Source organism: Aptenodytes patagonicus, chromosome 23 (genome assembly GCF_965638725.1).
Source record: "Aptenodytes patagonicus chromosome 23, bAptPat1.pri.cur, whole genome shotgun sequence".
Classification (NCBI taxonomy): domain Eukaryota; kingdom Metazoa; phylum Chordata; class Aves; order Sphenisciformes; family Spheniscidae; genus Aptenodytes; species Aptenodytes patagonicus.
In genome coordinates this window covers 242820-375678 of record NC_134971.1, presented here as the reverse complement: position 1 = coordinate 375678, position 132859 = coordinate 242820, and the positions used below count along the sequence as shown (strand labels likewise).

Below are 132859 nucleotides of genomic sequence, written 5' to 3'. Positions count from 1 at the left end.
GTGTTAGATTTTACAGGCAGGTAGATTTAACTAAAAACGCCGCATGGGAGAAATCGCCCGTGCTATTACTCTACGGGAGTACAAATCACAAGAGGCTCTTGCGCCTTACTAGAGACACAAGCGTGTTACAATCGATGTGGACAACCTCAGCACTTGCAAGAGGATTACCAAGACTGTCTAAGGCAGCTATACGCCCCCCTCTCTCTGAAAGGCATTTCGCCACCTCGGGGCTTGTGAAAAGCGCACGCTTCATGCATGTGGTTTGCCTTGGTGTGGATGCCTTTTGTTTGTAGTTCCAGGTGTTCGTAGGCTTCCGTTCACCGCTAGAATATAACCAAGCAGCGGAGGCTAGGTATCGCCCGCGGGAATCCCATCGTTGCAGGACGGGTTTAAGCTTCGTATCGGCTGCTGCGGCATTCCCACGGCAGGAGAGTGGAGGTGTGAGTACGTGCGTCTCGTTGGCAGGCGTTCCACGAGGAGTACTCCAGGCTCTACCTGCTCGCCAAAGAGACCCCGACCCCTCAGAACGATGCCCGGTTGCAGCACGTGCTCGTTTACTTCCTGCAAAACAATGCTCCCCAGCAGGTGGTGGAACGGACCCTTCTTGAGCAGTTTGCGGACAAAAACCTCAGCTACGACGAAAGGTTTGTGCCGTGGATTCCGAGATGAGGCTTTTCTCATCTGGAAGCAGCCGGGGCCGTTGTTCTGATTTTCTCCATCTCTGCTTACACGGAGCAGGTCAATTAGCATTATGAAGGTAGCACGAGCAAAGCTGAGAGAAATCGGTCCTGACGATGTCGATATGGAGGAGTACAAGGTAAGGGACCAGAGGGCCGCCTTTGATCCTTCGCGCTGTCACAACTGGTGCTGTCCAAAGCAGCACGTGGGAAGCGGGGAGCGCAGCGCCAGCCAATGCAGCAGTCGCTGGCGCGCCTGTCGGCAACTTCCTTGCTGTCTGAAGCGCGTGTCTGTGGAAGGATGCAGAAAGGGAGAAGGAATACACTGGAAATCTCCTGAGCTTTGAGGAATGTCCGTGCAGTTGACTAAATTGATGTATGTGTCGCTTATGAGAGATGTTTAAACCCTTCGAAGGGTAAAATCTGATACGCTTTTGAGTTGCGAAGGAATGTCAAACGCGCGTGTGCTTGTTACGGGTGAAGCTGACGCTCAGCTTTCTTGCTGCTCCTCAACAGAGATGGCACGAAGACTACAGCCTTTTTCGCAAGGTGTCAGTTTACCTGCTGACAGGGTTGGAGCTCTACCAGAATAGAAAGTAAGTTGCTTTTAATTATGTGTTTGGATGAGATAAGCTATAGCCTAGAAATAGAGGCCGCTGTGACAGAACTCCTCCTTTCTGACCCGCGATGGCCAGTTTGAGCTCAGTCTTGTGTTTGAGGCCAATGGGCTTTCTTTTTGACTTGCTGATCACCCTTTCTCGAATCCACAGCCAACCTCGGTTAACAGTTTAAACATTATGATGAGGTACTAGCTAGTTTCTTAGAGCTTCCCCTAATTTTTCCCTCTCTGAAGCAGAGCTTGGTATTTTCATTTCCGGAGATGGGTTTGCAGGAGTGATTGCCATCACTTACTTCCCCCCCCCCCCGGCTTTGGACTCCTGTATTAAAATTAAACTGTCTTGAATTGGACGTTCTACGTTGCGCAAACACAGGCTTTGGAGTTCTCTAGACTCTCAAGAATTTGAAAAGGGCCTTTTTTTCTCCCTACTGTTTCAGAACCTGTATTTTACATAAATAGTGCAGTATGGAGAAGGACAGTGCCATTTTGTGAAAGGTTTGTAGTTTGAAAAGTATTTTTCCAATGCGGAAAATAAACTGGCTTTCAGAAATTATTCATGGATGGAAACAGAATTGAATTCTGAGGCGGTTACCAGCGATGAACTGCCAAATTCAGGTGGGCAAATTGACGAGAGGCTGGGCGAGAGCGCGTTAGAGCTTCCCTGAAGCGACCTACTCTCTGTCAGCTGTTCTCTTTTCTCACCAGGGGTTTATAAGCTAGAAATATGTAAAGGAACTGAAAACGTGACCACCTGCACGTCTTTGAGCACTCTCCCAAAGTGCAAAGTTCCTGGAGCAATATGGAAAAAGGTCTTCACGCTCAGGCTAAGTTGTACACCAACTTGGCTTTCAGGGGCTCTTCCTAAGGTGCTCGTTTGGCACACTGGGCAAAAAGGAACGTTAATTGCTTGACACAGGGCGTCTGTTCGTTTTTGGCAAGGAAATAGAGTTTCTCCTGTCGGGCCTGATCCTAGTGACCATTCGGGCCGAATGGAGAGTATTTCCCGAGCTGCCACGGCTGACTGCGCTGCAGCTGTGACCCTGGCAGAGCCTGTGGGCTGGAGAGCTGACACTCTTCTCCTAGGTTCCAGGAGTCGCTCACCTACCTGGTCTACGCCTACCAAAGCAACACCAAGCTGCTGGTGAAAGGAACCAACAGAGGAGTGAACGAGTCGCTGATTGCCTTGTACAGAAGGAAGTGTCTCCTGGTTTGTATCGAGGAGCTCTACGCTTGTTCTTAGAGAGGAGGGGAGGGAGCAGCCTGGGTGACGTCGGCTCCTGTGGCGCGGTTCACTTACCGGCTGCTCGGCGTGCATTGCCCAGGGAATCGGACCGTACCACGTCCCCTGTCAGGAGCAGGCTCAGTTAACGTGCTGCATTTTCAGGGATGGTTCGGATGCTGCTGAACGTGCTCTTGGGTTTTAACTCGGTGCTCGCGTTGTTAACTCAGTGGTTGCATCGTTTTCTGTCCATTCGCTTCCTCCCCCCCCAGTATTTATTTCTAATATTAATGGCTTTCTCTCTCTGAGTGCAAGATGATGTCCTTTTCCACCGGGGCGAAAAACCAGCATAAAAATGACGTTTTGTTTTTAGTTCACGGTCCATGGTTGCCAAGCCCGGTGTAACTCTCTCTCTTGTGCCTATTACCGTGGCTTCTGCCCCTTACTGAGTACCAGCAAAGTAAGTAGTATAGAAATCTAGGAAATAATAATTCAATGAAAGAATGTGCCATACGGCTCTCGGGGAATCTGGGTAAAGGTGAATCTGGATCTCGGCATCTTAAAACCAGAATTGTAAACAAGCTATCTGTACTCTGTACGTATATATAGTAAGTGACACCTATGTATATGAATATGTATATATTTATCAGTTTGTTTCCTGTGGTGCAATTCCTGTGATTAAAGGTGGCTATTCCACCAGAACCTGGCGCCTGGTTCTGTTAGTCGCTGCGTGGCCATCGGTGAAGGGGCCCGAGCTGCGTGCCTTTCCCAACAGCATGCTGGTTACCTGAGGTCCATGCTTGCTTTTTGAAAGTCTCTCCCCTGATTCTCCCTCCTCCCCTAGAAGCTGAACGAGGTGGCAGCATCTCTGTTCGTAAGCTGTGAAGAAGCTCGTGTGGCAGAGGGCATTACCATCCTGAACGAGCTGATCATCCCCTGCATGCACCTCATGAACAACTTTGAGATCTCCAAAGAGGACCTGGATGCCATCGAGGTCATGAGAAACCGCTGGTGCTCCTACCTGGGACGAGAAGACATGGACGGTAGGGAACGGCTGCCGGCCTGCCCTTTGTCATGCTGTTTGTGGGCAGGGCAGTGTCTAGATCCGAACTAGAAAGGAATTACAGGACCGTTTAAAACACTTCCTGAGATCCCTGGCGTTTGCACTGTAGCACGTCGGGGTGCTTCCGACTCTGAGAGGAGGAATGTGTTTGAATCGTCCGTTGAATTATGCCGTAGAGGAATTTAATCTTCTTTTGCATTAAAGCTGCAGAAGAAGGATTCCTCTTCCCTGAAATGCGAAAAGCCAATTTCAAAAGAAGGGCTTAGCATTACCTTAGAAGGGTTTTGGGTTTGGTTTGTCTTTCTGAACGGAGGGTTCCCCATAGATGGCAGGTGAACGCTGGCAGGCTGAGTTGCAGAGGTGTGCTCCTCTTCGGGAGGGAGGAACAGGTTTTACCTGTGGCCAGAAACACGGCCAGCGTTACAGGAGACTGGATGCGGGAGCAGATTCGGAGGATCTTTGCATTTTGAAGAGAGGTTTGTCATTTTATGGCTGAATTTCGGTTCTGGATAGCTGTTCTTGTTCTGTATTTCCTTCTGCAGTCTGGAGTCGGGCTCCCACGACTCCTCTCAGGTTGTTTTTGGTACGAGAAATGGGTTTCGACCCCCTTGATCTGTGTCTGAAGGTTTGGGGAGTCATTACAGGGGTTTTGTCATTAGCAGGGGGTAAACTTGCCCCGGGAGAATAAGGCAAAACCACAGAGGTTTATTCTCAAAGCGCTGTTGTAAAGAACAAAAGTTGGATAAATGTATGCTAGTAGGCAAGTTTCCCATTCTTGGCCTTGCCGCAACGGCGTTTACCCACGGGGAAGATTTTAAAGAAACAGAAGGAGGCTGCTTGCACCTCCCGGGTCATGTGAGCTAGCTCGAGCGTCACCCCCTTCTGCCTGCGTTCCTTCATCCGAAGTGCCTGTCCTTTAACGCGCGGTCCGGTGGCACCGGTGTGGCCTGCTCCTGGGGGACAGTCCTTTACCAGGACCGGACGATGCCTGCTCAGTACGGGCTGACCTGCCGAGGTCTGAGACGTTACGGGCTGTAAAGCGCGCTCCGTTTCCTTCAAATGCCAAGTCAGTATTTGAGCGTCTCCTTGAAACACGTAGTTACTTCTGACTCGCCAGCCGGTACAGCGCCTTTGCTGGGAAAACGCGATACCCTGGTGGGACGTGGCACTGTCCCCAGGGCAGCCAGGTGGCAGTGGAGCCTTCCCTCTTTACGAGCCCTGGGTAGGTGGGCAGGACTTGAGGACTGAGTGAGACCCAGGCCGGCAGCTGGTGCGACGCCTCCTCTGCCTCGGCAGACGCTGCTCATCCCTGCCTGGGGGAGATGGGCAGTTTTCAGCGCTGGGAGACGGTTCTCTGAAAGGCGTCGTAGCTTTTTAGCTCGCGGCCCTGGAGCCCTCTGCCATCTGGTCTTTTACTGTTGCGGTGCCACTGACTGTTTCATCCTCTCCCCCTTGACAGCGAAACTGCAGATGAAGCTGGGCGAGTTACTCCCCCGGCTCCTCGACTGCTCCACCGAGGTCATTGTTCTGAAAGAGCCCCCGAAGATCCGGCCCAACTCCCCCTACGACCTCTGCAGCCGGTTTGCAGCCGTGATGGAGTCCATTCACGGGGCCTCGACCGTGACTGTGAAATAGACCACGGACTCCCCGCCGTGGCGTGGTACACACACCGCAGGCCGCCTGCCTGCCCGGGGTCCTCCCGTCGGGCAGCGTTTGAAAGGGAGAGGGAAGAGAAAGGGGCGATTCGGCTTCAGAGCTGTGTTCTTTGTAAATACGAACGAATAAAAAGCAGTATTGCACTTTTGAGATAAAACGTTGAGCGGTAACGCGAAGGACCTGAACCACTGTGCTAGCGTGAGGCGCTGGGTCCCTGGCAGCACCGTCCCCTGCCGTGGGGTCCCCGGGCCATCTCAGGAGGTTCTTCTGTTCTGGCAGCTCTCTAGACGCGGGTCCCTGGGCCTGTGACGGCAGCAGAGCAAGAGACCGGCTCCTCTGGTGAGCCGGGCTGCGAGCTGTCGTTGATCTGTCAGACGCATTTACCTCTACCCGAATGATCAGAGATTATACATTCAGATCTTGCCAAGCGCCTGCTAGCAGGAGTCCGAGTTGTGTGATCGGGAGGCGGAGGGGAACGGTGGCTCACGCTCTCTACCGTGGGGGCAGTCACGCGTGCAGCTGCATATCTTGGTCGAGTCAAGCGGGCGTTTGCCTTTTGTATTTTAAAAGACAATATGCAGGAGTCTTCCTCTGAGGAAGGCACGAGCAATTAGTGGCAGCGACAGGAGACGGGACGGGGCTGTAAAGATTGTCTCCCGCACAATCGTGCTACAGCGATAGCTTACCGGTTGTTGAGGGAGATCACGCCGCCCCAAAGGATATTCCCCTCTCGGATCGGAAGGCAAACTTCCTTCTCGCCTCTGGTGGATTTTTCAGTGCCGGATTAGTGTTGATGACAACTGCGAGGGCTAGAATCAGCTCCTTTTTTGTTGGTGGTGGGGTTTGGGTTTTTTTTTTTCCAGTTGACTTTCTGTAAAAAATGTGCCCCGTTTGCATTTCCTTTTGGGGGCAGCCTGTACTTGGCGTTTGAGCGGCGGCGGCGGCAGTTGTTTTAAACCAAATGTTCTGAGTGGAGGGGGGGAATCCTGTTTGTTAGGACTATGCAGGTTTTTCTAGAAGTGCAATAAAAGCCTTTGTTCTATGTTAGAATGAAAAAGCTCCCTCCGTGTTTTTATTTCGCTCCGGTGCTATGCCTTAAGATTCCTCCTGGCTTCAAGACGAAGAAAGGGAAGGAGAAAAAAAAAACCACCAACCTTGGCAAAGTAACGCAGAAACTTCTGCAGCTTGATGAAGCTCCCAGGTAGGCAGGACGGGGCGCGGGCTCGCGAGCTCATCTTGGGTCTCCTGCGAAGACAGCGGGGCGCTTGGGAGCTGCTGGGACAGGAATTTCGTACGCTTTAGCAGCAAAACGGGTGAGTCTGGTGACTCGGAGCGTAGCTAGGCTTGGAGCAGGCGTGCAGAGAAGCGTGTTGGGGAGAGGCTGGGAAGGCAGGTCCTGAGGAAACGTCTGTGGTCGTTATCGATGCTGGGAGGTTTCTTTCGAGTGTTGTTCTTCGGAGCGGAGAATCTGTTCTGGAGCCCTTTCCCGTTGCAAGCCGCGCTGCGTTAACCCGTGGGGTTTCGGAAGAGGGAGTCTGCCGTTCCCAAGCAAGCAGCAGCAGAGAAGCATTCGCATTAAACTAGTAAAGAGGAAGGAAAACCGCGCTCTTCCTGTAGCCAAAAGCTCTGTTTTCTTTATTAACTGGGGAATTGAAACGTTTCATTACGTACCGAGCCGCTAACGCGAGCCTATGTTATAATGGCACCCTTCTACCTGCTGCTGCTGGCATCGCTCTGACAAAATACAGGTTTCTTGTCAGCAGCGTAGGAAGAGGGGAGAGACACACGCACGGGTGAGGTTTTTTTTCCCAACAAATTAGACAGATGTTTCTAGGACTCGTTCCTAGTGCAAAATTTGTTGTAATTAGCAGAGCGGAAATTGTCAGCACGGTCCCACCGTCCCGTCGGTGCGCGTTTCCCCGTTATGTAGGAATAAACAGCTCCCGTGGGAGAATCTTGCATTCTCCCAGTTGTTTGCGATAAAGTGGAAGCGCCGTTATCTGCAGAGACCCAAGCTGCCTGTGTCCAAACAGTGAGCCGTGCCTCTTCCAGGTAACGGGATGCTGCGGAGCCGGGGCTGCTGCTTTCTCGGCGTTTTTCCCCGCTGTCGTGACGGAGAGCGGAAGGAGATGAGGCCTCCAACTTACTCTTCGGGGTGCTTTGACTGCAATGAGTGAACAGGTTGAACTTTTGAACAGAGACCCCGGGGCCGTGACACCCCATGCTCGGTCACTGCGCTCACTCCTCCCAGCCGGCAGACGGCTCGGAATCTCTAGACAGCTTTTGCAATGCTCTTGCGTCATTCCGACTTGCAGGCGAGGAGGACGTGGTTTGGGGAGAGAATCCTGAATTAGGAGAATCGGGTTATTCCTGCCGTTGCGAGATAGTAGCTCTGCCCCGTTCTTTCTGTCGCTGCCAGCAAGTGAAATATCCAGCCGATGTCCAAAGCCTGCTTTAAAAAAAAAAAAAAAAAAAGCAAAGACTTCTCACGAGTGCAGGCCGATACCTGGAACGTCGTGATAGTTGGATCGGGCTGGAAGGGAGGAGTGTCCCGAAGCTGGAAACCTTTGCTGGGTGTCTTGTCCTCCCGTTTCCCGAGGGCGTGGGTGACAGGGTGCAGCCAAAACACTCTCTCTCTTTGCTTTCTGGGTTGGTCAGACCTCTCCAGGGCAGCTAACAGCGGGTGCAGGTCTTTGGAAAGCACGCTCGCTCGCCAGCCAAGAATGCCGCCCTCCTGTTTTGCCTCCCTTGATCTTCATTAGGAAGGACTGAGCACCGGCCTCTCCCCTCTTAACTCTCCGCAGGACCGGCCGTGCCCCAAGCCCAGGCAGCGTGAGAAACGCCTGGGGATAATCTCTTGTCTCTCTCCCCCTGCCCACTGGCTCCTTTCTCTCCTCTTCAGCTGAGCAAAGGGCAGGTTTCAAAAGGGGACTTTGGGAGGAAAGCGGCCTTTGCTTCCCCCAGGAATGCCGGTGTTGGCTGGGGGCTTCCTTGAGTTCGGTCACGCGCCGGCGGCTCTTAGCCTGCAGGGATTAAACCAGCGGTGAACTCGGTTTTTAACCAGTGCTGTAGCAGCGGCCTGGCTTCTGTCGGGACTCCGGGTGTTAATCCAGCCTGATGTTCCGTGCTGCTGGTCGCGCAGAGGCGTGCGAGCAGGCTTTATTTTTTCACAGCTGAATCGGGAAAATGTGGAAGAAACGGTTAAGGACACCCGCAAAACACCGCTCTTGCCTCTTGTGCACAGGTGAACGATACAGTTGAGGAACTTTCCACACGAAGGTCTGTGGCACGCTTACGGCTTCATCATCTTAGCCATGAGAAGATGAGGCTACTGCAGGGGATGCGGCCGCTGGCATCCTGCCTCTGCAGCAGGAGCGGTCTTCGGCACCGCCTCGTCTCTCGTTTTCCCTCTCCCCCTTGTTTGCCACCTTGCTCTCTCTTCCCCCCCCCCCCCCCAATCTTTTCCGGACAGACCAAAGCATCGTTGGAGCAGCAGCGCTGCCCCTTGCAGCTCCCACCCTTCATCCCCACTTGTGCCACGCCTCGTGCAAGATGCAGCTGCATGTTCAGAGCACAGAAACACGCTGCCGACGACCGTGGTGATTTATTGCGAATACATCAGAGTGATACGGACATGCAAGGAATGAGCCGCTACGCTGGGGCGTAGCTCTTAACCACGACAGACTTGGCTACGGGGGATTCGCAGGGGATGCCAGCGCAGCGTCGTCAATAAGCGGCCCTACCACAAATGTCACCAGGAGTACAGAGTACTGCCCACTGCTCTGCCTCGCTGCCTTCCCACGCTCGCTCGGCGAGTGCTGCGGGGAAAGCTGTTGCTCCTTAAAAAAGAAAAAGTGAAGCAGAGACACAGAGGAAGGAAAAAAATCTGCAGGGCTGCCGTAGGAAGTGGCAAATCATCCTGTAAAACATGCAGGAGCCGTCCCGGCAATGGGAAGAGCCAGAAGGTGCACAGGGCACGGCGCCCCGAGTCCCTAGATGACCAGGTCTGCATTTTTGGGGTGCGGGTGGTGGCCCCCGGCCGGACCCTGCGCGGCAGGGGGCTGGCAGCAGGTGGGGGCTGGTGGCGTTGCTGTCCTCGTGGAGCGGGCGCTGCAGGCGAGGAGCAGCCCACCGGCGGCAAGGAAGGCTCCAGCAAACCACCCCAGGAAGGTGGCCTCCCCAAATTCCCACCGGGGGACGATGTCGGGGATGGTGTCGTCCCAGAAGTCGAGGACGGTGTTGTAGGCGACCCAGGAGACCGGCGCCAGGGTGGCCATCCCCGCCGTGCCGAACACCGCTCCCCCGGCGAGCAGGAGCCGTCGCTTTAGCCCGGGTTTGTCCTCGCAGGCTCTCCAGCCCTCCAGGCCCGGGGCGGCGAGAAGACACCCCAGCAGCCCCAGCCCGTTGGAGAGGCACATCAGGAGGCGGGAGAAACGCAGCTCGGGGGGCAGCGCCAGGAAGGAGCCGTGGGCTCGGCACTCGACCGCCCCCTCCTCCCGGGCGATGCAGACCTGCCAGAGCCCCATGGTCCAGACCTCCAGCTCGTTCAGGTCCAGGTTGAGGCTCTTCCAGAGCGGCACGAAGGTGGTGACGCAGGAGGAGACCCACCCGAGGAGGGCCAGCAGCATCCCCCCCGCCTGCGCCCTCGCCCGCCAGCTCCCGGCCATGCTAACGCCGCCCCGCTAACCTGTGCGCCGGGCCGAGATAAGCCGCCCTGAGCGGCGGCCGCGGGCATTAACACTTGTGGAGCAGCGTCCGCCCCGCCGCCGGCCGCGTCTGGCGCCGGGGGGAGCGAATTCAAGCCTGTTCCTCCAACGCCGGGGTGTGGCCACGGTCATTTTCCAGCCGTTGTTGGTTTTTCCACGCTAAAAGGAAAGCGCGCCCGGCTCGGCAGGAAAAGCCGGGTGCATCCCCCCCCCCAGCCGTGCCTCCTGCCAGGGTCCCGCCGCTGCCTCGCCGTGCGCGGGAGGGTTAAGCCAAAGCATGCAAATCCTCCGAGCCTCGGCCACCCCGAAGCGAGAGCCTTGGCAGGGAAAGCGCCTCGGAGCAGCGCCAGCTCCAGCTGTGGTGGGACAGGGAGGGGACCCCGAGCCGGGCACGGGCAGCAGAGAGCCAGCGTCGGGTTCTTCTCAGGAGGGTTTGAGGCATCGACCCTCGTTCGGTCATTAAATGAATACGTAAGGAGCTGTTGAGGACGGGGACGTTGGAGGCAGGGTGTGCCTTTGCCTGCTGCTCACAGGTAGGCACCGATCACCCCGTCCTGCACCCAGCGCCTCACCAGGGGATGCGGTTCTTGGTGCTTGACGTGAGCAAACTCTTGCCTGGGAGAAGACACCCTGATGCAAAAAAAAAAAAAAAAGGTGGGGGAAAAAAAAAAAAAGGATGGTGGGCCTCACCATCAGGAAAATCCTAACTTTGTGCTGGGGCTCGGCTCCCATCCGTCCCCGCACACGTCCCCTCCGCGGGGTCCAGCTTGCAGATTCATCTTCCCTGGGAGATTAGCGACTAATCTCTCCTTCATCTGCCGTTCTTTCTTATCAACGGGGGTATCGGGGGCCAGGCTGGTAAATTACTGAGTCCTCCTGGTGCCAGGGGTCTGGCCACGGTGAGCGTCGGAGGGGACCTTCGCAGGGGGCTCCCGGAAGGAGGAGGCGAGGGAGCACAAACTGGGCAGGAGAGGGACGATGTTTTCCAGCCCTTACTGATGGTCCCGTCCCCAAGAGCGGACGGGGAGCATCATCCCGAGGCCAAGAGCAGGGAAATCCATTGGGAATCCTCTCCTGCTCCTTCCCCCAGGGCATCAGGGCACCGGCTCCTTCCGATTAAATCGTCTTGAGGTAATTGTGCTTGTCATTGAGACAGAATGTCACCCATTAATCTACCACTGGAGCAGGATTGGCGGCCGCCGCCGAGCTCCCCATCCTTCCCTCCCACTGGCTGCGGCAGCACAGCCCAGCGGAGGATTCCCATCCGCAACCATCGGGAAGATGCCCAGCAGCAGTCGGGGTGGAGCGGGAGCCGCGAGCCGAGGACAACGTCTGCCAGCCTGGCACCCCCTCCACCTGGACGTGAGGTGGGTACTCCCCTCGCCCGGGGGTCTGCATGGGGCCTGGAGGTCGGTCCGGAGGCTGATATCCTCCATTGCTGCGCCAAGGACCGCTGGTCCTGCTGCTTTGCGGCGGCAGGGGATGCTCGGAGGAGGCAGAGTGCCCACGCTCCCCATCTCCATCCCCATCCCCGTGGGTTGCTGCTCTCCAGATTGCATTTCCAGGAACGTGACCTCCCACTGCATCTCCCCGTGGGGACCCAGGTGGAGCCAAGCCTGTCCCAAGGAGCCCAGCTATGGGGTATGTGTCTCCGGTGCGGGCTGTCCTTCCTCCCGCATCCAGGGGCCACCCGTTCCTGCTCAGAGCTCGTTAGGGAGCTGGCAAATATGACCATGTCCTGGGATGGGCGTGGAGCACAGCTGTGGGTGATCATCCAGAGCTTGCCCACTGCCAGGGCTGCTCCCCACTGGAGGTGGCCACCTCATTCCCCGGCCTCTGCAATGCAATTATGGCCCCTAATGGGCTTAGCCATCTGGTGCCACCCCGTAGCTGCCCCAGCACAGCTCCGCAGCTGGCACATGCGCTGCCGGGCGAGGGCAGCCCCGCTGGACCCCGACCTGTGGGGTTGTGGACAGAGGTGGGAGCCCTGCGCCGCCCTCCACATCCAAAATAACCCCCCCGCTTTGTGTCCCCCGCGGCGGGACCCTGCACCCCACCTGGGGCTGAGCCCCCGCCCCGGCACTGCCATGGTGCTCCCCTGCGCCCACAACAGCGGCAGCCGGCTGGTGCGTGAGGAGCCACACGGCCGCAGCAACTCCATCCCCCCGGCGCAGACCCCCACCGCCAAGCACGTGCTGGCTTACCTGCCCCAGCCACCCACCGACACCAGCCAGTACGGCACCTTCCCCCAGAAGGTATGGCTCGCACCGAGGCTCTCGGGCATCCTTCGGACGGGATGCCACCAGGCAGTCGTGGTTGTTGGAGGCGATTTCTCACCGACAGGCTCCTTTCCATCCTGCAGCCCGAACTCCCGGCCGCCCCCAGGGCTCTGGCAGAGGACGGCCGGCAGCAAGCCAGTGCTGTTGCTGCCAAGCAAAGCACCCTGGTGCCAAACTACCCATCCCCACCCCGCCGCGGCAGCATCGTCCCCAGCAAGCCGTCCCCACCACCGAGCTGCGGCAGCATGGCTGCCCAGCACCATCCTGGCAATCCATCCCGGTGCCTGCCAGCCGCCCGCTGGTACCCGCTGCACTCGCTGAGCCTGCCCAACATCCCCGTCTCAGCAGGTGGCAAGACCCCCGCCCCGGAGGGGCTGCAGGGCCGGTGCCGCAAGCTGCTGGAGGAGGATGGCCCCGTGGTCCAGGCCAGCAAGCGGCAGTGCTACGTGACGAAGGTGGGCAAGTGCCAGGTGAACCTGGGCAACATCCAGGAGAAGAAGGGGTTCCTCTCAGACATCTTCACCACCATCGTGGACCTCAAGTACCGCTGGTTCATCTTCACGATGTGCTGCATCGTCACCTGGGTGGTCTTCGGCACCGTCTACTTCTTCAACACCTGGGCGGGGTGTGACATCAGGCACCGGGGCGATCCCGAGTGGCGGGCGTGCATCAAGAACGTGGACAGCTTTGTCTCCGCCTTGCTTTTCTCGGTGGAAAGCCAGCAGACCATCGGCTACGGCTCCCAGATGGTGATGGCCAACTGCACCGAGGGCATCATCCTGCTGATGGCACGGTCCATCGTCGGCTCCATGATCGACGCCCTGATGGTGGGCTGCATGTTCATCAAGATCTCCCGGCCCAAGAAGTGTGCCCAGACCCTCATCTTCAGCAAGAACTGTGTCATCTCCCGCCGGGATGAAAAGCTCTGCCTGATGTTTCGCATGGGGGACCTGCAGGACAGCCACATGGTGGATGCCAAGATCCGGGCCAAGCTGATCAAGTCCCGGCAGACGGCCAAGGGGGAGTTCATCCCCCTGGAGCAGTCGGAGCTGAACCTGGGCTACGACACGGGGAAGGACCGCCTGTTCCTGGTGGAGCCCCAGATCATCTGCCACATCATCAACCACTGCAGCCCCTTCTGGGACATGTCGGCCGACTTGCTGCGCTGGGAGCAGTTCAAAATCATCATCATCCTCGAGGGCATCGTGGAAGCCACAGGCGACTGGTCCACGGGGGTCGGGGTGGGGACGGGCAGCTCCCTTGAGGTCCCGGCGATGCCGGGCAAACCTGGGCTCGGGGCTGGCATCCTGGCAAGAGGTGCCCAGGGCCGAAACCGGCTCCTCCCCGACAATGGGTGACCCAGGGCTGGAAGCCCCTCGTTAGGCAGTGGGGGGTTCCCTGCGGCACCCTGGCGCTCTGCCCACCGGCAGCAGCGGTGGCGGCTCAGCAGTTGTCTCCCCGCAGGAATGACGTGCCAAGCCCACACCTCGTACGCTGCAGACGAGACCCTCTGGGGGTACCGCTTCGAGCCCTGCATGTCGCTGGAGAAAGGCGCCTTCCGGGTGGACTACAGCCGCTTCGAGATGACCTTCGAGGTGCAGACCCTGGCGGCCAGCACCAAAGAGCTGCATGAGCTGAAGCACTCCATGTTCAGCCTCTACCGGGACCACCTCCTGCAGCCCTGCGCCCTGCCAGGGCCCGGCAAGGATGCTCTCACCGGGCTGAGCGTCCCCGGCAGCGTGGCCCAGGGCAGCCAGGACGAGCCACCAGAGCCAGGAGCTGCCGCCTGAGCCGCGGGACGAGATGCCCAGCCGTGCCCCCTGCGCACGGTGGTGCCCGGCGGAGGGTCCCATGCCGACAGTGCCATAGCCCACCCTCCTTCCGTGGGGCTGAGCCCTCCTGCCCTCACCCCCAGCCACGTGGCGTCACTTTTGCAAAGCTGTTCTTTCATAACAAGTGAACGCAAGATCCAAACAACGGGTGATTAAAGTCTCTTAATTTAAAAAAAAAAAACCACAAACCCACGCAAATAAATCAGCAGCGTTTGTTTCGTTTGTACCACGCTTGACAGGGGCCGCTCGGTCCCCAGCGCGGGGGGGCCGGCTGCCCGGGGGGAGCCAGGAGCCCGGGCCGGCGAGGAAGCGCTCCTGCACCCCGCTCCTTCCTTCTCCCCCCCCAAAAACAGCAGATCGCCCCCAGCGCAGCCCCGTCCCGGCGCGGCCGCTCCCGCGGCCGGGGGAGGCGCCGGCGAGCGGGGGCTTTTATAGCGGCTCGGCCCGCCCCGCCCAGCCCCATTGGCTCGGCCGCCGCTGACCCCGCCCCGCCCCGCCCCGCTGACTGACAGCTGCCAGCCGCCGAGGAAGGTTGGGCTCCCCGCGCTGCCGTAGCGCCCCGCGGCACGCCGGGAGTTGTAGTCCGGGGAGGGGGCGGCCTCCCCGGGACACCCCCCCACCCCCCGTACCCCGCCGGGGCCGAGGCCCGGCCCGGGGCGGGCGGCGCCGGGACCCCAGAGACCCGCCGGGCCCGCAGCGTCTGACGGGCTGTGACCCCACCCATGGCTCCAGGCCCCTCCACGCTGTCACAAACGTTGCCCCACACGCCGCCCCGCGCCCCCGTAAAATGCCCCACGGCCCCACGTTTTGCCCTGGGACACACACCACACACCCCCCCCCAGCCCCACACGTTGCCCCAGGACACTCCCCCCCCCCCCCAAATCACAAAAATTCGCACCGGGCCGGTGCCACCCCGGGGCAAGAGGCTGGGACGCGGTCTGATATAATTAAATCAATAGAATTGCATTAATACAATTACATTAATAGCATTAGGCGGGTCAGTCTCCATTCCTGCGGGGGGGGGTGCCCCAGCCGCATGGGGGGCACCCGAATGTAGCCTTACCCGGGGGCGGGGGGGGGTCTCCCACCCCTCAGCCCCCCCCACCCAGGCACAGCACGGCATAACTAATGGCTCCCACCCACGCCACTGATTACTAACGCCAGGCAAACCCCGCAGGGCAGCCACCGTCCCGGCTGCTGCTCCGCCGTCCCAGGGTGGTGGTGCGGGGGGGTCTCACTGGAGCGAGGAGGGGCTCAGCGAGGGGTCGGGGGGGGTGGTGGTGGTCTGCTGGTGGTCCCCAGGTGTCCAGGGGCACCCTCGCCCTGCCATGGCCAGCTCGTTCCTCCACGAACCACAGCCCCGAGCGCCCCGGGCCCCGGGCTGGCCTTCGGCGTATTTCACTTCAGCACAAAATATACCGGAGTCTGCAGCGATGCGCCACATCGCAGTGCGTAACGTCACCTTTTTTTAGATACATAGAGAGATATAGCTATATATTAAAAAGTTTGTGTGTATTGGGTCTGGCTGGGATGGCGTCCCCCTTCCCTGCAGCGCGCGTGCACACCCCCCGGCAGTGCTGCGCTTTGTGTCCGTCGCCTGAGGGGAAGGCGAGGATAAAACCCTTCTGGCTCCCTTCGCTTCCGCAGGCGGCCCTCGCTCTTTCTTCATTAAACTGCCCCCAGCTCGACCCACGGGATCGTGACTCTCTTACATATATCTGCGTGCGTGTGTGTCCACACACACATATATATAAAAAGCAAAGTTGTTACACTTTCATACCATGAAGAGGAATAGAATAGACGCGAAATTTCAGTTGGCAGAGCCCGCCAAGGCTCCTCTCCCCCACCCGCCGGACCACCCCAGGGCTGACCTGAGGCTAAAGCGCGGCGTTGAGGCCGGTGTCCAAATGCCGCTCGGCCACTGCCCGGCCGCGGGGCATCGCCCGCCTCCCCGGGGGGCCTCTGCCAGGGCTTGCCCAACCCCATTCCAGCACCGCCGCGTCCTTCTTGAATGGTGGGGCCAGCTCTGCGCGCGGGACTCAAGGCGAGGCCATGCCAATGCTAATTACAGCGGTATAATCATCTTTTTTTGGGGGGGGGGGTCATGTTGTGTTTGATGCACCTCAGGATGCGGCTTGCCCTCTTGGCTGGCTCCTATCGAGCCTGCTGTGTCGTGTCTCCCCCCACCCCAGCACCCCCAGACCCCTCTTGGCAGGGCTCTCCAACCACCCCTCTCCCCGTCGGTGCCTGCTGCTACTCCATCCCCGGGGCAGAACTGCTCTCGTTAACCGTCACGCTGCTGACGATCGCCCCACACTCCAACCCGTCCAGGTCCCTCTGCGAGGCCGAGTGTCACCAGCCCCTCCCGCTTTGGTACCCTCGGCACGCCGGCCAACGCAGCCGCCAGCTCCCGCGGCCGGATCGGGGACGAACACCCCGGTACCCTCGGCACGTCGGCCAACGCAGCCGCCGGCTCCCGCGGCCGGATCGGGGACGAACACCCCGGTACCCTCGGCACGCCGGCCAACGCAGCCGCCAGCTCCCGCGGCCGGATCGGGGACGAACACCCCGGTACCCTCGGCACGTCGGCCAACGCAGCCGCCGACTCCCGCGGCCAGATCGGGGACGAACACCCCGGTACCCTCGGCACGCCGACCAATGCAGCCGCCGGCTCCCGCGGCCGGATCGGGGATGAACACCCCGGTACCCTCGGCACGCCGACCAACGCAGCCGCCGGCTCCCGCGGCCGGATCGGGGATGAACACCCCGGGCAGCGCTGGGGACCGAGCGCTCCCGGCCTGCAGCCGCCGGCCGGTGGGCCTCACCACCACCACCACCCCCCCCCCCCCCCCCCCCATCTTGCCCCAGCGCGCCCCCCCAAAAAAAAATAAAATTAGTGGTGTTTTAGTATCTTTATGCAACTGCAAAGAGGTGTTTACATATGCAAATGCGCCACGTATAAATTTGCATATTGCTTATCTACTTTGCATAACAATGGGGGAGTTTTGCGTATTAATTGCGCAATTTGCATGTCGTTGCTGTGCCGGTGCCGGCGGCCGTGCGGATAACAAACGCCAACTCGGTGATGACGCAAAGGTTTGCGTTTCACAGCGCGCAAGCACGCTCAGTCACGCGCCCAGCCGCCCAGGGCTCTGCCGCCCGCGTCCGTGTCGCGCCCGTGTCGTGTCCCTGTCGTGTCCGTGTCGTGCCCGTGTCGTGCCCGTGTCGTGTCCCTGTCGTGTCCGTGTCGTGCCCGTGTCGTGCCCGTGTCGTGTCCCTGTCGTGTCCGTGTCGTGCCCGTGTCGTGCCCGTGTCGTGCCCGTCCCCGCCCCCGGGTTGGGGCACTCGCTCCTCCGCGCCGCCAGGGGCCGCTGCCGCCCGCCCCCCCCGCTCCCCGCCCCAGCCCGCGCCGTTCTTGAAAAGCGCCCGCCTCCCCGCCGCCCGCCTTCCGGCGCACAGGCGTGACGCCTATCGTGACGCGACCACGGTGACGCGCAGCGCTGTCCGGCGGCGGAGGTGAGCGCGCCGGGCCCGGTAAGCGCCGGGGGGGGGGGCGGCCCTCGGCACCGTCCGGCGCCCTCACACCGAGCGGGCCGGGCCCGCCGCGCCCGGGGGAGCGGGTCGGGGCCCGGGCAGCGCCGCGGGGCGGCTCCGGGCCCTGACGGCGGCTCCCCCCGCAGCCCTGCCCCGGCCCCCGCCCCCCCGCATGGCGCGGCCCTGAGGGGAGATGACCGACCAGGAGAACAACAACAGCATCTCCAGCAACCCCTTCGCCGCCCTCTTCGGCTCCGTCGCCGACGCCAAGCACTTCGCCGCCGTCCAGAAGCAGCAGCAGCTGCGGCAGCTGACAGGTGGGGGGGGGGGGTGCGCGGGCGCCGGCCCCTCCGGCGGAGGCGAGGCTTCCCCCGCCGGGGCGCTGAGGAGCTCTGTTTTGCAGGCGATGAGACTTCGGTCAGCCAGGATGACTCCGACAACAGCGTCTCCGAGAGCCTGGACGACTGCGACTACTCGGTGGCCGAGATCAGCCGCTCCTTCCGCTCGCAGCGGGAGCTGTGCGAGCAGCTCAACATCAACCACATGATCCAGAGGATCTTCCTCATCACCCTCGACAACAGTGAGCGCCAGGAGCCCTCCCGCCCGTGCCGGGGGGTGGCTGGGGGAGGACGTCACGGGCTGGGGAAGCTCCGTTGCGCCGGGCGGAGCTCACCGGGTCGGTCCAAAATTGAAGGGGAGAGCTGGGAGAGGGAGCGCGCTGGGGCAGGGCCCTGCCCGCAGGTTTCACTGCCTTGCCGGCACGTTCTCCGCCAGTTTGGATGAATCGGGTTGGTCTGTGCTGTTCTCAGGCGACCCCAGCATGAAGAGCGGGAACGGGATCCCAGCACGCTGCGTCTACCTGGAAGAAATGGCCGCGGACCTGGACGACCAGGACTGGCTGGACATGGACAACGTCGAGCAGGTAGGGCCGCCGGCCTCGGGCGTTCTGCTTGCTTTGGCAACAGGGATTGAATTTACTTCCTCGCAACCTACACGCGATGCATCCTGAACGCAGCCTGTTTGCTAAAGCCTAGCGCGGAGCTGCCGGTTGCGGCTTTGCCGGAAACGGCCACGGGGGTTTTGGGGTACGAGGCTGAGAAAGATTTAGGTTTTGCTGCTTCTGTTCCCTCCTCCTTCTGGAGGCTGCAGCGGTTTGCTGCCGTGCAGATCGGCTGGGGATGGGGAGGGGAACAAACGCGGCCCAGGCAGGGCGTGAGGGGAGGCTTGCGTGCGGTTGTGGGAGGCGAATGCTGCTGGCAGCGGGGCCGTGTGCTGCCTCTTACGCCGCCGAACAACACTTGGTGATCAGCGTTCGTGCGCACACTCAGCTTTGTTTGCAGACATGTTAGTCGTTCCTGGCGGGTTTTTCAGTGAAAATAACTTCTGTTGGGGCTGCTGTTGCTCTTAAAAGGGGCTGGAGAATGTGCTTAGCCAAGGGGCAAGCCCCAGGGGTCTTGGTCTAGTGCTCTGTTACTTAACGAGGGACAGGGAGAGCTCTTCCAAGCAGAAATCGTTTAGCCTGTGGTGACACGGGGCTTCTTTTTTGGAGGGATGGTCTCTCTGCCGGGGCCATTTCGCTTTCCGTCTGTCTTTGCTGGTGCCTAGGCCCTGTTTACCCGCTTGCTGCTACCGGAGCCTGGAAACCACCTGATTCACATGACCTCTGCCAGCACGCAGAACCTCTCCGCTGACCGGGACGCGGGGGAGAGACAGATTCTGCGCTACCTCTACGCCTGTTTCCAGAGGGCAAGAGAAGAGGTGGGCAAGGGCTTCTGAGGAAGAAGGTGGCTTTGTCACCTTTTTTCTGGTCCGAGGTGACAGAGCGGAGGTTTTAACGGCCGGGAGCGGATGCCAGGACCCCAGCTCTGTCTCATTCTCCTTGCGCAGATAACCAAGGTCCCGGAGAACCTGCTGCCCTTCGCCGTGCGCTGCCGGAACCTGACTGTGTCAAACACTCGCACTGTACTCCTCACCCCGGAGATTTACGTCAACCAGAACGTGTATGAGCAGCTGGTGGACCTGATGCTGGAGGCGCTGAGAGGGGCGCGTAAGTCCGGCCGGGTTGCGGCGCTAGCTTAGCGCTGCGAGGCTGCCCTTCACGTTAAAGCTTGCGGGAAGAGCGTCGTGGACTCGGGTGAAGCTGTGGCTCCCCTCCTTGCTAAAAGGGAGGGCTGCGTTTAGGTCGCGGCATTTAAGCATGCGCTGAGGTTCGGCCGCTTGGAGTATCGTGGTAACAGCCGCGCTTCCCCCGCTAGACTTTGAAGACACGACTGAGTTTCTCGAGGAGGTCATAGAAGCCTTAACGGTGGATGAGGAGGTGCGGACCTTCGGGGAGGTCATGGTTCCCGTGTTTGATATCCTGCTGGGCAGAATCAAGGACCTGGACCTCTGCCAGATCCTGCTGTACACGTACCTCGATGTGCTCCTCTACTTCACAAAGCAGAAGGACGTAGCAAAGGTGGGTGCCTTGGCCTGACCGAGAGCTCCTCGCAGGTTCTGCTCGCAGGAGGGGCACGTTCATAGGACCTAATCCGTCGAGGTCAAACCAACAGTACAGTGTAACAACAGCCTGCGTGTGCACTCTTACCCCTCTCCTCCTTTCTGATAGCCTGCCCCAAACCCATCAGTTTGTGGGGTTTTTTACTGGGACTTTATGTGACCGTCGGCACGTCCTGCTGTGTTTCCTAGGTTTTTGCAGGCTATATCCAGCCCAAGGATCCCAGCAACGGACAGATGTACCAGAAGACTTTGCTAGGCACCATTTTAAACATCTCCTGCTTGTTGAAGACCCCCGGCGTAGTGGAGAACCACAGCTATTTTCTGAACCCATCCCGATCCAGCCCGCAAGAGATCAAAGTGCAGGAATCCAACATCCATCAGGTGGGCTGAAGCGTGACGGTACTGCTTCCCCGTGTGTTTTAGTGGCCTCTTGTTGCTGAGGGTTAAAGACCTGATGTCAGGGCTTTAGTTCCACCGCTAGCCCTTTAATCGTCTGGCTTGCGACTGAGCAAGTCCCAAAACTGCCTTGGATCCCCAGCTGTAACGTGCGAACGGTTTTGCCCGCTTCCTCTGGTTGTTGTAACCCAAGTCTTCGTGTCGAGCAAGTCGTGTTTTATCAAAGTAATTGTCTGACCTCTGGGAAAAGGGTAGGGTGGTACTCGTGGAACAGATACCAGCACTGTAACTTGAGGTGCTACGTGAAGGTAATCCACCTTAGGTGCCGTGCTCACTGGGAAATAGCTTTCAGTACCCGTCCTGTAATTAAAATGCTAATTGACCCCCTAACAGAGGAAGTGACAGGCAAGGTTCTCTCTCGTTATGAAAGTAAATAGCTTCCTCAGAGGAACAGTGCTGGGAACGTTTCGGTAGGTAAGGAGCAAAGCATCGGAAGGCAGGAGATAAATACAGGAGTACACTCGGGGGCAGAAGTGGTCACAGAGAGGGGCTTTCCCAGTCATGCGTTCTTTCAGGGTCGTTGCTGCCAAAAAACGCGTAAAGAACTTCGGTTTTGCTCCCCGCGGAAACACCTTGCTCTCAACTATGCTTTTGAGGATGTCCCTAATTGGGGGACAATTGTCTTTGCTGCCGGCCTCAGGATTTGACCCGCTCGTAACGTGTGTGTCTGACGGGTGATTAATAGAGGTGTCCTGGCTGTGATTTACTTTGAAAGCCCTGCCCTTGAAGAGCAGGATGCGGTCTGGAGCCGGGAGAGCTCTAAGAGCATTAATGATGGGAGAGGCCAAAAAGCGATCCCGCCAATGGCTCCTTCAACCGCGTTCTGTTCCCCGTAACAGTTTACGGCCCAGTTCCACGAGAAGATCCACCAGGTGCTGAAGAACCTGTTGCAGTTGTCTCCAGAGACGAAGCACAGGATTCTCTCCTGGCTGGGAAACTGCCTCCACGCGAACGCGGGCCGCACCAAAATTTGGGCTAACCAGATGCCGGAGATCTTCTTCCAGATGTATGCCTCAGATGCCTTCTTCCTCAACCTGGGAGCTGCCCTCCTGAAGCTGTGCCAGCCCTTCTGCAAACCCAAATCTCCGAGGCTGCTAACCTTCAACCCTACTTACTGTGCCCTGAAGGAGTTGAACGAAGAGGAGAGGAGGAGTAAGAATGTACATATGAAAGGTATGCCCAAACCTCGGGGGAGCAGGGGAACGAGAAAGGGGATCTCCTCAGGTCCTTACCTCTCCCGGTAGTGCCCTCTCAATGCGTGCCAGTAAAGGGAGAGTTGAATGAGTTGAGAGGAGCAAGGGAAGAGCTGAATACAAATAAAACGCTGCCTAGCATCACCAGCAGGTCTTTTCCAACCTCAATGATTCTATGATTCAGTGGGGGCCCTCTTGAGCCCTCTCCTCACCGACGCTGTTGGGTAGGACTCGATGCGGAGATGCTTTTCATTCCAGGTTTGGAAAAAGAAACGTGCTTGATACCTGCTCTGAGCGAGCAAGAGCCGGAGTTTGCGAACAGCTACAATCTGGTGACGGAAAACCTGGTCCTCACCCAGTACACCCTTCACTTGGGATTTCACAGGTAACCGCTCTGTCGCTGCGCCAGTCTGTCCTTAAGGCCTTCGCCCCTCTGACGGTGGTCAGCGCGCTACTGAAGCACCCAGAGCTTGAGAGAGGATTTTTAAATCATATCCAATACTCGTAAGCAACGTGAATGCTCAAGCCGTAGGTACCAGCAAGCTCCCGGTGCTGTTCTGCACCCGTGTAGGGCCACGTAAATTTTGAGTAAACACTCAGAATACAGAGAGTGTGCCAGTTGCGCTGCCGAGTACCTTTCACGGTGCGTTTTGGCTGACGTTGGAGCCGCAGGCTGACTGACTTTGGAAAGAAACTTTGTCCGTTGGTGCTCACAGTCAACGCTAACAGTCTTACGGGCTCCACGTTATTTATAGAAATGTAAAGGCCAAGTGCTGGGTGTCCTGGGTCGTGTGGTTCGCCCCCTTCTCAGGGAAACGAGCTGCTGGCATCTTGCTTCTCTACTAGAAAGCATCTCAGCGGCAGAGCCACCTGCCTGCTGCGAGCTCTCCGAACTGCCCCCCTAAACGGATTTAACGCGAAGCAGAAATGCAAGGTAGCTGTCCCGTTTCCAGGAAGGGATTTTCTGGACACCAGAACACACTATTTTTCTCGGCTTCTCTCTGCAAGTCGTTGCCTGGATACTGTGAGGTCACCGCTGATCCAAGCACTGTCCCCTTCTGGTTTATTCTCTAAATATAGAAATAGACGAAAAAGTTACGCAAGTGGCTTGTTGCTGGGAAACTGAAAGTGTCACCTCGCAGGTGTCTCTCGGGCTTGCCGGATTCCTGACCTTGGTAACCTAAGGGGGGTCGCAGCTGCGCCGGCTCGTTGTCCACGCCTCCGCAGAGGGCTTCGCAGCGGTCGTCAGTTTACCAGGCCGCTCTGCAGGCCGCTGCGGTTCCTCGGTAAGGTCCGGTATCCTCCCAAGCCCTGGCTTGCGTTTCTCCAAAGGCTTCCCATCGCTGGCCCCCCCAGAGAGGTTACCCACAGGAAATGGTTTAAGCAGGACAAAAGCATGCGCTAGCTTACGTACTGTTTAGGCACTCGGTGCTGAACCTACATACGTCTCATCTCTTCTCCTTGCCGTGTTTTCCGGGTAGGTTGCACGACCAGATGGTAAAGATAAACCAAAGCCTTCACCGCCTGCAAGTAGCGTGGCGAGAAGCTCAGCAGAGCTCCAGCCCTGCTGCCGACAGCCTCAGGGAGCAGTTCGAGCGCCTGATGACCATCTATCTCTCCACCAAGACGGCGATGACGGAGCCACAGATGCTGCAGAACTGCCTGAATCTGCAGGTGTCCATGGCGGTCCTGCTGGTGCAGCTGGCCATGGGAAACCACGGGACGGAGCCGCTAGAGCTGACCTTCCCGCTGCCAGAGGTGGAAAACAGCACGTTGGCCTATGTGCCAGGTGAAGCCGCTTGTCCTGCCGGCGGCCTGTCCGTGTGCCTACCGCAATTAACCGTCCAAGTCTAGAGCTGTTCATGTAACACCACGTTTAGAGTAGCTGCACGTACGCGCCCTGATTCCTTAAGATGTTCATAGCACCTGGGTTCCCTCTTCACTGAGGTGCTTAAAGGACATTCTGCCTTTGAAAAGAAGGGTTCCAGAGCATGTAAGGAAGCGTAGGGGGGGCCAGCCGCAACTTCAGAAACGTCAGCAGTCAGGTCAGAAGCTCCAAAGAAAGCTGGGACCTCCAAGTTCACCTTACAATCCTGGCACCTTCTAGCTGAGCACTGGGAGAGCTGTCCAAGGAAGCACTTGTCTGTCCAGGGCAGGGCACAGTGCTACAACTGATGGCACCTTTCTTTGCGTAGGATATTCCCTCTGAAGAGGATCTCTTGAAGATTTGGGGCTCTTTGAGGGGGCATACTTGGGGTATTGATGCTGCTGACCTTTTAAAGATCCCACTCGCGGCCAAGTTGCAAAGTTGTGCCAAATAACCTATTGATTTACTATTCTCCCTATGCGCAAAATCCTCCTCGTGGTTTCTGTCGTCTAGAGATTCCCTTCCCTCGAGCTGTTCTGTGTAACGGTGCGTACGATCAGCAGATGGCTGCTGGGTTTCACCCTGTAAGTGACCTGACTTCTGAGAGAGGTGAAGCGAATCCTGTGTGTTGCAAATTTCATCAGGCCGGGCATCCTCCACGACCGCGGTGTTCTGATACAGCTAGTTAGCTCCCGAAACTTCAGTCAGAATCGGGGCGATGAGGGGAGAGCGCGTGGGAGGCTAGAAAAGGGCACAATGAGCTGCCCGAGGAGAAACTCATTGTGCAATCTCTGTTCGCAGAATTCTTTGCCGATAATTTGGGCGATTTCTTCATTTTCCTGCGGCGTTTCGCTGACGACATCTTGGAGACTTCTGCCGATTCTCTGGAGCACATCCTTCACTTTGTCACTGTTTTCATGGGTGATGTGGAGAGGTACGTACAGCCCCGGGTGTGAGCCCTGGGTGCTTATCTGCAGAGCACCCGGAGGGGAACGAGCAAGTGGAAATTGTCAGAGGTGCTTTGAGGTTTGGTTTAGACGTCCGTGAGTGGGTTGATCTCATCGGAGAAGCTAAATTCTGCCCGCGGGAGGCACAGTGAAGGAGGCCCTGCCTGAAGGAGGCGGGCTTCACGCGAGGTGCAAATGGGATTCGGTGTGTAAATACTTGTTTGGTCACATTACGCAGGAGCCTCGTCAGCTAGAGCCATTTTGGTACTTGTTAAAGGAAGCTATCGGGATTGATCTGTTTGGACTATCTCTGTGAAGTCTACTATGGTAACTGAGCACTAAACAAAACTGAGGAGTATTATTGGTCTTCCTGATAAGACATCGCCGCACGCGCTACACTTCTGCTGTTTGTTTGTTGATACCTGCGCGTGTAAATACAGCGAACGGAGGGCAGCGGCGGGAGCAGATGCAGATTTCGCTTGGCAGGCAGCTCTCGCTGTTCCCGCTGTCCCTGGGCTGGCCCCGGGAGATGGAGGCTGTAGTTCTTCCTGGCAGTACCCTACGGCGTGACTTTAGGCGGGTGGTTTGGCTTCTGCCCCACACGTGCAGCAGAGGAGAGTTACACCCTCACCTCAGCGATCTGCCGTGTACTGGGCAGCAGGCTGAGCAGGCAAAGCGCTTTGGACTTGCGGAATAAATAGGAGGCAAGTCACTGGGCAGTAAGGAAACAGCCAGGACAAGTCAGGTTTGCTCGGGAGCTACAGCTGACAAGCAGGCACGGGCTGCGAGCCGTGTGCGCTGCTGGGGAGGGAAGCAGCAGCTTTGCTGTTCCCACACCCTCTCGCCTCTCTGCCTGGGATTTAACTGCAGGTATCAAGCGCGTGCCTTCGCCCCGTGGCTCCGGTGTTGAGAGGGAGCCGCTGGACGCCAGCGTTAGTTTTACAGATGGTCTGCAACAACGGGGCACTCCTGGACGGACGGACACAGCTCCTGGAGTGTTTCCTGAACGGCTCGGTCCCCACACCCTGACCCTCATGCCATCCTGGATTTGCTTTGTTGTTTTCTCTTGCAGGATGAAAAATCCTCATCTGCGAGCCAAGCTGGCAGAAGTGTTGGAAGCTGTGATGCCTCACTTAGATCAGGCCCAGAACCCGCTCGTCTCGAGCGTGTTTCATCGCAAGCGAGTGTTCTGCTCTTACCAAAATGCTGCCCATCTTGCCGAGGCGCTTATCAAAGTCTTTGTGGATATCGAATTTACCGGTAAGCACGACAGGGGAAGAGTTGTCTTCCTTCTGTAACATCTGCAGGGGGAATGTCTCCAGGGTTGGAAGTACGTCAGTGAAAACAAATGAATCTATTTGCGCTTTGTTGAGCTGCTCGGCTGCGTTAGGCAGGCGGCATTCCCAGCAAAGCGTCGGTCTTTCCAAACTTCTGGCTTGCGCAAAACTGCATATCCAGAAAGGATAACCTCCGGAGCTCAAGCTTTTCGGCTCGGCAATGCTTATAGCCGGTCCTCACCCGTCCTCTTCTAATGTGGAACCGGTTGTACTGCTCTGAAATCGGTGACAGATTTCACTGACCTGTACAGGAGCGGGGTTTTTATTTCAAACAAACGGTGAAGAGGCATTAGCAGCCCCGGCCTGTGCCCACTGCCCACTTGCAATGCCCTTACTTTTGCTCGTGTCTAGGTGACCCGCACCAGTTCGAACAGAAGTTTAACTACCGCCGTCCCATGTATCCCATCCTGAGGTACATGTGGGGCACAGACTCGTACCGGCAGAGCATAAAGGTGAGGCAAGAGGCGCATGTATAAGCGTGTGTGTGCAGCTCGGTACGGAGCGCGCCGACCTGTGTCCTGCCGTTGGGACCGTGCCACAGCGTTCACCGTTCTTTCGTTCCTTGCAGGCTCTGGCTGATTACGCCTCAGAGAACCTGGAGGCAATGAACCCCCCTCTCTTCTTGCGCTTCCTTAATTTGCTCATGAACGATGCCATTTTCCTGTTGGATGAAGCCATACAGGTAGGGCTGAGCACGCGTGCCGTCGGCATCACGTAAGCAATGGTTCTCACTTCCCCTGAAGATGGCCGGGTGCAATGCTGACCTTCTATCCCTCGAACGGCATCAGCTTGCTCTGGTCCCGCCTGATGAATCTGTGCAGTAGACACTTGCAGGAAACGATTCCAGGCTGGTGTGGCCAATGCCCTGGGAGAAGGGGCGAAGGCAGAAGGGCGGCGGTGGGCTCTGGGGCGCTGCATGCGGGGCACTCTCCTCCCTCCCTTCAGTCTCGGGAGGCAGGCCACAACAAAGAGGAGCAAAAGGGCTTTTTTTCAGATCCAGCATGAAGTGTGCTGGGGGAGTTGCGAGGAAATCTGCCTGTTGCTAATCGCAGCCAGGCTTTAAACAACTTCTGTGGTTTTTGATTATCAAATGCCCTTGGCCTTTCCGCCGGTGCTTTATCCTAACAAAGGCCTTCTGTCTCCAGGCAGTTCTCCTTGGGGTTTACAAGGCGAGTGCCGGGTGAACTCATGTGCCTGGTGTGTGGTGACTGTCTCCCTGCACCTTTCGGAGCTGCCTCTTGCTGCTAGAAAGGGCTCTTTTGGGGAGCTTTTATCTGCCATAGAGCTGATTGTCGGGAGGCCGGCAGATAAGATGGGTGATGTGGATATTTCCCATCTGGTTGTGAACATTTATGGATTTCCTACGGTTTGCCGTCCAAACAAATGTTCCATGTTTTGTGAAACGTGTGTGTGGTTGGGAGAGGCCTTTCCAAGCACCCTGTCGTACCTCTCGCGTCCCAACTTGGCCTCTGTCAGCCCGGAGCAGTGCAGAACAGGTCTGGCTTAGTCGTCATTGCCCGTTTACCTGCCTGTTCTCCCATACGCTTCCCTGCTGTGTCTTTGCAGTACCTCAGTAAGATTAAAGTTCAGCAGATCGAGAAGGACCGTGGCGAATGGGACAGCCTGTCCCAGGAGGCTCGCCGCGAGAAGGAGTCGAGCCTGCAGATGTTTGGTCAGCTGGCGCGCTTCCACAACATCATGTCCAACGAAACCATTGGCACTCTGGCCTTCCTGACCTCAGGTAGGGAGAGCAACCCCCCCTCCTGCCTGCCGGGACCTGGAGAGGGGCCCTGCCTGGGAGCGGGCTGGTGGGAGCTTGGTTTCAGGGTGGTCGGAGCAGGACGGGACTGCTGTGAAGCTCAGGGAACTGTTGGTTTCTGTTCCAGAAATTAAGTCCCTGTTCGTGCATCCTTTCCTTGCTGAGCGCATCATCTCCATGCTCAACTACTTTCTGCAACACCTGGTTGGGCCTAAAATGGGAGCTTTGAAAGTCAAGGATTTCAGCGAGTTTGACTTCAAGCCGCAGCAGCTCGTGTCTGACATCTGTACCATCTACCTAAACCTTGGGTAGGTGACAAGGGAGAGCTGGCGTGAGGGGTGGCAGGAGCCATCCTGGAGCCATCCCGGGGATGTCCTGGCTAGCAGAGCCCCGTGGGCCCGCTGCGTCGCAGGGCGGGAGCGTCCCTTTTGGGAACGGCACTAACAGAATTGCTCTGCGTGCTTACCACGGGCCTTAACGGGCCTTTCAGAAGTGCGCTGTGCTCTTCTAATTTAAATTGCCCGGGGAAGTCAGCTGCAACCCAGCTAGCAGGGATGGAAGTTAGGCACCATCACGGTTACGTTGATACCTTGGGTCGCTCTGGAGAGGACCTGGGAGAAATGCTTCATTACGGTCAAGCTTTCCTCTAGCTTTTGAGTTCTCTGCTATGGTAATGCAGCTGTTGCGGGGACTGTGTTTCGCAGCCTATGATAAATGTGGATTCTTAAACCTTTGCCCTCTTTTAACCTGTGGTCCAGGGATGAAGAAAACTTCTGTGCCACAGTGCCCAAGGACGGCCGCTCCTATTCACCAACGCTCTTTGCCCAGACCGTTCGGGTTCTGAAGAAAATCAACAAGCCTGGCAACATGATAGTGTCTTTCAGTAACCTGGCTGAGAGGATCAAGGTGAGAACCGGAGTGAATTTAAGCTCACAAAAAAAAAAGTGGAGCTGGTTCCTGGTGTCCTTTTTCCATCTGTGTATCACTGCGTCTCTGCTGTGTAGCTGGATTTCTGGGAGTGGGGCTTCCTCTGAGGCTTATGCGGGGCAGCTGGGAGGGCTCCCTGCCAGCACGGACCTGTAAATGCTTTAGCTATGGGTTGGGAGCAAACCTGGTTTTTAAAGAACTGGGGGACCGAGTGTCTAAAAGCGGCGCGTGCCCGCCAGTCTCTTGCAGACCGCCAGCAGCAGGAGGAGGAGACGTACGCGGACGCCTGCGATGAATTCCTGGATCCGATCATGAGCACTCTGATGTCGGACCCTGTGATACTGCCCTCCTCCCGTGTCACCGTGGACCGGTCGACTATAGCCCGGCACCTCCTCAGGTACGAAGCGCGGGCCTCGTACTTCGATGCTTTTTGGGGATCTGTTTCACTTAGTCAATGATACCTGGCCTCAGTGCGCCTGCTTCGCTTAACAGCAGAAAGCTCGTGCCACTCTTCCTGGCCTATCTTCCTCTTTTTTTTTTTTTTTCCCCCTCCTAGCGCTGCAATTGTCTGATTAATCTCCTCAATGCTTTGTGTTTCAGCGACCAGACGGATCCTTTCAATCGGAGCCCCCTCACTATGGACCAGATCAGACCAAACACAGAGCTTAAAGAGAAGATCCAGCGGTGGCTTGCGGAGAGGAAAAAGCAGAAGGAGGAGCTGGAGGACACGCTGAACTGAAAACCAGGATCTCATCCCTAGACCTACAATCACTGGCGAGATAAATGCCTTGCAGGGGTAGCGACTGGAGCTCCAGAGCGCCTGTGCAGCTCGCCACCTTAATCAAGACCGCAGTTAGTGCATAGCCACCACCTCCAGAGTCTCTCCTAGGACCTTCCCTTTCATCCCTTGTTCTGTCTTTTCCTTTTAAGACTTACTCTTTAATACTAAGACTTTCCACTGCACTACAGCTTTGAGCCTCTGCCGTGGGGGAAGACTGCAGCCTCTTTTGCGTGGCCTGGTGCCCCGGCCCTCTGTTACTTGTTCTTCGTGTTGGCCATGTTCTTTTCCAGCGACACCAAAACCCCCCCTCTGCTCTGTTGCCGTGTTCAAACCCTGTAACCGTATGTTCAATGTGAAAGCGATGCCTCCGCATCCACAGCCGCTCCCGGGGTTAGATGGGGGGCCGGACTGGAGGGGGACGGTTATGCTACTTGTACATGCCGGTGGTGTAGGAGGGTTTCTTTTTCCAAATGATCTTTGGGAACGGAGGGGTGTTGGAAATTAAATATAGAGATGATCTTACAGCTGGCAGTGGAGGTCTGGCAGCTGCTGGGGGGGGGAACAGCTGTAGAAAAGCCTCTTTGTTTCGGTGTGGAGGCTGCCTGCCCCTGGGCAGGGAGCGGGGCGCAAGTGGGTCCGTTCCCCCGTGGGCCGAGGTACCGCTCCGCTGCCCGCTCCTCCCGGGGCGGGAGTGGCACCCCCACACACACCCCCCCACACCCCCACCCTCCCACCCCCCCCCCCCCGGGGTCTCGAACCCGCGGCCGCCACGGCGGCCCGCCCGGCCCCGCGCACGTGGCCAGGGGTCCTCACTCCGGGCTGCCCGCGGCGGGCGCCTGCCGGGCGCGCGGGCGGCAGGCGGCGCGCGGGCGGCCGCGGCGGCGGGGTCCTTGCAGCGCAGGAGGAGGCGGCGGCGGCGGCGGCGGCGGCAGCAGGGTGACATTCAGCTCGGGCCCCGCAGCATGGCGCAGGCCGCGCAGAGGCTGGCGCAGCGCATCGCCGTCCGCGGGCCGCAGCTCCTCAGCGGTGAGCAACGGCGGGGAGCGGGGCTCCGCCCGGGCGGAGGGGCCGGGGGGCGGGAGGGGGGACGGGCCCGGGGAGGCCCCGCGGGCACCTGCCGTTGGGAAAACGCCTTTCCCTCCCCTTCCCTCTCCCGGCAGCCGCCGTGGCGTACTCGAAGCCCCGCTTGGCCACGTTCTGGTACTACGCCAAGGTGGAGCTGGCCCCGCCGACCCCCGCCGAGATCCCCCGGGCCATCGACAGCATGAAGGCCATGGTCAGGAGCTTCCAGACCGGCCGCCTGGCGCAGCTCACCGTCAAGGTAACGGCGGGCCGGTGGGAGCGGACCGGGGGAGGACTAGCGGGAAGGCTTCGAGGCTGCCCTTGAAGCGCTCCTGCTGCGGCCGGGCCGTCTCCGGCTCTGCTCGCCTCGTTAATCCCCCAGCGCCGCCGGCCCGGGACGCGCGGCGCGCTGCTGCCGGGCCCTAAGCTCCTCCAAGGCGCCATCTCCCCGCCCGTACCGCCGCCCGGCAGCTGAGACCACCGGGCGTTTTCTGCCCAGAATCGGTTGTCGGGCCTGTCGGGTCCGTCAGCTGAAACGCCCGGGCGCTGTTGTCTGTCGCCCGCTCCCGAAGGCCAAAACTGATCTTTGGGGGGGTGTTAAAACGCGATGGGTTGGGGAGAGGGAGGGCGCCGAGTGAATCTGCCATCGCTCTGGAGCATCCCTGCCGCTCCGGACGAGGCTCCTGGCAAGGCTCGGAGCCTCTTTGGCAAGCCGAGGCCCGCGTTACTCACCGCGACCGTTTTCTGGACAGCTGGTTCTCACTCTGCGGGTTCCTGCTGTTAAATGGGGCCGTCTGCTGCAGATGGTGGCCTCTTTCTTGACGGACCTTCCCTTTGTTTCTCCCAGTTCCCGAGAGGTGTCCCATTGCCTCAGTGCTCTAATTTTTTCCTGAGGCTCTTCTGCTCCCTCCTGTCTGCTCCCCGCAGAGAACCCGGGTCAGGCTGCCTGCCTTCCTCCTCCTTCTCCTCTTCCTCCTCCTCTTCTGTGCAACCAAGCATGTAGCAATGAATCCACGCGGCACTCCCTGCAAACCTGCCTGCCGCGAGACTGGTCCCCACAGGAATCGATGCGTGCTGCAGTGGGTTTCTGTCACCCGGGCTGCTGTTACACCTGGCACCCCAAAGATGTGTTTTGACTTTCAAAAAATTACAATTACAAAAATTTATCCCTTTTTTTCTGGGTAAGCTGAGGAACAGGTGAGTTCTGCAGCCTCTCCAGGTCCTGCCGATTGTATTCGATGAGCCACAGGTGCTCAGCACAATGCTTTCCAAGACCCGACGACCACCAGCCCGCTAGCTTGAAGCGCTCTGCCACGGGGAACAACTGAGCTGCTGTCAACGAGGCCTGAAGCTCAAGGAACTTAGGGGCCGAGAGTTGGAAGCGTTGTATTGTATCGGCTTTGCCTTAACTCTTCCCTGCCTCGACTAGGCTGTGCTTGTGCTCCTCGGGCCCTCGTCGTTACCTGTCCCAGGGAAGGGAGTAGCGGCAGGCGGCTGACTTAGCCCAGCTGCCTGGAACAGCCGTGTCGTCGGTCGGCCTCGAAATTAAAGTGTTTCCCACATACGTGGTTTAAGAAATGAGCTTTTTTGAAAGGGCTGTAAAAAACCAGGGGTGACAACTGACGCCGTACTGAACGTTTTAGAACCGTCTTCACGGCGTGGTCTGTTGAGGGGTGGCTGAACACGATAAACACTCCGTTGCACCTTTGGTTTTTTGCTTAAACTGTTGCCTCGTGAATTGGTTGACGGCTTCGCTTGTCGTGCGTGGAACCTGACTACAGGAGCGAGGAAGGAAGCTGTCGCAGGAGCAAACGATCTAACCGGTGGCTTTTTTTCTTTCAGGAAGCGCTGAGGAACGGTCTGGTGGCCACGGAGGTGCTGATGTGGTTTTATATCGGGGAGATCATAGGCAAGGGCGGCCTGATCGGGTACAACGTCTGAAGACTCGTCCTCAGTAACACCGTCTTCGGTGCCGTGGTCCCGAGTCTGTAACGGGGTCTGTGACAATAAAGCCAGGAACCGATGTCGAGCTGTCGTGGTCTTTTGTGGCAGTTGGGGTGCGAGCCTGTCCCCGACCCGGTCGCGCTGCCGGCGGTGGAGATCGGCTCCTCGGAGGGGTAGCTGCCCGAAGGCCGGTCCCCTGAGACAGCAGCAAAGCTGGCTTGGTGACGCCGCTGTTCATTATCACACCTGTGCTCGGTCTTTGGACAACCGCTGTGCCTCAGCTACAGCCTTAGGGAAGTTGGGAGAGCCCCAATTTCAAACCGGGAGTGCAAGTGCTTTCATTTATTTCTGAATGTATTTCACGTCAGCTAGCGGGAACCAAAAAGAAAAGCCAGTACTTTATTTACGCTATCAAAAGATACCTGCCACGGGTTATATCATAGGGTAGGTAGCACCATTCCACGGAGTTCTGCTGGTTTGGGGTGAGACTCGTGGAGTGCAAGCCTTTGAAGGTAAGCGGAGCTTTACTGTACACGTCATCTCAGCTCACCGCCGGCTGGAGGTGTAAGCTGTACGGAAACCCGCAAGCTTGCCTCTTTTCAACCAGCTTTTGTAGAGGTGTGTACAAAAACCTGGCGAGATCACCTGCACCCTAACACGTTTTCAGAAAATAATTGGTAGAAGGGGTTCTCTGAAGCCGGCGGTCGTGTCGGGGTAGGACTTAACTGTTTTTATCGTCTATACTGTCTTAGAAGATGGTTCCCAGTCAGTATTGCTTCTTGTTGACACTGTCGTCGTACCAGCTGCTCCTTTGCTCCTCTGGGCCTTGCGTTCAGCTCCCCGGTGAACCCGCAGCCCCCCAGCTTGGCTGCCCCGAGTGACCCCCAACGTCTCCGGGGCGGTTGTGCCAGTAGCACGGCGATTTCTCTTCTCCCTGCAGCAGAGCTGACCTTCTCAACGCTTCATCCCGGCAAGAAGCCTCTCGGGACTCCTGACGGGTAGCGCAGGTGAGCTCACGCACTTCACGTTTGGTGACCGGAGGGTCACTGGGGGCATCGATGGAAAGCTTTTATTTTTTTGTTAAAAAGAAGGGTTCCTGACCCAGCAGCTGTGGGCCACAGGTCACAACCTGTGACCAGACACTGGTCACCTCCACGCGATAGATGGGGAAACCGAGGCTAAAAACTCGCCAGCTTCCCCAGGTGAGTCTGCGGCAGGAGCAGCGACGGGACCTGGGCTTCCAGCCCCCTGCCCAGACTTACTGTCCTGCATTCGCTTCTCCCAACGTTTCTGTCCGGGAGATCACGGTTTCTGCCTGGCACGGCCAAGCAGCAGCGGTCTTGGAAAACCTCTTTTATTCCCGGGACTTGTTGGGTGCTCCTGTTGCTTCCTTTGCTGCTGAGGACTGCGATTTCTCGCTCCCCTCTGAGGAGGTGACGCTTTCGCGCAAAGGGCACCGGCAAATCTAACCGGGGCCGAAGCGCGATGCCCTGGCTGAGCGGCGGGCGCACGCGCTGGCGAGGGTGAACAACGGCCCCAAAAACAGCCCCTCCCCGGGAGCTCTTTGCTCCCGTCTTCACAAACCCATCGCCCAGCAGATAAATACCCGTGAGGGGAACCCATCGGGCCCCTCCGCGGGGGGCTGCAGCCCATACTACTTGATGAGAGACAGAGAGAGGTGTCACACATGGGATTTATAGCGTCATCTTGATTTGCAGAAGGCTTCTGGCCCCAGAACAACCTCCCTGAAAGCAAGTCTGCCTGATCCCGCTCAAAGGCCTGCCTGCCCCGTGCGACTAGTTCCTACCTGCGTGTACTGCTCTCTCTGGGGCGGAAGCTTGCAGGCACTCACGAGCGGGCCCTGTGTGGCAGCTCGCACGCCAGCGCTGGGTCGCGGGGGCTGTCAAACTCGCTTCATCTGGAGGATTGGATTAAACTTGACTAGGAAAGCATGGGAGAGCTTGGAAACGCTCCAGTCCCTTTCACGCTCCCTAGGGAGACAGAAACCATCTAATTTTAATTTTCCTCCCTGGCAGTCCTCATGAGAAGCCACGCTAGCCCTGCTCCCAAAGCAGAACCCCGGCAGTGCATCAAGTGTGAAATAAGCAGAAGCGGCATCTGTAAACCCAATGGGCTCCAGAAGCTTTTCTGTCCTCTTTAACATCACAGATACCGTTCGGTTGCTTTTGTAAGGGGCAAACAGCCTTTCTCGCCTCCTCAGTCACTCCCTCCCTTCAGTTGATGAGCTTTAAAGGAAACAGGTATTTTACGTTCCCCACATAGAGGGGTTTTATAACTGATACTCGTGTGTTTGCAGTGTTGTTTTCCTCAGGGAACACAGCGGGCACTTGTTGGACGTTAACCCTGTTCTTGCTGTGCTGTACAAGATGGAGGCGAGCCTGCGGTGTGACGCCGGGGACCAGAGGGAGCTGCTGGCCTACTGCCATCGCCATTACCTTCTTCGTGGAGGTGGCACCTGGCGGGACACTGACCCGGCCAACAAGGCAAGCAGGGCGAGGGGGAGCAGGTAGGAGGCAGACAGGGACGCGGAGGGGAAGGCTGACAACGTCAGCTCACGGTACCTCGGTGCCGCTACCCCTTCGCACCTACCTGGGTGGCTGTTTTCTCCCCCCAGAGAGCGTCTCGCTCGCGGGCCAGGCCGCCCCGGTTTCCTGGGCAGGCCCTGAGCCCCGGCCCTCGCTCCGCAGCGGCCCGGGAGAAGGGTGGGTGCGGCGGGAGGGAGCCTGGCGTGGCGGAGCGGGGGGGGTGGGGGGCCTGGGGAGGGGAGGCCGGGCGCCCCGTCAGGGGCTGAGGGGCCCTGCCAGGCGGTCCCCGCACGCCAGGCCCGGCCCGCCGCCCTCCCGCCTCGCCGCCGGCCCCGCGCCCTGGCTGCGCGCCGCCGGTATGCGGGGCGCCCGCCCGCGCCTCGCGCCCCAGGCCGGGCCCGGGGCCGCGCCGAGCGGCGCCCCGCGCCCCGCATACGGCCTGGCGCTATGGAGGGGGCTGGCGGGGCGGCCTGTGCCGTATGCGCGGTCCCGGGCGCCGGCGGCTCGCGCTCTCGCTCGGCATTGCCGTCGCGGTTATGCGGGCTGCTTGCGGCCCGGTTCTGCGGCAGCCAGGTTCTGGGGCCCGCTCGCGAGGTGCCCCGCGCCTGCACGGCCCTCCGAGTTATCAGGGACCGCGGCGGCGGAGGGCTGCGCTATCCAGGGCGGCGGGCCGCGCTGGGGCTCGGGCCCGGGGCCCTGCATATCGCCCAGCGTTATGCCGGGCTAGGACCCGCCGCGCATGGCTTACCCAGGCGCCCGGGCGGCGGGATGGCGGGGCCCCGCAACCTGCATGGCACCCGCTGTTATGCAGGACCTCTGCGGGCCGGCGAAGCGCTATCCAGGGCGCGGGGCGCGGCCCGGCCCCGCTCTCTGGCTCGTCGCCTCACAGTAAAGATGGCGCACAGCGGTCGGTGGCGCTTCCCTGCCCGGCCCGGCAGCGGCGGCTGGGGCCGCCGGGGGCTGGGGGGGTCCCGGCTGCGGGTGCCGGCCGTGCGGAGCCTGCGAGCCGCCGAGCCGGCGGCGGCGCCGGCGGCGGCGGGCGAGGGGGAGCGCGGCGGCCCGTGCTCCGGCGGGGCGGCGGGAAGCGGGGGAGGCGGGGCAGCGCCGGGCTCCGGCGGCTCCGGGGGCCCCGCGGCCGGGGTGGGACCCGGCTTCGACGCGGCGCTCCAGGTCTCGGCCGCCATCGGCATCAACCTGCGGCGGTTCCGCGCGGCCTGCGGCGCTGAGGCGGGCAGCGGAGAGGTGAGGAGGGGCGGCGGGGCGGGGGGGGGGGGAGGGGGGAGCGACGACGGTGGCGGGGAGGGAGGGCGCGGCGCGGCGCGGCCCGCGGGTCCCGGCCCGCAGCATCCCCGCTCCGCCCCGGCGGGCGGCACACCCCCTGCCCGCACACCCCCTGCCCGCGCAGCCCGGACACACCTACCGCGCCCGCGGCGCCCGCGCCGCCGCTCCCGCTCCCCGCACAAAGGGCGCGCCCCGCCGCCGGGCCGCCGCCGTCTGCCCGCGGGAGGGGGGGCGGGGGGGGACGCGGCGGGGAGCCCGGCGCGGCGGGCGGGTGGGTGCCGGCCGCCCTCCGCCTCCGCGCCGCGCGGTCCCTCCCCGCGCACGCGACTTGCCGCCGGTGTGTCCTCCCCGCCGCCGCCTCCATTATCCTCCTCCCGCCGCTCCCTCTCCCGCGCCCTCCGCGGGGGTGAGGAGCGCGCTCCCCGCCACCGGGAGGTAGGATGGGGCCGGGGGGCGGCGGCGGCTCCCCTCCCCGCGGGGGGCGAACCGGGGCGCGGGGCCGGGCTCGCGTTTCTCCCCGTTGCGGAGGATGCTCTGCGGGGTAACGCGTCCTTCTCCGGGAGAGGGGGCGCGGGGGGGCCGCCGCCGGGCCGAGGCGGGGAGCCGGGGTGTCGCCCCCCCCCCCCTCCCCCTCCGCGTGCCCTGCGGTGGGTGCCTCGCACCCGCCCTCCTCCCCTTCGGCGCCCTGGATGCCCAGCCAGACCCCGGGGCACCGGGGCCCGGTGCGAGCGCCGTTCGCTGGCACCCAGAGAGCGCTGGCTGTCTCTTTTGCCTTTTTTTTTTTTTTTTTTTTTTTCCCCTCCTCCGAGTTGCTCTTCTTCCTGCCTTCATTTTTTTAAAATTTTTTTTTTTTTTTTTTAAGCCTTTCGAAGGCAGCCAGAGCAAGAGTCTGACAACAACCCACCTATTGACAGAACAGGGAAGACATGATGGGGGTGTGTTACTTACTACAAGCTGCAGCGTTCCTTTCCCCCGATTCTTGTTTTGCATCACTTGTTAGCTGCGTCCTTGCACCGGCAAGAAAATTCCCCGGGTCCTTTGTAGCAGGAATGGTGGTTTTGGGTTTTTTTTTTTTGAAATGCCAGTTCTGTCTCTTCTTCTACAGGCAGATTTTCAGCTGTGGAGTGGGTGAGCGTATCTTTGTCTATATTTTGCCCGTTTAAAGAGCAGTTGCTTTGCTTTTCCATTGCTGGCAATATCAGAGTTTATTAAAACACGCATAAAAATACAGTTTTCTTGTGTCTTTTCGGCTTGGTATTGGTGTTATCTGTTGGGCGCCGTGAAGTGGAGCTAGTCACTCGTGTCTGAGCTCGAGTAATTCCTGGGCTGCAGAGTTCCAGCTCCAGCAGGCTGCGGTGCGAGTGAAAGGGGGTCGCGTTTGCACGCGCAGAGCTGATCGTGGAAATGCTTTTAACCTCACCAGTACAGCACTTTGGGTTTTAACTTGATTGCCCACCAGCATCCCTTTTATTTAATACCGGTGTCTTAAAGGTTGTGGTTTAGGATACTTGTACGTTTTTCTGTTTGCAATAGACCAGGTTCAATGGAATTTACCGGGTCTACTTGAAAGAAGTTAATATCTCACGAGTGCTAGTTCAGTGGCAGAAATGACTGAAATCTGGCTAACCAACCTGACCACAGAGTTAACAACTCGGGAGTTTTTTATGTGGGGGAAGGCGAGTTGCTTTGTTTCTTTTCTTTTTTTTTTTTCCCTCCCCTAAGATGACATTGGACTAATTTTTTTTTAATTCCAGTTGTCTTAAAGTATATTTTTGCATCTCAAAAAAACTCTAAAACATCTCTGAAAGATCTTTGTGAGTTTGGCCTTTAGGGCATCTTTGATTTAAAACAAAATAGCTTGAATGCGTTCTTGGTGCTAGCAGCTGGTGAAGACCGTGTCTCCTGGATCTTAAGAATTTTACTTCTTACATCACTTTTCTATTCAGCTACTAAAAGCCTCTGTCTAGTAACATTGCGTACAGTGGAAAGTAACAATAAAAGTTCTTTGTGGCTTGGTGTCTGTAGGTTGAGATTCACCTGACCACTCGTGAGCAGAGAAGGAGTAGACCCAGGGTGCTTTTCCTCTCTCTGAATTTGCAACGTGTGCTAGCATTCTCGGGTGTACTCAGAGAGCGGATACTCTCAAGTATTCAGATTTAGTTGGCTCACTGAGTTGGTTTCTTTCCTTTGGTGATGCTCAAGAAACAGAGCATTTTTGCACTGAAGGACCTATTTCTTCTGACCGGTGACTTATTCTGCACACGTTATAGTCATAGTGAAGATCACACCACTGTTGCTGGTCACCAGAAGCGCTAGGACGAGCTCTTCTCTCCTGCAGTACGAGTTCTCTGCAGGGTGGGAGCAGGGGATGTGAAAAGAGCTCTAGCACGCCTAGGAAATCAGTGTGTGGGTGCCACCCGTGGTCTCTTTAGAGGGGAGGGTGGCTGTGTGTTGGTGCTGAAACGGTGAAGTTCTGGTGCCTGTGTGGTACCCTGCTTTGGGTGGAGATGTTCTTCTAGAAGGGGGCTTCCAGGAGAGCCCTGCTTAATAGGGCTCACCATGTCCTTTGAATAACTGCCAGATGCCTGCACCGTTCCCTTCTGCAAGGTTGAGGGTGCAAGCCTGAACCAAGCCAGTTACAACCTTCCACTGAGTTGGCACTCTGCATCGGGAATAAACTCTGAGTTGTGGTTTTGAATTCAGGAGCCCATGTCCATCAGGGGAAGAAGCTGTGTTATCTTTTTATGTACGACTTCTGCTCTGTGTGCTTATTTGTTTGACCTCTTGGTGACATGCTGCATTCCAGCATTTACTTGTGTAAGTACCTGTTGAAACTGTGCATTACCATCAAAATTTGATGTGACAAAGAAGTCCAGAGCAAGTATTATGCTCGGTCTTTCCCTTGCCTCCTTGCCCTACGTTTTGTGGGATGTAGCAGACTTCATTTCTCATCTAAAAGGTACCTGAATTCTGGGATGCACTGCATACTCCCCGGCTTTCTGGTGACTTTGTACGAATCCTTGACTTCTGCTGCAGCTCGGCGTTTCACTGAGTTATCTTGAGACCAGCTCGCTTTAAGGGAGCAACGTTACGATACTTGATTTTGGCACCGCGGGAGTTGAGGGGGGGACTTTTTGCACAGTAAAGCTATAACTGGTTGAAAACGGTGGTGTTCGTGCTGGATTTCTGCTTGATGCGAATGACACTTTAGTGATAAGGGAAATTTGGTTGTGTTTTCTTGATTTCTTATGTCGATACTTGGTATAAGAGAAGCTTGCATATAATTGCTAAACACCTGCTATGCCTGTCACTTCAGAGCTCCCTCCCTGTCTCTGAATTTTAATTGAAGCTTTGGGATGTAAAAGTTGAGAGTGTGTTGGATGCACGTCGACAGTTTACTCCATAAATCTGCATCAGCTTGAAAGTTGCAGGAACTTGAGGTTTGAAATGGAACATAGTAGTGATGATGGTGTTTCTAGTTAGCGCTGCTGTAATTATACATGGATCATAATTTTTTATGAGGTAAATGTTAGAGTCTTAGATGTTAACCGATGGCTGGCTTGTTCTGAAATGGTACTAGATCCATGTGCTGGGAGGAAGGAGTGGCTTCCATACTGCTGCCACGGTCACGCCTGAGCTGGAAGTACAGATAATTTCTCTCCTCCACGGGCATTAAAATTCTGTCTGCCTCAAAATTTCCTCTCCTAGTGTTATGTTGAATGGTCACTGCAAAAGTGCCTGGGCGTTGAATTTGTGAAGTAGAGGTGTAGAGCCCTGCCTGTTACTGGTAACAGGATTACTGCACATGCATGGGGAGATAACTGCTCGTAGGTATTGATGTAAAACAAGAGACGCATGGTGAAGATGATACAGATCATCTTGAGAGGTGGGGGGCTCCTTCATGCTTTTTCTCCTTTCTGAGGACTCGAGCCCTCCTTTGTCAGAAGTGTGAAAATACAAGTACGTGTTTTAACCACCCTGGTGAGTTTCCCGTTTCCGCGATTCGGTCAGTGTTACACAGTACTCAAAACCCTCAGAGGAATGGTTTTGTGAAGGTTTTTGGCGGAAAGGAATTTGGGGTTCCCCGTGAGAAGCTGTTTTTGATGGAAAGTAGTATGTCACTCGTCTCACTGGCAGCGGTGATGGGTAGGTAAAACGGTTTCAGAAGCAGCAGCAATGCGCACTGACCAGTTTGCTCTGGGGGCTTTTCGACGTAGCACTCCCTTCAGCTGGAAAACTCACAGGACAGGCTCTTGCAGCAGTGTGTTTCACTGCGTGCTTCTGTATTGTCATCAAAGCGCTGAACTACAGATTTTACTGTGCTGCATTTGGAGGAAATGAGGGAAGAGACTGGGTAACTCTTTGAGTCAGTAGTTCACTTCTCAGCCTCTTAACCGGCTTCGGAGCGTGTCCCTGCTGAGGCTGCATCCTCCTGACCTGTTGAGTGTATGTGGAACGGTGCCGATGGCTTCCATGAGCGAGTGGGTAGCGGCATGCGCAGGTGCTTTTCTTCTGCAGACGTGTGCGAGGGAACACACTTGCTGCAGGTTTTCCAGCTGTGGTGCCAAAGCTTGCTGCCCGTACCGCTTTTAAGCAGCGAGAATTAAGTGGGAAAAGGTGCTGTCTTACATGAAGTAAAACTGCGACGAGGAGGCATTTTGTTCAGGTTTCAGTTGTATTTGGTTTCAGTGAACAGAAACACGGGTAACCTGCGTTCAGAGGGAGCCTTCCGGTACAGGGACTTCGTTTTGTTGGTTCAGGTTGCAAACCAGCCAAGGTTTGTCACTTGGGCTGGTTTTGGCTGGGATGGAGTTCATTTTCTTCATAGTAGCTGGTATGGGGCTGTGTTTTGGATTTGTGCTGAAAAAAGTGTTGATAACACAGGGAAGTTTTCGTTGTTGCTGAGCAGTGCTGACACAGAGTCAAGGCCTTTCCTGCTCCTCACCCCATCCCACCAGCGAGCAGGCTGGGGGTGCACAAGAAGTTGGGAGGGGACACGGCCGGGACAGCTGACCCCGACTGACCAAAGGGGTATTCCACACCACATGACATCGTGCTCGGCATAGAAAGCTGGGGGAAGAAGGAGGAAGGGGGGGGGACGTTCAGAGTGATGGCGTTTGTCTTCCCAAGTAGCTGTTGGGATGGAGCCCTGCTTTCCTGGAGATGGCTGAACACCTGCCTGCCGATGGGAAGTGGTGGATGAATTCCTTGGATTGCTTTGCTTGCGTGCGCAGCCTTTGCTTTACCTATTAAACTGTCTCTATCTCAACCCACTTTTACCCTTCCGATTCTCTCCCCCATCCCACCGGGGGGAGCGAGCGAGCGAGCGGCTGGGTGGTGCTTAGTTGCCAGCTGGGGTTAAACCACGACAGTCCTTTTCTTGACTTGTCCTATAGACTGACCTATACCTGAGGAAACTGTATCTGGCATTTATTGGAAGGCATCCAATCTCTTAGGAACTCCAGGCTGTTTTGCAGTGAAGTATTGGGAAAGGGCAGACAAAGGGAGTCACTGATGAGATGCTGTATCTCGCGTCTCCCTCCAGCATTGGTGGCCGCTGGGGATGACTTTGGCAAAGAATGTGGGTTCTTGCAAACTACTCAAATGTGATGCTTCTCTGGCAATTAAATCCTTTTAGCTAGGTGGCCGTGCAACATAAGCCCCTGGGGTTTTGATGATCTTGTTTTTTACTGAGAGTACTGCAGTTCATTACGGTCAGTCCCCTCAGTTCAGTCTTGTGCACCGACAGCAAGTGAATCCTTGGACCTTAAGGTAAAGGGATGCCACAAAACTCCCACAGAGGGGTGAGCCGTTCCCCCCTGAGCCAAGCTACAAAGCATAGTTCAACTTTGATAACACTTCCGTGCTTTGCTGGGTGGTGTACATTTCTTTTGGAGCAAAAGATGAGTTTGCCACTACTAAAGATTTTCCTAACGCATCGATACAGCAACTTTAGAGCATAGTCGTGTGTGTGCAGAAGTATCTGAAGTTTTGCAACCCACTGCTTTGGTGCGTTGGGCAGCTTTGTTAGTTACGTCTACTTTTATTTAACAACAAGCTCTAGAATTCTTTCCTTTTCTCAGCTGTCCAAGTCCAGCTGAAGCATTGCTTTCTAAATGTCCATTATGGAACCAGGAGAGAGAGAGATTTTGCTTGCTGGAAGTGCTCTGTTGCCAGTGGTCTCTTAGATGTGGTCCAGGAGGCTTTGGTCTCGCTTTTCTCTCACCGGGTGCAAGCTAAATCTTTCTAGGTAGTAGTTTGGCTGACCCTCTTCCTTGGAGGTGGTATTGAAAGCTTGTTGCAACCAGAATGAGACTGTTCCAGGTGCTCTAAAAAGCATCCCTCTTTGTTCAGACTGGAAATTGTAAATCAGAATTTCTCATCCAGGATGGAACCGGGGCTCTGTGGAAAGCAGGGACCAATTGTGTTTTATTAGTGGGCTGCTGCTGTAAGTTAGTCTGTTCTGCTGCTCGCGGTTTGGCCAGATAGCGAGAGACTGGCTGTATTGTTATGTCCTAACACTGGATGTTCTCGTTTCCCTTCTAGCAAGCTGGCAAGACTGATCTGCGCGCTCGGTAATACGGTCAGAACGGGCGCTTCTCTGCGCTTGAGCCCCATAAAGAGCAACTTGTTCTTTCTAGTTTCTAATTCTTTCTAAAATAAGGTGTCGTCCGAGGGACTCTGGAAGCTGCAGTCCTAATCACGGTTGTATTGTTGTGGTCGATTGCCGAGGGTACAGCTGCAACGCAGTCACAGGGGTGTATCCTCCCGTTGTTCTAGTTTGGGGGTTGTCGTGTGGAGGTGACCCAGCCAAGAGCTGTTCTGTGCTCTCAGGACATGCTGCGTAGATCAGTCCTGTTTTGAGGCGAAGCCCCAGCGGAGTCTGTGCGTCACTCCTGTTCAGAGCTTTCGTCTAATTAAAGAATGAAAGGACGAGTGGACCCTCAGCCGAGTCAGTACATATTAGTAACCCCAAGTGCTCCGCCGCTTATTAGCGGCGTTGCGTCGCGAGTAATCGCTTGGGAAGCGTCTCCCTGAACTCCCAGATGACTCCGCTCCCGACGCGAGCGCAGAGTGCACCCGGCGTTTATCTCGGGGTTACTTACTGCCAATCTCCGAGGATGTTTACTCTGCTGAAAGAAGAGGAGTCTGTTAGATATTGTGCCGTAGTTACTAAGCAGGCTTCTGAATGAGCTTCTAAAAATAGCCTCTCTCTTTCCAAGAAGATGAGGTGCAGTATAATTGGGGCCAAAACCAAGATGGTGAACAGGAAGAGAAGTAAAGCATTGTTCTGATAACTCTATTGTAAAATTAAATAAACCTTTTCAAGAGCTGATCGGAACAGCTGCGTTGCTGGTTTAGTGCTTCTGACAGCTTTGATGACAGTCCCGTGCAACTTTATGGATCTGTAGTGGTACGGGTTATACGAGTATTCCTCAGACAGAGATCGGAGCGTGAGTCAAGTGCCTTCAGGATAGTTTCTCATTTGAAGGTAGATTTTCCTCCAAGATCTTTTAGTTGGAAGTTTTTTGAAAAGTAATTTTGCTCAGGAACGCTGTAATAGAGATTTGCTTGCAACTTTTCTGTTTGTGTAGTAGCTGGGTTACTTCAGGAAAAGCCTTTCTTCATCTGCTCACAACTTTGAGGTTTAAACCAAGTTGAGGTAGTGTAATGCTTGAGTGGGAGAGATGTAGGTGGAAGCTCTGCTGCCCATCAAGAGATCGCCCCTTGCCTGCTTGGTTAGGCTTCACGTCTCGCACATGAGGCGAGCCTTCCCTCATCCTTTTATTTATAATCCCGAGTGACCTTTCTTGTGTTGCATTATTCTTTCTCAGGTAAATGAGGTCACGTTCAAAACCATTATGGTTTTTAATCACTCTCCATCTGTCATGCTTTATAGTCACTTCTGACAAACCGGAGGGAGGCTGTTCCTGCTTAATTTGCCTCAAAACTGCGTTTTGACATATGATGGCCAACTTGGATGGTTTAGCCTGGCAAAGGCGTACTGGTGTTTAGTAGCCTTCTCAATCTTCTCTGATAAGTTACCAGGCTGCCCTCTCAGATAGTGAGAGTGACCGTTTTGAGGTCACCAATACACTCATGAATGTCACCGGACAGACACGAACGACGTATTGGTCATGCTACTTGTAGTTGTAAATGAAGCCAAAGTTGTTATTTTGTGGAGAGCGCCTTTTTACCGTAGACAGTTCTGATGACTGCTTGGTAGGAAATGAGAAAAAATGATCTTTCCCAGGATATCGGACCAAAGCCAGAACTAACGTATCCCATTGCAAAAGCAAGGTAACGGCGCTCGGTTTAAAAATAATGCAGGTTCCAATTGTGGATTATGACAGGCAGTTGTCAAAAATACAGCAAGTACTGATGTAGTAGCCGCAGATAAAATAATAAGGGTTTTAGGACCCCGAATAACAACATGAAGAAAACATTCGTAGTAGCCACGTGAACTCAGAGGCAGATGCAAGTCAAGACAGTTAGTTGTGTTTTGTTATTTGCTTCGTGGTCCCAGCCCCCAAATATTTGTAGAAAAGGTGTATCTGTCAGGGTGGTTTGGTGATAGCGGGGGTGGGGATAGACATTTCGAGATAGCAGGAATGGGGATTCCTCCTGCAGAAATCATGCTTTGTTTCCTCATCTCTCCAACCGTCTTCACCACGTGCTTGTATGGAAATCCTCATCTGGGCCAGGCAGCAGGGAAGCAAATCTGAACAACCTTCTTAGTGGGAGTAAAAGTCGCATACCTCTTTCTTTTCATAAAGAGCACAAAAAGGTGGCGGGGTGGCTGGAGCGTTAGAAAGCCACACTACGGGTTCTTGTGTGTCTTCAGGCCCAGTGTTTTGTTCTGGGCAGAAGAACAGTCCGCAGAAAAGACGCTTCTGCTGTGTGACACTGCTACCTTTGAACACCAAACTGTCAAGTTATAACTTTAAATGCATGCTTGTTTTCCTGTTCCTAAGGTCTAGCTGCACACAGTCAGCCCCCCTGCAACTTTGTTGTTATATATGAGGTTATTTTTATTTGCAGCTGCGTGAGACTGTATTTAATATTGGATGCGTCTCTTCCTTTGTTACTGGAGGTTTGCAGCAGTTGGCCAACAGCGAGCGTTTCATACACATGCAAGTCAAGCGCCAGTAACTGATTTTAGCATAAGGTATTATTTTAGATTACACTGAACTTACTTGCCTCTCTGGGCAGGGATGGTCTCTAAATCAGTCTTGTAAATAAGTCTTTGTGTCTGTTGCTTTTCCTGAAAATAATTTGTTTGTTTATTTAGTATTTAGTGTTTTAAATGGTCTGTTGGAAATGTGACTAGTCCTTAGGGGCTGAGTATGCTGACATTGCCCTAGCGAGGGCTCTGTGTTTGTCAGGCACGCTTCTCACGCTGCAGCGTTGTGGTTCTGGAAGTACAGCCGGCGAGCTGCCCCTTGCTCAGAGCCGTTCCTGCGCAGCAAGAGAATGAAGCGCTGGGGAGCTATTCAGTTAGAGCTGGGAGGCTTGGAAATGAATCGTTTTATGGGGGGAAATCACTGCTGTCTGTCTTCACCAAGCAGTCTGTAGGTTTCTCCTATAAGGGGCTGTATACATGCCTGAAGGGTCTTCTGCTTGCGGCAATAAGTTCCGTTTCCTTGTGGGAGATGTGCTCGTACCCACAAAAGTCAGCATTATTTGGCCTTTCTCTGTACCCGGCGTACGCTATATGTGCATGATGGTGTGTTTGAAAATGCTGCAGATCTCGGTTTTTGGTAGGCTAATGAAGAAGTCGCGTGGGGTGAGCGGCTGTTCTCTTCGCGTTTCTAAACCCGACTGTTTGTAGGTAGCTTGTTATTTTTCTGCTTGCATTCTCAGTGGTTAGACCGTTTCAGCCCAAACTTGTCCCTGTTAACAGCCTCTCCTTTTGTCGGTGCCAGGGACCCTTTTCCCCGGGTGCGCGTCCCTGCGAAGGCAGTGCCTGCGCAGCAGTGTTTACATCTTGCAGGCAGCCCACGTGCTTGGGGAGTGGCGGGCAGGCGTGACGGGGCCATTGATCCGCAGTGCTGTGCGCAGGCGAGCGGGGAGCCGGGCGCTTCTGCAGCCTTTCTCACTCTGGTTTTACTGCTGTCGGATTAAAGTTGAGAAGTGGTAGCTTCTCGCTTTCAGGAAAAGGTCTCTGGGGGTTCTGCGTGATGCAAGGTTCCTTGGGTAGAAAGAACACATTCTGGTGTAATTTTATTTCTTTTACATTGCTTTATCGTTGGTTTTTCCGGTTTTCTTGGCATCACTGCCGCAACTGCAAAGGGCAGATAGGCAGCAGGGGTGTGCGGAAGGGCAGGACTGTCCCCCTCCCCAGCAATGTGCGGTGATAATTGCTTACAGCAGTTATGAACTGCAGCCTAAGTGTGTATGTATTTTATTTGACTCGCTAGAGCAATATTTGTGTTGAAAACTTGAATGGCCTTCTGTTCAGAATATTTACTCTATTTGAATTGTTTCATACTGAGGCTCATCAAATGGAAACCAAGCAGAAAATTTTTAGAAAGAGTTTGTCTTAAGCCTTGCTGCTTTTTATCACATCATGACTTTCCTGTAGACATGGGTATGGGTCTCAGTGCATGTGGTTTAATTTCTTTAAAACTAAACTGTGGTTTCAGTAGCTGAGACTTTCTTTGTGGTCTGTCCTGTAAGTAGATGAAGTAGAAATTTAATGTACAAAGCACAAGGCAGAATAAAGGCACCGTTTTGACAAAGTCTTTCATCAAGCCTAAGCTACATCAGGAAATGGTGTTATTTCTTTGCACAGCACACCTTCTCCTATTGACAGTGTTGCACCTTTTTACTTTCAGGATACTGTTCTTGTAGCACTTGCTCTTCTCAAAGCTCTTTGCAGACTCAAATTGGTACAGAAACAGCACAGTTACTTTCTAGCGCACGGCCACATTGCACAGCAGTTTAAAGAAGCAAGCAGCAAGTGACATCTCTGTTTTCAAAGTTCAGAGGAAACTTAAGACTGGCGAACGTAAATACTTGAGGTGAAACTGGACTAGGAAAGCTGGAAAAATGTAAAAAACGAAAACGTGTCACAAATTCTGGTGGCAGACGAATAGGATTGACATTTTTGCATACTCCCTGAAAAGCCTGTCTTAATGTGAACAGAGTGCCTTTAACATCATGTCTCTGTCAGAGGGAGGAGCTTTACAGTGGAAGTCAGGTTTTCATCTCTCCTAAAGACAAAGTCTGACGTGAATGTAAAAAAACACAAAAACAACCCAAACCAACAACAAAACCCACTTTACTGTAATCGAGTCAATTTTTAAGAAAATTGTCCTTGACGTTCTGTAATGTTACCTACATGGCTATTAATTTCGTTATTCTTTGAAATGTAACAATTAGCAACGGTTGTGGTCCCTTAGCAAGAAACGCTTTTTTGGTGGTGACTTTGCTGGGAACCGTAGGAGAGGAAACAACCTTTGGTGCCTCTGAGAGAAAGCTTGTTCTGCCACCTCACTGGTTTGCAGTGTTTCTAGATATTTAGTGCTATGACAGGCTGCGGCTCTTGGGGTGTATGAATGCCGCCTGCGTTGTAGGGATGACTCTGTCTTCCCATCAGTAGCTTTAGTCTACTTTGACTTGTTCCTTAGCCAGGCTTGGAGGTTGTTGCGTGACGGAGCTGATAGGGCGGGATTCATCTGAAGGCATGCCGACCTGAAATCATGCATTTTCCAGAGGCCGTAAGCATTGCTGTTGGGTCTTGCGGGAGCGGGTGGCAAGCCCTCCCTCAGGGAAGCTGTCAGAAAGGGACCGGAGCAAGCCCTGAGGTCTTGTTCAAGCTCCGGGATGCTCAGGCAGAATTATAGACCTCAGATGCTTCTGCTCATCCAGAGAGGCTTTTAAATGAGTCTGGAGGAAGTTAATCTACATTTGTACTAGAAAAATAAACACAGAAACACTTCTTCTGCTGGAGTATGTCTTTAGGGTAGTATGAATAATTATAAGAGTAGACATTTGTGGTTTGATACGAGCAGCAAGTTTTATGCATTAAAGGTTTGTTTCCATGTATACTTGTCCTTTGTTTCCCCATAACTCTTTTTGATCATTCCATAGCTGTGAACTATAGCTGCTTTATATGTGTATATATAAAAGTTGCATTTCCTTTTTAGCAATTGTTTGCTAGAAGAACAAATGCCAGTATGTTACTTGGGGAGGGAAAAGCCTCTAGAATTCTTTCGTGCTTTGATCATAGTGAAGTTTGTTTTAATGTTAATGTCCACGTCTTCAAATTTCTATCCGCTTTCTCATTGCAGGATGAACAGTTTTTAGGTTTTGGTTCAGATGAAGAAGTCAAAGTACGAAGTCCCACCAGGTCCCCCACAGGTATGTTTGAGTCGCAGGATTGGATGTTGACTTTGTATTCTCCTTTGTGATGGTTTTGCCATGCCTCTCCTGTTTGTTCCATCAAATCTCATCCATCATAACAGCCACCCCAGTCTTTGGATTCGCCTCGGTTAGTTTTGGACTTTTTACATCTGATCCGTTACGGAGCAGGGAGACTTTGAGTAAAAGAGTTATACTGATGAAACCAGTATTTGAAACCTCATGTTAGGGTTTTGGAGAGGCAATTGTTAATAGTAAGGATCTAAAACTGGTTTGAATATTTCAGTGTCTTTCAACAGACTCATTATCACCTGTAACTGGAACCTTCACTTTTTTGGAAACAAAACAAATGTAGAACACTTGAGGATAAGCTGTAGCTAAGTCTGTTGCATTTTCAACTTTCAAGATGTAGGATCAAATCATGATGGGACTGCCAGGGAATGAGTTCAGCTTTGATTTAGATTGTTGTCAATAAATGCTCTCGCCACAGCACTCTGCTCATTCACCACAATGATCTACTCAGCTTGGCCTTGACAGCAGATTCTGCTGTGGAGAGCCTTGCTAATAGGGTGTTTCGAATGAAGAATGAAGTACATTGTCAGAGCTATGTGAAGACCCAGAACTGGAATAGCTGGGTTTGGTGGGCATGCGTTGAAATGCATTGGTAGAGGTGAGTAATCAAGTCTTGCGCATCTGCTTGATGATTCCAAGTGCAATGCCAAGTGCTAGCTGTGTTTCGAAGCTAAAAAGAGTTTTTTTAGTAAATGACCTTGTATCAACCTCTCCCTGTATGTCATTCTTGCCTTACTGACCTATCCCTCAGCAGTGCAGATGGATGGTACTAGAGAAGAAGGATTTTTTATTTTCCCTTTCAGCTAGCTGTGATCTGCTTAAAAAAACAAACAAAAAATTTTTTTAATTGTTTGAAAGGTGGCACGTGCCCTTAAGAATTATTGTTCCCTCTCGACATTAGGTTGATAGTGGTTTTGTGCCATTGCATATATAGTTGTTGTGAGAAGGCAAGCTTGTGTTTTAAAAAAAATTATCTACTTCATATTTTATATGGGGGAAGAGGTTTGTTGGGAAGGTACTCTTCACATGTATTGATAAAACTGTATTTTTATTTGTTGATTAACTGAAACGTCTTGGCGACTTGTACGGGCAGTGTGACTGATACTGAGCAAATACTTGCATGATCTGGGTAATGCTGATCCGACACTTGGAGAAGTTTAACGTGTGCTCTGCATTCTCTACTTCCCTCTCAGTTAAGTCTAGTCCACGGAAGCCTCGCGGGAGGCCCCGGAGCAGCTCTGACCGAAGTTCAGCTGTACTGTCAGACTCTTCATCAGTGTGTTCCCCTTCGAGCAAGTCTGAAACCACATCCATGGAGAAAGTAAAGAAGAAGGAGCTGAAGAGCGGGGAAAAAAGACGAGGAAGACCTCCGGCGCTTACGAGCATGAAGTTCAAATTGTCACAAGTAAAGGATGCATCGGACATTCAGAAGGGCAGTAAAGAAGAAAAAGAGAGTCTGAAAAAAATCAAAAGGTCACCATCCACTACGTTTCAGCAAGCAACTAAAATCAAGAAATTAAGAACTAGTAAGCTCTCCCCACTGAAATCTAAATTTAAGCCTGGGGCAAAACTTCAGATTGGGAGGAAGAGCGTTCAGATCGTGCGCAGGAGAGGTAGGCCGCCGTCCTCTGAACGTTTAAAGACTTCCTCAACCTTAGTCATAAACTCGCAGCTGGAGAAACCCCAAAGGATACGCAAAGAAAAGGATGGCACGCCACCTCTTACGAAAGAAGAAAAGGCTGCTGTCAGACAGAGTCCACGCAGGATTAAGCCTGTTAGGATTATACCTTCCACCAAACGTACGGATGCTGCAATTGCTAAGCAACTCTTGCAGAAGGCTAAAAAGGGGGCGCAAAAAAAGATCGAGAAAGAAGCAGCCAAACTGCAGGGCAGGAAGGGGAGAACCCAGCTTAAAAATATCCGACAGTTCATCATGCCAGTTGTGAGTGCTATCTCTTCACGGATTATTAAAACACCCAAACGGTTCATTGAGGATGAAGACTATGATCCTCCTATTAAAATATCCAGACTAGAATCCACACCAAACAGCAGGTTCAGCGCTACGTCTTGTGGCTCCAGTGAAAAGTCCAGCGCTGCTTCTCAGCATTCGTCTCAGATGTCTTCGGACTCCTCGCGGTCCAGTAGCCCCAGCGTGGATACGTCTACGGACTCCCAGGCTTCTGAGGAGATGCAGACGCTTTCTGAAGAGCGAAGCAATACTCCAGAAGTTCATGCACCGCTGCCTGTTTCTCAGTCCCCTGAAAACGATAATGGCGATAGGAGAAACAGAAGATTTTCGATAACAGAAAGAAGCTTTGGCCAAAGGACTGCTAAAAAGCTGTCAGCCTTACCAAGCGTGCCACAGCAGCAGTCCTCCTCCTCTCCTCCTCCCCCTTTGCTCACTCCCCCCCCACCGCTGCAGCCTGCTTCCAGCATCTCGGACCATACCCCTTGGCTTATGCCTCCTACCATACCGTTAGCCTCACCCTTTCTTCCTGCTTCTGCTGCGCCGATGCAAGAGAAACGGAAGTCGATTTTGCGAGAGCCGACGTTTAGGTGGACCTCCCTGAAGCATTCCAGGTCAGAACCACAGTACTTCTCATCAGCAAAATATGCCAAAGAGGGACTTATTCGCAAACCGATATTCGATAACTTCAGACCCCCACCGCTGACACCGGAGGACGTTGGCTTTGCATCCGGCTTCTCAACGCCAGGTGCTACAGCTCCAGCACGTCTGTTTTCTCTTCACTCTGGAACGAGGTTTGATATGCACAAGAGAAGTCCTCTCCTGAGAGCGCCCAGATTCACGCCGAGCGAGGCCCACTCCAGGATCTTTGAATCTGTAACTCTGCCCTCATCAGTTGGTCGAACCACTACAGGGACCTCTGCAACAGGTGTCTCTTCTCGGAAGCGGAAGAGGAGAGTGTTTAGCCCCATCCGATCGGAACCCAGATCTCCTTCACACTCCATGAGGACGAGAAGCGGGAGACTTAGTACCTCTGACCTGACAACTCTCGCCCCACAGTCTTCTGTCTCTTCCTCATTAACTAGCATTTCTGTTAGTTCTCTTGCCACTAGTGCCTTAAATTCAACTTTTACTTTTCCTTCCCATTCCCTAACGCAGTCTGGGGAATCAACAGAAAGAAGCCAGAGACCGAGGAAGCAGACTAGCACTCCGGCAGAGCCTTTTTCATCTAGTAGCCCTACTCCTCTCTTTCCCTGGTTCACGTCGAGTCCCCAGACAGAGAGAGGCAGAAACAAGGACAGGGCAGCAGAGGAACTCTCCAAAGATAAAGACGCTGACAAAAGCCTGGAGAAGGACAAGAGCAGAGAGAAAGACAGAGAGAGAGAAAAGGAGAACAAACGGGAGTCAAGGAAAGAGAAAAGGAGAAAAGGGTCAGAAATTCAGAGTAGCTCTGCTTTGTTTCCTGTAGGTAAAATGCCCAAAGAAAAAGTTGTCAGTGAAGACGTTGCAGCATCGTCATCTGCCAAAAAAACTGCCGGCCGGAAGAAGTCTACAGCAATAGATCCCACGGCAGACGTTTCCACTGCTGCTCTGGTAGATACGGCAGCCATCAAAACCAAAACGTCCAAGAAAGGTAGAGGGGGGTTAGATAAATCAGATCTGGACCTCAGCCCCGCTGTGCCGTCTTTGGAGAAGGAAAAAGCCCTGCGTCTTTCCGCTCCTTCGTCAAGCACTGTTAAACATTCCACTTCCTCCATCAGCTCTATGTTGGCTCAAGCAGACAAACTGCCAATGACTGATAAGAGGGTGGCCAGTCTTCTGAAAAAGGCAAAAGCCCAGCTGTACAAGATTGAGAAGAGCAAGTCCCTCAAACAAGCAGATCAGCCAAAAGCACAGGTACTCCTTCTTCCAAGTTTTTGTGGTGGTTTTTCTTTTTTTTGCTAGAGGCATCTTATTTTGAACTTGTGCTGAAAGTCACAAGTAGCTTTCGTATCCTAAGCATGAAGAATTAACGTACCGAGCTAAGCAGCTGTTAGTGCAACAGATGGCAAACGATCCGAAAACGAGAAGCCCTGGGCAGAAGCTGAGGGGGAGAGGGAGCTGCTGTGTAGTCAGCTCAGGGGGGAAGCTGCATGCGTTTTTAGAGATCAGTACATCGTAGCTGCTTATTAGGTTACTCTGAATAAATCTAAGCAAAGTGATCATCTAGAGTAGTAGTACTCACTCTTAAAAGCACGGTTCCAGCAAGCTGCAGTAGTCTTTCTTGGCCTCGATGTTTCTTGAGGGCCCTTCTCGAGCATAAAGCTGGCTTCTGAAAGATAAAGTTGGTCTTGGTCTCTCTCTTTTTTTAAACTTTACACGGCGATGATCTGCCCCTTACAGGCGGGAGTAAAATCCATTGGGATTTTGCATCTGATTGGGGGACTGTTTCCTACCACTTTCCTCTCTTCCCTCTCCCCGTTCCCCCGCTCCAAACCTACCCTTTTCTGCAGTCCTCTTTAGCTACCAGAAAGGTACGTGAAATACACTTTCAGAGAATACTTCCTTTTTATTTAAACTTCTACTTTCCTTAATGGCACTAGTGTTGAAAATCACTAGCGTATATTTTAAATTGAAAACTCTCAAGCTTTTGTCTCTGGAATGAAGTGCATGCTTCTGTATGTCTGGCCTGCTATAGAAGAAGCCCAGGCCCTCACAATTACCTGTTTGGGGGAGTTCTTTTAGTAGGAGATATTTCAGAATCCTATGATGAAAACATGGAAAATTGCACTAAAATGCTACATTTCTTTTAGCACCTCAGAAAACACAAGCCCCTCATCTTAAAGGCCAGCAGCTACAAAGCTGTCAAACAGCTTGATTTACTTCTGGCTTCTGCTGGATCAGTTAGCACCGAATGTTAGTCTAACTGCAGTCGACTCTGATTTTTATTATATCAATGCCTTGATAATATGGCTTCATGAGCAAGTTTGCTTCTCAGTAGCAGGTAGAAACTTACCCTGTAATTCCAAATGAATAACGCCTCTTGTTCTTTTGAGTTTATCCTCTCTTGGATAACCGAGGCTTCAAAGGCCGAGAGTCTTTGATTTTTTTTTTTTTTTAATTCCGATTCTTAGAAAGTGCAAGCTAAGGTATAGTTTAACTCTTTTTAGGTTGTTTAGAAGTTTCCATTAGCTGTTTCCCAGCCTCATTTTGGTATCTTTCTTAGGAATACTGTCTGTTCTCATGTTCTGAAATCTAGGGACAAGAGAGCGATTCATCAGAAACGTCAGTCCGAGGACCACGAATAAAACATGTTTGCAGGAGAGCAGCTGTTGCACTGGGCCGCAAGCGAGCAGTGTTTCCTGATGACATGCCCACTCTGAGTGCCTTACCGTGGGAAGAACGGGAGAAGATACTGTCTTCCATGGGGAATGATGGTGAGTTAAGATTTTTGGTTTTCATCTGTGGATTCATACAAAGTCAGCTTTTGTTGACTGCTTAAAATGAGGACTTCAAGTGATTAACAAGGGAAAGTATGTTAAACAGCTCTGGGCTCTCCGTTACAGTGCCACTCAAACAGGGTTAATCCTTTTAACCATTGGTAATTGTTATAAACATGTGTCCCGCACTACACTTTTGGTCTGCTGAGGGGTGTGTGTACATATACATATGTACGCATACATATATGTGTATACGCACACACTCACACGCACCCCTTGTGTGGCTCTGCAGATCAACTTAGGCTTAATGGAATAAATTTCATTAGCAAGTTAGACGCTCCTGAAATGTTCTTTGACATCAGTCAGTTCACATTAGAAATTTTTTTTGATAGATAAGTCATCAATAGCTGGCTCAGAAGAGGCTGAACCTCTTGCTCCACCTATCAAGCCAATTAAGCCAGTTACCAGGAACAAGGCACAGCAAGAACCTCCGGTGAAGAAGGGCCGACGCTCAAGGCGCTGTGGGCAGTGTTCGGGCTGTCAGGTTCCAGAGGACTGTGGTGTCTGTACTAACTGTCTAGACAAACCCAAGTTTGGTGGGCGCAATATAAAGAAGCAGTGCTGCAAGTAAGTATGTGTCTGAGAAATTGTCTAATCCCTACGCACTTATCAGTGGGATAAGCACGCCCACGCTCCGGGACCGGGAACAGCAGATGTACCCTGTAGCACAGGCTTTGAGTGAATTTGGCCTGGGCTGAGGCTGGATCACAGCAGGGGACTGTAAACAGTTTAATTTAAGAGTCAAGATCCTGATTCAAGGTGTGCTTGTTACAAGCTCTTTTTCTGAAGTTCACTTCTGGTTTAATCTCCCCAGTTTGATGAAACTGGCATAGCATTGAAAAGCATTTGGTACGAGACCAGTGGCTTTCATTAGGCAGTAGGGGTTTTTGCAAGGAAGGCAATGTATACATAAGTATTTATCTCTTATTCTCCCAAATTGCATTTATGAAGAACTTGTGTTTTCAAGATGATGTTTATCTGGTGTATATACACTTCATATAACAAAGATGTCTCTGGATGTCATTAAGAAATACCACTCTTCCTTGATTTTTCCTGTCATTTTTTATACATATCACTTAGCCTGAACCTTTTGCTTTTTTAAATTGCTGCATTAAATTGATTTTACCAGACTAGATAGTCTGTATGAAAAGGCAGCAACTGAAGGGGCACCAACAAAGATTGTTGTGGTATGAAAGCTATTTATAAAGCGTGGCTGTGAGAATTGCTGTGTAGTGCTCATCTGTGTGAAAACACTCTGCAGCCTACAATCTGTAAGTAGTCTCACTCTTAGCAGCTTTGCCCGGGCCTCAGGCTAGGTTTCAAAACTCTTTGTAGCCCTGCTACAAGAATGAAGGCAGAAACAAAGCCTAGCCCAACGTACAGAAGACATCATACGCTAAACGTAAGAAAAATAGGAAATAAAGTTGAACGCTTACAAAAAGGCTTGGTCACCTAATCCGATTCCACTCCAAGAGTAACTGTTTTTGTCTGAAATGGCCTCAGTTTGGATTACATAAAACCTACAGTTGAGGGAGTTTGGTGTGGTTTCTTAGAGCTCTTGGAAGTATTCTGATACTTCTCAAATCTATGAAATTGAACTGATGGGGGATTTACCAGTGAAGTGGTGGTGTTACTTAAGCCGTTTTATTAACCTCAAAATCGTGTTGAGAGTGTGGAAAACCAAAAGGAAAATACAGAGGAAAATAAGTTTCTTTTGGATATCTCTGAAGGGGGGAGGAGATGCTTGGAAAAAGGTACTGGGGGTATTGATAATGTTTTTTTTTTCTCAATTTTTCATGTTGACTATTTACAAACTGCTCTCTTAATGTCTGCATTTTTCTTCTGAGTTCACGACATGCTCTTTCTTTGTAGAATGAGGAAATGTCAGAATCTACAGTGGATGCCTTCAAAAGCCTATCTCCAGAAGCAAGCTAAAGGTAGGCTAAAAGACTTGGCTCGAGTATAGCGCAAAAGAGAAATCTTCATCTCTTAAATTTTGCTCTTTGTGCTGTCGTTGTGGCTACACTGAGCTTACAAAAGGTTAGTCTGCAACCAAATGTTAACAGGGAGCCTGCCTGTTCTGGTGATGTCAGGTAAAAGTTGCAGGAGCGATGTGAGTACAGGCAGCATCTGTACTCTGTGACAGTGGCTGTCTCTTTTGGCACTAGACTTGTAGTTTTTCCTTCCTTTTGTAGGGAGCTGCTGCTGATGGCTGGTCAGTCTCCCCTCTGCCCTTCAGGTGAAGCATTTCTCAGAGGTTTGCCTGCTCCTGAGTGCCACAGGGCCTCTTGGAGCCTCCTTGTCTCTGACATAAGGCTTAAGTGAGCCGTCACACGTGTTCTGTTAAATCCCCGCATTCTTAGTAGCAGACCTCTGGAGGTCTGCGTGTTAGTGTGACAGCGGTCAGGCGGCTGCCTTGAACTCCCTGAACTTCGCCATACAAAGTCTGCTTTCTCCTTTGCGCAGTTAAGCTCTGAATCTGCTTTACTACAGAAGGGTTTTGCTTACTGCTCTGTCAGAATAGAGGCCCGAGGTATTAGAACGCAGATTGCAACATAAGCCAAGCGCGTTAATTTTACCAACAAAATGCTTTATTTTTTTGAGTACCGATTTTTTCTTTTGTACGACAGAATGACAAAATTCGGACATCAAAGTGTCTGTTTCCTTATTTTAAAAAAGCAGCAAATCATTTGAAGTCACACCGTTTTGTCTGTGTTGCTTTATTGATGCTTCTTCTTCCTAGCTGCAAAAAAGAAAGAGAAGAAATCGAAGACAAACGAAAAGAAAGAAAGCCATTCTGGAAAGAACCAGTTGGACTCTGGACAGAAACAAACTCCTCAGACTATCGTATCGAGAGAAGACAATGCGGTAAAGAAGAGCAGTGAACCTGCCCGTAAGCCCGTTGAGGAAAAGCATGAGGATGGGAATTCCTCCGTTCCAGTGTCGGAGCCCAAACAGGTCCCTGCATCTGGTACCAGAAAGACTGGCAAGCAGGTGTCCCAGCCAGTACAGCTCCCTCCTTCTCAGCCACCGAGCTCAGGACCTTTGAAAAAAGAAGCACCTAAACTTACCGCTTCTGAGCCTAAGAAAAAGCAGACTCCCCAGCCAGAAATAGGTAAATGGGACTGTTTATCCTCAGTCTGTTTGAGTCACGTTAAGTAACAGTACCGCTAAAAGTTGTTGGATTTTAAAACTGATAAATGCTTTATGATCTGGTGAAATTACAGCAGATTATTTTGGAATTTTTTCTTAGAACTGGCTTCCTTTTTATTGAACTACAGTGTATGTTGGGGCAGGGAGAAAGATGGCCATCCTTACTGTGATTTTTTAGTCATGTAGTCTTGGCAGTCTTGAAGTATATTTTCAATACTGTTAAGTCTGAATGTGAAACGAGAAGAATGTAATCGTTTTACTACAAAAACACAGTCCGCTGTTGCACGTAGTACAGAAGAGTGTGAACAGTGACCAACAAGGCAGCTCCAGGACTTCTGTGGCTTTGCACCCAGAATGCTTCAGATTTTTAGCAGAGCAAACTCTCCTGGTCATGCCTCGAGGAGACTGCTCGAGTCATAGTTGGTGAGGTGCAGTCACAGGAGAGGGTGGAAAAATTCTAGTCTAAAATTCATCGCACGTTACCCAGCTGATTTTTTTTCCCTTTTCTTCTCTACAGGTGGCTGTTAGTTACTTGAAATACTCATAATTTTTCCCCCCTTCCTAGGCACAGAACAAAGCAAACAGAAAAAAATTGCTCCCCGTCCAACTTTCCCTGTGAAACAGAAACCAAAAGAAAAGGTGAATACTGTTTTTTGTACACAGTCAGTAAATTTCAAGGACCTGGAACTTCTGTCTGTCTAGAAAGTAGAACTGTATTACTTAACCCTTTTGCAGAGGTGTTTGTTTTTTTTTTGTACTTTTCCTTGTGGCAGTATGTGGATACCAAAGTACCTGGCATATGCCTAAGATTCGGTTTAGATGTTGAATCGTTCTCCAAGACTTGTACGTTGTGGGGTGGAGGCTAGCTTTTCCATAAAAAATGGAACTACCTTCGTCTCAGAAACAACTCCATTATGGAAAAAAAAAAACAGAAAAAGAATTGTCTTATTTAAATATGAGAGAGAAGTGCATAGGGACTAATTGCACCCAGAGTTGCCCCACTGCAGCAAAATAAAAACCAGCGCTCTGATGAGAGAGAACAACATGATGTTAGAGGAAAATGCAGCAAATTGAATTAGAAATGTAATTGTGTGTGGAATGCTCTTAAGAAATGGTTTGCAGAATAGTTACTTTCTTGCAGCTTTTACACACTCGTTAATTCTGTGATGGTTTGGGGGTTTTGTCTGTGCATTACCTACGGCGTTTAATGTAATTACTGGTTAAGTTTTAACGTTCGGGGTTGGGATTAATGCAGGCTCCTTTACTTGACTAGGAAAAGCCCCCTCCTATAAGCAAGCCAGAAAGCAGCACGCTGAATTTGCTCAGCACTCTGACTAATGGAAGCAGTTCCAAGCAAAAGCCACCTACAGATGGAGTCCACAGAATCCGAGTGGATTTCAAGGTAGAGGACAAAATGTTTTAAGTATTTGAATGTTACCTGGCTCTAAACACTGGAACTAGAGTCCCTCAAGAGTGCTGGCAGTGACTTCTAAGTTTGTGTGTCTGGTACTGTTCAGAGAGAACTGCAAGTAGGAGCCTTCGTGACGAGTCACTCGGTTGATTTTTAGAAGTTTGTTATGCCTTTTTTTTCTTGCAATTAGAGTACTGGATGAAGAGACACTTAAAGCTTTAAAACCTTAACTGTCAATGTGTGAGGATGAGCAAGAAATTGAGGTTTATGAAGAATTATTCCATTAAGATGGAACTATAAAACCTTACCACAACTTGAGCCAACAAGATTTGGGGAAAATGTTAGTAACTTGTAATTGACAACATTTTGGGTATATCTGGGGTTTTAAACTGATAAATCATGTACTTTTTTGAACAACAGTGTTGAAATAATAAAAATTAATATTTTCCTAATAATTTTTCAGTCCATCTATAAGTGTTGATACTGGAGATTATAGCGAGATCTCATAAGTGTTTTATACAAATATGGAGTTTTAATAAAGTATAATTCTTCTGAAATTTCACTTTTAGTAATAATTGTGCAATCGTGAAAAACTTTGTCTTGTTCCTTAGGCTTGCTTTCCGTAGAAGGAAGGCTAGCGTATTATTGAACTCTCTTGGCAAGAACAGCGCTGAGATGTGACTATTCCAATATACACTATAAAGTAGACCAAGGTAGAAGTTGAAATGATTTCGGTTTGAGACCACTTAATCACAGGCACAGAATGTATAAAGCAGCAATCAATGTGAGCACTTTATACTGATGTTGTATTGCCTTATTCTGCATGGTGACGTATCCTTTTGTACTTTCAGGAGGACTGTGAAGTGGAGAATGTTTGGGAGATGGGTGGGTTAGGCATCGTCACCTCGGTACCTATTACTCCCAGGGTGGTCTGTTTTCTCTGTGCCAGCAGTGGACATGTGGAGGTAAAGCATTGTGTTCTGCTGTTGATGACTTAGTTACAGCACCACGTTGTTAGAAAAATAAATAAATAAATAAATAAATAATATCATTACCTTAATCCAAGAGAAATTAAAACAATACCTGTAAAACTGTCCTTGCTAAACTCTGTCCCAAGATACTAAAATGCAAGGTATTTAAAATCAGTTTGGAAACTTCTGCGGTGCTTACTTTGCAGGTGAACTGTATTAGACGTAAGGAATAGCGTATTTGAGAGCACCTGCGTCTCCTCTTAATCTGGAATCCTACATCTGATGTGAAGCAGGGCCTTTGCTTTCTTTTAACTCGAAATAAGAAAGGCTGCCCGATAATGTTAAAGGGCTTTAGGCAGCGTTGACTTTCCTGGCTATGTCTGTATCTGCTGAGAGCTGCAAACCATTACTGAAACGTGGCTGGAAAGATTCTGGTGCTGTATAAAGAGCTGGATGTGGGCTTAAGATGTGTTAAATGCGTTTCCAGGTATAGATAGGTGCCTTCTCAACATCTTCAGACCAGCTGTCCTGGGAAGGTGATGCTAGCACTCTAGAAAAGGCTTGGTTGTGAAGAGTGAACAATATTTGGGGAAAAGGGGGTTAAGTTCTGTATGTGGACATCAGTGGACTTGAGGACCGTGAAGGTCCAGTGGGGCATGGAGCCATCCCCTTCTCAGTCAGGTTGCTCAAGGGGACAAACGATTCTTCTGTCCCCCGTGAGCCTGTGGTGTTCGCGCCCTAAGGACAATTCTTTTTCTAGTATGGCCAGCCTTCCAGGGGATACATAGAAATTAGAAGAGCTTTCACATGGGCCACCTAAGCTGAATGGAGGGAGGAACGTCTCTCTTGGCTCTGCATATCCCTTCCTTCTGCACCAAGTGTTTCTTCTGGTGCAGTTGACTTGTGTTACAGCAAGGGAGGGAGATGCTGAAGAGCCCTATAGGCCTTTGCCGGTACTCAGAACTCTTAGATAGCAGGTACCAAACTCCCCTCTGCTGCTAGATGCCTAGTCTGGGAAGACGAGCACGTATTTGGATTGTCTGAAGTACGCGCACAGTTTCCCTCCTAAAATATGCCAGTAGATATCCATGTTCTGTCAGTTGTAAAGCAGAATTCAAAGTAGTTGGGAGCGCGAGGGGGCTTGTTTGGGAATTCAGAGCAGCTTCTGACTTGCTAAAACCTCCCTCTCCCCCCTTGCAGTTTGTGTATTGTCAGGTCTGTTGTGAGCCTTTCCACAAGTTCTGCTTAGAGGAGAGCGAGCGGCCCCTGGAGGACCAGCTGGAAAACTGGTGCTGCCGTCGCTGCAAGTTCTGCCACGTGTGTGGGAGACAGCACCAGGCCACCAAGGTACCCCCAAACCGCCGGGAGACCCGGCGGGCATCCCCCATGCTGCTCCCAGAGCTCCTCTCACTCCAGAGCTCAGCTCGCGAGCGTGCACCGGGGAGCAGGGAAGCGCAGTCTCTGCGCGAGCGCCGCTGTGCGCTGGGGAGAATGCCTCTCGAGTTGCTTCATTTGCAGCTTTTTCCTCTTGCCCCAAATGGGGGATCCAACATAAAACGAAAATGTCCAGGATTTTGCATCCCTTTGAAGGGTCTCTGTTCCAATGCTTTTTCCCCTTATTCTTGTAGCAGTTGCTGGAGTGTAACAAGTGCCGAAACAGCTATCACCCTGAGTGCCTGGGCCCAAACTACCCAACAAAACCCACCAAGAAAAAGAAAGTTTGGGTGAGGGATTTTGATTTCTCTTTTGGGCAGTTCACTCATTGACTGATGATAACACTGTGGGCCAGAGCTCTGCAGATTAATTGCTCTGATGCAATCGCTTAGCTTTTTAAGGCAGGATGGCAACCTTCCATTGTGTTGGAAGGTACTTTTGGAAATGATAATGAGGTGGGTTGTTGGTAAGGTTTGGAACAAGCAGGATTTTTAAAGAGCTTACACCTTTTTTAGTTGTAGTAATTCTTCTGATCATAGTCCCAGAACGTGGAAGAAGCTCTTTAGAATGGAAGCATTTACCTTGTTATCAAATTTATCAGTTGATACTGGTATTGCGAGTCAATGTATTTGGATTAATTGCACTATTTTGTGTCTTTCAAGTTTTTGTTCTAAACAAGTGTGAAAGCTTTGCCTGTAGTGTATATGATACTAATAGTTTTTAGGTGTTTTCTACTACGATATCCTCGGAGTTGGAAATCTGTTAAAATAAGACTTCATATTTTGGGTCAGAAGAAATGCCACAACTACATATGCTGTTTTCTGTGAAAGGAAAGGTGATGTTTTCTTCGGTGCAAATATGAAGGACAGAAAAACTATACTGTGATTTATTTTCATTTTTTTTCTTGTTGCATGATCACCATCTTACCGTAAAGGGGGGGAGCGCTTTTCTTTTTAGTGAAAGTTTCGGTATTTGAGACTCCTTATTCTGTTGTATAAGCTCTCTGCACTCATTAAATAATAAAAACTATGAAACGCATCGTTAGGACTAAAGCGCAGAAACCACTGGATAAAAGCAAGTAACTCTTGCCAAACACATTCATTTTCCAGATATGTACCAAATGTGTTCGCTGCAAGAGCTGTGGATCAACAACACCAGGCAAAGGGTGGGATGCGCAGTGGTCTCATGACTTCTCGCTGTGTCATGATTGTGCCAAACTCTTTGCTAAAGGTACATAAAGTTGTGATTCTTTACAGCAGGAGCCTCTTCAGCTGCTCGGTTTTGAGTTAGACAGCGTCAGTGTAGAGTGAACAGAGGGCCTGCAGGGCAGGTGAGCTTGTCACGGTACAAACAGGAGTGAAAGCTAGTGTTAGGGTCAAGCATGAAAGCACGTGTAATAGTTTCTGTGGGAAACTGTTACAGGTTCTTAGATTTTACAGTGGCCAACAAAAGTCATCACTGTTTTATTGTCAGAGTTTGAGGCTTCCAGAACTTAAACGCTATACCATATAAAGCAATTATTACACACCTGTTGGCCCAGGGTTTCAAGTAGCAGTTGAGAAAAAGACATTTTAAAGGAATCCTGACCTAAAAGCAACAAAATTCCTATTGTAAAGCGGTTGTTCCTTCTTGTGTTAGTTACTGTAGGTGACGCCTTTGAATCTAGGAGGGGCACTCTGGGAAAAAACCTCAGGGTAGAAAATCTTGACTATTCCACCTAATTTCTTGCCTGTATGTCATCTTTGTCCTTTCGTTTTACTCTGTAAAGCTAATTGCATATAGTATTTTGTTAGTCTCACCACCCCCAAAAAATGGGTGCCCGGTAATGGAATTCTAGAGTAGTCAGTGGTCTTCCAAGCAGGTTATTTTTGTGGCCATTGTTTTACAGTGTTGTAAAAGTAGATGTAACTGTAACGGCAGCTTACTGGTGGGGGTTTTCAGAGAGCTGCTTTCTTAGCACACTAGGAAGTAACCGCCTAGCCTTTAAGGTGTGTGCGTGGCAGTGGAACTTCTGATAAAAATCACGTCTTGTTTGCAGGAAATTTTTGTCCTCTCTGTGACAAATGCTATGATGATGACGACTATGAGAGCAAGATGATGCAGTGCGGGAAATGCGACCGCTGGGTCCACTCCAAATGTGAAAACCTTTCTGGTAAGGCAAATCCTTATCTCCTCAGTACTTAAGAACGCGGGGCAGCGAGTAGACCAAAGCAATCCAGTTTTGGACCTTTCTACCAGAGCGTTATGTTAACACCCTCACCTGTTGTGACCTACCTGAAAAATACCTGTAGAATGGCTACAGGTAAACCAGTACTAATATCAACGACATCCTGAAAGCATAGGACTTGCCTCAAATGCAGTATTGCTCAGTTAGTTGCACAAGACGCTTTTGTTACGTGAAAAGTGTTTCAGTTAGACAGTTGTCGTGGTTTAACCTCAGTCGGCAACTGAGCACCACCCAGCCGCTCGCTGACTCCCCCCCCCACCCCGCTGGGATGGAGGAGAGAATCGGAAGAGTAAAAGTGAGAAAACTCATGGGTTGAGATAAAAACGGTTTAATAATTGAAATAAAATAAAATAATAATAATAATAAGAAGAAGAATATACAAAGCAAGTGATGCACAATGCAATTGCTCACCACTCGCCAACCGATGCCCAGCCAGTCCCCAAGCAGCAGTCCCCCCGGCCAGCTTTCCCCCAGTTTATGTGCTGAGCATGACGTCACATGGTATGGAATGTCCCTTTGGCCAGTTTGGGTCAGCTGTCCTGGCTGTGCCCCCTCCCAGCTTCTTGTGCACCTCCAGCCTTCTCAGTCGGTAGAGCATGGGAAGCTGAAAGGTCCTTGACTAGTGTAGGCACTACTTAGCAACAACTAAAACATGGGTGTGTTATCAGCATTGTTCTCATACTAAACCCAAAACACAGCACTGTACCAGCTACTAGGAAGAAAATTAACTCTATCCCAGCTGAAACCAGGACAACAGCAAGTGCAGAGTAGGGGGTTTTCCCTACATCCATCCTTCAGTAAAGTCATTCAGATTGTTACTTTATTTTTTTTGTCTCCAGATGAAATGTATGAGATACTCTCTAACTTGCCTGAGAGTGTAGCATACACCTGCATTAACTGTACGGAGCAGCATCCTGCAGAGTGGCGTCTGGCACTGGAAAAGGAGCTGCAGGTTTCCTTAAAGCAGGTTTTAACAGCCCTGTTGAATTCTAGAACGACTAGCCACTTGCTGCGGTATCGACAGGTAAGCTGGAGCCTCGTGTCCCATTAATATATTCTGGCTTGAAGTGTTGCCTGACATTCAGCTGAATTCTGGTATTGCTGCGCATCATACTGCAGAAGTGTCTTTATCGTACTTAGAACGACATGTGCTGTGACTTTGTTTTCTTTCTTTTGTTCATTCCTATGGAAACAAAGAAGTGGGTGATACGACTTGCGAGGCTAAAAGAAAAAAAGAGGGTAAAGTTCTTCAAGGAATGGGAGGATTTAGCTCTGTGATGGTGAAGGTGCTTTTCTGACAGAAGAACAGGATCTTAGTCTTGAAATATATATTCAGAAATAAGACTTCTGAAAAATGAGTTTGATCCTTATAGCTGATCACTCTGCTCTGCTGTGCGCCTTACAGGTCAGGAGCAGAAAGCCCGTTAAGATCTTTTCATTTTTGTCCCTACGTTTTGGACAGGAATTCAGAACTTGAGTCTCTTTTCTTTCACGTTAGCGAGAATCTCTGGGCCAATAAATGTGCATGGGAGTATGTCATGAGTACCAGCCGCACTTCAATAGCCAATGTCCCTCTGTCTGGTTGCTGATGTTAACAGGCAGCAAAACCGCCTGATTTAAATCCTGAGACGGAAGAGAGTATCCCATCCAGAAGCTCTCCTGAAGGTCCCGATCCGCCTGTCCTAACGGAAGTCAGTAAACAGGAGGAGCAGCAACCTCTGGATCTGGAGGGAGTGAAAAGAAAAATGGATCAAGGATGTTACATTTCGGTGGTATGTCAAAGTTTCAGTGTTCCACTCTAATAATAGATCCTATGAATTGCTTTATGACCCGTCGTGTTTATTACTGAGCATGCTTGAGCCTTTTCTTTATGAACAAGGAAACAGGTTAACATGCTGCTAAAAATAATTCTGGCTGGCGCTCGTGTTAATGTTGGCCCAAAGGCATGTGATTTACACTGTTGTATGGCTCCCTTTAACCAGCAGTGATACTTGGTTAAACCCCTTTTGCTCTTAGTCAGATGTTTACGTTGAGGGAAACAGGATAGGTCATCCTTCATGTGCAAATTCTAACTGAAGGCCTAGCCAAATAACACCGATGGTAGTTATCTGGAAACTAGTAATTCATGTGCGGAGGGATGATCTCTTTAGGGGTCATTTCTACAAAATGCTAACGTTGACCGAATCAGTTTTCTTTGTAGGGAACAGCCTTTTCCTCTTTTTTCCCTGCAGAGCCTGTAATCTTGAGGAAGACTGTATATTGCAAAGTGCTAGGCAAACGTGCTGTTGCCAGATTTTGGCCAAATCCTTGTGAGGTAGCTAGCTTAGCCGATTTAAAATCAGTCAGCAGTCAACTCCTGGTAGAAGGAAGAAGTGAACCGTTACGGCAGTTCTGCCAGCCAGTTTGCAAATGCACAGGGCTGCTTGTTTCTTTACAGCCAACTTCTTTTTCTGCTTTTAAGTCGATGCTCTGGTTCAGTTTTCTAGTCATCTGGATGCTCACTTGATGCCTTAAAGAATTGGTGGATGGTGTAGCTGTACAAGAGACAATCCCGTTAATGTGAAATTCTGTGGCTTTCTTATAGTTGGATTTTAGTGATGATATCGTGAAGATAATTCAAGCAGCCATTAATTCTGATGGAGGGCAGCCGGAAGTTAAGAAAGCCAATAGCATGGTCAAGTCCTTCTTTATTCGGGTGAGCCGGACTACAGTTATTTTGAAATCTGCTCGGTATCATACCGCTGCTTGTTGCTGTTGGAATCCAAAGGGTCCATCATGCTTACCATTGCTTGGGTATTTCCAGGAATGAAATGATACATTGTCAGAGTTGTTGATGTTAATGAAATCTTACTAGTTGTGCATTTACAGTAGATCTTGGCTGAACGTCTTTGAAATTTGGGGTATGTTGTATAACATTTCTAATGGAGTGTTGTTTTCCTTCAGCAAATGGAGCGTGTTTTTCCATGGTTCAGTGTAAAAAAGTCCAGATTTTGGGAGCCAAATAAAGTAACAAGCAAGTAAGTAATTGTTCTGTGTCCGACTGTGACACCCTGCGGTTTGCCAGCTGTCAAAGCAAAAAGTACCAAGAGAGCCTGTTTGTGGGTTTGGGTTTTCTGTTTTTCTTTTCTTTTCCCTTTGTGTGGTTTTGTTTTAGTTTTTTTTAAGAAGTTAAACAGTAATCCCACTCCCAGGTTTTGTATACATTTCCTTGTTCTAAAGCAGAGTAACCAAAAACTTTATTTAGAACAGGGTATATTGTGTGTCGTCTTGTCAGTCCTGTCCTTCCTTCCGCCTCCTCCTCCTCACCCCCATTTGGTGCGGCCCTTCTTCTGTATCTGTTACCCTCAAAAGAAACAGACAGCTACATCACAAACCTTAAAATGTAAGTGACCAGTCGTAGCCTTTGTTGAGAGCATGTGTGGACTGTAAGTAATTAAATGAGTTGTTATTGTATATTGAATGTCAGTAGTGCTGGTAGACAGGGCACAAGGTCCTCTGGTGTAGTCGGGTCTGACAGCTGACTCCTTGTTGCATTTCAGCAGTGGTATGTTGCCGAATGCAGTGCTGCCCCCTTCGCTTGACCATAATTATGCTCAGTGGCAGGAGCGTGAAGAGAACAACCGCACTGAACAACCCCCTCTGATGAAGAAAATCATTCCAGCTCCAAAACCCAAAGGGCCTGGAGAGCCAGATTCACCAACTCCTCTACATCCTCCTACACCACCTATCTCTAGTAAGAAAACAGATCGCAGCGCTATTGGTCCCAAACCTAGAGTGCTTCATTCCAAACCTCCTAGTAGTAAAGAGAGGGCGTTATTAGTTCTGTATGCGACTGAAGAATTTTGGAGACCTCTGTGACCTGAAATCATTCAGAGGCTGTTACATATGAGATGTTTCTGAGCTGAGCTTGGGCCCGGAAACACATTTGCACCTGCCTCTTTTCCCCTAGAACAAGGGCTGTGTAGAGGCTGATGTGTGCTTTTCCTTGCTTTACCAGCTGGCTATTGAAAACTCTAGGCTGCTGTTTGGCTCTTCTACCCTGTTCACTTAACTGACAATCTCTCCAGATGAATTTTTGCCTCCCTGACTTTCAAGCATAAACAGTGTTCTCTCTCTTAACTAAAAGGCTCCGACAGAAGCCGAGAGGATAGTCCTGAACTTAACCCACCTCCGGATGTAGAAGACAACAGGCAGTGCGCATTGTGCCTGAAATACGGTGATGACAGTGCTAATGTGAGTATTTGGCACATGGCCATTTTGATAGGAGCTGGCTGAAACAGTACTGTAGATTTGGAACTGTGGATAGGCTGGATGCTTTTTGTGCGTTGTTGTGTCTCTGTGGAACATTTGAAAAGAATGTTTCCTTCCGTTCTTTAGGATGCTGGACGGCTTCTCTATATTGGCCAAAATGAATGGACACACGTGAACTGTGCTTTGTGGTCAGCAGAAGTATTTGAAGATGATGATGGTTCTCTGAAAAACGTGCACATGGCTGTGATCAGGGGAAAGCAGCTGGTGGGTATAAGTAAAGAATACTTTGTTAAACTTCATGCTGATTTCCACAGAACCAAGACAGGAACCCGGCTAAAAGATTCCTTGTGTGTGTTTTTTCTGCTCTGTCCTCTCCTTGCTTTTTTTGTTTGTTTGTTTGTTTTTTACGCTATATGTAATAGAACTGACTGAAGATCAGAATACAATATTTCAGTTCAGAAATATTGTGGAGACCAAAAGGAACTTGTAACGGGAGAATTGGAGTCATGTTTTTCTCAGAAGGTCTTCGATTGCAAGTGCTATACCTTAAGCAGTTGATGCCATATCTGTAGTCACAACCTGTTTTTAAAAATAATACAGAATGTGTAAAGCACGGCCAAGTGCTGTGTTAGAGCCCAACAGCTATCCCTCTAGTACAAGGACTTACTAGATCCTCCGTTGCAGTCTGAACTGATGACAGCAGAGGAACTCAAAAGGAGGGAGAGCAAGCCTGTACCTGGTATTTTGACCTAGGTTAAAATTTATATATGTATAAAAGAAATAAAAATTGAAAGCAAGTATTGTCCAATTCAAGGTCTTGAGCAGGGAACATTTTCATGTTTGAGTATAGATGAAGGATCTTGACATCTGGCTTGTACATAGCTGCTCTGTTAAATACTGCAAAAAGGATGATGGTGGTGTCTTTTTTTTTCCTGAACTCCTAAGCAGTCTTAGAAAACGAAATAATCTTCCTATTGTGAATTGGTTGTTGCTTACTTTCCAGAGGAATGAAATGAGACTGGAAGCATGACTAGAAATTAGTTTGTCCAAATTTTGTTTGTTTTAATATTGTGTCAGTTGGTCCTAAATATTTATTAAAAAGGCCGAAGCAGTGGAATAGGACTGCTCTTAGCCAGTAGTAAGCCGCCCACGGGGGGAATACTCTGTGCAGGAGAAATAGCTGAGACATTAATCGGTGAAGGTTGCGAATATGACACTTGGATATGAAGTACAAGCAAGAAAGTCTGAGGCCTGGAGGAACCAGCCTGCAAATGCAAAAGTTGTTCTGCGTGAGGGATCCTTCTTCCTCTCGCCTCCTCCCCCATGTCTCAATTGTGCACGTGAGTCACGGTAGTGAAATGTTACAGCCATGAAGTGGGAGGTGAGGCATTACTCTAAACTTCTGTCTATGCCGAAAAAAACAACTGACGACAGTAATGGTAGCCTGGTTTTAGAAGGGATTAATTTTTACCTTTTTTTTTTTTTTGCTCTTGCAGAGATGTGAGTTCTGCCAGAAGTCGGGAGCCACAGTAGGCTGCTGCCTCACTTCCTGTACAAGTAACTATCATTTTATGTGCTCGCGAGCCAAGAACTGTGTCTTTCTGGATGATAAGAAAGTTTACTGCCAGAGGCATCGTGACTTGATCAAAGGAGAGGTGAGATTCTTCCTTCACACCCTGCCTTGTGTGAAGGTGGGGTTAGCCTGTAACTATAAGCACTTTTTAGGAGTTAACATTGAATGCGTTCCTTACTAACGAGGGCCCGACCGCAGTGCTGTTGAAAAGAGGTCAGCGATACAACCGGCATGGGGAAGTTTGGCAAGTGGTGCCATGTGGCAGTTCAAAAACCAAAAGACCAAACTGAGGATCGAGTTAGACAGACTGCATAGCGTACACGTGGTGGTTCCTTTAAAATTAACGAGTAGTTTTGTGGATTCTTGTTCAGGTGGTTCCTGAGAATGGGTTTGAAGTTCTTCGGAGAGTTTTTGTGGACTTTGAAGGAATCAGTTTGAGAAGAAAATTTCTTAGTGGCTTGGAACCAGAGAACATCCACATGATGATTGGTAAGATCTAGTCTCCGGACACTTGATCCCACCTTTGGTGCTGGTATCTGGTTCACAGAACTTTTCTGTTCCTCTTTCTGCTCAGGTTCAATGACGATAGACTGTTTAGGAATTCTGAATGACCTCTCAGACTGTGAAGATAAGTTGTTTCCCATCGGCTATCAGTGAGTATAAGCTGTTTCATGATTAGATATCTTTTAGTATATTAAATGCCAAACCAGCGCTGAAGTAACATCTGTAAAAATCGACTGTAGCTTTCATACGCTGTTCAGGAATCTTGTGATGCTAGGTGTGCAGCGTGTTGTGCCAGGAAGCCATTGTCCCGCGTAATTTTGAGAAACTGAAAATTTAAAATAGGAATGCTGAGGTTTACTTGACTGTTGAGTAAATTGTTTTATGTTTGAATTAACTTCCAGGTGCTCCAGGGTGTACTGGAGCACAACAGATGCCAGGAAGCGCTGTGTATATACCTGCAAGATCATGGAGTGCCGACCTCCGGTCATAGAACCTGACATCAACAGCACTGTAGAGCATGATGATAACAGAACAATTGCCCATAGTCCAGTTCCCCTTACAGGTAATCTTTTAAGGACTTTCTAAAAGTATATTCTCTATATGTTTTCGCCATAGTTTGTCCTTACCAGAAAGCCAGGTGGCTAGGACCTGTGTCACTTAAACAGATTTGGACTAGAATCCACTTCAGGCTTCCAAATTATGTTACAGCATCTTAAGACTTTAAAAAAAAAAAAAAAGAGCTAAGCTCCTGAGTGTACTGGTAACTTTGAAAACTTGAGCCAAACGAAAGCTACTGTAGTAATGCTTTCTAGTAGATTAGTAGATCTAGTCTACAGATCAGAGATTTTTCTAGTGATCTAAAACTTCAGATTGTACTTCAAGTGTCAGTGTTGGTTTGTAATACGGGGGTTGTTAAATACCGTGTTGAATAGTAGTATTGCGCTGATTCTGTATTTCCAAATTGCTTTCTCTGTATCCCTAGGTGAGTTTAAAAAAAAAAAAAACCAAAACATCTCAACCCTATCCTTTTCAGTTCCCAGAAGGTGAAGCTGTGGAAGATTTTTAAAACATCCTATAATAGTTGTCATTGTCAACATAGAATCTTAAACTTTATTAAAAAATAATGGAATTTCATGTGTAAGCTGAGGGATACTGTATTGCTGCAAGTATTTGAAAGCGTTCTTAGGAGAAGAAACCAGACGTTATCTGATGGCAAGGAATCGGTAATCTGTGACTTTGTGTTTATTTAACAAATACCCTGATTCTCCAAGTGAAACCTGATAGCAATATATACTTTATCAGATCACAGCTTTTAGGATTCAGTGATGGCTTATACTGTTGTCTCTCTTGTGTACAACAACAGAAACTCTACCTAAAGACAGCCGAAATACACCTGAAATTGTAAACCCACCATCACCGGATCGTCCCTTGCATTCTCAGACCTCTAGTTCCTGTTACTATCCAGTGGTCTCGAAGGGTCCCAGGATCAGGATGCCGAGTTACCCATCCACACAGAGGTCTCCCGGCTCTAGGCCGTTACCCTCTGCAGGTATTTCAAGTGCTGTTGACTTTGGTTTTTGGTTTTTGGGGAGTTTTGTTTGTTTGTTTGTTTTGGAAATATTCTTGGTTTGGTTTGTGTCTTTTTTGGCTTCATCCAGAATGCGGTGTTTAGTTTTCTGTTTCTAGACAAAATAGTGAAATGGCAATAGGTTTGAGGGAAGGACAGTTCTGAAAATATACAGTAGAGATGGCCTGTCAAGAAATGTATGACTGAAACAAAAATTTCCCTGGGATGAAGAAAGCAGTGTTTGGGCAATGTAATAGCGGTAATGCAGAAGAGCTGTAATATAAGTTAGGGACTTAATCATCTGGGTCAGTAGTTTTCCAGAGAGAATGGGAAATCTGGTATTGTAATTCAGCTACTATTTCTGTATGAGTGAGTCACGTTTTGTTTCAAACCGATGTTGAAAATGCACAGGTAAAGTTGAGATACAGAACCCTGAGATACAAACTTGTCAACAGTTTGTGGTGAATACTGATTGACGGTATCAGATTTTTAAGACCTATCTCAAGTATCACCATTACGTTAACGCTGTTTGGCTGAAAGGTTTTGCTGCTTTCTAATTTCTTGTGGTTTGTATGAAGGAATTGGGTATGCATTGATTGTGAAGGTTTCGGATCACTTGACAGTCTTTCTTGCCTTATTTTCTCAGGAAGTCCTACCCCAGTGACCCATGAAATAGTGACAGTAGGAGATCCTTTACTATCCTCTGGACTTAAGAGCATTGGCTCTAGGAGACATAGCACCTCCTCTTTGTCACAGCAGCAATCAAAACTCCGGATGATTTCCCCTACGCGAGCCGGGACCACTTACTCCAGGCACAGTGTATCTTCCGCTTCCAGCATGGGGTCCCCTTCAGAACATGAACCAAGCGTCAAAAGTACTGACCGCTTTGTGGGATCAGTGAATGCAGGTACTCCAAGCGCTCCAGTTCAAAGTTCCTCTGGCAGTTCAGGCTCCCAGAAAACAGCGGCTACAAGTGGCGGTAAAACTTACCAGCTGGATGCTTCGCAGTCTACGGAAGGAAAACATTCTAGCAGTTCAGAGTTGATAGCCAAAGGTGCGCCTTCTAAGGCAGAGAAGATGAAAACGCTGACCTCAAAGGACCCAGATTATTCAGCTCATAGTTTCGCTTCTGGAGGAAACTCCAAAATGTCCACTCAACCAACCGGTTCATCGGGTGCAGAAATGAACGTTAAAATAGGAACCTTTCAAGAATGTACAGGATCATTTTCTTCCAAAGAAGCAATATCCTTTCCACCTTTGCATCAGAGAGGCCCAAGGAAAGACAGAGATCAGCACGTGGAACCTGTACAGCCAGAGAAAACGACTGCGGTTGATGAGGTGGATGCGAAGACCTTGAAGTCTGCTGGAGTAAATAGCAGATCTCCTGCAGCAAGCGAGCAGGTAGTTTCTGCCCCTAGAGACAGGCGTCAGAAGGGGAAAAAGTTAATGAAAGACAGTTTTAAAGAGAAGCATTCCCTGAAATCTCTTACAGATTCAAGTCAAGCAGTAGGCAGCGATGAAGGAAACCTGAAACCAGAATTTGGTAATCAGGGTTTGGCAACTGAGCAAATTAGCCAGAGGTTATGTAATAATATTCCTGCTGAAAAAGTTGGCGAGAAGTCTCCACCTTCACAAGGGCCATCTAAAGGTTCTGCAGTGCAGATCGAAGTGGCCTCTAAGGAATCGCAGGCACCTAGAAAACGCACCGTTAAAGTCACTCTGACTCCTCTCAAGATGGAAAGCGAAAACCAGTCTAAAAATGCACAGCAGGAAAGCGACGCTGAACCTCAGTCCGCAGGAGCAGAACTGGCCACTTTGGCAGAGCCCTCCTCAACTTCGGAAAGCCCGGAAGATAACCCTGTAGTTCAGGGAAGTCCAAATGAAGCGCCAGCACAGGAATCTCAGAACAATGCATATGAAAATTTGCCCGTTCAGGATAACAACTTGATGCTCCAGGATGGAACTAAAGCTCAAGAAGAAGGCTCGTACAAGCGGAGGTATCCACGGAGAAGTGCTCGGGCCAGATCCAATATGTTCTTTGGATTGACTCCTCTGTATGGCGTGAGGTCTTACGGAGAAGAAGACATTCCCTTCTACAGTAACTCAACTGGGAAGAAGCGAGGGAAGCGGTCTGCAGAAGGACAAGTGGATGGCGCAGATGACTTGAGCACATCAGATGAAGACGACTTATACTACTATAATTTCACTAGAACGGTGGTTTCCTCGAACACGGAGGAGAGGCTGGCATCCCATAACCTCTTCAGGGAGGAGGAGCAGTGTGATCTTCCAAAAATCTCACAGCTAGACGGTGTGGATGATGGAACTGAAAGTGATACAAGCGTCACGGCAACAACAAGAAAAGTCAGTCAAGTAACTAAAAGGAGCGGTAAAGAGAACGGAACAGAGAACTTAAAGCTAGATAGAACTGAAGAGGCTGGAGAGAAAGTACAAGTCACCAAGAGCTCCACTGTCCACAAGACCGACCCGAAGATTGATAACTGCCATCCTGTGAGCAGGGTTAAAGCGCAAGGTCAGGATTCGCTGGAAGCTCAGCTGAGCTCGTTGGAAACGGGCCGCAGGGCTCACGCCAGCACGCCTTCTGACAAGAACTTACTGGACACTTTTAACACAGAACTTCTGAAGTCCGACTCTGACAATAACAACAGCGATGACTGTGGGAACATCCTCCCTTCCGACATCATGGACTTTGTACTAAAGAACACGCCGTCTATGCAGGCGTTGGGAGAAAGTCCGGAGTCCTCATCATCTGAACTCCTGACGCTCGGAGAAGGTTTAGGCCTCGACAGCAACCGTGGCAAGGATATGGGTTTGTTCGAGGTGTTCTCCCAGCAGCTGCCAACCGCCGAGCCGGTGGATAGCAGCGTCTCTTCCTCCATATCAGCAGAGGAGCAGTTTGAATTGCCGCTGGAGCTTCCTTCCGATCTCTCGGTTCTGACCACTCGCAGCCCTACGGTGCCCAGCCAAAATCACAACAGGCTCGCCGTCATCTCAGAGTCTTCGCTCTCCTCCTCGGGAGAGAGGTCGATGCTTGCCTTGCCTTCCACGGAGTCTGGGGAAAAGAGAGTGACAGTCACAGAGAAATCTGCCTCGGGGGAAGGTGATACAGCTCTCCTGAGTCCAGGAGTAGACCCGAGCCCCGAAGGACACATGACTCCCGATCACTTCATCCAGGGTCACATAGACGCAGAGCATATAGCCAGCCCGCCCTGCGGCCCCGTCGAGCAAGGGCACGGCAGCAACCAGGATTTAACGAGAAACAGTGGGACTCCGGGTATCCAGGTACCGGTATCGCCCACCGTCCCCCTCCAGAGCCAGAAGTACGTGCCAAACTCCACAGACAGTCCCGGCCCCTCGCAGATCTCCAACGCTGCGGTGCAGACAACGCCGCCCCACCTCAAGCCAGCCGCAGAAAAACTTCTGGTAGTCAATCAAAACATGCAGCCACTGTATGTCCTCCAAACTCTTCCCAACGGCGTGACTCAAAAGATACAGTTAACGCCTTCCGTTAGTTCTGCGCAGAGCGTGATGGAGACCAACGCTTCGGTGCTGGGGCCCATGGGGAGCGGGCTTACGCTGGCCACGGGATTAAATCCGAGCTTGCCCTCATCTCAGTCGTTATTCCCTCCCACGAGCAAGGGGCTGCTGCCCATGTCCCATCACCAGCATATGCATCCCTTCCCCACAGCCACTCAGACTGGCTTCCCACCAAACATCAGCAGTCCTTCGCCAGGTCTTCTGATCGGTGTGCAGCCGCCCCCTGATCCTCAGCTCTTAGTGTCTGAAGCTAGTCAGAGGACAGACCTTGGTACCACCGCTTCTACACCAGCTGCTGCCCTGGGCAAGAAACGGCCCATATCTCGTCTGCAGTCACGGAAGAATAAGAAGCTGGCTCCCTCTGGAACCCCTTCTGCTATAGCTCCTCCTGATATGGTCTCCAACATGACCTTAATTAATTTTGCTCCTTCCCAAATTTCCAACCACCCGTTGGATTTGGGAACTATTGCGAATTCAACATCCCACAGAACCGTCCCCAATATTATCAAAAGGTCCAAGTCTGGGGTCATGTATTTTGAGCAAACATCTTTGCTCCCCCAAGGTGGGACCACTGCCGCAGTCGGCACGTCTCCCAGTGTTATCGGGCCAGATGCCAGTCACCTCCCAGCGGGGCCTGTATCAGGCCTAGCATCGAGTTCCTCGGTGCTGAACGTCGTATCCATGCAGGCCACGGCAGCCCCCACTACCGGTGGGTCGGTTCCTGGTCACGTTTTGGGACAAAGTTCGGTAACGTTAACTAGCCCTGGATTATTAGGGGACCTTGGTTCGATAAGCAACCTCCTGATCAAAGCTAGTCAGCAAAGCCTTGGTCTTCAGGAGCAGCACGTGACTTTACCGCCAAGTTCTGGGATGTTTTCGCAACTGGGAGCATCCCAAACTCCGTCTACGGCAGCAATGACAGCTGCATCGAGCATATGTGTTCTGCCTTCAGCACAGACGATGGGCATGACGGTTGCTCCGTCGTCTACTGACCCAGAAGGCTCTTACCAGCTCCAGCATATGACACAACTCTTAGCCAGCAAAACCGGGGTTGCTTCCTCCCAGCTGGACCTTGGCACGGCTTCGGCGACGACGCAGTTGTCGAGCTTTCCGCAGCTGGTTGATGTTCCCAATAATACCGGACTTGAACAAAACAAGGCTTCCTCGTCGGTGATGCATGCCAGTTCAGCATCTCCTGGAGGCTCCCCGTCGTCTGGTCAGCAGTCTGCAAGTAGCTCCGTGCTGGGTCCCACGAAAACAAAGCCAAAAATCAAACGCATTCAGCCGTCGTTAGACAAAGGGAATGGAAAGAAGCACAAAACTTCTCACATGTGGACCAGTTCCTCTGAAGCACACGTTCCCGACAGAGGGGCCATTGCCGTACCCCAGGTCTCGGCTACAGGGTAAGAGGAGTGTTTGATTTTGCTCGTCCCTGAGGTTTTGTAACAGCATAAGGAAGAATCTCGCACTAGTTTTACAGCAAATTTTCCTTGTGAATGATAACTTCTGAGGTAAAAACCCCAGCTGCCAACAGAAAGCAAAACTCTGAAGGAGTTAGTAGAACTTTTACCTCTGGAAAGGGAAGGATGAAAAAAAACTAAGACTCTGGGGGTCAGGGTTATGAGGACTTTATGCATCGTTGACAGCTCTGGCAAATTAAAGAGGGTTTTAGAGAGAGATCAGTAGAGAAAATGGCACTCAAAAGGGTGACGGGTTCTATTCCTTCATGTTGTTAATGTGTGTAAGTGCTCTAGAAGTTTTAATTGTACTATCAGCAGTGTGCTAAGGCACCGAAATGACGCACCGTTACGGTGCTGCCTTGATCATTCCGATTACAGAATTTAAACCGCATGCCAGTTTCTGTGAGCTTAGCGTCTCTCCAGCATGCGGTTTATTCTTCCTGTCCCTCTTCCCTCCTCTTCAGTCCCTACAGGCAGGAGGGGCTGGGGAGGAACTGGGACAACAGGGAGAGTCTCACTCTCTACTTTGTCAGAACAGCAGAGCGTGCACTTGTCTCTCGCAGTAGAGGATTACTTTCCAGACCTTAAATTACATGTGAATTGGCTCTTTGAAATATGGATCTGTAGAGAGACTAAGGGCTGTCGGTCTGTTTTACATGCAAAACTAGACAGTTTTATCCCTGTAGTCCATAGCTGTGTCTTAGTATCACACTGCCAACGATTGCGCGTTTCACCAAAGATGTTGCACTGCTGACTTTCAATCCTGGCTGCCTGAGAGAACTCTCCAAAACGATTGCTGATACTAAAAGACAGTAACATCCAGCTTTTGGTAACCGAGCAGTACTGCCCATCGCTTGCGTAATTCCTTGATCATCTTGATGTCTTGTAATAGGTCTGGTTCTTAAACCATTGATCCAAAACTCTTTCGACAGCTTAACCTTTTAAAATAGCTTTTTTGTGTTGCTGACGCTTGGCAATTTGTTTTAGTCTGTAGATGTTTTCTGTAGCTGTTTCCGCATTCCGCCATGCACCTCTTGACTCCTGAGCTCATTGCTTATGGTTGCTCAGGCATGTTTCTCTTGCACCCGGATTCATGCTCCTCCTTCCTCTTGAAGTGCAGGCCTTGATTCTGATGCGATGCTGGAAGTGTGATCTGGTTCCTCGTACCTTAGGAGCAGTTGTTACTACTTCTGTAGTTCTGCTGAACTGCCCAATCGCTCGTGGCCACTCCCAGTGGCTCTGTTACTGCTTTCCAGTCTCGTTTATGGCACGTATGGCTTGGCAGGTATTTTGAATGTTCCTAAATCTTTTTTTTCCAGGACTCCTGCTATGAAGGCAGATACGCAGGATGCAGCAAGCGTAGATCAGCCATCACAGAAACAATGTGGCCAGTCTGCAGGGTAAGCTTCAAACAGACCTTCCCATCAGATTCTGCTCGCTTTGAGCTTAAGGAAATTTATCCAGAGAATGGGAGAGGTCTTACTTTGGTAGTTAAAATGTCTTGGGAGCTTTCAGTCTGGAACGAGCGGTCGCATTTAGTTGCAGTATGGAGCCATTTTTTAAGTTAAGTTGCATATAGCTCTGGGAAGCTTACTGCTTGCTGAGAACAAGACTACTCATACAGTTTTGGCTGATCGTATGTTAGCATACGCCTTATTACTGAGTAGGGCTAATGCAAAGAACAGGTCACAGACTGTTAAATTAGACTGCTTCCCACAGACTGATAGATGCCTCAAAAATAAATGCTACTGAGTAGAATCTTTGTACTTGTTTGTTTCCAACTGAACTGATGTTAGAACATTCGATCTGGAAGAAGGTTCTTGTACCTCTGTCTAGTTCTCAGATTTTGTAGGTGAGTGTTCAGGGCTGGTGAGGAAATGAGGTAGGTTGTTAAATATTTTTCTTTGTGTTCACTTCCTTCCCTCCCAAGGCAAACGGCAGTCCTCCCCGAATCTCAACCAACACAGAACTCAACAAATGAGCAAGAAAATGCAGGTATGTCGCTTCTTCAAAAGCACCGAGTCCTGGGATTCTCCAGGACTGGGAAATGAGTACCTTGAAGGTGTGTGAAGATTTCTGTGTCTCGTTCTCTCAGGAAAAACCTCAGAGCTAATAGTCACGTTGTTCTTGCTTTGAAGGGAGGAGAGGTTTGTTTGCTATTAATAGATACTGGACAAATGGTTACGTCTCTATTTTTAGTTTGTGGAAATTTCAGCACTTGAGATTTCACACTCTTACTACAATACTGTCTAGATTTTTTTTCCTGGATGGATTTACTGGTCAAAAAGCAAGTTAGTAAGTAGTTTTCAGTTGTGGACCAACCAGTGGAAAAAACATCGTTCTACCCAAATTCCATCTTCATGCTGGCTTCTGTCTTTTCTAGGCTCAAAAGCTCTCGAGGAAGAAGAGAGCACTTTCAGCTCCCCACTTATGTTTTGGCTTCAGCAAGAACAAAAGAGGAAAGAGTGTCTTGGTGAGAAGAAGCCAAAGAAAGGTTTGGTTTTTGAGATCTCTAGCGATGATGGTTTTCAGATCTGCGCAGAAAGCATTGAAGGTGAGAACTGTGCGGTTTTGGTTGTACTGGTTTTAGCTTTCCTTCTAGAAGTAAAATTATGACTTCTGAGGATCTGTTACTTGCTTTTTTTTTATCGATTAAAAAAAACAAAACCAAAAACAAACAAAGCCTCTTGATTTACGGCCCTAGAACAATCCTAGTTCCTAGCGACGTCTGGATTATATCGAAAAATTTTGGTGGTGGTTTTTCCTTTTAATCACTGTCCCATTTTGTTTTATCAATTGACCGATGGTGTTGAACCATATTTTGTCAAGAAATAGCCGGTGCGGATCAGACAGTAGGGTATCTAGACTTTTCATCCAGACCAATTGCTGAAGACGCTTACTTCCCTTTGTGCCAAAGTGAATTTTGGGGAGGATGGAAGCAATCGGGTCCAAGGATCTTAGTTTATGGCCCATGAAAGGATGCAAACTTCATGTTCTCCAATTAGCTTATTGAAATACGAGCGTTTTGTTGGAAAACAGCATACTGCACACGTACATAGAAGTCTACCGACGGTATGTTGTTTCACTGGAAACCTGATAAGATGTGACAAAATAAGAGGCATAGCAGGGCACCTGTTTTGGCAATCCTCAGTGCCCAGCGCTCGGATACTCTTTCACTCTCTCGTGTTCTGTTTGTGTGACTGCAGATGCCTGGAAGTCCCTGACTGACAAAGTTCAAGAAGCCCGTTCTAATGCCCGCCTGAAACAGCTGTCTTTTGCAGGTAATATCCAGCGCCAAACTCATTTCTACTGCGCTTTTGAACGGGTGAGAGCAAACCGATCTTTCTGTGAGCGTCTTAGGGTTCAAAGTCCTAAGAGTTTCAGTTCAGCTGCTAACTGCTTTATGGAGGATAATTTCTTCCTGATGAAACGATTGCAAACTCTTACAGGGAATGAACTAGCCGATACGGTGCTTCTGTGAAAATTGCGGGCTCGCACCAACGTTGTATGTAACAAGCTGTTGTATCCTCCTGCTCCAAGTCTGCATTGTCAGTTGGGTTTTTTGTTGCGCTCCATTTCTTGTTCCAGGTGTGAATGGTTTGAGGATGCTGGGGATTATCCACGATACTGTCGTGTTCCTGATTGAGCAACTGTACGGAGCAAAGCACTGCCACAACTACAAGTTCAGATTTCATAAGCCAGAGGAGGCCAACGAACCTCCTCTGAATCCGCATGGCTCTGCTAGGGCTGAAGTCCACTTGAGGCAAGTGTGAGCTTTGTCGTTGTTAAGGTTAACGGCCCATTTGCTCGATTAACTAACTCCGTGGCAGGGCACAAGGAACAAATCTCTACAGCGCTAAAGCTCTCGGTTAAAAAGAAACGTTAGCAACTTTCTCGTGTAGGTCAGTTATATTGCATCTTCCGAGTCTGCACATTTTTCTGTGCCACTTTGTTGACCGTTGCTTTGTTTAACAAAGCTTCCCTGGCTGGTGCTTTTATTCACGGTTCTCGGAAACTGTTGTGTGTTACCCTGATGCGTAGAAGGCTCTAAGAGAGGACAGACTGGAGAAGGCGTAAAGCAGTAAACGCGTCAAACTGTTGTGGCAACCACGTGTTTATTTTATTTAGCCAGTAAAACAAACTTCCTTTCCTCTCTTGAAATTGCAGGAAATCTGCATTTGATATGTTTAATTTCTTGGCTTCTAAACACCGACAGCCGCCAGAGTACAACCCAAATGATGAGGAAGAGGAAGAAGTACAGCTGAAATCAGCCCGGTACGCAGCAGGGTTTAAAGGTTCAAAGGGGAAAACAATGCCGTGCTGTTAAAACGAGCTGATCATCGGGCTTAGTTACGCATTGTGTTCTTTGAGGTGCTGTTTAAAACTTGAAAGCTACCGAGCACTAGCAAATATGGAGGAGACTCCTACAATAGCAAGAGAACTGACAGCCGAAGGTGACCACCAGACCAGTCTTCCTTTGAATGTTTCTTTTCCTTGCTAATGTAAAACAATCTGATGAGAATTTGGGCAGAAAAGGGAGGAAATGATCTTTTACATATATATAAAAGCACTGAATTAATTTTGATTGTGTTCTCAGTGGGCTGCAGCGTCACAGTGTCTAAATTATTATATCTTGGAAAGTATCCCGATCCTACGTGGCACAGACTCCCAAATAAAGGTCATCGCTTAGCAGCGTCTCTTTGTTCTAGGAGGGCGACTAGTATGGATCTGCCAATGCCCATGCGCTTCCGACACTTGAAGAAGACCTCCAAGGAGGCGGTCGGCGTCTACAGGTACGGTTTTGCTCTGGTACCGCTGCCTCTGGGACAGAGGAAGGTGAAAACTGGAAACTTTCTATGAAGTGAGACTGCGAAATTGAGGGGAAAAAGCAGGTTTGGGGTTTTTCCCTCCTCCTTCTCCCCGCCCAAGTTACGTATTTGAAAAGTTATCCTCAGCACAGACTGCTTATTCCTTGCTGGCTTACCTTGGTGATAGCTAAGGCATGTGCTCAGGAGCGGGCAGGAGAGACCTAGTGTTGTTCTTGTTAGCGTTACGTCATGGAGGAGTAACGATACCGCAGTGATCCTCGTAACAAATAACCTGTTTTCTGCAGCGTTTGCAATCTTAATGTTTCTGAGCTTCGCTTGTATCGTTTGAAATGTTCGCTTCGCTTTTTTAGGTCTCCCATCCATGGCCGGGGTCTGTTCTGCAAAAGGAACATCGATGCAGGTGAGATGGTGATCGAATATTCAGGCAATGTCATTCGCTCCATCCTCACTGACAAACGAGAGAAATACTACGACAGTAAGGTGAGTTATGGGCTTTCGTAGAAGTTCTTAAAGAGTTTGGGAGAACTAGAAAGTGGCTGTGAAGGTAGGACAGGCTTATGCGAAGACTGCGTTTGGAACATCACGAATTGGGATTACAGACTTCTCAGGATATTTCCATTCTCGCTGGAGCTCTAGAGGCCCTTCTTGTTTTCCCCTGTGCGCTGGGAAGGGTCTCGGTCCAGTCTTAGCGTGGCAGATCCGAAGAGCGCGAGGATGAAATGATTCAAGCGCGAGCTTACGAAGACAAGTGGAGAGAGGTTGCAGATACTCTTAAAGGCTTGACTTTTGGTTGCTGTAATGAGCTAGGTTGTCTGCTAGGGTGGCTCTGTCTTCACTTCCCTGACCTAACCCTCCTTCTGTCCTCCGTGCGTAGGGGATCGGTTGCTACATGTTCCGCATTGACGACTCTGAAGTGGTGGATGCCACCATGCACGGGAACGCGGCCCGCTTCATCAATCACTCCTGCGAGCCCAACTGCTACTCCCGGGTCATCAACATCGATGGCCAGAAACACATTGTCATCTTCGCCATGCGCAAAATCTACCGAGGGGAAGAGCTGACGTACGACTACAAGTTCCCCATTGAAGACGCCAGCAACAAACTGCCCTGTAACTGCGGCGCCAAGAAGTGCAGGAAGTTTTTAAACTAGAACTTCCGTCAGCTGCAAGTGAGCCCTGAAGGGCCTGGGGCGAACCAAAGCTTCAAGTGAACCCCTCCCCGGCCGTTCAGACAGGACGGGGAGGCCGGAGGCAGGAATGAGGATCGGCTGGGCTCAGGGACCTGACTGGCGGCTGTGTTTCTCTGTCAGAGTCCACATCTTCATGTCTCGCATGCGCACACTTACCCTTGTGAAAGACACGGGCGACTGGAGAAGATCCTCAGCGTGATTATGTTTTTGCTATTCTCATTTCCCCCCCGCCCCCGGTATTTGTTTCGCAGCGTGGGGCTGGTGAGCGAGCGGGAGAGGGGAGGGGAGGTCAGCCCAGGCCCAAGCGTGGGGGAGCGATCGCGGGTCCTGTCCCTCTGTCCCTCTCTGTCTCTTGGCTCAGAGTGCTGAACGTGGCGTTCTCCTCCTCCGCCTCGTTCGAGGGCTGTGTCAGAAGTTCGGTAGCACGGTGTTTGAGTGAGCTTTCCTCCTAGGGAGAGAGACTGCGCCCCGCCAGCCAGCTGCCCCGAGGACTGTGCGCGTGTCTGTGGTTCCTTGTGCTACGCGTCTGCAAAACACTAGTTGTGGGTCGGCCGGCGTACTGCGTGGCCTGGGGGGCCTGGTGCGTTGCATGGGTCTGGCTTGTCTGGTTTCATCTAGGAAGGCCGAACCGGGGAGAGCGGAACAGAGCAGCCCGCAGCTAGACTGAAGAAGGCTTGGCTAGCGCTTCGCTCCAAAATCCCTGCCCGAGCGCAGGGGAATTCCTGGCATTCTTTGGCGGAGAGAGGGCTTGTGCCAACAGCTACGGCGCTGTAAATCTTTGCGAGCAAAGGCTTCCTCTCAGCAGCGCCCTCCCTCTCTGGCTTTGGAGGTGGGAAGTAGTCCTTTCCCCGGACCTGTCCCCAGCAGCCGGCTTCCTCCTCTACCCAGCGAGCTGAAGGCGCGTCCAGCTGGCGGTCTCTGCCGCCGTGGAGCTGGTCCGAGGGACGGATGTCTCTAGGGAGAGAAGGGGAGTGAGAGCCGGCTCCAGGGTTAGCTGCCTACCGCTGTAGAGCAGGAGCTAGGAAGGACTTGCGTGGAGGCTCCCACGGGATCGGCTCTGCTCAGCCTCGCTGCAGTGCCCTGGGGCCAGGTGGGGAGCGATCCGGTAGGCAGGCGCCTGTCGCGGTCCGTCTTCCGGGTGCAGTCGCGTCGTCTTCCCCGAAAGGCAGGGGAAGAGGCACCAAAACGGAGCACGGGTTCTCTGCAAAGGCAAGGCCAAACGCTAACCAGCCTCGTCTGCGCCAGGCAGCATCCAGAAACGCATAGGAAGTAAATTGGCGATTGGCGCGGTCGAAATTGCTGTGGCTGAGGAACCGAGCTTGTTTCAAGCGAACCAAAAGACACTATCGTCCCGGTTAAAGTAGCGTAAACCCTCCTCCCATTTGGGTCTGCTCCGCGCCTCCAAAACCAACACGGAGAAGGAAGTGAAAAGCCCCAAGCCTAACAAATGACAACATTGGATTTTACTCTGTTCTGTTTACAGTTTAGTATTTAAGGTTTTATAAATGTAAATATATTTTGTATATTTTTCTATGAGAAGCACTTCATAGGGGAAAGCACTTATGACGAGGCTTTTTAAACAGTGGTATTATCCTAATTTAAGAGAATCTCTTTTTAATGATTTTTTTATTTTCATAGGACGGTTATAGGAAATACCTGGCTGGACACAGTCTGATCCTTTCTCCAGAGAGGGGGGGTACACTTTATTTTTATTTTTTACTCTTGTTCTGCCTTTTTGACTTCAGTAACTGTTTCCAGGAGGTTTGGCTGGACCTTAAACTTTATTTACCTGTCAAGATGGGGGCGGGAGGGAGAATTGCCCAGCTTAGGAGAAGTTTGACTGTCTGAAGGACTGTCCGTGGCCCCGGGCGGGAGGCGTGATTCTGCCTCGCCCTGCGCTGGCATCCTCTGTGTATTTAAAGAGGAGAAACGCGAGAGACCTGACCCTCGATACCTCTTTTGCCGGGAGGCTGGTCCGGGGCACGCGCCTCATCCCGCAGTCTCTCTCCTGAAGGCAGGTGAGTTTTTCCGTGCAGAAGGGAACGTGGGAGGCGCCCTCGCTTTTCCAAGCTGTCCCTGTGGGTAGGTCAGCAGCCGTTCTGGGAGCCGGCGGGTTGGAGGGCTGCTCTGAAACGGCATCGGCAGTTGGTGAGAAAGGGACGGGAGTGCCTGCTGACTCCCCAGTACTCGCAGTGGGGCGCCCCGAATCCACACCCGTCGGGCCCCGAGACCTCTTCCTCTGACCTGGGAACTGAAATAGGGCGCTCGGAGGGTCGGGAACTGCCGGTTTCCTTTCGTTATTGCACTGTGTGATGATTATTTGGTGAGAACTGTTGAAAGAAAAGTCAGATTGACGCTGCATTTGTTACTGAGATGATTTGATGCACTGACAGTTTGGGAACGCACATACCTTGAGGAGGCCGAAGAGCGCATGCCCGGGGACCTCAGCCCCGTGTCCCCGGGCACGGCTGCTCCCGGTCCTTTTCCTTCCCTGTTTCTGACGGCAGTGCTGGGGGACAGCCCTCGCCTTGGCGAAGCCCGTGAATTTATCCGAGTAGCTCAGCTCCGCCGTGTTTTCTCTCGCCCATGCTGCTGCCGCGTCCCAGTGGCGGAGGAGGAGCGTCTTCCCCGGCAAGTGGATCCCTTCCCTCTGCCTGGCTGCGGGAGGAGGCTCCGGCTGGGAAGCGCTGCCCAAAGCCCACCCCGCGTAGGGAAGAGCTGGGGAGGAGGCGGGGGGGGGGAGGGGGGGGGGGCGTGCTGTGGGAGCCCCCCCGAGAACCGAGCGCCAGGCACCTCTCCTCCCGCGAGGACCGGTCGAGCCCGTGGGTCCGGCTGGCTGTCCGCTTTGCTGCTATACCCGTCGCGGCTGCCTCGGCGGGAGCCGCTGTGGCCAGTGAAACTGTCTGTACCCCCGGGAAGCTGCGCTGCGCCTCGCGGCGAGCCCGGGCCCTTCGGGACGAGCGGCGGCGGGGCAGGGAGAAGCCGTGGCAGCGAGCGGGTGGGCTCGCCGCCGCCTGCCTGCCCCTCGACCCTGTCCTGCCCGGGCTGTCGGTGAGCGCAGCGCAGCTCCTCCGTGTATGAATGTATATTTTATAAGGACTGACGCAGATCACGGCATCTGAAAATACTAAAAAAAAAAAAAAAAAAGAAAAAAAGAAAAAAAAAAGGAACCTTAGGGCGTTTATTTTTCTTTGTACAAACCGAGGTGGTGTTTTTTTAAAGGAAAAGCGGGTCATCGCAAAGGGCTGGGTCTCTTTTCTTTCTGGTTTTCTTTCATTTCAAAGCAATACCAGGTTCTTCAGCGAGACGGTCTTTGTGCAGAATCATGCCATTCGAACCCATACTACTGGTCCACTCTCGACACTCGCGAGTTTTTTTTATAACTATAAATACGATATATATAGGAACTAATATAGTAATGCACCGTGTAATGAAGCCTAGTTCAGTATCGGTCCATGGCTTTTAATTCTCTTAACACTATAGATAAGGATTGTGTTACAGTTGCTAACGACGGCCGGGAAAGCCACGCCGCGCGTTCCCCGCCGGGCGGCAGCTCCCGGGGCGAGGGCTGCCGGGGACCGGGAGCGGGCAGCCGGGCCTTTCCCGGCCCTCCTTGTTACCAGTCAGTACTTGTACAACTTGGTTTCTTCCTTTTCTTCCTCTCGTTTTGGTTATGAATGTTGGGGAACCACCTGCATATAGGGAAAAAAAAAAAAAAAATGTGCTCCGTGCTTTCCTGGTATCTTTTTAACGAGGTACAGTAGCTTTGTCTATCAACCGAGAACTATACTTGTGGTGTTTCTTTTATTGAACCTAACAGTCTCTTTAGTAAATACAGGTAGGTGAATAATTGTTTCAAAAAAAAAAAAGGCAAAAAAAAAAAAAAAAAAGCTCTGCAAAGGCAAGGTTATGTTCTAGAGATACATTTCTTGACAACTTATCATGTATAACAAATCTCTTCTTTTCTTTCTTGTGTTCTTCCAAGCTTCTGGTTGTTTGTTTGTTTTTGTTTTGGTTTGTTTTTTTTTTTTAAAGAGGAAACGTGTCTAAAGTACATCAGTGTTAATTCCCTGTCACAGGGAAGAAGGAAATACTTTAATAGTTTAAAAAATGCTGAAAGCTCTGCAAAAGACTGAATGTAAAAATAAAAAAGTGTACATAGTTGTAAAAAACAAAAAAAACAAAGGAGTTTTTAAACATGTTTATTTTCTATGCACTTTTTTTTATTTAAGTGATAGTTTAATTAATAAACATGTCAAGTTTATTGCTGCAGAGGGTTGCTCTCGATTTCTTCTTGAGGGTTGAGAAGCAGCTTCCCCCATGTCACTTCTCCTCCTCCTGGAAACTCGCGGGGGGACGGGAGCACCCGGCCAGTGGCTGCCGCTGTGGACGCCCCGGGGCTGCACGGGGCATTCGGGGCCGCTTCCCCTCTCCGCCGCCCCCAGACCGCGGTGGGGTTTTCAGTGGAGAGGCGCTCGGCTCCGGCTCGCCGCGGCCGGTGTGCACGGGTCACCTTGGGAAGCTGCAGGTCTTCCAGCTGGGCTGCTGCTGCCTCTGGGAACCGGCCAGGCGGCGGGGCCTCGCTCCCGGGCTGGGATAGGATGGGGAAGGGTGAAGTGGTGCCAGTGGTGTGAACGTTAACCTGCCGGAGGCCACCTGCCGGAGGCCGCCCGCCTGCGCCCTGCGGCCCAGCCACGGGGGTCTCGGCACACAGGGCGCCATGGCCACGGCGAACGACAGGGCCGTCCTGCAGACCATCTTTAACCCCAGCACCCCTTTTGGGGATATCCCTGGGCTGGACGAGGAGGAGGAGGAGGACGCCCAGGAGGAAGGTGAGGCGATGCTGCCTCGGGTTCTTGCCGGAAACTGGCAGCGGGGTCCTTGCGCTGCCACGGAGCGGGTGGGCAGGGGAGGGAGGCTCAGCTGGCTGGGAGCAGCCCCTGCCCGAGGCTGGACCCCGGTGCCCTGCCGGTGCCTGTTCCTGCCCCGGGAGAGAGGGGGGTGCAGGATGGGCCCTGGGTCTGCTCCTCCCGCGGTGTCCTGGTGCCGGCCACTTCCCCGGCCATGGGCTCCCCTTTGCGCCACCGCAGGGGAAGCCTTTGTGCCGGAGCTGCTGGAGCAGGTCCGGGACCTAGAGCTGCAGGGGGTTTCTGCCGCCGAGTCAGGAGACGTGAGCACAGCCCTGGAGAGGTTCAGCGAGGCCATCCGCCTGCTGCCCGAGCGCGCCTCCGGCTACAACAACCGGGCCCAGGCCCTGCGGCTCCAGGGAGACGTGGCAGGTGAGCAGTGCTGGTGCGGCCGGGTCGCAGGCAGCCCCCCGGTACCCCCAGCCCACCCCGACGCCTTTCCTCCCCCTGGCCAGGCGCCCTGCAGGACCTGGACGCAGCCATCCGCCTGAGCCGGGGCTGCGGCCGTGCCGCCTGCCAGAGCTTCGTGCAGCGCGGCCTGATCCACCGGCTGCAAGCTCGCGAGGATGACGCCCGGCGGGACTTCGAGCGAGCGGCACGGCTAGGCAGTGCCTTCGCCCGGCAGCAGCTGGTGCTGCTGAACCCCTACTCGGCACTCTGCAACCAGATGCTCTGCGAGATGCTGGGGCGGCTGCGCAACCCCGGTGGCACTGGGAGCGAGTGAGAGGGGCAGGAGACGGGCGAGGCAGCGCGTGGGCCAGGCAGAGCCGTGCTCCTGGGGTGGCCCAGGCGGGCACCTCCTGGCCGCCAGAAAAGGTCCATCTCCGGTGCCAGAGATCCTGTTCCTCCTCCTCCTTGGCTGACAGCCAGGGACGGGAAGTACCGAAGTGCCTTGCTTTGTCTCGGCTCTGCTCCACCCTCAATAAACCTCCCTGTGTCCCTGACACTTGGGCTCTGCTTGCAGCGTTCCGGGCGGTCGTGGCGTTATTCCCGTGCATGCACAGCCCTGCTGAGATGGGCGGCCCCATGGGTGCAAGGCTGGGCCGAGCAGGGGGCCGAGTCCCTCTCCGTTGAAGAGGGGAGATGGGGGGCACGGGGACGTTCGTCCTCTGCTCTGGCTGGGTGGTCTCTGGCCACCCTCATGTGCGCCAGAGCCGTGCTCGGAGCCTCCGGGCGGCAGGACTGACCCCGCTGCTGCAGCAGCTGTGTGCAGCACCAAGCCTCGCTTGGGGAAGGCGGCTGCGGGGGCCTAGCGAGAGGGATGCTCACAGCTGTGCTGGGGACCGCCCCTGCGCTGCATGCAGAGCCCTGCGTGCCAGGGCTCAGGCGCAGAGCCGCACTGCAGGCTAGGCTGGACGGGGCAGCGGCAATGCTCCAGGTAAGGTGCAGCCTGGCCGCATCCTCTAGCTGTGTGCCGGGATGCCGGGGGCCCAGTGCGGGGCCGGCCCCGTGGCCCTGCTCCAGCTGCCTCTCTCCTAGCGCTGAGCGCGGCTGGCGTGCGATGGGGCATCCCAGGGGCTCGCCGGGGGCTGCCCTCGCCTGCCTGCTGCTGCTGCTCGGTGTCCCGGTGCTCTGCTCGGCAGGTGAGGCTGCGGTGGGGTCCGGCATACGGCTGCAGCAGCGGGACCCCGCTGCGGCTCTGATGTGCTGCGGGTTCTCCGGCAGGGCTGGGGGAGCCGGGCCCCACCATCAATGGGCAGCTGCTAGCAGCGTGCACGCTGCGGGAGGAGGAGAGCCATGCCTTCACCTGCCGGGCCCCCCGGCCGGCCCCTGGCGCCGCGCTGGCGTGGTACCTCGATGGCCGGAAGCAGGAGGCAAATTGCTCGGCTGCAGGTGCTGCCAGCACCCTCACCCTCACTGCCCGGCGCACTGACCGCGAGCTCAACTGCTCCCTGATGGACCCGGCCTCTGGGGAGACCTACAATGCTTCTGTCCTCCTCGACGTGCAGTGTAAGGTCCGCGGCACCGGCCCTGCTTGGGCCAGAGGTGCAGGGAGGGCGCGTGGGGCTGCTGCCTGGCCGGAGCAGGTCCATGACCTGCGTCCATCACAGCTGTAGCGGGGCAGCGTCTCATCGGTCCTGCGCAAATGCGGCTGACGAGTGCTCCTGGCCCCTGGCGAGACAAATCCTGCTCCTGGCTGTGCTGCCCCCGTCCCCGGCTGCCCCCCGTCCCTCCTGCTTGTCTCACTGCCTGTGTTTGTTGCCCAGATAAGCCGGAGATCCTGCGGGCAGGTGCCCGCTACCAGGAGGTCGAGGGCGCTGGGCTCTTCCTGGTGCTCTTTGTGCTGGTGCAAGCCAACCCGCCTGCCAGCATCACCTGGGTGGACCAGGATGGGCACGTGGTGGCCAACGCCTCCGAGTTCCTCCTCCTGGGTGCCACGCGTTACCCGGGGCTGGCCAACCACTCACTCCGTGTCCACCTCGGCAGCGCAGCCGGCAACTTCTCCGTCAGCGCTGCCAACAGCGTGGGCGTCACCACTGCCTCCCTCCTGCCCCCGGGTAGGTGCCGGGGGGGCAGGCACGAAGCAGCAGCCCTGTGGAGGGGTGCTGAGGGGGCTGCACTGCCCGTGCAGGTCTGCTGGATGCCCGCGTGGAGCTGCCCCTCCTGGGGATTGCCGTCGGAGCCGCCCTGGCCCTGGGCGCCCTGCTGAGCCTGGGCTCCTGCGCCGCCTGCCTGGCGTGTCGCCGGGCCAAGCCGGTGCCAGGTAAGGGGCGAGCGGGAGGGAGCAGCCCCCTCAGCCAGTGCTCCCATTGCAGCGGCTCTGAGCACCCGCAGCCCCGGGGTGGGCATCTGCCCCGCCAGACCCAGTCCCTGCCGCCCGACCTGCACCTCGGTGACCTCACGCAGGAGGCTGGAGGTAAGACCCTGAGGTGCCAGTGCAGAGGGACACGCGGGGCCACGGGTCCTGCCTAGGTGAGGGTTAGATATCCTGGCTCTCACCCCTTTCCTTCTCCACAGCTTCCCCCAGGGATGTGGGAGCCGGTGCCGGGGGAGAGGAGAGCACCCTGCCGGGGCTGGACAACTCCCTGGTCCTCAGCAAGCTCGGTGAGGGGGCGCAGGGGGGCAAGCGGCCCCCTGAAAACCATGCTGTGGGGATGCCAGCCTCCACGGCTGCCCCAAAAGGCGACGGCAATGAGCTGTCTTTGTCCTGCAGGTTTTGTCCAGCTCCCGATGTCCGGGCGCATCTACAAAGTGCCCAGCGTGAGCAGCGACGAGATCTGGCTGTGAGACGCGGCGTGGTGCCCGTGAGCCAGGGCTGCCCGGCACCAGGTACGTACCAGCCTCTGGAGAAGCGCAGCCGAGGGTGCCGGGGAGGCCGTGCTGGGTGGCGGGCGCCGACCAGCCCCCGGCTATACGTTAAGCTACGCACTGCAGGTCTCGGTAGCTGCGCCGTTAGCCAAGGCATGTTTTTATGTAGCCCGTGCACTTTACGCAATAGGCTATTATAATCAAAACGCATCGAAGCTGTTTATAGCCAGACTCTGCTAAGCTGCTAGCGCTGCGATTCCTCCCGGGGTAAGGCCAAGCACCAGCCTTGCTTTAGCAGGTTCGTGGCCTGCTTGCTCCGTCATCCTCTCCGCCCCTGCCAGAGCTGTGGCAGACGGGTGGGCAGGCGGCAGGGCAGGGGCTGGAGAGAGTCATCCCAACAGCAATAAACTAAACTTGAGCGTCTGTGTGGTGCCGCGCTGGTTATTTCTCCTTGGCAGTAGCTAAGGGGCTTGAGAATAGAAAAAGGGGCTCAATGATACGGGGCAGAGGAGATTCGAGATCCCCAGATCGGACCTCGGAACACACTGGGCAGATCCGAGTGTTGTGTTTGAGCACAGAATTTATTCCCGCTTGCTACAGCACTTGTAGCGTGTGCTCGAGGAGCCTCTGCTCTGCAGCGTCTGTGGCACAGGGAGCCTGTCGTTGGAAAGAGCTGGTGTAATGCTGAACTGCTTAGGGACAGGTCAGAACCCGAGCGATTAGGCAGCCTCCGCAATAAATGCGATGAGTGAAGTCCTACTCCACGAATGCAGAACAGCTCAGCAGTATCTACAGAACCAGGGAGGCTTTTGAAGCGCTGTGCGTTGCTTCACAGGCTGCCTGAGTCAAATCTCGCTGGCCAGCGGCAGACATTGACGGAGGAGGAGGAGGGCTGACATTGACATTGAGGAGATGAGGGTTTAACGTCAAGCTTCAAGTAAAGCTTAACACTTCCGCGTCTGCTCCTTGTGAAGGTGGGTTGGATGGCGGGCTCCTGCCCTTCTTCCCGTCAGCCAGGGGCTTGAAATGCTGCAGGGGAAAGAACGCGTTAGTGCAAAGATTCGCCTGTCGTTAATTAAAGTACATGCGTGCATCCAAAAACGCAAGCCACTTCTGCTCCGTATGAGCTGTGTTCTCAGCAGTCGCCCTGACTTCGGTGGGAAAAGTGTGCTGGGCTTACGCTGGGCTGTTAAACAACGCGGCATCCCAGCCTTGCGGCATGCCAGAGGCTCCTTGTGTATCTTTGAGGTACTGGGGAAACGAGAAGCTTAGAAAATGTTCTTTGGACCCCTTTACCGTGGCCTACCAGCCCTTTACAAACACCCACGGCACAGCAAAGCCAAGCGTAAGGAGAGAAGCTTTGCAACGCTTCCAGCTGGGTGAGCGGCGCCTGCCCGGAGTTGCTTACCTGCGAGTTCTTGAACTCCGAGTAGAGGGAGAAGAGGACGTGCAGAGGCTGGATCCGACTCTTGTACACGGGGATGTCCAGAATGGCTACGAACAAGAGCAGAAATGCGTGAGAGGGTCTGGGCTGCACCGCCCTGCACGGGGTGCTGTAAAGGCTGAGCTTCCCCCTGCCCCCGACTACTCGGGCCTTCGCTCATCCAAGACTGGAGGCGCCTGCGGTACAAGAGTCTGCTCCCTGCTGAAGGCAGCAGAGAATGATCTTGACTACTCGGGGCTGAGCCTGCACCTAGAGGTCTCTTGCTTTAAGTGAGACAGCGCCAGGCCAGCAGCACGCTTGTGCCTTCGGCACAGTCTCCCCCGCTTACCACATATCATGTCGATGTATTCGGCCAGGTCACAGTTCATCTCTGCGGTCGGGAGGCCCACCTGGAACAGACGGGGCTGTCAGCTCTGCTCCCATACGGCAAGAGCCCGAGAGCACGCGCTGATCTCAGGCCGAGCACAGAGGCCACCCGGGCAGCGGCCGGGAATTCAGGCGTTAGGCTGCTCCCCCGTCTTCTGGCAAGGGAGAAACGGGAAGCAGGAACAAACCTGAACGGGCCGGGCTGCGGGCAAAGAGCTCAAAATGGAGCAGGAAGCCACCTTCCATGGAAGATGCTTTCTAACACCGCGCACTGAGCTAACTACTTATTGCTCGGACGACACACCTTTCCCAAGAGCTCCTCAAATTCCGGTGACCATTCCTGCATGAGGGTCTCGATGTCGGGCATTGGCCTGCCAGGGAAGAAAAGAACGTGAACTTCAGGATCACACGCAACTGAAATGGCTTCCTACTGCCAGACCGCTGTAAACGGGCCAGCATCCGTTCTAACCAGCTGAGAGAGATCTGCGCGGCTGCTGAGGGTCAACGTGGGCATTTTGATTTATCAAAACAAGCCTAAGCTTGCTAAGTTGCAAGTTCTGTGTGCTAGCTGTTGAAGGAATTCAAGTTACGTAGGGAAAGAGAAGTGCAGGGAGGGAAACCGAGTGTCCTGCACACACGCGCGGTACGACTGCCCTGAAAATCAGCACGTCTTCTCCCTCTCGGAGATACTTTGATAGTTTTACTCAGCGCTCCCAGACTTTGCCACCAGCCTCCCACCGACCTGAGCTTACGCTGTACGAGCGTGTGTGAAGCAGAGCTGACGTAACGGCTCACCTGGTGTAATGGACCGTGGCAGGAGGTTTGCAGCGGTGCAGTTCGCTGATACTTTCAATCCAGTTGTCAATGGCTTTGGGGTTCTTTTCTGCATTCTCCAAACTCTTCACTTTTATCTGCTGCTAAAAACAGAAACATAAACCTGGAAGCACTTCGTGGTGTTTTGGGGCTTTTTTTGCAAACCCTGTGTTCACTCCCGATTAACCATGCGTTTTCTCTTTCCTAGTTGCACTGTACCAACTGATTTCTGCAGACAGAAGAGCAGCTGGGAAACAAAACGCGGAGTAAAACCAGGCAGCGACAACCAAAAGGAAACAAAGCTTCACCTGAGGGAAACAGATCCAAAGTCTGTACCGCGACTTGCCTGAAGCAAGGCTTAGATCCGTTGCAGTTTAAAGCTATAGATTAAAGAAAAAGGTTAGTTTTTTCTGCTTTTAAAGCCAAGTTATCAGTTGTGCTGCAACGCTACAGTCACATAGACGAAAGTAAGAGTAAAATGCGATGTTTTTGCTACAGCCAAGTGCGCAGCAAGTGCCTCCTCCCTCTCCGCGACTCACTGTGATGTTGTGCTGCTTGGAGTTCTCTGTCAGCCAAAGGGAGAGCACGGTGGGATCCGACTGCTTGGTCGACGGCTCATCCAGGACCAGCAGGCCAAGGTTATCAGGCTTGCCGTCAGGACGGGGAACCTGCAGATAAACAGAGACCCCGTTTTTTACGGGAGTCCAAAGCAGGGAAAGTTGGGGCAATTTTGTACAGAGCCTCCCTGCGGTGTAAAAATCAGACCCTAAAAGGAATCGGTAGGCACGCTCGCTTGAATATGAGTTGTTAGCACAGCGGTACCTGAAAAGGACAAGGTGTTGGGCAAACGCAGCCCTCGCCCCAAATTATGTATGTGCTGTTTGAGAGGTGACTGAACCACTACTGAGTGTAGCTTCCCGGGTCTCTAGAACGTTATCTCCGACGGCGCAGGGCAAGGGTGCGCCACCGGTGGCAGGGACGGGCCGGCCTCCGCTGCCCCTCTCGCACCGATGCCACGTTCCGTCTCGGCTCGTGCGGCAGGAGGTAGAGAGGAACCTGGAGCAATTGTACCTTTAGGAAGGCGTCAATGTCTCCAACTGCAGGAATAAAGTCTGGAATAAAAGGCTGCAGTTTGTGCTCGATCTCTATTGTTTTGGGAGTGTACCTGGAAAAACACAACACCACTGCGTGGGTGACTATGAACTGTCCTGCAAAACTTGCCACAACAATTGGCACAAAGGAGAGCCAAGAGCGGGCTAAAACCCCTTCAACTCACCTCTTGATGTACTCAAAGAGCTCTTTGATTTCAGAAGATACTGGCAGGTAGTCATAATCTGCTAGACTGAAGTCACTAAAGGAAGAGAAACGCGGGCAAAGATTAACTCGCGGTAGGTTCTGTACAAGCAGGAACTGGGACCCAACTGTGGAAGGCAATCATGAAGGAAGCTGAAACACGAGGTAGTAAGTCCTCTCTTAAAAAGCCTTCTTGCACACCAACACCACTATTGGGCCATGTTTTGCCTTGGGCCTCCTAGCCAAAAAAAGCCCTTCGGTGACGGACAGTTGCTTGTGATCATAGAGACTTGTGCAGGGGATGGCAAAAGGTGGATAAGTGATCTGCACAAAGGCAGCCGTTAGGACAACTAGGGGGTTTAGCAATGGTTTTGGAGTTGAAAACAGTGGAAAAGGAGGAGGATTATCAGGAGACAAACGATGTGTTCCAGATGTTCCTTCTCTTTCTCGGGCATCCACTGCCAGCCAGGGCTGAAGCTGAGACAGGAGGCTGGCTGACACCTTCAGTCGCTCCCGGCTGTGCCTTTCGTTGGTACAGCAAAGCAGGGCACGGGGATTGTCCGAGGAGCCACCTTGGGTGGCTGCAGTTCGTCGCACGAAGGAACCTCTTTCCTGGGCCACCCGGGTAGGAGGAGGAAGGGGCTGCCGGTCCCGATGCCCACGGCCATGCTTGCCCTCATGGGACGACGAGCACACCGGTGGAGCCGAAAGGGCCCGTACGGCACCCGACCGGCACCAGACCCTGGGTTCTCGGACCAGTAGCACCACTTACCCCTCCAGCGCAGCCCCGTGCTCCTCCGAGTCGTCCTCCGAGTCGGTTTCAGAGGAATCCTCCTCCGAGTTGTCGTCATCATCGTCGTCCTCGTCCTCGCTGAGGGCGGTGGCGGGGGCCGAGCGGGCTGCTGTCTCCTCCTAGGCGAGAGGGACCGGGCCTCACCGGGCCGCCTCACCGGGCCGCCCCGCCCGCCCCTCCCGCCGCCGGCCCCGCGCCTACCTTGCCGCCGCTGCCCTCCTCGTCGCTGCTGCGATCGGCCGCACCGCCGCCTGTGCCGGGCAGCCCCGGCCGCCGGGAGCCCCGGGGGCGGCCCGCGCTCCCCGCCCGCGGCGAGCGGGCCCCGGCCGGCCTCCCCGCCGCGCCGCCCGCCTCCTCGGCCTCCGGCAGGTCCAGGCTCTCGTCGTACGGCTGGTTCTCGACGAGGCGGGTCTAGGCAGAGGGGCGCGGTCAGGCGGCGGCCCGGCCCGGCCCGGCCCGGTGCCCCCCCGATCCTGCTCACCTCCAGCGCCCGCCGCTCCGCCATGCCGCCCCGCCGCCACCGCCCCGCCGCCGTCGCCATGGCGACCCGCCCGCCTCGCTCGCCCTTGGCTGGCTAGAGCGGCGCGATCTCCGCGGCGCCCCCTGGCGGGAGGGGCGGTGGCCGCCGCCCGCCGGGGCCGCCCCGCTCCGCGCGCCGTGCGTGACGCCACTTCCGGCTGGGGACGTGGCTCGGCGCCGCCATCTTGTGGGGCTGCCCGAGGGGACGCGGAGCGCGGAGGGAGCGAGCGAGCGCGGAGCCCAGCGCCGCCGCCGCCGCCATGGTAAGGGCCCGCCCGCGGCCTTGCCGCTCGCCGCTGCGGGGTGGAGAGGGGCTTGGCGAAGCTCCGGGCGTGGGCCCCGGCCCCGCCCCGGCTCGTAGGCCCGCCGCTCGCCCAGGCCTGGGCGCAGGCCGGTGCTGGAGCCCCGTGGCCTGGCGGGGCAGAGCCGAGCGCTGTGGCAGGTTCCTGTGCGGCCCGAGGAGTCGGGGTTGGGACCGACAGCCCTCGGAGGGCGGCAGGGGCGCAGGCACGCCGTCCCTGCCCGCGTCCGGGGCGGGCAGGACGCGCGCAGCGGCGGAGCACCGCTTACAGAGCCGCGGTGCCCCTTCAGCGGAGGAACTGGTGGCCGCAGCCTTCGGTACACGGCATTACGCTTGTTTTAAAGGTCGTTTGGGGTATTGGGGCTGTCCCCTGGAGTGCTGGGTGCAGCCAGGCGCAGGCGATGGCCGGCTACTCCCGTGTCGGTGCAGAGCGTAACGCTGTGAGCTTTTTTCTCTCCGAGCTAGTCCTGCTCCTTGTTGCCCATCCACAGCGTCGTCTGATGGCCGTCTCGGTCAGCAAAGGCTGACACGCTGCTCCATTAAAGAGTAGAGCTGTGCGCTCACAGTGCAGCAGGGATCCTTGGTGCCGTCCGGTTCTCTTGCACCGTGGTCTTGAGTACTTTGGGGGAGTACTTACAGAGAGAAAGTTTATTTCTGACCCGTAAGTACTTCAGGATATGTTTGTCCCCGAGCTGTCAAGCTGCAGAGCCCCGGGGCAGTCCAGAAGGAGACTGGCAGTCTTACCAAGGCGCGCACACAGAGCACCATCGACCTGGGGCTGAGGTGGGACTTGAAATCGCTCTGTGTTTGCGAGTTAGTTTCTGCTGCTTGCCTCGTTAATAACAACAGCTGGGGATTTAAAAGATCTTAAATGCAGAAACTGCCTTATCCTGACAAAGTTAATTAAGAAGCTGATCTATGAGAGGAGGAAGTCTCGGTAGTCTGAGAGAATGAGAAAACATAGGCTGGCAATCGCCTTTAGACCCTTTTATTGTTGGTGTGATAACATCTTTGAAATGCTCAGGAGAGTCATCCAAGTGCTGCAATTAACGTAGCTGTCAATATTTTATTAACCTGGCTTTACTGTAAATGTGGCATTGGGAAGAAACGTCACGTTTTAAAACATTCCTGTATCTAGTTGTAAGCTGGGGCCAGACTGACAGAAAACTCAATAACCAGAGCCTTGCCTAAAGTATTTTGGAGGTTTGTCACACTTCTGTGTGTGTAGGAATGGGCTGATTTGCCGTGTCTGCCCGACGGGAGCACCAAGAGCTTTCCTTCAGGATAACACAGGAACAGAAAGCGGGCTGGAGAGAGGGAAAAGCAGAGGTGGATCTGCTCTTAGAGTAATTCAGTTCTTGGTGCTGGTCACAGAAAAAGACTTAACTGATTTTCCTTAAACACGACTTTGACTGCGCGGTACACGTGAATGTGAAACATAGTCAGAAGCGATCCTTTCTTTGAGGGAGTTGCGCCACGCCGGGCTTGCCGAGGCTGTGTGGTGTGGGAGGCCCAGCTAAGCAGCGCTCGCCTTTTCTGCAGGTGCTGTTGGCAGCAGCCGTCTGCACAAAGGCGGGGAAGGCCATCGTCTCCCGGCAGTTTGTGGAGATGACTCGGACCCGCATCGAGGGGCTGCTGGCGGCTTTCCCGAAGCTGATGAACACGGGGAAGCAGCACACTTTTGTGGAAACGGAGAGCGTGCGGTACGTCTATCAACCGATGGAGAAGCTCTACATGGTGCTGATCACCACCAAGAACAGCAACATCCTGGAAGACCTAGAAACACTCCGACTCTTCTCTAGAGTGGTAAGGCTCTGTCACTTAATGCAGAGTTCGCACGTGTGTAGCCTGAAACAGCGTAGTTACAAGGGAACCTGTCGGTGAGCTGGTGCTGAAGCGCTGTCTGCCTCCATCTGGCAACTTGATTTTGCAGAGCCTCTTCCTGGCCTGGAAGTAAGCTTTGACGTGTCAGTGGTGTTTTTGAACTACACGTGAAAAATCCCTGGTTGCATTTCAACTGGTGAGACCAAAGGGTGATGTTGTAAATTTAGCATAAAATATTCTCTGTATTCTTAAGATAACACCCATATTCCTTCTAAAAATAACGTGACATTACAGTATGTGATTGGTAGAGGTACAGCACTACTTTTAAATGCATTTCTAAGCAGCGAGTTTGTGCGGCTGTCTTCATGCAACCAAAGGATCTTCAGGAAATCCGCTGGCCTCAGCATGTGTTGAGGTTCCTCCGACTTAGCACTACAACTAAGCTAAGAGGGTTGTCTAAGTGTTTTAGTGTAGAAAAACTAGTAACGGCAAAACTTCATCTTCATGCGAATACTCCTTTAAATGTTTTCCCCTCCCTCACTAGATCCCTGAATATTGTCGAGCTCTGGAGGAGAATGAGATCTCCGAACACTGCTTCGACCTGATTTTTGCCTTTGATGAAATTGTTGCCCTGGGCTACCGTGAAAACGTAAACCTGGCACAAATTCGGACCTTCACCGAGATGGACTCGCATGAAGAAAAGGTGTTCCGAGCTGTCCGAGAGGTGAGCGGGAATAACTGCAAGCCTGGTACGGTGGGGTACCCTGTCTGGGAAACACTGCTTTTTTTGTACAGAGGTGTTACCCCCCTTTGATAGGGGTCATAAAATTACTTGGCTTTTCTGTAAACTGAACGCACATGTCTTGTTTCCTTTCTCTTTGCAAAGGGTTTATGAGCAAATGCACTTAGTTCCTGTGCAGACTAAGATTGAGGTTGCAAAGCTCTATCGGCCTCTTGTCTTTCGTTTCAGACTCAGGAGCGTGAAGCAAAAGCGGAGATGCGCCGTAAAGCAAAGGAGTTGCAGCAGGCCAGGAGGGACGCAGAGAGACAGGGCAAAAAGGCACCCGGTTTTGGTGGCTTTGGTAGCTCGGCCGTGTCTGGGGGCACAACGGCGGCGATGATCACAGAGACCATCATTGAAACAGAGAAGCCCAAAGTGGCACCAGCGCCTGCCAGGTAGGTGTACAGTAGGTAGCAAATGTTCCTTGGAGCCGGCAGTGGCTGAAACCACATGCCCAAATCAAGGCTCTCTAAGGCGGGTTCTTTGTCTGCGTAGCCCTCCCGTTCGGTTACTGTACAGGGTAGAGGTGGTCATGCCTTTGTAAAGCCTCCCCTTAGCTTTGCCGATCGGCGTGTGTTGACCTCTGAGCCTTTAATGTGGCTGCTTGTCGGCCGGTATATGTTGCAGATTCTCGAGACCCCTCTTTTCTTATTGAAGAGCAGTTGTGCTGTGTACCACAGTAGCATCCCATAGTCTCTCTGGAGTCTTTGATGGGCAATGCGCTTCTCATTTTGCGTGAGAAAGAGGTCCCAGCTACGGGTAACACTCGGAACAGAATCCAGATCTAAATTATAACTTGGCAGCCCACACGTAAGATCATCGGTTTCACGCACGTTCTCCCCCAAAAAAGGCTGCAGAGGTGAACGCTATATTGTTGGGATGGTCAGGTTATGACACTTAAGAGAACCGAGGGAGGAGGAATCTGTTGCCATGAGCTGACTTGGAGATTCTTACGCCTTTTGTTTAGGCCTTCAGGTCCCAGTAAAGCCTTGAAACTTGGCGCCAAGGGGAAGGAGGTGGACAACTTTGTGGACAAGCTGAAATTGGAAGGAGAAAATATCATGACTTCTGTAGGCAAGCGCTCTACGGAAGCAGCCAAAGTTCTCGCTCCTCCCGTTAACATGGAGAGGTAGGTATTGCCCTCACTTTGAAAGCAGTCTTCTCGCAGCTCTCTCTGCGATGCACGTGTTGCTTCGTGAGCTAGCTTCTTTTTTAGTTTTCGGAACAGGCTTTTTCCTGCCATTCAGGTCCTGTGTGCTCACTCAGCCTGTTAATTTTAAAAGATGGTGGGCAAAATCTTGGAAAGCACAGCAGCAAAAAAGCAGATAGCCAATTTGCTTAGGAATCGCCTTAACTAAAACGGGATACAACGACTGTTTAGCTGAGGTTGGGAATTTTCCTATGCCTTTTTCCCGGTGTTTTGCCTTCCGATGAGTGAAAGTAGCTGCCGTTTCTCCCGTTCCCCAGACACAAAGAGTTCCTGCCTTATTGCGGCTTAGGATGGAAGCGTTCACGGCTCGTTTTACGTGTAGCAATTCAGAACCTTTTAGTGCCGTGAGCCGTGCTGCTGTACAGCAGAGGGGGTTTGAGTGAACAGCATGTCGAGATGCTGTATCGTCGCTGTTTATCTGGGCTTCCATCCATTACAGACTCATATCTGTGGAGCCGCCTGCCCCCGAGTTAACCTGTCGGAGCAGCATTAGCATCCGCTGTGCTGTCCATGCTATTCCCTTTGGGGCCATCAGGCTCTTGGGAGCACCTGCTCGTTACACGTAGCCTGTCCTTGCTGAGCGCTAATCTCGCATCTTGCCAGTTAGATGCCAAGCGTGGGACTTGAGATACCTGCTTTTCTTCTGTCTGTCTAGTGTGCACATGAAAATAGAGGAGAAAATTTCCTTGACTTGTGGCCGTGACGGAGGGTTGCAGAACATGGAGCTGCATGGCATGATCATGCTGCACATTTCCGATGAAAAGTTTGCCCGGATTCGCCTGCATGTAGAAAATGAAGACAAGAGGGGAGTGCAGCTACAGGTAAAGCCTGTTTGGTGTCCCGTGCTGTTGAACATGCTTTTGCTGCTCTCCAGGGCAAACAATTGGAAATACTTGAGCATGTTACCATCCTGTGTTCTCATCCAAGCCTTCTCAGCAAATGCGTTGAAACTGGAAGTAGTCACCGCAGACGTTACCGCAGCATAAATGCAGGGACAGCTCATGCTCAAAAGATTGAAGTTCACCCGAGAAATCCGATCTCGTGCGCTTATCCTCCTGCCCTTGGAGCCTTATCTGTCCAGTAACGCACGTTGGCATGCCGTCTGGTCTCACTTGGACTTTGCAGCAGCCTGGTGCGTTGCTTGGTTATACGATGTGAGCTTTAGTTGTTGAGCAGGAGTGTTAGAATTAAGTTACTGTGCCAATGAGGCATTCATTTATTATCTAGAAAGCCGCTTCTTTCCGCGGTTGCTCGGGTCCCGACACTGCTGTCTCCGAGACAATTCCTGGAGCCAGAGCCCTCGATTGCCGTCAGCGATAGAAGCTCAGAAGATTCGTAGAGATACGTCCTCCCCGTTCTCCCTCTCTGTTTGTGTGATCTTCCTGAGCCCTGGAGATGGTGCTGCTTTGATACGCTCTTTTGCTCCCTCCTCCCCCTCGCCAAGAGCTTGTCTATACATAGCTGGCTGCAGGTCTGCTTGTAGAGTAGTAGGTTCCTTATCAGCGCATCTGATGAGTGAGTTCCTAACGATGCTGCCACATGTGCTGCTTCAGGTGGAAGACGAGATCAAACCCAGTGCAGACTCCTGTCTTTCTAGTGTAACTTGAACGTTAACTTGCAGAAATCCTCAGCTTCTAAAAAGCTGCTTACGCTTGCTGTTGTGAAGAGAGAACACTTAAATTGAGTTTGGCTGCTGTCATATACATGCGTTAAGGTTGCTGAGGGAAGTAGCGTTTTTGTGGTTTCAGGGTGTTCTTCCCAGTAGCGTTAGGTTGTTTTTTTTTCTTCAAGAAAAATGTCCGTTACAGGTCTTTGGGGTGGTCTTTGAGATTTTAAGAGGAGTTGAAGTTGCTCTCTGGGTGTCAGCCCAGGACGTGCCTTGCTAGAGTCTCTGGCGCAGTGGCAAGTCAAAATCGTGGTGGTGTGGATTCTTCTTAGCGGATCAGCGTTTTCTGGAAGGAATCCCAGGTTGATGAGCAGATGTGCTCCAGTCAGGCTTCTGAGCAAGGAGCAAAACTGATGTGTATTTTGTCAAGGAAAATACTCTGGGATGCGTAGGCCCGTCTTATTAGAACCCGCGTTACCTACGTACAGTTCTCTCCTTGGGCTTAGAGTTACAGCCTGAGCGTGTGTTCCCCTTTCAGACTCACCCAAATGTGGACAAGAAGCTCTTCACTGCAGAATCGCAGATTGGTTTGAAGAACCCAGAGAAGTCATTCCCTATTAACAGCGACGTGGGCGTGCTGAAGTGGAGGTTGCAGACCACGGAAGAGTCCTTCATTCCACTGACGAGTGAGTGCGAGCGTGCGTCTGGGGGCTCGGGCGGAAGAGGCTGATGTTCATCCGTGGGCTGCCGGCTTGTAGCCCGCCTTGCGGCAGCTGAGCTGCCTGGAGCGTGGCACGTTGTGAGGTGTTGGAAATACTGTGTGTCTTCCGTTGGATAGTACCCATTCTTCTCGGCAGTGTGCGTTTTCCGTAATGCTCTTGAAGAAAACAAAAAGCTTTTCTGAAAGCCAGAATTTCTTGGGGATGACTTTGCTGTGCTTTTCGAAGCGCGTCATCTTTTGAAAGCCTGTTCCACGTAGAAAGCCTGTGTGGCTCAGCATGCTGTTTCTGTGCCCTCAGTTAATTGCTGGCCGTCAGAAAGCGGGAACAATTGCGATGTTAACATTGAATACGAGTTGCAAGAGGAGAGCCTAGAGCTGAACGATGTGGTCATCACCATCCCCTTGCCGTAAGTAACGTTCCTTGTCCGGGCAGCGCTAACAGGCACCGTCCTGGATCCCGCCGGTTCCTTCCCCTCTCTGGTTTGCAGTCTGGCCACACCGACGGGCTTGACAAGCATTTTCTTAGCTCTGTGCGGGTAAGCTATTGGAGCTTCTTGTTGCCTGCTCTAGGTCTGGTGTCGGCGCCCCAGTGATTGGGGAGATTGATGGTGAGTATCGCCACGACAGCCGGAGAAATCTCCTCGAGTGGTGCCTGCCAGTGATAGATGCCAAAAACAAGAGCGGCAGCCTGGAGTTCAGCATAGCAGGGCAGCCAAATGACTTCTTCCCGGTGCAAGTCTCCTTCATCTCCAAAAAGAACTATTGCAACATACAGGTATGGCCGCTGCCGGCGCTCTGCAGGCGTGATGTCACTCTTGCCTCTTTCAAGCTGCCTCAGTCATCCGCTGGCTAAAAACGGCCGTGCTGTGGTGCGTGGGCCCCTGCTGTCCCGCTTAGCGAAGGCTTGGGCGTCGGCGTTAAGTCGCCTCTGCGTTAGCTGGATTCAGGAGTGGCAGCGGGCAGCACTGGCAACTTCAGCTTCCCAGAGCTTGCCTGCAGTTCCGGTTGTGCCTTCGTGCCTCCGAGTAATCATTAATTCCCCTCAGACTTCGTTAGAGAATCCACCAGCCTTCCGAGCCAAAACACTTCTCAGCATACGACTGTCTGTCTGTCTGTTCCCGCTGAACTGCAGCTAGGGACAGATGCTTAGCCCCTCACAAGCCGCTTTCAGCAGAGGCACGGCTACCGCAGGACATCATTCCCCTGTTTTCAGGTTTCCTGAGAACGAAGGTCGTTCTTTCAGGGCTGACTTGTAAGTGCTGGGTTGATTCTGTCCTCGTGACCACCCCAGTGTCAGAAAGCGCTGCATGGCTTGTGGTGGGGAGCGGCGTTCGATGCTGAGCTAACTCTGCGTGTTGTCTCCGCAGGTTACCAAAGTGACCCAGGTAGACGGGAACAGCCCTGTAAGGTTTTCTACTGAAACCACCTTCCTGGTGGACAAGTACGAAATCCTGTAATGCCAGCCATGGGGAATCACAAAGGAAGAAATTTTTAAACGAAAAAGAAAAAAAAAAAAAACAAAACAAAAAACAAAAAAAGAGGCCGAAGTTTATTCTGAATGTTGGGAACGCCGCAGCCCCCTCTCTGCTAAGACGCGTGGCTCTGTCTGCCATCTGCAGCGTTCCTGGGTCACAGACATTTTTGGCAGAGAATTGACGTGCTCGTGGGGGAAAGGCTACAAATTTCTTTGGCAGATTTTTACCGACCGGCAGAAAAGCAAGATCTCCGCAGAGAACCTGGCTTTGACACGTCCCCTTCTCCTCTGAAGACGACCAGAGCTCAGTCCCAGAGCCTACCAGACATCGTTCTCTTCCTTTCTGAAGCGTCACGCGCTGTTCCGTTGTTGGTGCTGCCATTTTAGTTCCTCCTCGGCCTTCAACTCTCGTTTCCGTTGATGAAAGCAGGCATTAAGATAACATGCGCGGGGGCGCCTTGCTTCTCTGGACCCTTCTGTCTGGTGGAAGCGGAGCAAGCTGGCCTCGGTTTCAAAGGAGGGGGGGGGTTGTGGCAGGGGCGTGGGGTGGGGAAGAGGGACTCGGGGCTTCGGTCCTGTTGCCCTGCAGTTACTGCTGTCTCTCCAGCCCTGCTGTACAGCGATGGCCCTACGCCTGGGCTCACCTCTCTGGCTCAGAGAGGGCTCCGAGATAGCGCAGGCCGTGGCTCCGGGTGCTCTAGCTCCTGCTGCAGCAGGGAGAGCATCCAGTGCACGGGCTCGCTGTCTGCTGCAGCTGCTCTTGGGCCAGGCTTTGGAGGCAGTTTAATTTGTTTAGAACCAGCTGCATGTCCTTCCCGGGGCCCTTTCTGTGTCTTGGGAGGTTGAATGCTTTGCCTGCCTCGGTGCAAGCGGCCGTGGAGACTGGGTTACTTGGCCTGTGTGTCAGGACCTGTCCCAAACTAGTGTTCTTCCTCAGCACTTGGGGATGGAGGAGAAGGAAACGCTTGTTTCCAGAAAACCTGCTGGGCTGATCAGAGTGTGAGCAGCACTCCAGTGTGGTGTCTGCTGCCCCAGAGCTGTTCCTCCTCCCGCTGCCTCACGAGCATTATTTGCCTCATCTCACAGAGCTGTGCTCCCCTCAAAACTCATCTCACCTGCTTGACTCGGGGCCTGTTGCCAACAGCTTAACTGGCCACCGGGGAGGTCTGCAGGGGAGGGCACCAGCTGCTGCCGTAGGTCCTGAGCACACAGGTGGGGAAAAAAATGACCTGAAAACACATGTACTGTGCTCCTGAGAGCACCCTTGTGTGGGAGTGAGAGCGTCTCGGTTCCCATGGGGTCCTCTGCCAAAGAAGTTGGTGGTCTCTCCTCCGTCAGCAGCACCCGAGAGGGAATCGACCCTGATCCCTGTCCTGGGAGAGTGGGCCCTGTTCCCTAGCCAAGTAGGTGACAAATCCCATTAACTCGGTTGTGCTCGAGAGTCACTTGTCTGTATGATTTTAAAATGGAGTCGAGGTTAGTTCAAGCATCCGAGGAGCTTTTTTTTTTTTTTCTTTCCTAAAATTCGTTGGAGGGTAATATTTAAACCGAGCCGAGCTCCCCCCTTTTTGTAACCCTGTACGATACTGGCCTAGGGAATAGAGCACATTCCAGTGTACACAGAGAATACCGAGTCTTTAATCAAATAAAGAGTATTGTCGAAGGAACCGGCTGAGGGTCTTGGGGGTCCTTCAGCAGACGGGCCGGCGGGTCCTGCGGGCGGAGCGGCCCCCTCGGCTGGGTCGGCCCCGTCCCTCCGCCCCTCGTCCCCGCGGGGGCGGGACGGGGCGGGCGGCGGGGCGGGGCGGGGGTGCGGCCGCCGGCGGACAGTGGAGGGGAGCGGCGGCGGCGGCGGAGCCCGGGACGGGGCTGCCGGGCCAGCGGAGCGGAGGTGAGCGGCGGCGGGGATGGGGTCGGGGTCCCGGCCGGGCGCACCGGCATCGAGCACCGGGGGCAGCTCGTCCCTCTCGGCGCCGGACGGACGGACGCGGGGGGGGGGGCGGGCGGACGATGGGACCCCCACTCGTGCCCCAGGCAGCCCCTGCTCTTAGGAAGCCCGCCGGGCAGCGCTTCGGGGGCAGCGGGATACGGCAGGGGTGAGGGGAAGGGGCTCCGCTGCCTCGGCCCGTGTCGGGGCCAGGCGTGGGACGCGGTGGGGGTCCCCGCCCGCCTGCCTGGGGGGCTCCCAAGGAGGGGCGCGGGGAAGGAGCCTGCAGGCGGGAGAGCAGGAAAACCCCTTCAGCCGTAAAACCCATCATCGCACGACAGTTTGGGAGGGCGTGGGTGGGCCGGGAGCTGGAGCCAGATCCGGTGGCCCACGTCGGTGGCGAGTTTGTTGGCGTGGGAGCCCTGAGAGCAGCCGGCCCCGCGTGGAAGGCCCTCCCATCCCCAAATCCTGCTGCGGCTCGTGGGCGGTTGCAGGGGGAGACGGTGCTTGGCCCGAGGCTGCCCCTGCCGTCCCCGATGCCTCTCGGGGAGCCTGGGAACGGCGCTGGCCTGGCCGGACCCCGCTCCGCGGCGGGACCTTGTTTACTCCAGCTTCCTGACACGCTCTCGCCACGGCCCCTTTGGCCGCTGCCAGAAAGCCCGAGGAATTTGGCAGCCCCAGAAGGTATCCAGCTGCTGTGCAGAAGGGCTGCCCGCTCTCCCACCCCTCCGGCTGCTCTGCAAGCCCCCGGCCCTCCCTGGGCACCAGGCAGGGGCTGCAGCAGGGCACATCCCCGGGCCGAGCGCCGCAGGCAGCACAGAGACCAGGCAGCAGCAGGGCAGTGCTGCCCAGCTGTTTTTTCAGCAATTCCTCGTACGTTTGGGGTTGCCGCACGATGCCATATGTTGGTGTGCGCGGGGCTGCAACGGGCAGGGTGCCATGCAGGGTGATGGAACCGCAGGTTTGCGTGACAAGGCGGCACTTGCTGATGGCCAGACACCGGAACGGAGAGAGCGATGCCCATTTCAGGGAGGCGAGGTTCACCCCTGCCCCTCTCCCAGCAAATGCAGGGCTGGGTGATGGGTTCGTGCCAGGGACCAGATCCGAGACCCATGAAACCCATCCCGTGCCGCGGTCCCTGAGCTGTTATTAGCGCAGATGCTCCCCCTGAGCCGAACCGAGCGTCTGGCCTGCAGATGAGAAGCCATCATTTGCTATGAGAGGGCTTTGAGGAACGAGTCTCAATCGTGCAACCTTACGAGGGGTCCTGGAGCTCAGCGGTGGTGGTTTCCCCGTCCATGCTCTGGTGGCCGGAGGCACATGCTGATGCTGGGCTCGGTGCTTGAGCTCTGGCAGCAGTTGGGACCATGCATGGCATCACCGGCTCTTGGAGCTGGCTCACCTCGGGGAACGTCGGGTGCAGGAAAGCAGGGATGCGCACCCTCCCTGGCCCAAGCACGCAGCAGGCATACCCCAGTCCGCAGAGAGCCCGGGGCACGATGCCGGCGGGGCCTCGGCCGGAGTGCAGCTGTGCCGCGCCACAGCGGTGCAGGAGTGCTTCCCGGGAGCGCTGAGATCAGCGGGTGCGGCCGGGATTCCTCGGCTCCCGCCGGAGCTGTCTGGCAGCTGATTTACGGTGATGTTATTGCCAGGAGCGTTGCGTCGCCCCAGCAACCGCGAAGCAGCCCCCGCCGCCCCTCGCCCGGGTGGGATGGGGCCGGCTGGGTCTCCCCTGCTCGGCGTGGGGCAGCCCCCGGCTCGGAGGCAGTGGCCAGGAGCAGGCTCCTCACTCCCCTCAGTCTTTGTGCTGGAGACGGGCTCCCCCTTCCCAGCTGCTGGCGGAAGGGCCGGTTGTTTACTGGGGCAGAGGGTGTGGGAAGGGGTAAGCGCACCCTAAGCGCGTTAGCAGATGGGGAGTGAGCAGGCAGCCAAGTTGGACGGAGGCTGCGATGCTGTGTGGTGTGCACCCGTTAGCTCGGCCGCTCCGGCTTCCTCCTGTGACTCACTCGGCTGCGGGTGGGGAGGAAAGGCCATGCCGTGGGATGCCGTGAGCCTGCCCCTTGCATGCTGCATCCCGGGCGGGGGGCAGCTGGGGCACCTTTGGGCACCCTGCTCATGGCAGGGTGCCAGGCTGCGCTCCGGTGCATCGGCACAGCCCTTAGCGAGCATGGGTTGGCTGCCCATGCCCTGGCTGTGCCCTGGCCAGCGGCACGTGGTGCAGCTCCGGGGTCTGCCAGCTGGCTGCTGGCACCTGACCACACTTGATGGGGTGCGAGGCAGGCTGTGCCGTGCCCAGGTTGGGTCTCGGTGGGCAGCAGTGGGTTGGACAGGAGCAGACCCCCCGAGCGCCCCTGCCCGCGTGGGCTCGGGGCAGGCAGGCAGGTCACAGCCTGCGGGCAGTGGGGTGCAGGGGCTCCCGGGAGTATGGTGGCGGTGGGGCAGTGTGTCCGCGTGCAGCCCGCCCGGCGTCGGCAGGGGCCCCGTGGCGGCGGGGCTGGGCGTCCTCCCAGGTGAGGCCTCTGCCTGCGTCGGGAGAAGAAAGGGGCTTTTGTCCTCCAGGAGGCCGGGGACGAGCGGGCAGCCCTGTGCGCGGGGGGCACGGGGGCCGTGGGCTGTTTGGCGGTAACCGAGCCCGACCCCTTGGCATTTGCTGCCTTCGCCGCTTCCCACGGCGGGAACAAGCGGCGCGTTCTGCAGGCGGTGGCGGGAGAAGAAAGGCTGCCTTGTCCGCTCCAGTGGTGGGGCGCCGGCCGGGGCGGCCGCGCTCCCGCCCCACATTCCTCCGGCAGAGCCGGCTGGAGAGGGGCTGCACCCCCCAAGGGACGGGCTGGGGGGATAGCAGGAGTCTCCTGTGCGGTGAGGAGCCAGGTAAGGGGCTCTGCTGGGGCGGAGGGCAATGCCGGGGGACCAGGGACTGTCAGTGGGCAGGGTGGGTGTCGGGGAGCAGCCAGATGCCAGGGTCACCCTCCAGCTCATGGGCAGGCAGGGCTGCCTGTGGAGCGGGGTGTGCTAGGTGGAGCAAGTTTGGGCAGCAGGAGAAAGGCAGGAGCGGGGACAGATCCCCCGGGCGGCGGGGCTGGGGGATTCCCATGATGTTCACCGGCCCCACTGGCACAGCCATGCTGGGAAGGGGTTAATGCAGGCACAGGATCCCACTGTGGCCCCGCTCCCTTCCTATGCAGCAGCCCGGCCCCTCCTGGCTTTTCCTCCTTCCCGGACATTGTGGCAGCGGGGCCTGGGTGCAGGCGAGGGGCAGAGGTTCGGCCGGGCTGTGGGGTTTCCCGATGCTGGGAAGTGCGGCCCCCCTGCACCCGGGGGACATGGGCATGCTGCCGCAAACGGTCCTGCTCAGCACCCGGGCCAGCACCAGCTGGCAGGTAAGGGAAAGTGGGGGGGGTCCCACCTCAGCAGCCGGCGGGCACCAGGGAGCTGCTCCTGGGGTACCGCATCTCTTCTTCCCCCTGCCCCAGCCAAGCTGTCCCTAATCCGTTCGGGGCAGCCGCAGTCCCCACGGAGCCCTCGCTGTGGGGCGGCCGGTCCTGATGTCGCGCAGAGCTGCCCGGGCTCCGTCCCAGCCCTGGATTCCACGCCTGGTGTTTTCCAGTGTTTCATTTTTTCCACAGTGTGTAATAGCCGCCCGCTCGCCCCCGCAGGCGAGCCCGGCGCTGGCCGAGCCGGGGGGGGGGGGACAACGTGGGGGGGTCCCTTGCCCTGCCGGACGCCAGGGCTGGCAGGACTGCAGGTGATGCTGCAGGGAGCTGAGCCAGGGGCTCCTCCCAGTGCCCCCGGCTGCCCCAGAACCGGGGTCCCTAACAGGGGTGGGAGCGCTCCCCAGTCTGACTGCCCCAGCCTGCCCAGGAAGGGTTAAGCTGTGTTCGGCCAGGCCCAGGCGGAAGGGAGGGACATGAGGAGCAGCAGACGGTAAATTTAGTAACCCCGGAGCATCCCAGGCTGTGACAGTGGCGTGGGCGCCGGGTGACGGAAATTGTTCCTCCCCGAGCTGCCTCCTGCCGGCACGGAAAATGGCAGTGGGTGGCTGATCCCGTGGGCAGCAGCCCTGCCAGCCTGGTGTGGGCGCATGGGGCACAGGCAGGGACGTGGCACGCTCAGCTGGGCTTGTGCACCCCAAAGTGTTGCTGCTGCCCGGCTGTGCAGGAGCAAAGGTGTGTGCCCAGGTGCCGGGGACGGGCACTCATGGCATGTGTGGGTGTGCTGGGGCAGGCCGCGCATGGGCAGGCAGATGTTGCTGGGGACAGCTGGATGCTGTACTTGCATGTCCTTGTCCACCAGTGGCCATCGGGGTCTGGCTGCCCATCATTCTCAGTGTTTAGGGCATGTGTTTCCTGCACCACCTCCCCAAAGCTGAGCCAGCGTGCCGGCTCCTTCCGGCGCCGTGTCCCGTGCTGTCCTGCTTGGCGCGTGTGTGGGTATCCCTGGGCAGATGGGGGCATGTGCCTCGCCAGGCGGGGATGCTCGCTGGCCTCAGGCAGCTGCTGCGGGGCTGGAGACCGGAGCTCAGGAGGGGAATTGCCTTGCTGGCAAACGCCGGTTTGGGGTAGGGTAGGGTTTGCGAGGCTCGTGCTCAGGCTGCCAGATGTGTGGGCTGCCGGCAGGGATGTGTGGGAGGAATACGGCAGAGCCGTGCCCAGCGCGGTCACCTGTGCTGATGTCCTCTGTTTCTCTTGGCAGCAGCCTGTGCCTGAGAGCACCCGGCGTCTCCAAGCGGGCACCATGGAGGCACCCGGCAGGATCCCCGCCAGCCCGACCCGCAGAGTCCAGACCATCATCCAGGTGAGCGCGTGGGGCTGTGGCACCTCTGCCCTGTGGGAGCACGGGGATCCACCCTGGAGCCCTTCTCCTCCGCAGCCAGCCCTGCCACAGGTAGCCGGCACTGCCCTCTGGCCTCTCCTCGCCCCAATCCTATTATGGGATCGGTGGCAAAGCCAATTGAGCTAAGTGGCTGGCAGCTCAGATCCTCTTAGATGCAGCTCAAGCCCCGGGGATCTTCTCCTGCTCCCACAAAGGCTCATCTCTGCTCCCCCGGGCGGGCAGCATGGGCAGGAAGGAGCCCTCAGCTCCTGCGTCCTGCTGCCGGACTGTCCTGCCTGTGCACGGCTGTGCCTGGGCATCGCTCCCTGCCTGCGTGCGCAGCTGTTTCCGAGCAGCCCGAGCCAGGTGGGCAGCGCAGGGGAGTGGGCTGCAGCCGCGGGAGCTGTGAGCATCCCTCCCCTCTCCTCCTGCAGAACAGCCCCCTGGACCTGATCGACACGGGCAAGGGGCTGAAGGTGCAAACGGAGAAGCCGCACTTGGTGAGCCTGGGCAGCGGCCGGCTCAGCACCGCTGTCACGCTCCTGCCCCTGGAGGAAGGTGAGTGCCGGCTGCCCAGGGGTCCCCGCGGGCACGCCGGCAGCAGGGACGCTGAGCCGCCCTCTCTGCCGGCAGGGAGGACCACCATCGGCACGGCCGCAAGGGACATCGTCCTGCAGGGCCCCGGGCTGGCGCCTCAGCACTGCTACATCGAGAACGTGCGGGGGACGCTCACCCTGCACCCCTGCGGCAATGCCTGCGCCATCGACGGCGTGCCGCTCCGGCGGCCCACACGCCTCACCCAAGGTAGGGGTGGTCGAACATCCGGAGCAGGACCCGATGTTCGCAGGCGAACTTGTGCCATCGGGTATCGGGGTGTTTATGGATTCATCCTGCAATTGCGCATCCTAGCTGTGATGCTCCTGCCTCTTTGCCCTGGGGTGGGGATGTGCTGGATGCTGGCACCGTTTGGGAATTGGCTTTGCCGCACGTCCCGGGGCTGTGCTGCGTGTGAGATTGGGAGGGAGAAAGCAACTCCGGCTGGGCGGTGCCAGGCAGGGTTTGGTCCCCGCCGTCGCACCCGCTTCCCAGACAACAGCAGAGATGCTGAGCCAGGTTTGGGAAGGGGAGATGAAGGAAGAAAACAACTCGGCTGTCCCGGGGCATCGCTGCCGGGGACCCGCCGCTGTGCTTGCGTGGCCGGAGGGGCTTGGACCCTGCTGTGTGTCCCCCCCCCGCCTCGCGCCGGCCGCTCCCGGAGGAGCGTGGGCAGAGCCGTGGGTCCCTCCCCACGGCGTCCCCTCTCCCCGCACGGCCCGTGTCACGTTTTCCGTCCCTGCCCCGGTTCCCGGGGAGGACCCTCCGCCCGGGCGGCGGGGCAGAGTGAAGCCCGGCCCCCGCCGTCCCCGCCCGCCCGCCGCCCCTCCCCGGGGGCGGTGCGCGGCGCTGCCCGGGCGGCGGCGGCGGCGGCGCGGTGAGTGCGGCGCGGCGCGGGGGGGGGGCCACGCGTGTCCGCGCCGGGGGCAGGTGGGGGGGAGCGCTCTCGTCCCTCCGCGGGTTGCAAAGCCCCTTTCCCCCCCGCCCCCCCCGAGCGGCTGCGCTGCAGCCCCCCTGCGCCTTCCCCTGCCTCTCCCCGGGGAGGGGGGACCCCACCCGCGTGGGCGCCGCCGCGGGCGTCCCCTTGGGGGACAATGGGAGCCACGTGGCCGCCGGAGAAGGGGCGCGACGGACCGCGGGGTCCTGCCGTGTCCCGCCGTTCCCACGGTGGGTGGCGAGAGCCGTGGTCTGCCGGGGGGTGCAGGCAGGGATCAGCCGAGACCCCGGTTCTCCTGCCTGGGTGGCCGCAGGCAGGGATGCCGCAGGGCAGGGTCAGCGTCTGTGCCCGGCCACAGCGGGACGAGCCATGGGGCTGCGAGGCCGATGCTCGGGGCGTGGGCTGGGAGTACCTCGCATTGCCGGGGTGATAAACGGCTCCGCCGGGGCCCGGCACGCAGGGAAGGCACAGGTCGGTGATGCCCCTAGCCAGGGGGGCGGCTGGGCTGGAGGAGCCATTGCGGGGCCGGGCGCAGGCATCGCTGCCTGGCAGGCAGGATGCTCTCGCTGAGCTGGGGTGCTGCGGCAGCTCCTGCCAGGGAGCACGACTCCTTCCCTCCCCGGCGCTTGGACAAGGAAGCCAGGCCCCCACGGCGGCAATGGCGTTCATCTGTACGGCCTCTCATTAGCCTTGCCGTGAGCCTGGGCTGCCGGCTGCTCCAAAAAACGCATCCCCTCCGGCGAGGGATTTTCGGCTGCGGCTGTCAGTGCAGAGCGAGCCTCTCCCCGGGGCCCTGGCAGGCGCTTCAAAGCGGGGTGTGTCTGCAGCACGGAGCCTTCCAGCCGCCCGCCGCTCCCCACTGCCGGCGTGCGGCTCCCCGGCACCGCGGGCAGTGGGGGAGCAGGCAGCAGGGGAGCAGGCAGCATGCGGCCCTGCTCCCCTTCCCAAGCCGCCTTCCTCCCCGGCGGTCGCTCGGCAGCCTTCCCCCGAGAGGGCTGCCGCTTTGGGCCAAGAAGAGGCGCTTTGCGGCCGGGGACAGGAGCTGTCTTGTCTGCAGCTGGCAGCCGCGCAGGCCCTGGAGTGCCGCCAGCTCCCCCGCGGCAGTGCAGCCCCCGCCGGGGACCCCAGCTGTGCCTGCGCCTGCGACGCGCTGCCTACAGCTGCCGGGGAGTGACCTGGATTTCAGCCTCCCCCTAAGCCTCTGCTGACGGCAGGAGCCTGCTCCCCTCCTGGGGACGCGTCGTAGGGCCAGGCAGCGCCTGGCTGCCTGCCTGCGCCAGCTCCTGCCTCGCCTCTCTCCGGCACCGCTCTGGTGTGGCCGGCCGGCCGGTGGCTGAGCCCTCTCCCTTCTCTCCCCAGGGTGCACCATCTGCTTGGGCCAGGCCACCTTCCTCCGCTTCAACCACCCTGCCGAGGCCAAGTGGATGAAGAGCATGATCCCAGCGGGGGGCAGGAGCCCAGCGGCTCTCTACGGACTGTCAGCAAGTAGGTGACCCCACCTCATCCCAGACAGGGCGGTGCGGACGCCGGGGCACTCCCTGTCCTGCGCCGCCAGCCTTCCCGGCACACAATGCTCTCCCAGCCCCATCCTGCCTGGGCTGCCGCACTAGGGAGCGGGGCTCGTGCCCAGCCACGGATGTGCCGGCCGTTGACTCGGCACGGCAGCTGTGCTGGTGTTAGTTAATGATTAATATCACCTTGGAAGAGGGTAACTGTGAGGGCAGTGAGGCATGGCTCCCGCCTCTGCGCAGCCTGGCTGTGGCAGAGCCATCACTCGTCAGCCCATGCCGGGGATGCAGGGTGTGCGGGACTCCCCCCCGGCTGCCTTGGAACTGGTGTTTACGTGCTGGGGTGGTCATGCGGAGGCTGCGAAGGCCGTTTCCCCGGCTGCAGTCCTCCATCTCGCCAGCTGCTTATCTTGCTGTGTCTGCCTGTCTGCGGGGCTGATGGGACAAGCGCTTGCGCCCAGGTCCGGCGCCGTGCCCGGCTCCCGGGGATGTCCGAACCCGCGGCAGCAGCCTGTGGGCGGGCAGCCCTTCTCCCTGCCCCGACCGGCACGCCCTGGCACGGGGAGAGGAGCTTGGCAGCCTCCTCATGCCACGTGTGTGCCGGGAAGGCAGCGCTCCCCGCAGCTGGGGAACGAGAGGAGGGACGTGGGGAGGTGTCGTGGCCGCAGAGCATCCTGCAACTGTGGAGCATCCCGCGGCTGCTGCCCGCGTGGTCCCCATGTGGTCCCTCTCTGCCCCACGGGACCAGACGAGATCACACGGGCAGGCTGCTCCACATCTCTCTGGGCGCGGAGGCGCTGCCGGCTGCCACGGGGGAGCCGCTGGGTGCCAGGGGGTGACGCAGCCTGGCTGGCACGCCGTCCTGGCCAGGCTCTGCGCCTGCCACTATTAGCTCGTCCCCTGAGTGACAGGCACATCGGTGCTGCGCCGGGTGGATGGGGCAGCCCGGGCAGGGGGCACCCCAGCCAGGGGCGCGGGGAGGCTGCGGGCGACGTGGCGGTGGGTCCGGACGCGCCGCAGGTCTGCGCTCGGTGGCTTTTGGCTGTTGCATCTCTGCCCCCGGGGGCAGCGGCGGGGACGTGCTGGGGATGAGTGGTGGGTGCCGGTGGCTGCTGTGGGCAGCTGCTCCCCAGGGAGTGGGGCTGGGAGCTGCTGGCAGCCCAGGGATGTCGGGAGCAGGCGGCTGGGCTGCGCTATCGGGTTTCTGTCTCCCTGGTGATGGGGGCCAGCAGGATGCCGGCCTCCTCCCTGGCCTGGCTCCCCAGCCGGCATGGGAAACGGTGGCAGCGGCACACAGGCAGCTCAGGGTGAGGAGGAGAGGAGCTGCGACCCGGCGCTGGCTCTGCAGGGCTGGTGGAAGGGTGATGCAGGGCTGTTCCGTGGGACCCCAGCCTGGGTAGGGGCTGTGGGGGGCACCCGCCACGCTGACGCCTGCTCCTGTGTCTCCCCGCAGAGCCTGAGGCCCTGGTGAACGGTGGCCGCCAGCCGGCTGAGCGCGGGTGTCCCAGCCATAGCTCCCTCGTCAGCTCCATCGAGAAGGACCTGCAGGACATCATGGACTCGCTGGTGCTGGAGGAGCCAGCGTCCCCCGGCGGCAAGAAGCCACCTGCCCATGGCCGGTCCCCCCTCTCCCCAGTGGTGAACGGGGGTGGGCGTTGCCTCCTGTCCCCCCCACCCAGCCCCGGGGCCACCTCGGGGGGCTCCAGCTACGAGAACACCTCCCCCCCCTTCTCCCCCCTCTCCTCCCCAGCCAGCAGCGGCGGCTACACTAGCCCCTCGCCCAGCAGCCAGGAGCAGGGTCCAGCCGTGCCCCCCCTTGTCCCGCTCCGCTCCTCCAGCTACAACCACGCATTGCAGCCACCCACCCAGTGCCCGCCTCCCCCACCCAGTGGGTGTCCCGGCGAGCCTTGGCCGGCTGAGAGGCTCGAGGACCACCGGGCAGGCAGTCCCCGGCTGACCCCCAGGGCAGCGCCGCGGCCACGGGCAGCCTTGCAGGAGCGGCCCCCCAGCCCCTTCCGGGAACCACGGGACCCCCCGGCCCCCAGCCGGCAGCCGGCTGGCAGGGCAGTCCTGGAGGCCCGGCTGCAGCCCCCTGAGAGCCCGCGGGCAGCCCGGAGGAACATGGAGAGCATGCGGGAGCTGCCCCCCCTGAGCCCCTCCTTGTCGCGCCGGGCCGCCAGCCCCCGGGCAGCCCCCGACGCCTCCTCCCCGCAGCCCCGGCTGGGCAGGGAGGTGCCCGGCAGCCCCCGTGCCAGGCGCAAGGGCCCAGAGGAGCCAAGGGGCGCTGGGAGCCCCTCGCCCCCGCTGCTGGCAGAGACTGCCCCGCGCCGCCCCAGCTTCAGCACCTGCCTAAGCCCAGCATACGGGCTGGGCTCCCCAGCCATGCCCTCGCCCCGGCAGAGCCCCCGTGCCCCCAGAAAGACCTCGGGGGACCCGCGGCCACCGACAGGACCGCGGGAGCGCAAGAACAGCATCACCGAGATCAGCGACAACGAGGACGAGCTGCTGGAGTACCACCGGCGGCAGCGGCAGGAGCGGGTGCGGGAGCAGGAGATGGAGCGCCTGGTGAGACCTGGGGCTGGGGAGAGGGGGGGGGGGGCGTGGGCCCATGTTTGAGCATGGGACACCCTCTTTGCAAACGCCTTTCAGATTTTGCTGCTTTAAAACCCAGCCCTTGGCTCTCGGGGATTTGCTGCAGCTGCCAGGCTGCCGGCTTATCTGGGGGGGATTACGGCCAGGAGCAGCTGTCGGTGCATGGCAGCTCTCTGGGAGCACAAAGCCCCTGGCTTGCAGCAGCCCGGGGAAACCCATGGGGTCGGCACGGCTCTGCAGGGCTGCCGGCTGAAATTGTGGTGCCCCCAGCTTTGCAAAACCGTCCACGTCTCGTCCAGCCCCGCCAGGGCCACGTCTGCCAGCGACGGTGCTGTGGCTTTGTGGGCACTGTGTCTATATTTAGGGTGGACGGAGTTTTTATAGAGCCAGCAGCTGCCTGGGTGGGGTTTGCCCCATGCATCTGCCGGTCCTGGGGGCCGTGCTGCCGGAGCCCTGTTTGCTCAGCCCTGACTCACGCCCGGCGCGGGCGGCCTGAGTCACTGTCTGGAAATAGCAGAGGTGCTTGGCGGCCGGCACTGCTGCCTGAAATTAGTCTGTCTCCAGCTCCCGGCACGTCGCGTGCCTGGCTCTGGCGTGGGGTCGGGGCAGGCTGCGTCGGGCTTTGCAATGTCCCCAGCCCGTCCCAGCGTGCCGGCAGGGCAAGGAGCAGGCCCGCATCCCAGTGCTTGCCATCAGCATGGGGTCCTGCGGGCTCTGGCGGCAGTGCGTGCTGGGGTGGGTGCTGCGCTGACCATTCTTCCCGGCAGGAGCGGCAGCGCCTGGAGACCATCCTGAACCTCTGTGCCGAGTACACCAAAACGGATGGCACTGAGCCGGCCGACGTGCACCGGCTCCTGGCTGGTGATGCGGATGCTGGCCAGCGGGTGCCCAGGGGTGCCATGACTCTGGGCCATGCCTCCAAGGAGCTGCAACAGAGGGAGAGCCTGGAGAGGTCGGATGAGGAGAACCTGAAGGAGGAGTGCAGCAGCACTGAGAGCACCCACCATGAGGTGAGGGGATGGCCATGCCGTGCCGTGCCATGCCGTGCTGTGCCGTGCTGTGCCATGCCAACCTGCCCTCTCTGCAGCACGAGGAGCTGGCAGGCCCCCGGGCCAAGGAGGCACAGCGGCTGGAGGAGGAGCGCGCCAGTGTGCTTGGCCGCCTGGACCAGCTGAAGGGCCACGTCAAGGAGCTGGAGCAGCAGCTGCAGGAGACATCGCGAGAGGTGAGGGGACGGGGTGCCCCGCTGGGTCCCCCGTGGCTCGCTGCCCTCACCAGCCAGCGCCCGATCCTGTGGGCATGAGCCGGATCCAGGCGGGGCAGCCACCCTGACACAGCCGTGCCTGTCCAGGCGGAGATGGAGCGGGCGCTGCTGCAGGGCGAGCGGGAGTCGGAGGCGGCGCGGCTGCGGCAGGAGCAGGAGGCGGTGCAGCAGCTGCAGGAGAAGCTCTCCAGCCTGGACGCCAGCATCCGGAAGGAGCGGGACAAGGTGAGTCCCGGGGCAGGGATCCCCCACTGTGGGCTGTGCCATGCCCACCCCAGTGCTTGCAGCTGGTGCCGCAGTGCCCTGTGCTGCGGCGTTCTCCTGGGGACACATTCTCCTGTCCCCGAGCTCTGCAGAGGCATCGAGGAGCATCCCCTCTGGGTTCGCGTTGTGGGGGGGGTTGGTCTGTCTGTCTGTCTGCCTGGGACTGGTCCTACAGCCCTGCTGGAGGAGGGCAGGGCTGATGCTTTGGGATGCGTTTTGGCCGCCGTCCGTTGCACCGGCGGGGTCTTGCGGGGAGGCTCTGTGCTGCAGGGCTTTCCCAGACGGCTGCTGCCTGCAGCGGGCAGCACTGACCCCGGGGTGGGGGCCTTGGCGCTCCCTGCCCTTGCTGGGGGGGCTGTGTCTTGCAGCAAGTCCCCCCGGGTCTGCTGCCTGTCGGGGCGTCTTCACGCGTGATGGCGGCCACCACTGTAGCATTCAGCTTGCTGGAGGTGGCTGGGAAATCGCTGTGGGTGTTTCACTCGGCTCGGTGGCTGAGGAGGGGGATCCTGGCCCCCTTCCCCTGGAGTTGTCTTTGGTGCAGTTGCTGCCGTGATCTGCCAGCCATGCCCGAAGGCACCGTGCTGCTGCGTGCGTGGCACGCTTGTCCTGGCTGCTGGTTGCCGGCCATTCCGCAGCCTTGCGGGCAGCGTGGCATGGCCCTGGGTGAGATGCTCCACGGCGGGAGAGCTGCCAGGACCTGACTCCTGGCTGCCTCTGGCCAGCATCCCCATGCAGCCTATGCCCAGGTCCCGCCGGTGGCTCTGTGCCACCATGATGCAGCGCCAGCATCCCTGGGGGTCTGGCCAGCCCCGTGGCTAGAGGTGCCCAGGCTGTTTGGTTGCCTGTGGCCAGGCCCGTGCCATCTGCGCCTTCCAGCCGTGCCCCGACGGCGTTTGGGGTTTTTGTTCTGGTTTTGGTCTTCCAGCCCTTTGCAGGCATCTTCTCTAGCCAGGGGCAGCCTCGTGCAGAGCCAGGAGAGGAACACAGGGAAATCCCCCTCCCAACCTCTCTGCTGACCTAACCACCCGCTTTCCTAACTAGCCTGCACTAATTGCACTAACGGTGCCTGCTCTGAAGTCTGCCGTCACCTCTGACATCTCTGCATGCCTGGGAGCCCCCTGGGAACGCTGCAGCCCCTGTCCTGGGGCGCCCATCTGTGCCAGCCCTGTCTCCCCCCGGCGTGTCCCCCCGTGTCCCTTTGCATGGATCCCCGCGTCTCTGCGCTGCCGCAGCATGGAGCGGGGTTTCTTGCAGCGTGTGTTTCCCAACGCCTAGCCCCTGTCTGGGGCTGCCAGAGCTGCGGGAGGCGATCCCCTACACCAGCCCCATGTCGCTGGCCTCCGTTGTGCTGCTCCTGCGGCTGTGGGAGGGAGGGTTGGGGACGCTTCCCCCTCCTCCTGGGGCCAGGAGCAAGTGTCTGCTCCCGACAGTAACTCAGCGCACCCTGAGCAGCTGCGGCAGCAGGGTTGGACCTCAGTCTCCCGTTTTCACTGCCATCCCGCAGGCAGCCCTCTCATTCTGATGGAGAGGGGTGGTCCGTGGTTCCTCAGCCTGCGTACAGGACCTGCTGTGCTTAATTGGCAGCGTCCCCGATGGTGAGCATCAATTAACAAAGCTAGTTAGCAGTTGTTCAGAAAGCGCGCATGGTGCAGCTGCTTGCAGGATCGGGATGACTTTATCCGTGCTGTGAGCATCAATCTTTTCGCTGCCCGTAAGTGGGCTTTCGGCATGGAAACGCAAGGCTGAGGTCGAGGGCTGGCCGTAACCCCTCTAACACCACCCAGCCTGGGTCCCCATGGCTGTTGCTCTCTCGACCCCTCTGTAGATGCCATGATGCTCCTCTCCGCGAGCCCCCTCTTTTTCCAGCTGAGCCCCTCTCTAACTCTGCAGCTTCTGCATGGCGTGGATTTGAGGTGTGTTTTCTCTTCCCCCCCCCCCCCCCCCTTTTCTTTTCCTTTTCTTTTTTTTTTTTGTTCTGTCTCGTTCTCCCCTGATTCAGGAAAGGGCAAAGGTTGATGCTGAAAGGAAGGAGCTAGAGCAACTCCGGGCGCTTTACCATGAGTCGAAGAGCCACCTTGATAAGTGCCCCGAGTCAATGCGGGAGCAGTTGCGGGAGCAGATGCGAAGGGTCAGTGTCTCCCCCCCACCCCTCCTGGACCATGGCCCATCTCCCTCCGCTCCAGCTTAGGCCAGCTCTTCCCCACCAGCCGGGGCCGCACTGGGAGCATCGCACCCGGGCTGGAGGCGGCTGGCACCGGGCACCGCTGTCCTGGTAAGCTTGCCGCTCGCCCGGGCCCGGGGTGCAGTGCTGGCTCGGCAGAGCACGGGGCTGCCCCCCGCCGCGGAGCCACCGTGCTCCTCTGGACCGGGCAGGGCAGGAGCATGGATCCTGCCCTGCAGAGGAGGGCAGGCTGGGGAGCCTCAGGGGCCGCCGGGTCCTCCTGTATCCGGTTCCAGCTATTTCCCGCGAGCGTTTCTTTACACTGTGCTGTCGGTTTACATTACCGCCGGTCTGCAGCATTTTTTCCCATTATCTGGTATTTTCCGGTAGTGGCTGACCTTCCTCAGCCCGTGGCTGGCGCCCGCCTGGCCCTCACTGTGCAGATAAACGCGCCTCGCTGCAGCCTGCTTGGGGCAGGCACCCCAATGTTGGATGCGGGTCCCGGCGTGTGGCAGGCAGGTCCCGGTGCACGGGAGCCCTTGGTAGCCACCATGTTGGTGGTGCTGTGCCATGCCACAATAGCAACGGCTGCCCTGCTCCCAGAGCAGGGTGAAACGCATCCCCACGGGGAGTGCGGTGCAATTGCTGCTGGGGCGGCACCGGCAGACCCTGAGCTGAGTGCTACCGTGTGCTGTCGGTGCTTGAAGGCTGGGAGGACGCGCAGGCGTTTGTCTGGCACGGTGCTCGTCCGTGGGGGCTCTTCCGCCTGTCAGCTTGGTGATGCAGGGCCGCGTGTTGGTGGTTACATCAGTGCATGGTGTACATGGTGTACGACACCGGCCTGGATGCGGTTCAACATGGGCAGCTAGTCTCCGAGGGCTGGGTGAAGCCCCCGGCTGTGGCAAGCTCCTCATCTCATGGGGGTGACGGCTCTGACCTGGCCAGTGCCCGGTACCTCCATCGCCTTCTCCAGCGGGGCAGAGGTTGCCGGTGTCTCCCACATTGCTGGTGCCGAGCAGGAGGGAAAGCTGCCTGCCTGTCCACACAGGGCACCGTGGACAAGCTTTGCCATGGGTTCCCGTTCCCGGCCAGGACCATCAGGACGTAGGGGCACGGCAGGAGGTTTCACTGTGGGAGACCTGCCTGCGGGATGCAGAGGTGCCCATCCAGAGGGAGTGATCCGCTGTGCCCTTGTGTGTCCGAAGGAGGCGGAGGCGCTGGAGATGGAGGCCAAGCTGTTTGAGGACCTGGAGTTCCAGCAGCTGGAGCGGGAGAGCCGCCTCGAGGAGGAGCGCGAGGCGCGGGGCCAGCAGCTCCTGCAGAGCCGGGCCGAGTGCCACCGCAGCATCGCCCGCAGGAAGGTAGGGGAGAGGGGGGCACCGGGTCCGGCACGGCCGGGCTGCGCCCTGCAGGTCCAGCTGAGCCCCACGGCTCGCTGGCGGCCAGCTCATCCCCGCTGCCTGCTCCCCAGGAGCGGGTGGCTGCCCTGGACGCCCAGGCTGCCCAGATCCGGCTGCAGAGTGCCCAGGAGGCCGAGCGCCTGGCCAGGGAGAGGAACGGCATCCTGCAGCTCCTACAGAAGGTAATGCAGGGGTCGGGGGGTCGACATGCGCTCCCCAACCCTGGGGGTGCCTGAGGCAGGGGACAAGATTGTGCTGGCTCTTGCCGAGGTGCTGACAGTTGGAGTGAGTTTGGGGGGGACTGGTCACGGGGTGCCAGTAACCACCAGCTGCTTCTGCTCTCGCTGTCACCCCGCGCTCAGGAGAAGGAGAAGCTCGTGTCTCTGGAGAGGCGATACCAGCTCGTCACAGGCGGCAGGAGCTTCCCCAAAATGTCCTCAGCTCTCAGAGAGGTAAGTGGGGAGAGGGGGGTATGGTCCCTAGGGCTGCTCTCCTGCCGCCCCGAGCCGCTGTCTCCAGCAGGGACAAGCCTGGTGCACCACAAGCTCTGCTCTGCAGCGGCTCCTGTGCTCCCAAGCACCTTCTGGTTGGAGTCGGGTGCTCCCGGCTGCTCAGAGCCTCTCCGTGGGCTGTAGAGAGCATTGCCAGGTTGGGAGGGAGGGAAACGCAACAGAGCCAGGCTTGGAAGCAGCAGCATCTCACCTGCCAGGCTGCTCGGGTGCTGCAGGAGCCCCGCAGCAGTCCAGGCTTTTAACAGGCAGCTTGGTGAGGGCTGCGAGTACCCATGAGGGAAGGGCTCAGCGTGGCTGCGGAGCACCCGGGGCAGGCACTGCCTGGGGTCCCGTCCTTGCCAGAGAAGCAAGCGTGGGGCTGTCTTGGTGCCAGTACGGGGGACCCCTTCCAATCATGTCCAAAGGCTTTTAGGTGTTAGTGGGTCACCCTGTTGCCCTGCTCGTGGCTCTGAATGGGGAGCCAGAGCCACGATGCCCTCAGGGACCGCGGTACCACCTGACCCGCTGCTGCAGAGAGGGGCAGGATGGCAGAGCCCCCTTGCGCCTGCCCACAATGGGGCTCCTCCTGCTGCCACCTTGCTGCCTGTGCCCACCTTGCCTACGTGATCTTTACCCTCCAACAGGAGACCCTCCATATCTCAGAGCCTTATGAGCTGTTGGAGGGAACTAAGCCCCTGAGCCCCCTGCCAGCAGCAGCTGCCTCCTTAGCTTCTCCTGCCGCCCGCTCCTACCCCAAGGCACAAGAGGTAACGGGACTAACTGCACGTGCTTGCTCGCTTGCCCCCTCCTTGGCTGAGCCACCACCAGACCCCTTACTGCGGACTAACGTCGCCTTCGGGCAGCAGGGCATCCCCACAGCAGCACGCTGAGATGGCACGGCTGGGGCATTTCTCATTTAGCTCTCCAGCGGCTGTGCTCATTAACACTCAGATCCTGATTTCGAGTGCTCTCCTGAGCCCGCCAGGCATCCCGGCTCCCGCTGCCGCCCTCAGTTTTAACCCTGGCGTGGCGCCGTGTGCCACAGGCATCCCTGCGCTTCCCCCTTGCCCGCCACTTACCCACTGTCTGGGCACCTCCTGACAGCATCCTTTAGGGTCCTGCTAGCCTGGCTTCCCCCCAAAAAAGAGCAAATCCACGGCTTTAGCATGTTTGGTTCAGAAAGGGTGAGGAAGCGGAATTTAAGTTGGCTCGGAGCAGCTCGAGGTGCCTCATCTGGTGCTGTCGCACTGGGGAGGGCTTGTGGCCAGAGACCCCGGGGGACCCCAAGATCTGGGTGATGGGAACAGCTGAAGGCGCCTGGGGCCTCGGCAGGGCAGGTTGCAGTACTCTGTCCCCAGCCTGCACCCAGCAAAGCTGCACCTAAGGCAGGAGCGAGGCAGCGTGCTGGGACGCCCAGCCCAGCTTGGGCACCTCGCTCCCCGCGTGGTGCTGTGCACTGAGGCAGCCGCAGGCAGGGAGGGCAGCAAGGCAGGGAAGGGCTGGGCAGGTGGTGGTGGGGCACATGCATGCAGGGAGATTTGCTCCAGCTTTGCAGTCAGCGCCATGATGCCAGTGCATGGGTCTAACTCTCCTCCTTCTCCTCCGCCGTGGATTTCTAGGAGTACATGAGGCTGTCTGACGTTTTCAGGTTCTGCAGCAATGCGCACGGCCCCAGCCCGGACACTAAAGCTTCTGCTGCTGCCCCTGCTGCCGCTCAGCGCTCTTTCTTGCTTGCTGTACCTCCCGCAGCCGACGAGGTACCCGCTCCAGAGCATGCTCGGGTTTGCTCTCTTGGGTTGCCCTCTGCATCCCGGGCAGCGAGGATGCTGCAGACCACGTGGCCTCCCCGTGTGCCCTGGTGCTCGGAACCCACCTCTCTCTTGGGCTGGGGGACTTGTCCAGCTGCAGCTGAGCAGGGAGCAGAGGCTGGAGCTGCCCAGTCTTGCCAGGGAGCGCTTCTCGCCTGCTCCAGACAGGCTTTGCCCTCTGGGGCAGCGGCAGCAGCGCTGGGGAGTAGAGTGGGTGCCCAGCGGGGCGGGAGGGCGGCCTTTTGCCTGTTGGACCCAGTCCTGGCTGCCAGTCCCAGGCGAGGAGGATGCAGAGCAGGCGGGGACCTGACCCGGTGTCCAGCACCAGGGCGGCAGGCAGCACCAGCTGGCCTTCCTCCTGGGGACGTGGCACCCTCTTTTGGGGGCTGGAGCCACCTGCTCATTCCCCTGTGCCTGCTTGCCCTTGCTTGGAGCCTCTTCTCCTGGTTTAATCTGCTTCTCTCTGCCCAGTACGTGACCGTTGAGCAGCTCTCGGGCATCCTGGGTGGCCTCCACGCCCCTGCTGCTTCCCCGCTGGGCTGCGCCCCTCCGGCTCCTTCATCCTCAGGCTGTGCTGCTCCTCCTCCTCTTCCATCTCTCTCTTCTCCCTCCGTCTCTGCAGAGGTTTGTGCCCTGTTTCCCTCCCTCTGCCCCCGCGCTGTCCCCGGGAGGTGATGGGGATGCACGGGAAGGGGTGAGCTGCGGATGAGGCCGAGCAGCAGCCCGGGCTCTTGCCAGCCTGTGCACCCCTCGCTGCCCTGCCCGCTGCTTCACTGCCTGCCTGGCGCCCTGCCGCCTGCCTGGGCCCTACCCAACCTGCGGTGCAGGGCAGGGGGTCTCTGTGCCCCTCTGAAACTTGCATTGGGTCTCGCCGGCCCCATGAGCAGCAAGGGGGTCCCAGAGCTGCCGGGACTCAGCCAGGGAGTGCGCGGGGTCCCCAGGGGTCTGCAGGTCCCGTTCTGGAGGGGCAGTGCAGTCACAGGCAGGGATACTCCGACCTCTCTATCTCTGTGCGTATGTCCCTCTCGCTGCATTTTGCCCTCCCTCATTTCTCACGCCGCGTCTCTCTCCAGATGGAGCAGCAGCTGCTGGGGGGCCCCGTGTGGCTCCCAGCTCTTGATTTAGAGAAGTGGTACCAGGAGGTCATGGCTGGCTTTGAGACCTCCTCCTCCTCTGTCTCTCCTCCTTCTTCCCCTCCTCCGCTTCCAGCTAAAGCTCACTCCTCTCACAAGCCTCTCCAGGTAATCCTGGCTCCCTGCCGCTGGGGCTCAGGCTTCGGGGCTGCCGGCCGCGGCAGGAGCGGGGCAGTGCAGAGATGCTCCAGCTGGCTCCACACCCTGGGTGCTGCCAGGCACCCAGCTGCTGCAGCGGGCAAGGGCAGAGCAGACCCACAGTGGGCAGAACGCCTGGGGCAGGCAGCCGCTGTCTCCTCTTGCCTGCACCCCCTGCCAAGACGGCACCGACACAGGGGCAGGGTCTGGGGAGGGGATGCTCAGCCCCGCCGACAGCTGAGCCATCCATCCACGGGGGCTTTTGCAGCCCCCCCGTGCCGCTCTCACCTCTGTGTCTCTGTGCTCAGGTCTATCGTGCCAAAACGGAGGGCGACGCTGGTGCCCTTGCCCCTCGGATGAAGACCGTGACTCCCTCGTCCTCACAGCTCAACCTCTGCGTGCTGGGGCGCAGCCCCTCACCCAAGGTATGGCTGCTGGGGGGAGCTGGGTGTCACACGGCCATGGCCACCCCGGCCACGGCTCCTGCGTGCCCGGTGCCAGCCCCCGTCCCCGTCCCCACAGCTGACCACCTGCCGTCCTGCCCAGGGCCCACCGAGCCCAGTGGGCAGCCTGCCCCGCAACCTGGCAGCCACGCTGCAAGACATCGAGATGAAGCGCCAGCTGGCCCTGCAGCAGAAGGGTAAGCTCCAGCTCCATGTCCTGGCTCTACGGGGTGGTGGGACTTTGGGAGATGCTTCCTCTGCTGCCACTCAGGCAATGGAGAAGGGAGCCCGGCCGAGGGCGGCAGCGGCGGTGGTCCAGCGGGATGCGTTGCCTCTCTCACGGTCTCTCGCTTTTCCCCCCTCTCTCCCTCCTTCTCCCTCCCAACCCCTCTGCCCGACGGCGTGTCTCCAGCTGAGCCGCTCCCAGCAGAGCCCTTGCAGCCGGGTGATCTACCAGGTAGAGATATGGGGCGGCTTGGACTGCCTAGAGCAGCCTGGAGGCAGCAGCATGGCTGTTTTTGCTGGCACGTTCTGCCATGCATAGGAGGGGCATGACCAGCCCAGGAGCCCGCGTGCCTCTTGGCATCCGCTTAGGGACAACCCTGTGCATCCCTAACCTGCTAATGCTTTGTCCAGCCTGCTCCTGCCAGCCTGGCACATGTGCCCCCTTGGCTGCCCGGGCCCCCTCCTCCTGCCCAGACAGATGCTGCTTGCCGTGCTCACCAGGGAGTTGTGATGGCGGCTCCCACCTCTGCACCCGCCATCCCTCCCCGGCTCCAGCAGCACCTGCAGCATCTTCTCCTGCTTGCACCGTCGCCTCACTTGCCATGGTGCGGCTCTGAGCACGGCGCGCTTAGTCGTTGTTGTCTTCTTCCTGTTGCGCAGGTCAGCAGGTGATTGAGGAGCAGAAGCGGCGGCTGGCAGAGCTGAAGCAGAAAGCGGCCGCCGAGGCTCAGTCCCAGTGGGAAGCCCTGCACGGGCAGCCCCCCTTCCCCGCTGCCTTCCCCCCACTCGTGCATCACTCCATCCTCCACCACCACCGTCCCCATGGCATCGGGCCCCGGGCCGAGGAGCTGGACCACGCGTACGACACCCTCAGCCTGGAGAGCTCAGACAGCATGGAGACGAGCATCTCCACCGGCAACAACTCTGCCTGCTCGCCCGACAACATCTCCAGGTAACCCCGGGGCCAGCTCCCATGGCCAGAGGGACAGCCCGATCTGCTGGCCACGCTGCTGGCTCGAGGTCCTTCCCACTGGGATGGCAGCTGCGGCTGTCTTGCAGTGCCAGCGGGATGGAGGCGGGGAAGATTGAGGAGATGGAGAAGATGCTGAAGGAGGCACACGCGGAGAAGTCACGGCTGATGGAGTCCCGGGTGAGCAGGGGCACCGGCACCACAGCCGGCTGGGGAGTGGGTCCCTGATCCCCGGGGCTGAGCGCCTGTGCGTGCCAGCAGGAGCGGGAGATGGAGCTGCGGCGGCAGGCGCTGGAGGATGAACGCCGGCGCCGGGAGCAGCTGGAACGCCGGTTGCAGGACGAGACGGCGCGGCGGCAGAAGCTGGTGGAGAAAGAGGTCAAGCTGCGGGAGAAGCACTTCTCACAGGTGTGAGGCGGGCTGCCCCCTCCAGCGTGGGGTCCCCTCTCCCAGCCTGGCTGGCGAGGCAGACCCAGCTCCCCACCAGTGTCCCGGGGTCCCGGCGGGGAGACACGGCTCTCGCCGCTGCCAGCGGACTTTGCAGGGCTGCATTGCTTTTCCAGGCTCGTCCCCTGACGCGGTACCTCCCAATCCGCAAGGAGGATTTCGACCTGCGGCTGCACATCGAGTCCTCAGGCCACAGCGTGGACACCTGCTACCACGTCATCCTGACAGAGAAGATGTGCAAGGGCTACCTGGTCAAGATGGGTGGCAAGATCAAGTCTTGGAAGAAGCGCTGGTTCGTCTTTGACCGCATGAAGCGCACCCTCTCCTACTATGTGGGTGAGTCCCTGCACTGCCCCATGCCCCACACCATTGCTCCCTCCTTGTGCCATCGCCCGTAGCACCACAGTCAACACTGGTTCCTTCTCTCCGGCAGATAAACACGAGACAAAGCTGAAAGGTGTCATCTACTTCCAAGCCATCGAAGAGGTTTACTACGACCACCTCCGCAGCGCGGCGAAGGTGAGAGCCGGGCACTGCGCTGCCCTGGTGTCCGCCGGGACCCCCCAGCATCGCCATCTCCCCGCATCACCCTCTGCCGCACAGGCAGGAGGCAGCGTGGCAGCTTGAGCCGGGGATGCTCCCAGAGAGGTCTATGGCCCCTAATGGTGCCACCTCCTCGGGGTGCTGACGGCAGGACCCCTGTGCTGAGCTTTGCGGGGGAGTGAAGCAGGGCACACCGCTGCTCGGAGGGGGCCAGAGCACTGACCCTGTCCTCCTTTCCTCCCCAGAGCCCCAACCCCGCGCTCACCTTCTGCGTCAAAACCCACGACCGCCTCTACTACATGGTGGCACCCTCGGCCGAGGCCATGCGCATCTGGATGGACGTCATTGTCACCGGGGCAGAGGGGTACACCCAGTTCATGAACTGAGGGGGGGGGGTGCTGTGCACCCGAGAGCCACCGGCTTGACCGAATTCTGAGCAGCCCAAGCAGAGAGGATCTCCGGGGGGGGCCATGTGCCAAGGGCTGTGCGTGCCACAGCGGTGGAGCCGGGCCGTGCCCTGCCTGGGGCGGCACCGAGCATTGCCTGCTCAGCCAAGGGAATAATTTTTCTTTTTTTTATGTTGACTTTTTAAAAACAAAATTTATTGGAAACATATCAAAATGCTGAAACGTAAAAAGCTGCCAAAGATGTGCCGGTGCCGGGAGCTTTCTGCGGTGGGGCGATGCGGGATTTGAGACCGATGCCCAGGGCAGAGGCGGTGCCCAGGGACGGGGCCCACCGGCGCAGGGGCGGGGTCTGCAGAAGGGGCGGAGAGGAGGCGGGGCCCGGGGCAGAGGCGGGGCCCAGGGCACGGCCAGGGCGGGGCCCGAGGCAGAGGCGGGGTCTGCAGAAAGGGCAGAGTGGGAGCAGGGGCGGGGCCCGGGGCAGAGGCGGAGCCCGGGGCAGAGGCGGAGCCCGGGGCAGGGGCGGAGCGGGGTCGGGGCAGGGGCGGGGCCCGGGGCAGGGGCGGAGCGGGCCCGGGGCAGGGGCGGGGCCCGGGGCAGGGGCGGGGCGGGGCCGGGGCAGGGGTGGAGTGGAGCCCGGGGCAGGGGCGGGGCCCGGGGCAGGGGCGGAGCGGGGGCGGGGCCCGGGGCAGGGGCGGAGCGGGTCCGGGGCAGGGGCGGAGCGGGGCCCGGTGCAGAGGCGGGGCCCGGGGCAGGGGCGGGGCGGGTCCGGGGCAGGGGCGGAGCGGAGGCCGGGGCAGAGGCGGGGCCCGGGGCAGGGGCGGAGCGGGGTCGGGGCAGGGGCGGGGCCCGGGGCAGGGGCGGGGCGGGGCCGGGGCAGGGGCGGAGCGGAGCCCGGGGCAGAGGCGGGGCCCGGGGCAGGGGCGGAGCAGGGCCGGGGCATGGGCGGAGCGGAGCTCGGGGTAGAGGCGGGGCCATGGGCAGGGGCGGAGCGGGGTCGGGGCAGGGGCGGAGCGGAGCCGGGGCAGGGGCGGAGCGGGGCCGGGGCAGGGGCGGGGCCAGGGGCAGGGGCGGAGCGGGCCCGGGGCAGGGGCGGAGCGGGCCCGGGGCAGGGGCGGAGCGGGCGCGGGGAAGCGGCGGAGCGGGGCCCGGTGCAGAGGCGGGGCCCGGGGCAGGGGCGGAGCGGGGTCGGGGCAGGGGAGGGGCCCGGGGCAGGGGCGGAGCGGGGCCCGGTGCAGAGGCGGTGCCCGGTACAGGGGCGGAGCGGGGCCCAGGGCAGAGGCGGGGCCCGGGGCAGGGGCGCGGCGGGCCCGGGGCAGGGGCGGAGCGGGCCCGGTGCAGGGTCGGAGCGGGGCCCGGGGCAGGGGCGGGGCCCGGGGCAGGGGCGGAGCGGGGTCGGGGCAGGGGCGGGGCCCGGGGCAGGGGCGGAGCGGGGCCCGGGGCAGAGGCGGGGCGGGGCCGGGGCAGGGGCGGAGCGGATCCGGGGCAGGGGCGGAGCGGGGCCGGGGCAGGGGCGGGGCCAGGGGCAGGGGCGGAGCGGGCCCGGGGCAGGGGCGGAGCTGGCCCGGGGCGGGGGCGGAGCGGGCGCGGGGCAGGGGCGGAGCGGGGCCCGGTGCAGAGGCGGGGCCCGGGGCAGGGGCGGAGCGGGGTCGGGGCAGGGGCGGGTCCCGGGGCAGGGGCGGAGCGGGGCCCGGGGCAGGGGCGGGGCCCGGTGTAGAGGCGGTGCCCGGGGCAGGGGCGGAGCGGGGTCGGGGCAGAGGCGGGGCCCGGGGCAGGGGCGGAGCGGGGCCCGGTGCAGAGGCGGGGCCCGGGGCAGGGGCGGAGCGGGCCCGGTGCAGAGGCGGGGGCCGGGGCAGGGGCGGAGCGGGCCCGGTGCAGAGGCGGGGACCGGGGCAGGGGCGGAGCGGGGCCGGGGCAGGGGCGGAGCGGGCCCGGGGCAGGGGCGGGGCCCGGGGCAGGGGCGGAGCGGGTCCCGGTGCAGAGGCGGGGCCCGGGGCAGGGGCGGAGCGGGGCCCGGGGCAGAGGCGGGGCCCGGTGTAGAGGCGGTGCCCGGTGCAGGGGCGGAGCGGGGCCCAGGGCAGAGGCGGGGCCCGGGGCAGGGGCGCGGCGGGGCCGGGGCAGGGGCGGAGCGGGCCCGGGGCAGGGGCGGAGCGGGGCCCGGTGCAGAGGCGGGGCCCGGAGCAGGGGCGGAGCGGGGCAGGGGCAGGGGCGGGGCCCCGGGCAGGGGCGGAGCGGGGCCCGGGGCAGAGGCGGGGCCTGGGGCAGGGGCGGGGCCCGGGGCAGGGGCGGGGCGGGGCCGGGGCAGAGGCGGGGCCCGGGGCAGAGGCGGGGCCTGGGGCAGGGGCGGGGACCGGGGCAGGGGCGGAGCGGGGCCGGGGCAGGGGCGGAGCGGGCCCGGGGCAGGGGCGGGGCCCGGGGCAGGGGCGGAGCGGGGTCGGGGCAGGGGCGGGGCCCGGGGCAGGGGCGGAGCGGGGCCCGGGGCAGAGGCGGGGCCCGGTGTAGAGGCGGTGCCCGGTGCAGGGGCGGAGCGGGGCCCAGGGCAGAGGCGGGGCCCGGGGCAGGGGCGCGGCGGGGCCGGGGCAGGGGCGGAGCGGGCCCGGGGCAGGGGCGGAGCGGGGCCCGGTGCAGAGGCGGGGCCCGGGGCAGGGGCGGAGCGGGGCCGGGGCAGGGGCGGAGCGGGGCCCGGTGCAGAGGCTGGGCCCGGGGCAGGGGGGGAGCGGGCCCGGTGCAGAGGCGGGGGCCGGGGCAGGGGCGGAGCGGGGCCGGGGCAGGGGCGGAGCGGGGCCTGGGGTAGAGGCGGGGCCCGGGGCAGGGGCGGAGCCCGGGGCAGGGGCGGAGCGAGGTCGGGGCAGGGGCGAGGCCCGGTGCAGGGGCGGAGCGGGTCCCGGTGCAGAGGCGGGGGCCGGGGCAGGGGCGGAGCGGGGCCGGGGCAGGGGCGGAGCGGGGCCTGGGGTAGAGGCGGGGCCCGGGGCAGGGGCGGAGCCCGGGGCAGGGGCGGAGCGGGGCCGGGGCAGGGGCGGAGCGGGGCCCGGTGCAGAGGCTGGGCCCGGGGCAGGGGGGGAGCGGGCCCGGTGCAGAGGCGGGGGCCGGGGCAGGGGCGGAGCGGGGCCGGGGCAGGGGCGGAGCGGGGCCTGGGGTAGAGGCGGGGCCCGGGGCAGGGGCGGAGCCCGGGGCAGGGGCGGAGCGAGGTCGGGGCAGGGGCGAGGCCCGGGGCAGGGGCGGAGCGGGCCCGGGGCAGGGGCGGGGCCCGGGGCAGGGGCGGAGCGGGCCCGGGGCAGGGGCGGGGCCCGGGGCAGGGGCGGAGCGGGCCCGGGGCAGGGGCGGGGCCCGGGGCAGGGGCGGAGCGGGGTCGGGGCATGGGCGGACCGGAGCCCGGGGTAGAGGCGGGGCCCGGGGCAGGGGCGGAGCGGGCCCGGGGCAGGGGCGGGGCCCGGGGCAGGGGCGGAGCGGGCCCGGTGCAGAGGCGGGGGCCGGGGCAGGGGCGGAGCGGGGCCGGGGCATGGGCGGACCGGAGCCCGGGGTAGAGGCGGGGCCCGGGGCAGGGGCGGAGCGGGGCAGGGGCAGGGGCGAGGCCCGGGGCAGGGGCGGAGCGGGCCAGGGGCAGGGGCGGGGCCCGGGGCAGGGGCGGAGCGGGGTCGGGGCAGGGGCGGGGCCCGGGGCAGGGGCGGAGCGGGCCCGGGGCAGGGGCGAGGCCCGGGGCAGGGGCGGAGCGGGCCAGGGGCAGGGGCGGGGCCCGGGGCAGGGGCGGAGCGGGGTCGGGGCAGGGGCGGGGCCCGGGGCAGGGGCGGAGCGTGGCCCAGGGCAGAGGCGGGGGCCGGGGCAGGGGCGGAGCGGGACCGGGGCAGGGGCGGGGCCGGGGCAGGGGCTGAGCAGGGCCGGGGCAGGGGCGGAGCGGGGCCTGGGGTAGAGGCGGGGCCCGGGGCAGGGGCGGAGCCCGGGGCAGGGGCGGAGCGAGGTCGGGGCAGGGGCGAGGCCCGGGGCAGGGGCGGAGCGGGGCCGGGGCAGGGGCGGAGCGGGCCAGGGGCAGGGGCGGGGCCCGGGGCAGGGGCGGAGCGGGGCCGGGGCAGGGGCGGAGCGGGCCAGGGGCAGGGGCGGGGCCCGGTGCAGGGGCGGAGCGGGGCCCAGGGCAGAGGCGGGGCCCGGGGCAGGGGCGCGGCGGGGCCGGGGCAGGGGCGGAGCGGGCCCGGTGCAGAGGCGGGGGCCGGGGCAGGGGCGGAGCGTGACCGGGGCAGGGGCGGGGCCCGGGGCAGGGGCGGAGCGGGGTCGGGGCAGGGGCGGGGCCCGGGGCAGGGGCGGAGCGTGGCCCAGGGCAGAGGTGGGGCCAGGGGCAGGGGCACGGCGGGGCCGGGGCAGGGGCGGAGCGGGCCCGGGGCAGGGGCGGAGCGGGGCCCGGTGCAGAGGCGGGGCCCGGGGCAGGGGCGGAGCGGGGTCGGGGCAGGGGCGGGGCCCGGTGTAGAGGCGGGGCCCGGGGCAGGGGCGGAGCGGGGCCCGGGGTAGAGGCGGGGCCCGGTGTAGAGGCGGGGCCCGGGGCAGGGGCGGGGCGGGGCCGGGGCAGGGGCGGAGCGGGGCCTGGGGTAGAGGCGGTGCCCGGGGCAGAGGCGGGGCCCGGGGCAGGGGCGGGGCGGGGCCGGGGCAGGGGCGGAGTGGGGCCTGGGGTAGAGGCGGTGCCCGGTGCAGAGGCGGGGCCCGGGGCAGGGGCGGGGCCCGGGGCAGGGGCAGGGCGGGGCCGGGGCAGGGGCGGAGCGGGCCCGGGGCAGGGGCGGAGCGGGCCCGGTGCAGAGGCGGGGCCAGGGGCAGGGGCGGAGCGGGGCCGGGGCAGGGGCGGAGCGGGCCCGGGGCAGAGGCGGGGCCCGGGGCAGGGGCGGAGCGGGGTCGGGGCAGGGGCGGGGCCCGGGGCAGGGGCGGAGCGGGGCCCGGGGCAGAGGCGGGGCCCGGTGTAGAGGCGGTGCCCGGTGCAGGGGCGGAGCGGGGCCCAGGGCAGAGGCGGGGCCCGGGGCAGGGGCGGAGCGGGCCCGGGGCAGGGGCGGAGCGGGGCCGGAGCAGGGGAGGGGCGGGCCCGGGGCAGGGGAGGGGCCCGGGGCAGGGGCAGAGGCGGGGCCCGGGGCAGGGGCGGAGCGGGGCCGGGGCATGGGCGGAGCGCAGCCCGGGGTAGAGGCGGGGCCAGGGGCAGAGGCGGGGCCAGGGGCAGGGGCGGAGCGGGGCCGGGGCAGGGGCGGGGCCCGGGGCAGGGGCGGGGCTGGGCCGGGGCAGGGGCGGGGCCCGGGGCAGGGGCGGAGCGGGGTCGGGGCAGGGGCGGGTCCCGGGGCAGG

The 132859-nt window shown here is 56.4% G+C and overlaps 11 protein-coding genes across 26 annotated transcripts in view; 9 read left to right on the top strand and 2 right to left on the bottom strand.

Annotated features, from left to right (window-relative positions):
* The window catches only part of USP28 (ubiquitin specific peptidase 28), a 27950-nt gene extending 21659 nt beyond the window's left edge, over nt 1–6291 (top strand). For all 4 annotated transcript variants that reach the window (XM_076358577.1, XM_076358575.1, XM_076358576.1 and 1 more), the window contains 6 exons: nt 466–644; nt 739–817; nt 1194–1273; nt 2380–2503; nt 3360–3558; nt 5038–6291. In XM_076358577.1, the coding sequence (XP_076214692.1) occupies nt 466–644; nt 739–817; nt 1194–1273; nt 2380–2503; nt 3360–3558; nt 5038–5213 (837 nt within the window). In that variant the 3' untranslated portion in view covers nt 5214–6291. The remainder of the gene's footprint in view (nt 1–465; nt 645–738; nt 818–1193; nt 1274–2379; nt 2504–3359; nt 3559–5037) is intronic.
* Nucleotides 6292–9226: 2935 nt separating this feature from the next.
* CLDN25 (claudin 25) lies at nt 9227–9901 on the bottom strand. Its single transcript, XM_076358517.1, has one exon. The coding sequence runs from the start codon at nt 9899–9901 to the stop codon at nt 9227–9229; it is 675 nt and encodes a 224-aa protein (XP_076214632.1).
* Nucleotides 9902–12027: 2126 nt separating this feature from the next.
* Nucleotides 12028–14247, top strand: LOC143170268 (G protein-activated inward rectifier potassium channel 4-like). The gene is made up of 3 exons (XM_076358385.1): nt 12028–12195; nt 12303–13437; nt 13684–14247. The coding sequence occupies exons 1-3, from the start codon at nt 12028–12030 to the stop codon at nt 14007–14009; spliced, it is 1629 nt and encodes a 542-aa protein (XP_076214500.1). The 3' UTR covers nt 14010–14247.
* A 3277-nt stretch (nt 14248–17524) lies between these two features.
* On the top strand, nt 17525–29873 carry UBE4A (ubiquitination factor E4A). Of its 2 annotated transcripts, none has more exons than XM_076358342.1 (20): nt 17525–17567; nt 17732–17902; nt 17989–18165; nt 18395–18507; nt 19191–19343; nt 19473–19632; nt 19841–20043; nt 20274–20465; nt 21380–21713; nt 21992–22118; nt 23215–23522; nt 24402–24534; nt 25620–25807; nt 26236–26336; nt 26453–26566; nt 27451–27625; nt 27771–27951; nt 28402–28549; nt 28810–28967; nt 29171–29873. In XM_076358342.1, the coding sequence occupies exons 2-20, from the start codon at nt 17779–17781 to the stop codon at nt 29307–29309; spliced, it is 3228 nt and encodes a 1075-aa protein (XP_076214457.1). In that variant the 5' UTR covers nt 17525–17567; nt 17732–17778; the 3' UTR covers nt 29310–29873. The 2 variants fall into 2 exon arrangements, with proteins under 2 accessions (XP_076214457.1, XP_076214458.1); XM_076358343.1 differs by lacking the exon at nt 17525–17567 and adding an exon at nt 17570–17585.
* A 402-nt stretch (nt 29874–30275) lies between these two features.
* On the top strand, nt 30276–32436 carry ATP5MG (ATP synthase membrane subunit g). The gene is made up of 3 exons (XM_076358528.1): nt 30276–30377; nt 30512–30672; nt 32256–32436. Exons 1-3 carry the CDS (start codon nt 30314–30316, stop codon nt 32352–32354), a joined length of 324 nt encoding a protein of 107 aa, XP_076214643.1. The 5' UTR covers nt 30276–30313; the 3' UTR covers nt 32355–32436.
* Nucleotides 32437–35797: 3361 nt separating this feature from the next.
* Nucleotides 35798–84908, top strand: KMT2A (lysine methyltransferase 2A). 2 transcript variants are annotated; one of them, XM_076358649.1, is made up of 36 exons: nt 35798–36145; nt 48481–48550; nt 49816–52484; nt 53827–54004; nt 54400–54634; nt 55940–56004; nt 56811–57182; nt 57786–57859; nt 58494–58622; nt 59483–59596; nt 60803–60949; nt 61231–61326; nt 62146–62266; nt 63075–63188; nt 64103–64287; nt 64862–65035; nt 65848–65958; nt 66207–66280; nt 66803–66996; nt 67390–67496; nt 67641–67778; nt 69011–69169; nt 69459–69576; nt 69662–69740; nt 69993–70153; nt 70955–71140; nt 71805–76116; nt 77493–77573; nt 78104–78168; nt 78557–78727; nt 79380–79454; nt 79762–79936; nt 80341–80448; nt 80883–80966; nt 81353–81482; nt 81877–84908. In XM_076358649.1, exons 1-36 carry the CDS (start codon nt 35798–35800, stop codon nt 82150–82152), a joined length of 11895 nt encoding a protein of 3964 aa, XP_076214764.1. In that variant the 3' UTR covers nt 82153–84908. The 2 variants fall into 2 exon arrangements, with proteins under 2 accessions (XP_076214764.1, XP_076214765.1); XM_076358650.1 differs by lacking the exons at nt 35798–36145; nt 48481–48550; nt 59483–59596 and having other exon boundaries at nt 49871–52484; nt 60818–60949.
* Nucleotides 84909–86835: 1927 nt separating this feature from the next.
* On the top strand, nt 86836–88042 carry TTC36 (tetratricopeptide repeat domain 36). The gene is made up of 3 exons (XM_076358470.1): nt 86836–87023; nt 87282–87470; nt 87554–88042. The coding sequence occupies exons 1-3, from the start codon at nt 86912–86914 to the stop codon at nt 87820–87822; spliced, it is 570 nt and encodes a 189-aa protein (XP_076214585.1). The 5' UTR covers nt 86836–86911; the 3' UTR covers nt 87823–88042.
* Nucleotides 88043–88385: 343 nt separating this feature from the next.
* TMEM25 (transmembrane protein 25) lies at nt 88386–90764 on the top strand. Its single transcript, XM_076358466.1, is given in 8 exon segments — nt 88386–88476; nt 88578–88681; nt 88764–89068; nt 89070–89252; nt 89254–89596; nt 89671–89955; nt 90057–90143; nt 90253–90764. Coding segments are annotated over 8 exon segments (1461 nt in total). The 5' UTR covers nt 88386–88396; the 3' UTR covers nt 90327–90764.
* A 145-nt stretch (nt 90765–90909) lies between these two features.
* IFT46 (intraflagellar transport 46) lies at nt 90910–95589 on the bottom strand. Of its 2 annotated transcripts, none has more exons than XM_076358467.1 (11): nt 95538–95589; nt 95258–95467; nt 95036–95175; nt 94247–94321; nt 94042–94135; nt 93510–93638; nt 92953–93074; nt 92462–92528; nt 92120–92180; nt 91756–91841; nt 90910–91376 (listed from the first exon to the last, which is right to left on the bottom strand). In XM_076358467.1, the coding sequence occupies exons 1-11, from the start codon at nt 95559–95561 to the stop codon at nt 91281–91283; spliced, it is 1104 nt and encodes a 367-aa protein (XP_076214582.1). In that variant the 5' UTR covers nt 95562–95589; the 3' UTR covers nt 90910–91280. The 2 variants fall into 2 exon arrangements, with proteins under 2 accessions (XP_076214582.1, XP_076214583.1); XM_076358468.1 differs by having other exon boundaries at nt 92953–93071.
* Nucleotides 95590–95762: 173 nt separating this feature from the next.
* Nucleotides 95763–103949, top strand: ARCN1 (archain 1 coat protein complex I subunit delta). The gene is made up of 10 exons (XM_076358384.1): nt 95763–95838; nt 97419–97682; nt 98245–98424; nt 98671–98876; nt 99449–99610; nt 100347–100512; nt 101836–101983; nt 102317–102425; nt 102589–102793; nt 103386–103949. Exons 1-10 carry the CDS (start codon nt 95836–95838, stop codon nt 103473–103475), a joined length of 1533 nt encoding a protein of 510 aa, XP_076214499.1. The 5' UTR covers nt 95763–95835; the 3' UTR covers nt 103476–103949.
* Nucleotides 103950–105338: 1389 nt separating this feature from the next.
* PHLDB1 (pleckstrin homology like domain family B member 1) lies at nt 105339–127794 on the top strand. 10 transcript variants are annotated; one of them, XM_076358530.1, is made up of 25 exons: nt 105339–105383; nt 110109–110210; nt 110663–110786; nt 110862–111032; nt 113119–113244; nt 114721–115832; nt 116627–116869; nt 116947–117084; nt 117211–117348; nt 120754–120909; nt 121020–121130; nt 121311–121400; nt 122084–122206; nt 123059–123196; nt 123719–123871; nt 124321–124488; nt 124827–124943; nt 125065–125158; nt 125374–125418; nt 125847–126138; nt 126246–126336; nt 126418–126564; nt 126720–126939; nt 127037–127122; nt 127392–127794. In XM_076358530.1, exons 2-25 carry the CDS (start codon nt 110151–110153, stop codon nt 127530–127532), a joined length of 4284 nt encoding a protein of 1427 aa, XP_076214645.1. In that variant the 5' UTR covers nt 105339–105383; nt 110109–110150; the 3' UTR covers nt 127533–127794. The 10 variants fall into 10 exon arrangements, with proteins under 10 accessions (XP_076214645.1, XP_076214644.1, XP_076214647.1 ...); XM_076358529.1 differs by having other exon boundaries at nt 125041–125158; XM_076358532.1 differs by lacking the exon at nt 123059–123196 and having other exon boundaries at nt 125041–125158.
* Nucleotides 127795–132859: the final 5065 nt, after the last annotated feature.

Coding starts and splice junctions, on each gene's coding strand:
- CLDN25 (XM_076358517.1), bottom strand. CDS start 9,901: ATGGCCGGGAGCTGGCGGGCGAGGGCGCAGGCGGGGGGGATGCTGCTG.
- IFT46 (XM_076358467.1), bottom strand. CDS start 95,561: ATGGCGGAGCGGCGGGCGCTGGAG. Junction 95,468..95,537: donor CGGAGCGGCGGGCGCTGGAG/GTGAGCAGGATC, acceptor CCCTCTGCCTAG/ACCCGCCTCGTCGAGAACCA. Junction 94,322..95,035: donor CACGGGGCTGCGCTGGAGGG/GTAAGTGGTGCT, acceptor CTCTTCCTTTAG/TGACTTCAGTCTAGCAGATT.
- PHLDB1 (XM_076358529.1), top strand. CDS start 110,151: ATGGAGGCACCCGGCAGGATCCCCGCCAGCCCGACCCGCAGAGTCCAG. Junction 126,337..126,417: donor CACGGCTGATGGAGTCCCGG/GTGAGCAGGGGC, acceptor GCGTGCCAGCAG/GAGCGGGAGATGGAGCTGCG. Junction 126,565..126,719: donor GGGAGAAGCACTTCTCACAG/GTGTGAGGCGGG, acceptor TTGCTTTTCCAG/GCTCGTCCCCTGACGCGGTA.
- LOC143170268 (XM_076358385.1), top strand. CDS start 12,028: ATGGTGCTCCCCTGCGCCCACAACAGCGGCAGCCGGCTGGTGCGTGAG. Junction 12,196..12,302: donor ACGGCACCTTCCCCCAGAAG/GTATGGCTCGCA, acceptor TCCATCCTGCAG/CCCGAACTCCCGGCCGCCCC. Junction 13,438..13,683: donor GGGCATCGTGGAAGCCACAG/GCGACTGGTCCA, acceptor GTCTCCCCGCAG/GAATGACGTGCCAAGCCCAC.
- KMT2A (XM_076358649.1), top strand. CDS start 35,798: ATGGCGCACAGCGGTCGGTGGCGCTTCCCTGCCCGGCCCGGCAGCGGC. Junction 57,183..57,785: donor GACTCCCCAGCCAGAAATAG/GTAAATGGGACT, acceptor CCCCCTTCCTAG/GCACAGAACAAAGCAAACAG. Junction 62,267..63,074: donor TGCCAAACTCTTTGCTAAAG/GTACATAAAGTT, acceptor TCTTGTTTGCAG/GAAATTTTTGTCCTCTCTGT.
- ATP5MG (XM_076358528.1), top strand. CDS start 30,314: ATGGCGCAGGCCGCGCAGAGGCTGGCGCAGCGCATCGCCGTCCGCGGG. Junction 30,378..30,511: donor CGGGCCGCAGCTCCTCAGCG/GTGAGCAACGGC, acceptor CTCTCCCGGCAG/CCGCCGTGGCGTACTCGAAG. Junction 30,673..32,255: donor TGGCGCAGCTCACCGTCAAG/GTAACGGCGGGC, acceptor TTTTTCTTTCAG/GAAGCGCTGAGGAACGGTCT.
- UBE4A (XM_076358342.1), top strand. CDS start 17,779: ATGACCGACCAGGAGAACAACAACAGCATCTCCAGCAACCCCTTCGCC. Junction 23,523..24,401: donor CACGTTGGCCTATGTGCCAG/GTGAAGCCGCTT, acceptor CTCTGTTCGCAG/AATTCTTTGCCGATAATTTG. Junction 25,808..26,235: donor TGTGGATATCGAATTTACCG/GTAAGCACGACA, acceptor GCTCGTGTCTAG/GTGACCCGCACCAGTTCGAA.
- TTC36 (XM_076358470.1), top strand. CDS start 86,912: ATGGCCACGGCGAACGACAGGGCCGTCCTGCAGACCATCTTTAACCCC. Junction 87,024..87,281: donor GGAGGACGCCCAGGAGGAAG/GTGAGGCGATGC, acceptor GCGCCACCGCAG/GGGAAGCCTTTGTGCCGGAG. Junction 87,471..87,553: donor GCTCCAGGGAGACGTGGCAG/GTGAGCAGTGCT, acceptor CCCCCTGGCCAG/GCGCCCTGCAGGACCTGGAC.
- ARCN1 (XM_076358384.1), top strand. Junction 98,877..99,448: donor GTGGCACCAGCGCCTGCCAG/GTAGGTGTACAG, acceptor CCTTTTGTTTAG/GCCTTCAGGTCCCAGTAAAG. Junction 102,794..103,385: donor AGAACTATTGCAACATACAG/GTATGGCCGCTG, acceptor TTGTCTCCGCAG/GTTACCAAAGTGACCCAGGT.